Genomic DNA, 144179 nt, shown 5'->3' with positions numbered 1-144179 from the left:
ATCTGGTGTAGATTTTACAGTATAATTGTATTTTTTTTTATTTCACACTGTATTTTGCAGAGCAGGCAGGGGGAATCTGGGAATGAAGAGGTAAGACACTCCGTCCTCATTAATACGCTTCTGTGTTTACTTTCCGCCATATTCTGGAAGCATTACATGTTAGGCGTTGGAATGTATCAAATCTTTTAATAGATTAGCTGAAATTTTTGTATTTAAGCTATAAACCGTTCTAATTATATTATCATTTTAAATACATAAATATATATAGATGTTGTTTTTAAAGTGATAATGTCGCTAGAACACGGTAGTAATTTTGATTAGTAAATAAATAATGATATAGTTCAAGCGGGCGAAGCTGCTAGCTGGTCGCCAATCTGTAATATATATAAAGCTCTTATTTTACTGAAAGACATCAGTCTTTATGACGATTTATAAAGTTGAAATTTAGCTTATATGTAGATTAAGGAGGGTAAGAGAGAAGGAGAGAGGGGGGCTAGGAGAGAATTTCTGCTAGGAATTATGGCTAGGAAAATAAAAACATAGAATTTTACTTTTTCGCCATCAACAAAGTTATGGATTGTCCACTAATATATCCATATAATTTAAGACCATAAAATATGTTAAATTACACGTCTACTTATATCACACGGAGGTGCAAATTGATAGTGGTTATATCCAATTATGTTGCATCTTTACCGTCGCGTCGTCCGCTGAATATTGCCGTGTTAAGTCAAAATTATCGTATATAGTATGGTATGTTATGATTGGCCACTTAATTTTATATATGGCGTTGATAAAAACAGTAATTGAAGTGAAGGTAGCAGATACAAATAAGGTGTAATTTTTATCTTCTTTTATCACTCTGGTGCAGTCGTGGTGCAGTGGGGCAGCTTGTGCTGGTTGTGGGTTCGATAAATACTCAGAAGATTTTTTTATGCTTTCATTATATTTATTTTGCAATTATGATAGACCAGCGCGGCGTTTAGTTCCACCGTTTAACAAGCATGCGAATACAAAACAATATATATTATTTAACAATATATTGTCGTATATTCGATTGAAGAGTAGATAGACCTCTTTGCTTACTTTTCTTAATATGGGATGACAACATGAATTTAAAAAAATATATAAAAACAATTAACAATTTTACAGTACAGTTTTTACAGTAAAGTAGTAGTTTGCACTGAGACGTTGTCCCCTTTCTCCTCATTACAATTTATCCATAATGTTTCAAAGGTTGTCTGGTGGAGATTGCTTAAAGCAATAAGACCGCCTTTGCGTACGTGTTTTTCTTTAAATTTTATTTGTGTTGTTCTTTCTATATATTTCTTTTATGTGTGCAATAAAGTATATTCTATTCTATTCTATTCTATTCTATTCGTGATGCAAGGGCACCAGCGTGTGTAAGCGTGACAGGTTTTGGATTCGATTCTAACTCAAGGAAATTAAATATTTAATATTCAGGTTCCCTCTACCTTACCTTACTTATGTGCAAATACAGCGTAAAGCTAACCAAAAATATAATTATCAAAAATTCTACATCAAAATACAAACAAAGAACATAACAGGACAAAATCAAATTCCAGTTCAATTAAATATAAATTGGAAACACTCCGCCAAGCAATGCTTATCGCAACTTATTTATTGCCAAAATAGCATTTACAAACAAAATTACCTTTTTCATTCGGTCGGTTAGTCCGCCTTTGATGGAAAATACTTTGGCTACCACTTTGGTTTGCCTTTGCGTTGGCCTTTGTATATTAAAAAGCTTCGATTTTGACTTGTTTTCTTGTTCTTTTTTTTAATTGTAGAAATACTTTTGAAGGCACTGGCTCTGAGTGAAAGGCGATGGTTGTACATTTAATTCCCACTCGGGGAATGAGTAATTTTCATTTCTTTGTTCCAGTAATAAGACAAAGCTTGACGTTTAGTTCATTGCGCAATGTTTTGCAGAAAATAGAAAACAGAGTGTATTAACATAAGTTCACTCTGGCTATAGTATTGTATGCGGAAAAAATTAGAATTTTGATTTTTCTTTATTACAATGTGATTTTTTATTTTTATAATTTGGGTAAAGGCTGAGAGAGATGTGAATTGACACTAGTTTTTTCTGCCTATCGTGCTTTCAAGGTTCATGTTTCTTCCGGCATAGCAGAATAGACTAAAGAAACCTAATGTTAAAATACTCCGCTTGTCACATTTCGCCAAACTTTTGTAACAATAAATATTGAGAGACGAAAAAAAATTATTTAAAAATTAACATTTTCCGAGTGGCTACTAAAATAACTAAGTCATAAAGATGAAATTAAAAATTATACTCTACCGTAATAATATTTATATTTATTTCCGTAGTACATTAAAGAAAACTCATTTCAAAAAGTTTCGCCAACTGAAGCTTATCATATAAATCCTTGAGTGTATTCCGAAGTTTCTTACTCTAAGAAAGAAATACGAAATATTTCTTCGATTTACAGCTAGATCTCGTTTAAGCTTTAATGTACAAGTTGATTATTAAATAAAATTAAACTTTACAAATTAAAAGTTAGTGTCACGTTGTATCCCGTGCAAGACAAGCAAGACAGTGGAATCTAGTGCTAGAACTCTCCGTTCCCCATGCGTCATTCAATTTTTAAGATATTACGTGGCGGAACTCTCATACGCTTTGTCTTGTTACCAGAGCGGGGAAATGAAAATTAAAAAAGTAATAATAACATACGTACTGCAAGGATATCTTTTTTTAATTTAAAATGCCACACGAAGGCACAAGACAAAACGGAGTTAAAGTCCGCCACTCAACGTGTACCTCAAAGATTGGGCGGAGAATGAGGAACGGATATAACGCATTAGACGAACAATTTCAATAAGTATTATAGAAACCAATAGAAACCTAGAAGAAAAATGAACCGGAAGACAGTCTCATTCGCTTCGACGTCGTCCAGCGCCAGCTGAGCGTCATTGGGACGAAATGAATGGATCATTCCATGGTGAATGCTTAGAGCTTATTTGAAAACATTTGTTGCACTACTTGATAGTGTCGGGTAATTTGTTGGACGCTTGGTTTTATTGAATTTGATGTCCAGTTAAGATTTTCAATTCAATTGATTAATTCAATTTAATTTTTAATGTATTTTTTAAATAATTTGAGGCCGTCGAATGGACACAAGCGTGCGACTGTAAACTCAACAAATTTTGGAGAAGGTCTGGTAACGAGGCTATGCGCGGCGTTTATTAACAATTTTTCTCTTATCTATATATATAAAAGGACTTGTCCTCACTGACTGAGGTAAGACGCACGCACAGCCGTAACCGCTGTGCGTAGAAACGTGAAATTTGGACAGATATTTACTTTCGTATTCTGGACATCCACTAAGAAGGGATTTTGGAAAATTTTAACCCTAAAGGGGTGAAATTGAGGTTGAAAGTTTGTATGGAAAAAAATTAAAATCGGCATCGATTTTTATAAAATTTGAAATTTAGATTTTTAAAGGTATTTAATTGAACACATGTTTCATGGTTTTCTAGAATTCTTCCCCTAAGGGTGCAAATAAGGGATTGAAAGTCTGTATGGAAAAATCTTTTAAACGCCACCGATTTTTATAAAATTTGAAATTTAGACTCTTAAAAATATTTCATTGAACACATGCTTCGTGGTTTATTAGAATTCACCCCTAAATACGCAAGCGAAGCTGCGCGCGTCCGCTAGTCTACCATAAGTATAGAGCAGGGAATATCTAGTATATCTATTCGGTATAAGGTGTGGAGCGGAGTGTCTCAACACTATGTTTCCTCTGGTACTCTGCTATTTGAGGGATGCAGCGTGAAGCTGTAAAATAAAAAATATCTAATAATATTTAGCCTTTACCATTTGAATAGATAGTTTCCGTGGCACCAGCGAGCGTCAGCTGTATAAGCCGTAAACTGGGATCGAACTAATATTCTCACGACTGTCGATTTGGTATCAAAAAATATACCACGTAGTTTTGTTTTAAAAGTATATTAGGTATTCTTTTTGTGAATTTATAGTGAAGAAAGGAGTGTCTGTCCTTTCCCTCTGCCTATTCTGTTATTATGTATATGACATTAATCATAATAATTTTAAATATTTAAATTTTATATTTGATACTAGTTGTGGTACTATTGCTACCGACTGGTTACCTACTAATTACCGTTTGTGAATCGCACTATTGACAGATTGTGAATTTGATTCCCACTTGAGGAAATAAATAATTAAATATTTTCATTTCTTCGCTGTGGTGTGGAATTGATTTCCGCCATTCAACAAGGAATGTCTCCAAAATTCGAATAGTGGAAATTGTGAAGGGTGAATGGGAAAATGAAAATGGTAAATGTACGCTACCACTGCTTGCCCTGATATGTTCGGAATAAAGCGCACTGACGATATTTCTAATGACCTCTTACCACCACTAAGCCTAAGGACTCTTGATTACTACATTTTATAACTCATTTAAGAGAACAAGCCAAAAAATGCGCATGAAAAACGCGATCCCTCACAAAATTACTTTGTAAACAAGTTTACTCAGATTTATGAAAGAAGTTTCAGATAAATAATTTTTAGGGACAAAAGTTACTCCGCAGGTGTCCCCTTAACATACAATTTTTTTTTGTAGAAAAAAATGCAATTATGCAAATATATAATCGTGTAAACTTTGTCTTGTCATTTCGACTAATCTATATATTCTTTTTTTAGGGTTTCATATCTTGAACGGTAAAAACGGAACTCTTATAAGATATAATTTTGTTGTCCGTCTGTTTGTCTGTGAAGACCATTTATTTCGAGACTGCGTGGAGTTTGCCGTACAGCACAGATATTTCTAATTTCGTACAAAATGTGAAATTTAAGTTTATCAACTTTTATGAGTTACCCTTCCTGTAGACCTACAAACATGAAATTGGTACAGAACCCACTATAGTAAAATCTGACTCGCACTAACTTTTTTATGATGGAATTTTTCCCTTGGAATGGAGATCAAACTCACAACCCTCACACACTGTGCCATGACGGCGTCAAATAATGATATTCTGTTAATGTGTAATTTGCGTGTTAAAGTTAGATTAAGTTATTTCATAGTTAAGCGGTTCGCCCTTTTCAGGTGTCGATTATAACTAAACTTAAGTTCCAATTTACTTAATAATATAGATTGTTTGGGCCGCCTTGTAAGATTTTTTGCTTTAACACGTTAGGTACGTTTTTTTTTATATTATTTATGGGATTTTCTTTTATTATTATTAGGTAGTAAATAAGTATTTTACATAATCATTATAATTTATAATATAACTAGCGACCCTCTTGCTGCTTCGCCCGCTTTAACTACTGGATTATTCATGTAATGTATATTTGCAAATCACTTAAGATAATGTGAAAATTAATTAAACCCTAATGCAACCCGCATTTTCGTAGTTTCAATAAGGATTTCCTATTGTTTTACACAGCAAGGATTTTTTAGTAGGTACCGTAATTTTAAATCTGTGCTACTAATCTTTTCAAGTACTTATTAAAATATATTTAAATGACTATTTTTAGATAGTTAAATGACTATTTTTAAACGGAAGTAATTATAAACAAAAACCTACCTACTACTAACTACTACAAAAAATGTGAAACCAAATATATCGCGCTTAAATAATACATTCAACTCCAATTATCCAATACGTGCAAACGCATCTAAATCTTCGTTGCTATAGAGGCAGCCGGGTTTTTTTTCGAGCTTGTGGTTAATGCTGAAGGGGGTATTCTGACCCTGATGAAAAGCAAGCACGACGTGGCTGCCTGTGAGGAAAATTAAATAGAATGCATGGGCCGGGAATCGAACCCGGGCCGCCCGCGTGGCATGCGAGCATTCTACCACTGAACCACCGATGCGTGTAAGGCAAGCGGGCACGGCGAATGCATGGCGAGTGGCGAGCCGTTTCTTTCGCAGCAAGGATTTTTTTGATATTATAACAATTTCTAAAGTACTTATTAAAATGAAAAACAGTAAAAGACAGTTTTGGTCTACATTAAATGGCCAACGTAACTAATGTACTTATTTATATGCTGAGAGTAAGGGATAAGTGAAACTTGAGTAACATACAGCTGATGTGTGAACGGCGGGATGTGTCAACAATTAAATGCGTTTTTCTGTAAAACTATTCGCAATTTCGAAATATTGTAAAAAGCAAATTTTATCTTCGTTTAACGTAGAAAATTAATAAAGTATTTTAAAGGATAACTATTAATACCATAATGGAAAAATATCCCTCACAATAAAAAATATATTGAAATTATTATTTTTAGACAGAAAAATGATCACTACACGTTATTCTTAAAAGATACGAATATGCCGTCGCGGACTTTTATGTAGGTCTTATTAAGAGGAACAATACTCCAGTACATTTTTTTCATGTAGTACTTACTATAAGAGCAGCGCATGCGCGAAAGTGTCTCAACGGGTAGGACTTTATACACATTTATCGTATTTATGTTAATTTACATAAGAATGTACAAATAATAAACTATATATAAACCTTCTACGAAAAACACTCGACTTAATGGTGAAGACCGCATCAAAATCCGTTGGGTGGTTTAGAAGAAGAAGAGTTAGAAACAACAGACAGACACGAAAAGCGACTTTGTTTTATAAGATAGGATAGTCGCGGCCACGGCCTTGAAATATAGCTATCAGATTTTGTTTTAACCCTTAAATGCATATTGTATCAAAAACGAAACAGAAAGTTTTACACGATTCAGAGCCCATAAAATTTTTACTATGCATAATTTTGACTTATAATATAAACGAATAGTAGTTTCTGAACGAAAAAGTAAAGCATTGTGATTGGTCCGCCGTTTTATGATGCGTTCATATGTCATTGTTCGCTGTCCGTTACAAGTTTCAACAACAAGTGAATTTGAAAGTTTTCATCAGGTGTTATTGAATGAATCTTGAAGCTAATCCATATAAAAAAAATATTTTATCGTAGGTAAGTACTTTGATTGCATGGTACCATAATATTTTACATTCGAATTTTATATTATAAATAATAAAAGCATTTCTTTTGCTTGTATCAAAAATGAGACATCATGCATTTGGGACTTTGACTTGTTTACATTTTCGCTTGGTTGCGGGCTTGAGTTTTTTATGTATTTTGTTTTAGAATGGAACGTAAAAGAATTGCCGATAAGGATATTGAAGATTATTTAAGCCAGTTAGAAGGTGGTTACTTATCCGATGGCGGTAACGAAGTAGATGAAAACGATTTTGAAGAAATTCTAACTACTGTGGAGCTGCGAGCGGTGATTGAAGATGGTGAGCAATTTGAACCTCAAGCCGATGTGCAAGACCCTCCTATGATAAAAGATCCTCCTTTAATTGAAGACCCTGTGCCAGGTATACACAATAATACTAGTAGTGGTAGCCAACCAATTCATGAAGCTATTGATGTGCAAAGGCTTATATGAAAAAAGCAGTCACTTATATCCCAAGAAGATAATATTCGGCTTCAAGGTTGTAATGATCTTCCTGCATCAATAATGACACTAGAAACGCCTTTTCAATTCTTCTCCTATTATTTTACTCCGGATTTCATCAGCAATATAACTGAAGAATCGAACAGATACTCCGTTTAAAAGCAACCAGATCGTCCTGATTGTGTAACTGACGTTGAAATACGTAAATATATGGGGGTATTTCATTCGATCCTATTGGCATACTAAATGTGACTTTCGGCCCATATCTGAAACGATGCCTGTAAACAGTCAACAACAAGTAACTCGTACTTGGGCAGATACAGAATCCGCATGAAATGTAGGAAGTGGTACATTAGACTATTCCATCATCTTCTTGACTTGACGGTTATAAATTCGTGGGTCTTATATAAGCAGGTTTGCTATAAAAATTTGAAATTGAATTTAGCAGAGTTTAGAACAGAACTTGCAGATGTTCTATGTAAATATAAAATCCACACCCAACCTGCAAGAGGTCGACCAAGTAGTAGTAGTAGTATTCTTAACGGTACTATAGAGGAACCAGCTCCTAAGCGAAGGAATACCCTTCAGGTAGTTCCATCAACAGATGCATACAGATGTATAATACACGATGGTACTGACCACAAACAAATACGCACGGATAATCGCATGCGGTGTATGATGCCAGGGTGTAAGCTGCTAAGCAGCATCAAATGTGAAAAATGCAGTTTTTCTGTGTTCAAAAAAAATTCTGACTGTTTTAACAAGTTCCACATTTAATTACTTATACCTAATAAATAATTCATTACTTTGCAAACATTTTTCATTATTCCTGAAAATAGAAAACACCTTATCAAAAAACCAAAATCTCTAAGGGCCGTGAATACTTGATTAGGTATTAAATGCATGTTGTATCAAAAATGATACCATACGTTTTTTGATAAATATTAATGATAATATTACATAAATATTTATTTTACTATTTTTCCCGTATTTGTTACCCCTATATATATAACATATATTTTTCTCATCACAATAAAAAATTCCATGCATTTAAGGGTTAAGCATACTGAGAAGAAAGTACCTACTTAACGTTCCATGGAATAAGGTGGGTGCCCCTTGAGTTGCTTGGTGACGCGCTCAGAGAGGGGCCTGTGCTACACAAGTGTAGGTTAAAAGGGCTCACCTCATATCACCTCTAATGTCCGAGCTCTTCTCTCTACCCAAACTGTTATATAGGTAATATTTTTCATTTTTTCCAAATATTTAATTCACTTTAAAGATATCATAGCAATTTATGTATTCTGGTAGGTACATATTTTTAGTCGCGCAGTGGTACAAGCGTGCGACGGTAAACGTGACGGTTGTGAGTTCGATTCTCAATATGGGGGAATAAATTATTTAATATTATCATTTCTTCACTTCATTTGCCCAAAGGTGAAGCACGACGTTAAATTTCGCCATCCAACACACAATGCTTCGAAAATTCGGAGGAAAGTAATAACGAAATGTTTTAACACTAGGCTCTCTCTGTTTACTCTGCTATAGGACCTCCTATAGCGTAAAGGTAAAAAAAGTTTGAACAACAACAAAATACTGATGATTGATGACATAATTGTGATAGTTGTGCAATTTCAGTTTCTCGCAAATGTGCATGTTAAATGCCGTGTACACCGTGTTGCTTTCCAGAGCGGGGAAATGGAAACATTTCATCTCCCACACAACCTTTCGCATTGACAGTCAGATTCTGTGCCACTGCGCCATGATAGCCAACAATGTTAATACTTAATCACAAAACGAAGAATCGTCCTATAGAGTTCACTTGTCTAGTTTCTTAAAATAAAAACATATAAAATTATCAAATTATAAAACCAGTCTGTCTATACAATTGTGAGCTGTATTATAATAGAAAAGATAAATCCAACTTCAAAATGAACTGCAAGTATACAAAAAAGCTAATTCAGACCGTCGAGCTGCAAGTTAGACGCAGTTCCATAACCAAATTATGAGAATGCTTGAAATGATAAAAAAACATCCATTATGTCCCAGTTGTTACAAAAGTTTTAAAGAGAAACGTAGCACTGTTGTATTAATGAGTGTTCCGTAATTAAAAGTTTCCAAGCCGATAATCTGATATAGTGGTCGGGATTGTTATTTGAGGAGCTGGAAAATGTCAAAGTTACTTGAGTGGTACCTAAGTGAAGTCAAGAATTATGATTTAACAAAAGAAATGTAGATTGTTTTTTAAGTTCAAGCTTTCGCTGTATATCGCGCTTAGGAGAGGGGTAAGCGGAAGGAAATTTGGGAATCTAGTGTTAAGACACTCCGTTTCCATAAAGAAGCTTCTATTTCTTAATTTCCGCCAAATCCTGGAGGTATTGCTTGTTGAATCGCGGACTATACGTAGATAATAATTTCGTGTGACATAATTATTAATTATTTAATTAAATTCGCAAACAAAAATATTTTTGCCCAAAACGAGAACCTTTTTGGTCTCTCATTAATAATAATCCTTATAAAATATAAGATTCCCTTTAATTATAAGATTTTACCAACAAATATATTTATTAGTCCGCGTTATTAATTTTTCAGAAACCCATTTACCTGGAGCCTCGGGTCTATCGTTAAGATCTTTTGAAGCCGCCGCTCTAATACATTAGCCTGAAAGAAAATAGCTCGTACAAAAATTCTAATCTTCTAAGAAAGTTGCTATATTAACTATTATAATATTCCGAAGGGCCAATTTTGTATGGGAATTTATGATTATTTGAAAATGTAAACCATTGTACCACCCTCGTACTTGTGAGGACGACTGTTGCGCACTGTGGGTTTTTTGAAGAATTTTTAATATTATATGGTTTTCTTTCTGTATTTTCATAGTTATTTCTTTCTTAGATGTTGGCAGAGAATGGTGAACGGAGAATTTCGAGTCTATTTTCACTCTGCTTACTCTGTTATGGAGGTAAAGCGTGTATTTAAAAAAAAAACATAGCATAGACCGCGATGTAGAGTTCCAAGCTATTATAATGTACTTTTAAAATAACAAGAAAAAATACGTCATTAACAGTACAATTTAATCGATAATATTTTTTTCATAAAATTCAATTCAATGCCTTGGTACTTATGCTGTCGTTGTGATGCAGCGTCACAGCGTTTGACTGTAACGGTTTAAATTCCCACTCGAGGGGATGAATTACTTTTAGTTCCCTTGATGTAAGCCGCGGCGTTGAGTTCCACCTTACAACAGACAACATTTCAAATATAATATTGGTAACGGAGCTTTGACACGATGTTTTCTCTGCTTACCCTGCCAAATTCGAGATACAGCGTGAAACAAAGAAAAATATATCTATGAACACTAAAAAAGGTCAAAATGCAGTCATTTTGACCTTTTTTTAGTGTTCTCTTTCACACTTCCAAACTTTCAAGCCACAGTGCGTAATAAACCCGCAAACTCAACTCTGTTATGGGTCCCATGAGCATCACCTTTTATCGCAAATAACTAAAGTTTGAGGAACAATTCACCGGGAGATAGGTCAAAAGTCAGTCAAGTTCCGTTGTCACTTTAGTTCAGATAGAGATATTATAATGAATCGACTATATATTGAAAGATTTTTTTTGTATTAATTTTTTTACTAACTGTAACTTGTTAAACTGAGAAAGGAAAAATACTTTTTAGAAAACGCATAATGACGGTATCCTGGAGTGGTCAGAGCGTTGGACGGTTTCCAAGCCGAGAGATCAAATACCGTTTATAAGTTTTCCAAAAAATATCTGTAATCTATACATATAAAATCGAAAGGTCACTCACTCATCACGAAATCTCAGAAACTACAAATGCTAGAAATCTAAAATTTTGCATAGGAGCTACTTATAGGACGTAGGTGCTCGCTAAGACGGGATTTTGCAATATTCGACTTCTAAGGGGTTGTTTTTGGGGTCGAAAGTTTGTATGAAACTCCGTTACTACAAATGCTAGGAGCCTCAAATTTTGCATAGACGTCACTAGGACGTAGTCAGGGCGACAGAAATTAATAATAAAATAGTTCACGCGGGTGAAACCGCGAGCGGGTCGCTAGTCTATATATATAAAATCGAAAGGTCACTCACTCATGACGAAATCTCAGAAACTACAAGTGCTAGGAATCTCAAATGTTGCATAGGAGTTATTTATAGGACGTAGGTGCTCGCTAAGACGGGAATTTGCAATATTTGACTTCTAAGGGGTTGTTTTTGGGGTCGAAAGTTTGTATGAAACTTCGTTACTACAAATGCTAGGAGCCTCAAATTTTGCATAGACGTCACTAGGACGTAGTCAGGGCGACAGAAATTAATAATAAAATAGTTCACGCGGGTGAAACCGCGAGCGGGTCGCTAGTCTATATATATAAAATCGAAAGGTCACTCACTCATGACGAAATCTCAGAAACTACAAGTGCTAGGAATCTCAAATGTTGCATAGGAGTTATTTATAGGACGTAGGTGCTCGCTAAGACGGGAATTTGCAATATTCGACTTCTAAGGGGTTGTTTTTGGGGTCGAAAGTTTGTATGAAACTTCGTTACTACAAATGCTAGGAGCCTCAAATTTTGCATAGACGTCACTAGGACGTAGTCAGGGCGACAGAAATTAATAATAAAATAGTTCACGCGGGTGAAACCGCGAGCGGGCCGCTAGTATATAATAAGTACATTTTTAGTTATATGTAATTTTATTCCTTACGCTTGATCGAGTAAAGAAAGAAAGTCTAGTGGGGTAGCAGAGGAGCTTAATACTAGGTTCTCTAATCTGTAGCTGGGTAAGCAGATACAGTATAAATAAAAAAAAATATATAATTTCACTTACCTGTTTTTATATTTCTTAATAATATTTATAAATAATTTTACTATTCTTGTATATGAAATCATGATATTTCAAGCAGACTTGACTTAAATAACAAACTGCCATAAAACAATCCAAATTGCAGTTAAGAATGGAAGATTTTGAACCAAACGTGCATAGTGGAGCAGTAAACATAAACTCAGGAGAATAAATCTTGAACTAAAGCATAATAAAACTTGTTGGTATAATTAAAAATAATTAAAGTACCTATATGGAGCCAAAAGTGAATTACTACAAATAAGTCTATGAAATCTTTTTCGCTAGAGATTCTTTTTCTCTTATATTGTATTTTAAATAACACAAAAGTTTATTTTATATAGCAAGATAGGCAAAGGGAATCTAGTGTTAACACTTCGATGGAATCCCATAGTGTACTCATATATTACACCGCAAAGATTGTATAATCGATTCCCATCGCTCTGGCAACGAGGCATGATGGAGCGCTACACAACACGCTTTTGTTGAAAAAAGAGTAGAAAATAGGGAACAGAGTGTTTTAACAATATGTTCCCATTGCCTTCCTTGGTAAAAAAACATCTCACCAGGTAAAAAAAATGTTGAGAATCTACTTATATTTCAGACGCAAAAATTATATGCAACCTGCTATCTAGCAAAATTAAAGAACTCAAAATCGTAAATCTTGCACTAAAGCATAATAAAACTTGTTTAAACAATTAAAATCCTATAGCGGTGTACGAGTATGCGGCCAAAAGTGAATCAGTTTAAAAGGCGGAGAACGACCATTCCTCTTACCAGAGCAAAGTTAACTTTATGACCGTTAAACCAGTGCAAAATGAGACTCTGGGGTATTATTTAATACTACGTATATAATAAAATTGTTGTTTTTCGTCCGTTTGTTCGTGTTGTTACTAGCGTTTTATTTGAGATCGTATAAGTTAGTAGATGAGGGATAAGGTAAGGACGTCTCAGGATGGACTTGATATTTTACTTCATCTTTACTTTTTAAAATCAATCCTTTAGATTAATAATGCTTTAATTGTTTTCGTTTTTCCGGTCAAGAATCAACGCGCCATGACGGCCTCCGATCATATCATTATAGAAAATCCCTTTTTAAATGTATAAAAGATACTATCAATTTTCTTAACATCCATTCCGCTGAATCGACAATAAATCCAGAACATTCGCTACAAAATTCTTACACCTGTTCCTGGATGTAAAGTGAGTATATGAGGAATGACATACTCGTAGATTTGATAAACTACAGGCTACAATATTCTGTAGCGAGACTGTCGATAGAAATTCTATTTGTTATTTGTTTTTGAATTATGTCATATGATATCTAGTGATTTATTACATCTTGCTTATATACCACGATACAACCGCATCAGCGATTGACAATAAGTGTTCAAGACCAAAATAATAGTTTTAAAATAATAGTTTTATTTTTCTTAATTTAAATAATTAACTTTATTATACATTATAATTAACATATTTTAAGTAGCAACATTTTATTTGTAAGTTGTTAATAATCTGTCACTATTGACGTTTATGTTTGTGATTCTCTTGTGAATCTGTTATTAAAGGGCTGCGCAGCCCTTTGATCACCATTGCGAGTGAATTATTTTCCATCCTTCTGAATCCTATTTATCCATGGTCCTTCGAGCCGGATGTTGAGGACAACGTCTGGGATTAACGAAAATCAATTAAATCAAAGGATTTCAAGAATTTAAGGAAATATTTTTCAACGTGTGCAGAGGTTAAGTAAGCACACGAGATATCATATCACGATTTGAAGTATTCATGATTCAAATCGATCTGGATGTTGAGAACACCATCTGAAATAGAAGAAATAAGGAAAATCTATTAAATTAAAGGATTTCAAGAATATTTAAGGAAATATTTGTCAACGTGTGCAGAGGTCAAGTAAGGTCACGGGGAATCATATCACATTTTGAAGAAGTATTCTTTAGATATTTATTATTAAGTGTTTCTCTTAATACAACCCATCACTCGCAAGGTATTTAATTAAATTAAATGCTGTATCAGGTTAGTAAAATTAAATAGTTAATTTTACACGTGTCATAAACACGAATTTGTTCATGTAACTAGGTAATTGGTGAAGTTTAGTCATTTTTGAGTAAGATTTGAGAAATATATTATAAATACTGTAATTTTTATAAATTTAATATACTCAAATCTATTAATATTCACTCAAGTAAGACATTAATTTATTAATACAGTTTACTGGTCACATTAGTTCATTGAACTTTCATTCTTTGGTTTAACAGCATTCATTAACAAACATTGTTACTTTTAATTTAATTAACAAAGTCAGATCATTAAAACACTAGTCAAAGGTTTATAATTTGTACTTACATGTTTTACTGTGTCCTTTTTCTATTTGATCAGGTAGGAATTGTATTAATTTAAGGTTATACTGTAAACAATTCCAGGTGATAAAACTTATCTCCCATAATGCCTGAAGAAAAGGAATTCATTAAGAGACGCGGAAGCTATAAGGGTCGACTGACACTGTTCGTCAGTTATATCAATTCATTGGATCCTGCTTCGTTGACGGCTTCCGATATCAGTGAGTTACAATTAAGACTAGGTAAGATCGAAACTGTTTATAATCAGTTTGATGAGGTTCAAACGAACTTAGAATGTTTAGATGTGCTAGATATACAGTTGCAAGAACGCATGTCATTTGAATCTCAATATTTCACCTGCGTTGTTAAAGCACAACAATTAATAAAAAATTTTCAACGAGATGATGTTAGGTGTAAATTAATCAATGAAGCGTCTCATATACATAATCATAAGCTGGTCAAGTTACCTACTATTCAATTGCCAAAATTTAGTGGTTCTTATAGCAATTGGCTCGAGTTTCGAGATACATTTACCAGTCTCATTCATTTAAATAGCGAAATTGATGATATAAACAAGTTTCATTACTTGCGTGCTTCGTTAGAAGGGACTGCTGCAGTTGTCATCCAGTCAATTGAATTTTCAGCGAAGAATTACATTACTGCATGGACTCTTTTGTGTGAGCGGTTTGATAATAAGCGATTATTAGTTCAGCACCACATCTCAGCTTTATTTCATATTGAGGTAATAAATAAACAGTCCTCCTTTATTTTTAAAAGTGTAATTGATCAGATAAATAAAAATATTCGTGCGTTAAGCTCCCTTGGGGAGCCCACGGAACACTGGGATACACTGTTGATTTATATTATTACTCAAAAATTAGATGCGAAAGCATTCCGTGACTGGGAGGAGTTCAAAGGTCGCTTAGATAAGGATCAACCAATTAAATTAGAATCACTTCTTGAATTCATTCGTAATCGCGCCGACTTATTAGAGACACTTGAATCTCACCATATTAAATCGTCAGTTAATAATAATAATAATAACAGTAACTTAATGAAACCTTCAAGGTATAAAGCTATGATTTCATACCACAAAAGTGAGACTATACCTTCTCCATCTTCTTCATCTTCTCCATCTAAAACACTGTGCCCTAAGTGTAACGGTGAACATAACTTGTCTAATTGTTCTGAGTTTCTTTCATTGAGCATTGACGCGAGATTACAAATTTTACCTACTTTTAAAATATGTTATAATTGTTTTAAAAGAGGACATTACGCGAATCAATGTAAAAAGTCAGGGTGTAAATTCTGTAAACGTAAACACCACACTCTTATTCATTTGTCTGGTTATAAAACTAAACAGAAAGGTAACCGACAGGTTAGCGTCGATGGCGCACGCACATCTAACGAACCTTCTAGGTCAGGCTCCGAAAACGGTATTGTTTTATCGACGAGCGTTACGTCACCGCTCCCGTGCGCTCAGCATGAAGTACTGCTGTCTACTGCACTTATTAAAATATGTGATAAGAATGATCGTGAAATTATTGCTCGCGTTATTCTCGACAGTGGTAGCACTTCATGTATTATGACGGAACGTTTATATAGTAAGTTGAATACACATATAACTGAAATTGATAAATCCTTAATGGGCGTTAACAGTGTACTGTCGCATGTAAATAAAATGTGTACAGTTTCAATAAAATCATTGAATAATAAATATACTACTAGCTTGCAATGTTTTATTTTACCATCTATTACAAGTAACGTGCCATCTCAACAATTAAATTTATCGCAGTTTAAATTCCCATCCAATATTTGCTTAGCGGACCCGAACTTTCATTCACCTGCCGGGATTGATATGATATTAGGTGCTGATGTATTCTGGGACCTATTAGGATCTCAGCGCATAAGGTTAGGTCAAGGTCAATGTACCCTTACGTTATGTGAAACTAAGCTTGGATGGTTAGTATGTGGTTCAGTCTCATCTAATCAGTTGTCAAATGTAAAATGCAATTTAATTAACATTGATGAGTCACTTCAACTGAACACATGAAATAATAATGTAAAAGATTTTTACAGGAGGATCGATTATGTTGGCCAGTCACGGTGAACTCTGATAAAATTCTACCTGAATTACGACCAGAAATTTCACTATTCACTACGTCCACGAGTGAAATGTCTTCCAATAATAATCAATTCATAAATTTTAATCGTTTTTCGAATATGTCTAGATTAATACGTGCTACTGCATACGCCTTGAGATTTATTAAATTCTGTCAAAAGAATAAAATTAGTAATAATTATTTAAGTAAAACGGATTTGCAAGACGCTTTAAATTTACTATTAAGAGTCTCACAACAGGAATCATTTCCAGAGTATTCGTTGCTATTGAACCACCAGCCTTTGTTAAAAAAGAGCCCATTACTCAAATTTAATATTTTTCTTGATAAAAATAACATTATGCGTGTTGGTGGTCGCTTGGGTAACTCAGAGTACCCATATGATAAAAAGTTTCCTATATTAATACAGTCCACACATCAATTCACTAAGTTACTTGTCAATCACGAACATCAGCGACTTAAACACGCAGGGCCTCAGCTGTTACTTGCCTCAATTAGAGAACAATATTGGCCAATCGGTGGCCGTAATCTCGTCAAAGCTTGCTATCGGAATTGCGTAAGGTGCAGTCGTATGAAGGGTCAAGTCATTTCACCTATCATGGGTAATTTACCCAAAAATCGCGTATTATCCAATAGTTTTCCTTTTCAGTCTGTGGGCGTTGATTATGCCGGCCCAATTTATTCTGCTAGCCGTCAAGGTCGTGGATGCAGATTGGTAAAAGTATACATTGTACTTTTTATTTGTTTTTCAACTAAAGCCGTTCATATTGAGCTAGTAGGCGATTTGACCAGCAATAATTATTTATTAGCGTTAAGGAGGTTCATTGCACGAAGGGGAAAACCCTTAAATATTTACTCGGATAATGGGACTTCATTTGTTGGTGCTTACAACGAATTATCAAAATTTTTAAAGCATAATTGTAATTCGCTGTCATCGGCTGCCGCCAATGACCAAATTGAATTTCATTTTATACCGGCTTATTCGCCGCATTTCGGAGGCTTATGGGAGGCAGGTGTAAAATCAACCAAATTTCATCTTCAGCGAGTGTTGGGAAATTGTAATTTGACATTTGAGGAACTTTACACAGTTTTAGTTCAAATTGAGGCGATCCTCAACTCCCGACCGCTTACACCTCTATCGCCAGAACCCGAAGACTTCATGCCTCTTACTCCAGGACATTTTATCATCGGACGACCACTGATGTCTTTACCGACTCCTGATCATGGCGACTCTCCTTACAATCACTTAACTCGATTCCAGCGGATCGAACAGTTCCGACGGCATTTCTGGTCCAGGTGGAGCAAGGAATATATCTCGGAGCTCCAACAAAGAATAAAATGGCGTACCTGTAAAGATGGCTTGCTTATGAATTCCCTTGTTCTTCTCAAAGAGGACAATCTACCACCATTAAAGTGGAGACTGGGTCGAGTGGTTGCTGTATTCCCTGGTAGTGATGGAGTTAACAGAGTGGCCGATATTAAAACTTCAACAGGAGTGGTCCGAAGGTCTTTCAGTAAAATATGTCCACTTCCAGTAGCCAACGAGTCGTGTTGAAAGGCCAGCTTTCAACGGCCGGGGGCATGTTCAAGACCAAAATAATAGTTTTAAAATAATAGTTTTATTTTTCTTAATTTAAATAATTAACTTTATTATACATTATAATTAACATATTTTAAGTAGCAACATTTTATTTGTAAGTTGTTAATAATCTGTCACTATTGACGTTTATGTTTGTGATTCTCTTGTGAATCTGTTATTAAAGGGCTGCGCAGCCCTTTGATCACCATTGCGAGTGAATTATTTTCCATCCTTCTGAATCCTATTTATCCCATAAGCGTCGTGGGTTCGATTACCATTCGAGGAAATTAATTATTTCATTTATTAGTTCTCGTAAAAGAGCTTTGAGCGAGATTTGAGATTCACCATTCAATTTCCTGAAAGCCATGTCTTGATTGATAGAGGGAAACGGTGTATTCTAGGACATGTACGTCCAATACCTGCCGTCCTGCTGCAGATGCTAGTTGAACAAGAGCATCTCCGACGACTATAATAGACCTAAAACTATGTTTTTTATTAAAAACGTAGTTTTTTTACATAATATCAATAGAAGCGCATAGTTCAAAAAATATCAGCTTCACGCTGTATCCTGCGCCTCACAGGGTTGAAGAGTAGGCAGAGGGAACCTAGTGTTAAGTATATTTTACTAGTATATGATTTAGTTTTAGTCTCTGTTTCCTTCATTAATGTAAGTATGTATATAAAACTCTTCCGTTACTGAGTTACTGTCAGTCAGCCCAAAGACAGAACTATTAGATTTAGCACGTTAATATTTGACATAAGTAGGTAAGACAGGTCAGTAACTAGGTTAGAGGATATAGGGAAGCACTAAGAGATAATTTTAACAAAAACCAAAAAGGATATTTTCATTTTACGTCTTTAAGCTCATTATACATGACAGTTTCTCTCCTACCAAAAATTGATATAACCATTCGCTAGTTCCCAGCACGTATAAAGCAGTTATCGCGCGACAAACATACAGGGAATTTACAATTTTATTACATCACTTCCACCAATAAACGAGCTGATGCGAGCAATTCCTCGCTCAATTTGAATTTATTCCCAATGCGAAACTGTTGAACGAACTTCGGTGCATTTCGAACTTTACTATTCCCTAATGTTGTCAGTTAGACGCGGTTTAACGTGAGGCTTTGTGCGGTGGTGATTGCTGGGGTTTGTTTTGGTGTTGGAGCTGTTGATTTCTTTGGTTTTTAGTTTTGGTGGTATTGGTGAAAAGTAGTGACGGATTTCTCTGTTGATTGAATATGCTAAAATATGTTTTTTTTTAATCTGCCTAAGTTAGACAAAAGTGCAATCAACTTAAGTTGTGAATTAAAAACTAATTTCATACGCCAGCACAGTTTAAAAATAACTAATACATTTCTTATTTTATCACTAGAATACCATTGAATGAAAATAAATATAATAGTGAATTTTCATATTAAGTAATAATATTATTAAGTGTATTTTCTTTATTATACTACAATTATAATTACAAGAAGAATGAACTATAATGCAACTACATTCTCCATCTTTCTTTAAACGTAATATATACACATGTGTTTCATATATTTCATCATTTTAAACAAAAACTTAATAAAGAATTAAAATAAAACTAAAACACTTACGAGTACAAGCTCAGATGCAGCACACATTTCACTTTTCCTGCACACTTGTTCTCATTAAATATCATTTTAGAGTGCATTATTCGCGACAATTACATGTGCCTGGAGTTAAAACAAAGCAGTTTACGCCATAACATTTTATAATTACAGAACTGGTTGCCGTGTCAACAGCCTGCGCAATGAGGGTGGGTTTCCATTTTATAGGGAAGAAAGACTGTTTTCAACGGACGTTTTATTAATCGTCTTTTTTAAAAAATTAAGATAGAAACGACTCGAGTCAGTTCAGTTCTTAATTTATGGTGTTCCGAACGTGCCATCGTCACAAGTATCTAAATTGATCTTTTCTCTGGCTTTATAATTATGTAATTACCATTGTGCAAATGATGACGTTAATAATATGGAAGTAAGATGTCTTTTCTCGTAGCCTTTTCGATAAACCTATTTAAATGTTTTTTTTTTTTATATTTTTGGCCCAAACGTTAAGCAATCCGTTTAAATGTACTTTTTTTAGATTACGATTTTGTAAGATATTCCAAGAAAAAGAGCAAAACGCCTTGACAATAAATGCAGAGTAAAGTGTGAATATAAAAAAATACGTATTTTTGAATAAAAAGATATTAAATAATATAATAATTATGTAACTGAATATTTACATAATTGTTCTGACTTAACACTTTAATTTACACTACGAAAAAAATTACAAAAAATACAAAAAAAACATAACATAATTCGCATATAAAAATGGAAACGTGTCAACCCACAAGGGCCCTCCACCGTAATCACCGCTGCGCTTCGAGCGCCCTCCGCAGCCAGTTACGCGATAACATTACACCCGCGACGTGAAAAATACATTTCATTTGTATACAATATACTATTTTAAGGACACTTTAGTGCAGACGGCGATTGTTATAGTTTTTTTTTTCATTTATTTTTTTAGCTTCACACTGCATCCCGCATACAGCAGGGTAGGCAGAGGGAACCTAGACACTCGATTCCCCACTTTCTGCCGAATTCTCGAGGCGATTACGTATTGAGTGGCAGAACTAAACGCCGCATTTTGCCTCGACAAGAGAGCGAAGAAATGGAAATATAACGTAAATAAATATTTCACTTCCTCGAGTGGGGATTGAACCCACAATCGCACAAAATTCTTTCCGTATATTCAACTCAGTACATTTATCGACGAAGGCTTTAGGCTGTAATATATTACGTTAATCGTTTCAATGTAGTCCACTGTACCTGCGGTCCGAGTGACATGTGTCATACACAACCTTTAGTCATTTAAATCTAATTACCGAGCCTAAAGTAAAGGCTTCTAGTCTATGAATAAACTATTCTTGGTTTATATACATAGTATTAAATATTTTTATATCTCGAAATATTTTTCTTGTGTTAAATATGATGGATATTATAATAAACGTTCATTTCTCCTCTTTTTTAAGGCCTAATTATACACATTTTGCTTCAAACTCCCGTATAGAATGTTATAATTTGTTAAACTGGATCAATTTGATATTTTACGGCTTATTTTTCGTAGCCAAAATGAGTTATAAATTTAAACCTGCAACGCACCTACCCACCTACCTCCACTTATATTGTACAATAAGAACATATGGCTTAATGGACAATCGCCTGGACGGCTTACAAGATACACAGGTTCAAATCCTGCTACGCCAAATATTTAATACGTTTCTAAGTATTTTCTTAATTTTAGAGAGTGATAAATTTCAATATAAATAAAATCCACAACTTCAAAATCGTTCTGCATCGACTTAACCAAGTGTTTGTTGACTCCACTCGGCTGAGTCCACTTCGGGCGGTCTAATTTAATAACCATCTGTCTTCTACAAGAAAATTAAGCTAACTTAAAACTTACCGCTTATTTCGTATTCGAATAAATTCGGCACAGTACTTGACACTTATTTTCAAGTAAAAACTTTAGCGCTTTTAACATTCTAAAGTATGAATTTTAATGTTTATATTCTTTGGCTTTCGAAATATTACTATTTTTTTAAGTTCATGCTGTATCCTGTTTATACTAGGGAAGACAAAGAGAAGCCGGTAACACTTTCTTTCCATGTTAAAACTCTCTGTTCCGACTAAGGCGCTTCCATTTCCCATTTTACGCCGAATTTTATAGGCATTTCGTTTTATGTGGTTGGAATCAACGCCGCACTTTGCCTCCTAGAGTGAGTGCCAGAGTGAGGAAATGAAAATATTAAATAATTCATCCCAGAGCCCAGAGGACTCAAACCCACAACCTGTTGCGTTTACCATCACACGTTTGTGTCATGTGCCACGATTAGCCTCCGTAGTTCCGCCACTCAATACACAATACCTCCAGAGTTCGGCGAAACGTAAGGGAAATGGGAGTCGCGTATCTTAACACTAGATATTCATTCCAGGTTCCTTCTACCTACTCTAAAGCGTGATACAGCATGAAGCTAAAAAAATATATAAAACATATTTATTTAAAGAGTAAAAAAATAATATATTAATTGTGTATATCCAAGTCCATAATTTGTTTTGATTATTTAAATATACGTATAAATAATAAATTTCAATCAATTAACACTCGCTTTATCAATGTTTAAGCGTTATATTTAAGAATTTTAATAAGTTGATTTGAATAATGCAGTGCAATTATAGCGATACTGAGTTCATTTAAAATTTTTAAATTACTAGTTATATGTACGAGTACAAATAATAATTACATATTTTTACCAATTTTAAAGTTCTATTTAACACTTGGAAAAAAAGTTTAAAAATTTTAACGTACTGGGATTTGAATCTACATCTCTGAAACCGTTCAAACGCTCAGATTACTTAGCCATAAGCTACTACTCAAAATGTAATGTTTTCCTCAGTCATGTAAATTTTTCATGCAGGTTGCAAAATTAGGTATAGACTGCATTGCGTGTTGAGTGGCGGAATTTAACGCCGCGCTTTGGGCTTAGATCTCTATAGATTTCATTGTACAAAGTAAACTGTACGAGTATATATTAAAATATAATATTTTTTACTTACTTTGAATATCAAATAAAGAACTCTCATAGGAACTACAGCCTATAATACCTGGACTATTACAAAGGGACGGGCTATTCAGTTATCACAATAAAACATGCCGCAACGCTCTCACGTAAACCATCTTTGTTGTCACGTGGTCGATTCACATTCGATGTACAGGCTAGCTAAGGATTATAGAAATATTACTTACTATTTTCTAGGCGTAATAGAAATGGTCAACTTTTAAAAATCTAGTCAAGTGCGAGTTGGACCTGTTCACCAAGAGTTCTGTACCAATTTTATGATTGTATCAACGGGAAGTACAACTTCACTTCCAACAAATTTTTGAGACTTTCCATACTTACTGGCGGATTTCATCTCGGCATTTTTTTTGTCGACCAGAGCAGACAATTAAAGATAAATTATATATAACCATTTTCCCGAGCAAGAATTGGCCGTCTTGGTGCAGCGGTACAGCGTCGGACCGTAGACGAGACTATTGTAAGTTGGATTTCCATTCAGGAAATAAATTATTTTCATTGGATCGGTTGAGTTTCGCCGCTCACGCAGTTTCTCAACAAATGGCCGGAAAAGGAACGGAGTGTCTTATTGTTAACTTCCTTCTGCTTACCCTGCTATTTGCAAGGTACAGCGTAAAACAAAAAAAAGAGTTAAAAGAGAGTTAATTCTCGAATAAAATATTAAACCTGTATAAAAATTACAAAACACACCTCCTTTCATCACTTCACCGAAGCTACTCAAAAGAGGCCTTAATTGAGTAAAATTAACCCACTTTTAATTTTTTTTTAAAGTCGAGTTATCTCTGATGTTCATAATCTGTGCCGCACGTGACACCTAACGTCCCTAACGAGGGACAGACGTGACCGCGTACGATCCAGCCTTATTTACTGTCCAGTAAAAACCACTGTAGAAAAATATATAAATATAAATAAATACAACGAAAAATATGTTTTGAGACCATCCTGGCGCAGTGCGACAACGTTTGATTGTAAAAGCGATGGATATAGGTTCGATTATGACTTGGAGGGTTGTATTATTTTCTTTTTTGTGTTCTTTGATAAATCAACGCACCGCGACTGCTTCCACATACGGTATCATCAGAATCAACGGTATCATAGTACAGTATCTTATTTCAAAACTGGATAACAGAAAAACATCTTATTTCACTTGCAAATACGTTTTTAAAATTTTATTACCTTTTATATTAGCGTACCTATAACAAATGTAAAAAAAATATTTATTCCGAAACTAATCAATTTGGGGCTTACATACGCGTAACGGCCTTACTTGCCCGCGAGTGTTGGGAATAACATACATCAAATTGTGATAAAAGATTGCTTATCCTATACAAAAGTCAATGTTACCATATCTAATTCAGTATGACAAGTGAAATAAAAAATAATATAAATTTGTTGGAGTTGATATGGCTGTTTAATGTTCATTTATGATTTAAAAACGGTATTTTTTCAGAGAAACGTACATTGTCGGCTATAATCAAGGTGGAACTTCTTATAATTCTTACTAGACAGCATATAATATATATCTATTATATAATATATATAAAAAATATTTTACTGAGTTGCTAACATACAACGAAAAGATGCAAAATTTCTGAAATATCTATGGAACCGGAAAAACTGAATTTTTCGTTGTTATAATTCTTTCCCGACGCAAACAGTAGTGCAAGCTAAGATTCGTATACTGTGTTCAATGAGAACTAAAACTATGAAGCAATATATATATTTATATATTTTTTTGTTTCACACTGTATCTCGCACATCACAGAGAAGATAGAAATAACCAGAGAATCCAATTTTAACATTAAGACTTCCGTCTCCCACTTTCCGCGAAATCCTCGAGGCATAGTGTGTTGAGTTTTTTGAGCCACGATTGGCCTTGACACCAGAACAAAGAAATGAAAATGTTAAATATTTCGTTTCCTCGACCGGGAACCGATCCCACAACTTGTGACTAAAGCTTAATCTTAACTAAATTAATAAATCTAATATTTAAAAGTAAACTATCAAACTCTATACACTGTGGCGCACATCTCGTATGCCGATCACTTCTAAAGCAATCCTGTGCCAAATGAAACCATCGTCCACGTGTAATCCTGCCATCCGTCTGGATGCCGCTGAAAGGTGCCTTAATCGTACTATTGGAATTTATTTGTTTGTTTCTGATAAAAATTTATTGTACTGTAGACTCTAATGTAATTAACCTATTATGTCTATACTATTTATACTTCTATACTACTATAATTGAGATGAAGAGTTTGTTTGGTTGTATGCGCTAATCTCTGTTAGTAGTAGGGATTAGTAATTTCTTTTTTATTTTTTTTGTAGGCTTCACGTTGCATCCCACTTATTTGGGAAATTTTCACCCGGGGTTTAGTTATTGATTTAGGATTAAAATTAGTATCAAAAATAAGTCGCAAATAAGTTAAAACTTTAAGTATTAATAAAGCTATAGAAATAAAACATCACGTACAACGTGCACGTTAAGAAAACATTAAATCTCATCATAACACACATAACACACATAATACACATCGGGATACAGATAAGCCATTTCATGATTTTAGCAACGCTCTTAAAAATTAATGGAAACCCATTACCTACTCAAGTTTCTTCCTCAAAACATACAATAAAAACATAGCTTAAGTTCAGCTTGAGCAATTATTTTATTATGTTAAAAATAATTATTGTGAAAATTATGCACTAATAGAAATACTGATACAATATTTTTCACACTCACGCTGTATTCTATACATAACCTGAGAAGTGCTACGACACTCCATTATCATTACAACACTTCCGTTCCCCACTTTCTACCGAATTCTGGACGTCATTTAGTGTAAATGTAATTTCTCGCCAGGATGACTAGTATCGCAACACAGTACTTTTTTTTGTAAATGGTGTTAGTTATGAGTTTAACTATCACTGTTTACAATGTTTATTTATGAATTTCCATTTAAGGAAATATTAATATTTAATTTATTTTATTTTTTCTCCGTTATGTTTGCCGGTGCGTAGCGTTAAGTTTGATCAAGGTTAGGTCGTAGCTACGGCATTCTTTATCCTTTATTTTTTATTCAGTAATTCAAATCATACTAAATAATAAAACAGCCGTTCACTATCCCAGGCTGTGGCAAGGCGCAAAGACTATACAAGTAACTTGGAGAACAAAAGGGTTCAAAACATAACGCCCCGTTTCCCGGCGGCGCGGTGCGGCGGGTCGCGGGGGGCAGAACCAGAAGCATTTTACATTAATTACGACTACACAATCCACATTTTGTACTATTACGAGTACAACACAACACACGTGTGTTCCAGGAGGCTACAGGGCCATTAAAATTATTTGATTTTAATTTTAACTTTAAATCGGGGCATATAAGTGATAGTAGTCGTATCGATTTGGCACTGTCGCAGTTGTTATTGGTATATTAGTGGGTTCGAATTCCTTGGACCAATAATATGAAGTACGACGATATTTGATATACATAATATTTTTTTTATGAATAACCAAGAGAGAGCAGTTTAGTTGGTCTTCAATTTTCTCTTTCTTTCCCACCATTACTAAGTGTTACGGATAAAAATACAATAAATATTAAAGGACTCCTTTATCATGAAATATTCAACAGCTGTGGGAAATCCTACTTGGACAAATTAAATATTTTTATTTCCACGCTCTGGCAACAATACAAAGAGCGGCATTTCGGCGTTTAGTTCCGCCTCTTAACATATAAGGCAGCCATATTTGGGCGATGTACGGGGAACGGAATGCTTTAGCACTAGGTTCCCTCGGCATACACTGCTATATGCAGGATAGAGCATGAAGCTAAAAAATCTGAAGAATATACGAATTTGACTTGTTTAGACAAAAATATTAAATTAACCTTTCCACCTGTGTGTCCAACCGAACTGTTGCCAATGCGGCTGTAGCTGCAGTCTGTGAAATTTATTGCTTGCATTTAGCTAGCATACTTTACACGTACCTTAACGGGACTAACATTACCCACCACCACCACGGTCCAGTTTCTTAGATGCATAATGTTAGAAACAAAATATGGCCCTTTTATATCTCAAAAGAAATGAAATATTTAGTATTTTCATACTATTTAATTATTTACGCAAAGGCAAAGTGCAAGGTTGAGCAATGTCTTAAGAATTTGGTGGAAAATACTGAACGAAAGTGTCTTAATAGGAACGGAGTATCTTAACAATAGATTCCCAGCATTATATTTGTTATATTATTGGACATATATCGAATCCTGCGATTCGAACCCGTATCTCTTGGAAACCGTCCAAGCGCTCTGATCCCTAGACTGCAAGCTATGTCAAAATTCTTGTACACTTCTTACTAACGTTATATGAATATTTTCCCAAATGGAATATAAGCCCACTGTACACCAGTACATTAAAAAGCAGATTCAAACGCACAACCCATAATATTTTATTGACCATATAAAATGCTATTATACTTGCATCCTTTCCGATCATCGGAGATAATAATAATAAGCATTTCAGTCAACTTAAGCCATAATAATATAATAACGAAGTTTAAGTAGATTTCGAGTCGTTAAAATTTCGACTACTGAACATCGAAAATTGCATAAAATTAAATAGTCTTTTTATATGTATTTACGAATATTTATAAGTCTTTTGATGCGCCAAAAATGTGCCGCCGGTTATCTGCCAACGAGGCACTGCAGTTGCATTTTCCTCTTATAACGGAGAGATAACGCGTTCTGACAAATATGCGGATGGAACTTTTAGGGTTCAATAGTGAAAATTTTATATATCTTGTTACTTTTAATAAATTCACGTTATGTCACGCACATAGCAGGCTAGGCAAGGGGAGTAAGTGTTAAGACACTACGTTCTCATTAAGACACTGCCCTTCCTCACTTTCCGCCGAATTCCGGACGCATTGAGTGTTAAGTGGCGGAGCTGAAAGCCGCCAGAGCGAGGAAATTAATATGTATTTTTTTATTTTATTTAGGTGATGATCTAGCCCACAACCGCATTTATAGATAAACTAGAGACTACTAGAAATTATAGTTTTAAAGATTTTATTAATTATTTTTCTTTTTTTTCTTATTAAAGCAAAAATTCCTGACGAGAGTTTTTATAACTTTAATAGTACATTTGTGAGCAGTAAGAAATCACAAATCCGTTGCAATAGTTTATTAAAAGTGTAAATGAAGGAAAATAATAAGAGCATCAAAGAAAACTCTAGGACAAATGAAAATGAACAGAACTTCCGCTTAAGCTTTTAAATTATTGTGCAATTCTTTTAATTGTTACTTTACAATTTTTCTTCAATAAACAATACATTTATTACTTTTTTGTAGTTTCACGACTTATTCTGCATGTTACAAGGAATAAAGGAAGTCTAGTCTTAAACCACTCCGATTCCAATTTTCCGACCAAATTTCAAGACGCAGTGTGGTGATATTGGTGGAATTCAACGCCACGCTTTGTATTGTTACCAGAACGATTAAATGGAAATAAATAATTTCCCTTAAAGGAAATCAAACCCACAATCATTACGTTTACAGTCGAAAGTGGAACCGTTGTATTGCTAGTACGAAAATTAAAAGTCGTTATTAAGATTTATATGTAAAAAAATTAGTTAATTAAGATAATTTTGTAATAAAATTTATGCCTAGGTGAACCGTAAATAAGTTTCTTGATCGTTGAGGTTGACACAGAATCTCTCATTCACCCTAGGAAAAGTTGAAGCTTCAACTTGTCCAAATGTATTTGTTTTTTTCATCAGAAGCCATTTCCATATTATCTAACTATACTCGTAAATGCGATAGTTACCAGAAGAAAAAAATTGAGAATAAAAATATGATTATAATTTCACTATACAGAACCCGTCATAAAACAAACACTGTTCACTTTTTCAAAGTTATTAATAAACGTCGATATATAGTGGAGCGTCCGAACAGAGTAAATGATGTATCGCCGAGAGGAATTAACGACAGTTTTATTGCATTAAAATACAATGCCAGTGATGAATGGCGTCACAGCTTACATGTGTATATTTAAAAATATGTTATTATTATTATTTTAGAGGCCAGTCGTGGTGCAGGGTTGCAAATTGTGACTGTGAACGCAACAGATTATGGGTTCGATTCCCACTCGAAGAAATTAAATATTAATATTTTAATTTCTACCTTTTTCCTCCAGAATTTGGCGGGAAAAGAAGAGCGGAGTGTCTTAGCACTAGGCAACCTCTACCACGTGCGAGATACAGCGGGAAGCTGTAAAAATAGAATAATAATAAATTAACACTTATTCTTCTTCTCATCATCTGTATAATATATCAAATTAATACTAAAAACCATCCTCCTTTATAAAACAACAGTATTTCTCAGTGTTCCACTTTGAAATATATTCTAGTACAGTATAATTACTCATTTTTTTGATACCGTCGTGTTTTATAGCAAACAAAGGCAAGAACACATTCATCCTAGATGCAATTGGACGTGGACTAACTAAGGCTTGAATTGTATATAGCGGTGGCATAGACTAAAGATTTTTGTGGAAATAATAGATTATTAATTTTTTTTTTCACAATTATACATTGTATCACGCACATAGCGGGGTAAGCAGCATGTTATTTCTTTCTATTACCTTTAAATATTTACTTTTCGGATTTTTCCCTTTATGTCTGTAAAGAAAATTATAATTTTCTTTAATTTTAATAGTATAATTTCTGACCATAGACAAGCGGTATGTCTTACAAAACGTCTATGATTTTAGTTATGTAATCTGTGATGACAACTGTGGTGAAAAACGTGTACAATTTTGTAATTTTAGAATCTTTGTAATAACAGTTGCTATATGTGTTTTTAATTGCTATTATCTAAAATCAGTAACATATTTGTATTATTAAATCTCGCTTCGAGCCAAGGAAGGGCCACGGGAAGTACCTTATAGGGATTGATTACGCAGCGAATTTCATAGAACAAGAGGAGCTTTTGGAAGCTTGATTTTTTTCTTTGCTTTAAGGTAATGTGGACTTAATTATTTGATATCAATTTTAGCGTAATATCTTCACGCGATATCAAGATAAATAGTCTTAGTAGACGGACAGACGAAGAATAAAGCGATCCTATGAGTGTTTATCCTATGAGTACGAAACCTTAAAAGACAACTTCGAGCGGTACCCACCTTCCACTCAATTTTCAACACCTATCTTGTTACCACAACGAAGAAATAAAAATAATGGATTCAACCGAATGGAAATCGAATCATAATTCACCGTCACACAGTCAGATACTGTTTGTACAGTCCTGTAAGAAAACATATTTTTAGAAAATTAAAAAACACAAGCAAAGCCGCGGGCTCGAACTTAGTACCTAGTATTATAATAATAAACAGCTCGTCTACACCGTACCGTTAAGTTGTGTATATTTTTAATTATGTCGCGCACTTTTATTCTTCAGTCTGACGTTTAATTTAGTTTTATGAATGCTGGAAGCTGCGTATATGCGGTGAGAGTGTAGCAAATAAAATGCTATCCGCTGGTGTTTCAGTCTATTTAAATATTATATAATGTTTTAGTTTTTTTTTTATTTTCTTTTTTATGTAAGAGTATGTAGAGCAGTAATATGAAGGTAGCTGATATGAACCTGCTTTTTTTGATTGAGGACTGAAAGTTTAGTTTTCAAGTAATATGTGGACAAACAAACACATCTACGAAATTTAACGTAAGCGTAGCGTATACGTAGCGTCTTAATTAATTGTAGAACAATACATACATGTCAAGCTGATAACCTCCATTTTCGAAATCGATCAATAAATTCCAGGATAAATTCCAATAAATTCCAATAAATTCCAGGATAAATTCCAGGTATAATATTTAGAAAACTAAATATTATACCAAGTACTGTTACTTAAAACTATTACAAATATAAAAGAGCACTTAGCACTCGTCTGACGTGGGTATAATTTTCTGTACATTATAACAATTTCATACTTATGAAATATTACAGTGATGGACACCTGAAAAGTGGTGGAGCTTACCGTCATAAACTAAGTAAAATAAGTACAAGTAATATCTCAGAAATTCTAAATTTCAACTCAAATGAACTCAACACAGTGTTTTGCCTCATTACCAGCGTGTAAATGAAAATAATTCATTACTCCGAATGGGATTCGAATTCACAACCGCGTTTACAATCAGACGATATGCTACTGCGTCACGATAACCTCCGCCAAATAATTGTATAAAATTGTCCTTAATTTTCCTGAAAATTATCAATTCAATTTCATCATCAATTAATCAGGAAAAGAAAATTTATTACTATTCCAAATTAAGGACACTTCCAGTATACTTCCCAAAGGGAGTTAAGAGGAGTTAAGAGGAGAAATCTCCAAAGTACTATATCACATCTTAATTAATTCGCTTTACAGAATCAGTAAGCTGTTGCTTGGCGTCACTCGATGACAGATGGACGCATTATTCACGGGTCGCACCTGCAAGGTACGACGTAGCTATCGGGCTTAGGGTGAGTGCACATTGTCCAATCTTACAATATTTTTTTTTGTTTTCGAGATAATTAACATATATACGTACATATATACATACAAGTCAACCACCTTTTTTGCAAGCGGTGAAAATGTTTTCTGTTAAGCATATTACTTTATATTATTGTTGTAAGCACCACTTTTTAGATTCGACTCCCATTTAAGGGAATAAAATATTTTCATTACCCCGCTCTGGTGACAAGACAATTGGTGGAATAGACTTAACATTAGGTTCCCGTTGTCTACCCTGATAAACCATGGAACTAAAAAAACTTTAGAAAAATGATGGAGAGTGCGGTAGAGAGCGGAGTGTCTTAATACACTAGGCTCCTTCTGTTTATACCACTACATGCGCGATACAGCAGGAAGCTGAAAAAAAAAAACCAATTTTCGAGACATTACGTGAAGCGGATGTAAACTATGATCTTTGTCTACCAGAACGAAGAAAGAAAAATAATTAATTCCCCGTATGACGATCGAAGCCACAACCGTCATGTCTCTAACACGTACCTGCTCTAAAACTTACTTACGACAATAAAACTATTAATTAAAATTTAAAGATTTAACTTTAAGCTTCAAAATAAGCTTTCTAAAAGCGAAACGATTGCAAATAAGCTTCCCTGCCTGACCTTGTTTAAATTAGAAAACATATTTTAGTTTCAGAATTTATCTCGTAGTTTTCAACGAGAGATTCATATATACATACAATATACATTTCACAGCATCCGCTGGGATTATCTAGATTAATTGCAACCGTATGTACATATATAAATTATAAATAATTCTACACACTAATGTAACTAGTTTTGAGCTCTCGATAACTTATCTGTACAGCCGGATAAATAAAATGATTCAATTTGTATTTCATTTACATTTATGGGAACAACGAATTTGTTTTTCCAATATAACGTTTGAATGCCAAAATTGAATCTGAAATCCTTAGATATAATACCAAACCCAGTTAATCTCCAGGTCATCTTAAATATAATTGTAAAATATGCTTGTAACGGCGTCGGTTGCTAAATTTTTTTCCCCTATGTGGGCATGGAACCCACATTCATCGTATTTACAATCGCACGCTTGTACTCCTGCTCTACGACGACCATGATAAAAAAATAAAACTATAAGTATGTTCAATTTCCATATAAAGTTTATATTTCCAATATAACATTTCAATTCCAGAATCGAACCCTAATCCTTAGTTATGACACCAAATCCTAGCTAATCCCCAGGTCATCTTAAATCTAATAGTAAAATACGTTTGTAAGTACGTCCGTCGCTAGCGCGGAGGTGTCGTGGGTAATTCGACTATTAATCACGGCTACGCGGTCGGCGCCATGTGCACTTCTACTGCATCATAAATATACGTCACTTTATAGCGTACGATGCGATTTTTTGATTGGTTTACTCGTTTATTTTGAATATTTTATGTTTTTTTAACTTGGGTTTTGGTGCAGTGATGGATGTCGGTTCGATTTTAACTCAGGAGAATGATTATGACATAATTAATTAATTTTTAATTATCTGCTTTGGTCTACCAGATGCGTCATTATCTACGACGCGGCGTTGAGTTTCGCCATTAAAGGTGCAATGTCTTGAATATTTGGCGGTAAGTAGAGAACGGAATGATTTAACACTAGCTATAGGCATATCCCCTAAAAAATATAAAAGCTGCTTTTTATGACTATAGATTTTGAATAAAGCAATATTTAATATTTTTATTAAAAAAGTTTAAATTTAATCATGGTCGAAAACTAGATAAAAAAAATCAGCTTCGTCCGCATACAGCAGCCAGAGGGAACCTAATGTTAAAACGCTCCGTTCCCCACTTTCCGCCGAATTTTGGGGGCATTGCGTATTGAGTGACGAAACTCAACGCCGAGCTTTGAATAGACACCAGAGCAAAGAAATGAAAATATTAATTTAAATAAATATTTCATCTCCTCGAGTGGGTATCGAACCAACAAACAGTCGATTTTACAGTCACACTTTGTGTCCCTGAGCCACGACGGGCCACGACTATGATTATTTTACTTTATTTCCCAGCTGAATTATAATCAAATTACACCAGCCAAGCAAAAAAACATAAAGTCAACATAATTTCAATATGTCTGAAACTGTAAACGGTTAAATTTATGTAACACAACCTTCATTTTTCACGTACCGCATGCATAGTTTATGTAGGAAATATTAGTAGGAAAAATGTTCTAGAGTTATTTATTTTGCTGACGCTCCGAGAAGGGCCGTAAAAAATGTCGGTTACTTTACTCGTTTGATACCGAGTCCGCTTTAATTAATATTTTACGTTGGGTTAGTTTACTTCGTGCCGTCTCGCGTATAGCGGGATGGAAAACGAAATTTGGTGGACATATCATATTTTATTTTGTTATTCTGTATTATACAAAGGATGTATTTGTATGGGAACGGAGTGTCTTAACATTACGTTCCCAGGTTCCCTCTGCCTACCCTGATATGAGCGGGATACAATGTGAAACTATAAAATATATTCATAAATAGTATTTTCCAGCTGTAAAAATATATATAATACACTAAAGTGCAAGGTTTGTGGGGAGTCGTAAACCAGTACGTGAGTAAGACATTGTTGTTTCATTATATATTTTGTTGCCAAATTGTTTGATTGCACACATAAAGTAAATAACACTTTGTAGTTCCTTGATTGGGTTGTAAAACTTTACTTGGGGTTAATTTAAAGGAACATGACCAGAGACCAGACCAGATAGAAAGAAAAAAGAAACTAAATATTATACTAAAATAGATCATTAAAATTAATAACTCATTCATAATTATTATATGTATTGTTGTATTAGTGATGTGCACATTTGAAATTCTCTCTATTGTAAAATTAACTGTTAATTGAAACCTTTATTACAAATATACAATTATGACGTACATTTGTAGATTAATTAATTGGGTAAGCTATGTTTCGAACCTGCTTTCTAAGCAAATAAATCATTTACTTTTTTTAAGCTTCAAGTTGTATCCCATATGGAGCAAGGTAGGCAAAGGGAACTTGGGAACCTAATATTAAAACACTCCATTTCCAATTACATTGTCGGTCTCCACCTTTCACTGAATTATGGAACCATTGCGTGTTGATTGATTGAACTCGTTATCAATGTGAGGAAATGAAAATAATATAGTAATATTTTTATTTTCTCAAGAAAGAATCGAACCCACAACCTGTCGCCTTGCAGTCGCCTTACTATGTGTGGGATAAAACGTGATGCAAAAAATATATATTTATCAATCTCAAAAATAGCTTTTCAAATTTCATTGCAGCTGAGTAATGAAAAAATACAGCAATAAAGCTAAACCAATTTAAACTTTCAATATTCTTTTTAAATAACCCATTCAAATGAAATATACCAGACCTTTTTTGTTTCCATTTACCGCGGTCCTGTTGCTGACTACTTGTCACTTTTAAGCGTTAAACGAAAGTTTGGAGTGAATAAATAAAGAAAAAATAATAGTATAATAGTATAAAATCATAATATTATATGTATGGAAATATCTAATTTTACACGGGATAATCCTAATTACTATTCCCACTTACGAGAACAATTCTTTTTTAACTTCACGTTGTACCCCGCACATAATATTTGATATGAGATTATCAGGGTAGGAAGAAAGAGAGTTCCCGCTCAATTTTTTATTTTTTTCACGATGAATTGCAAAACTCAACGCCGCACTCTATCGCAATAATAAAATATTACGTTAATTACACCAGCTGGATCGGAAAACTAACTCAGAAACACTGTATGTATATCCTCTCTAAGTACAATTATTTAGATTTTTAATCGTTTTTCCAATAATTGTCCATCAAAATTAAATAAAATAGCATTTCTCGTATAATTGTATTCATCCCAAGTCCACACTGGGACCGAGTTAGTTGTGTAAATAGTGAGTGCACTCTTAAGCCGGTTACGAAGTGAACAATCACCAAATTGAATTTGCTACAGCCTTTAACGGAATATTGTTAAACAGTTCTGATTTAAATTTCCTTTTAGTAATTGTGTTTATATAATTGAGTTGTGTTAGAATTGTAGGAGAAATTTGCGGGTATTGTGATGTGAGTAGTACTTATTTGCGAGGACTGTGCATTCGATTTCCATTCGGGGGAGCTGAAAGCGTAGCTTTTGATTCCAGCAATCGACACGCAATGTGTAAAATATATAGAAGGGTAGGTAAAAATAATCTAGAAACCTAGTGCTAAAACACTTCCGGTCCCACTTTCCGCCTAATTCTAGAGGCATTGCGTGTTGATGCCGGATCTTAACGCCACGCTTTTGCCTCGTTACCATAGCGACGATATGAAAATATTGTTAATTTTTTTTCCTCGAGTAGAAATCGAACCCACCACCTGTCGCGTTTACATTCTCACTGTCCTGGCCAGGAAAGTTAAATAAAGCGTATAATTGACTTAGTATAAAACCCAGCCATCACTTCACAGTTACCACCGTTATAAATTACCTACAATTTCTATATTTCATTGTATAAAACTCAGCAGCTTTATCAAAAGTGTACCAGAAATTTAACTTTATAAGATTGCCTTCAAGAAAATCGTACTCTAAAGCTGACGACTCGCTCCAAATAACTTTCCTTCACTAATAAACTCGGTTAATCAATAATTTACACTTCCATTTATAGAATAAGTCAAAATGTAGGTATAACTTAAACTTTTATGAACTTATTATAAATATGAGAAATAGTATAATAATATTTTTAGTTTGAAGATTTGGCGATTTTGGCGCAACGGCACAACATCTGACTGTAAATTCTACCCTTCAATAAACTCTCTCTGGTAACAAGATAAATCGTGGCGTTTAGTTCCGCCACATAACATAACAATGTCTCTGTGTATATGCAATATACAGAGTGAATGATACGAGATCCAATATATCCGTGAACAAGTTCCGTTTGACAAATTTTTAAGCTTGCGATTTACTGCTCCGTTAAAGATAAAACATTCTCTTGTTGCGGCCAGTTACAATGTTTCGGGGACTTGGGCGGTTTTATTGTAAAATTAGCATTTCTGTTCCCGATAAAGGTTTTATTGAATTAAATTTTGCGAACGTGGCGCTTGGAATAATATATTATAATATTTGAGACTGGAGACCACCACTCTGAACACGAGTTTGACCACAACACACCCGTCTCACTCGAGGTAACGAATTAGTTGCATTTATTCGCTTTTCTAACAAGGTAAATTACGGCGGAGAGTTCCCCCACTCCAATCCTGTAAAACTTTGAAATTTTGTCAGATTTTGTCTTATATACATCAGCCTATCGCCGTCCACTGCTCAACGTAGGCCTCCCTCATCAAGCGCCAACCAACCCGTCTTCTCTGCTTATTTAATTATTGGATGGTATTTAAATATTTTTTTAAAAGCTTTTATTTAACTTGCAATGTATGTATGTGGGTTCGGGTGAAATCTTAGAGCTCAATTTTGAAGTAGATATCGTCAACCGATTGAGCTGAAATTTTGTATACACGTTTACTTTGGATGACAATGCACGATAAAATATGTGACGTCATTCTAAATCTAATATGGCGGACCATGCAAGATGGCGGAATTGTTATTTTTAATGTACTTCTACAATATGGGTATCAAATGAAAGGACTCGTTGAGGGCAACTCGAAAAATAATGTGATGTCACTCTAAATCCCATAAGAAGGATATTGAAGATAGCCGAGTATCTATTCGGTCTACTTCTACAATATAGATATTAAATGAAATGGGTCGTTGACCGTAACTCTAAAAATAATGTGACGTTATACTAAATCCAATATGGCGGAACATCTAAGATGGCGGAATAGTTATTATTTATGCACTTCTGCAATATGGGTATCAAATGAAAGATCTTGCCGAGAACAAATAGAAAAATAATGTGACATCACTTGAAATCCAATAGAATTGACACGATTCAAGTTTTTTGTGCTTTCATATAATGAAAGGTATGTTCGTACGATTGAGCTGAAATTTTGTATACACGTTTGGTTTGGATAAAAATGCACGATAAGGTTTGTGACTTCATTCTAAATACAAAATGGCGGACCATTCAGAATGGCGGAATAGTTATATTTCATGAACTTCTATAATATGGGTATCAAATGAAAGAGCCTATTGAGAGTAATTGGAAAAATAGTGTAACGTCATTCTAAATCCAATATGGCAAACCATCCAAAGTAACAGAATAGTTATTTTTGATGCACTTGTACATTACGGGTATCAAATGAAAGGGCTTCTTGAGAGCAACTTGGGAAATAATGTGACGTCATTGTTAATCCAATATGGGGGACCATCCAAGATGAACGAATAGTTATTATTTTTGCAAGTCTGCAATATGGATATCAAATGAAAGGGCTCATTGAGAGCAACTCGAAAAATAATCTAACGTCATTCTAAATCCAATATGGCGGACCATCCAAGATAGCCGAATAGTTAACTTTAGTCTACTTCTACAATATGGATATCTATTGAAAGGGTTCGTTGAGAGTAACTCGATAAATGTGACGTTTTTCTAACTCCAATATGGCGGAACATCTAAGATGGCGGAATAGTTATTATTTATACACATCTGCAATACGGGTATCAAATGAAAGGGCTTGCCGAGAATAATTAGAAAAATAATATGACATCTAGTGTGAGAAACCTTCTTCCTCCTGGCATTAATGCCGGCTATTGCCAGGGTCTGCCTTCCTACTCAACCTACTCCACTTTGCGCGGTCTTTTGCGTCCTCGGTGGTTAGACCATTGGCTCTCATATCCGGCATCACGACATCCAACCAGCGCTTCCTTGGGCGTCCAGGAGGTCTCACTCCAGGAACTGATATAGCAAGGCACTTGCATCCGACATAGTTCTTAGACCGGCGCGTAACGTGGCCAAACCATCTCAGGCGGCGCTCTTGGAACTTATCCGCTACGTCACGGACCCCAAGACTACCTCGAACGAATGTGTTGCGTATTCGGTCAGACCGCGTTACGCCGCACATCCACCTCAGCATCTTCATTTCCGTGAAGTGAAGTTCCTGAGTGTGCCGAGATAGTGCTGGCCAACATTCGCTGCCGTATAAAAGAATCGGTCGTATGATGCTCTTGTATATCAGTCCCTCGAGCTTGGCGGTTTTCTTCGGTGACAGACCACACCAGTGACCTCCCGCCATTAGGCCCAGGCAGCACTTATCCGGCCATGGACATCGTGATCGATGCCTCCAGACTCGTGCGAAGAACGGACTAAGAGTCGAGCCCTGGTAAACCCCCACTGTAATCGGGAAGGGTCTAGTGTGGCCAACAGCATTCCTAACCATCGAAAGCGGAATCGTGGTACATGTCTCTAGTGTGAGAAAACTAGCCAATGGTAACTAAAAAGTAAAAAATAAATTATATGCAAAAAATCATTTTTAGAAAAAGCTTTTATTTAAATGCTTTAAAAAGGAGAAAATAAAATTTGTCTTTTAAATTTTAACTATCAACTCATAACCTCATTGTACACAATTTATATGATCATAAAAGCTTGTCGCGTTAATCAATATTTAATTAAATTGAAACTTTAAAAATTGAAACTTAGCAGATTTTACATAATTAAATTAGCACTAGTTTAGTTACACAAGTAAATCGCGCGACAAGCTTTTATGATCATATAAATTGTGTACAATGAGGTTATGAGGTGATAGTTAAAATTTAAAAGACAAATTTTATTTTCTCCTTTTTAAAGCGTTTAAATAAAAGCTTTTTCTAAAAATGATTTTTTGCATATAATTTATTTACCTATGAAGCTTATTCAAGTATTGTAGGTAGAAGGATTTTAAAGTTAAAGTGCTCCGATATGTATTTTCCGCTCACATTTCAAACCATTGCATCCTTTGTAGCAGAATTCAACAACAAAATATAAAAGAACAAATTTTTGTTTTCATTTATTATTCATTCTTATATGAAGTTATGGTTCACTGCCATCTAGCGGTATATCCGTTAACCGTTTAGAAATGAAAGGACATGAGTTAAAGAGCGCTGAATTCGCAAATTCTATTATAAGATTTCTTGAAAATATTAAAAACATGTATTATATATACCATATACTTATTTTAAGTAAAAAAATAGTTAAACTTAACCATCAATATTATTTTAGTTAAAGTTATTTAATATAAATTTTATGTTTGGTGACAGTTTCATATTATATATCTACTAGTGTCACCTATGTTTTTATTGTATGTCATTAGTTTTTTTGTTTTATATTAAAAACTTGTCGTCGCCCGTAATTTTTGTTGCCTGGATTTTAACGTATAAAATGGAAAATCCCTTTTTTCTTTGTGCATTGAGGAAATTACCCTATGTAACTTTGTTAGCAGAGCGGAGAAATGAAAATAATGAATGTTTCTACAATACGGCGAAAAATGGGGGATGGAAGTCTTATAATCAGAAAGCAGTGTTCCGATTGTGCTAGAGATACAGCATAAAGCTGAAACAAACACCAGTAAGGTCGACGGTGAACGTAGATGTAGTACGACAGCGAGTGAGTCCATACGAAATGATGGAGGGTCTGCTCTCATCTCGGGAAAATTATTATTTTCTTTTCCCAGTGCATTTACCCCAAACTGGCGATAAGTTCAGCTGCTTGTTATATCTCGAATTCCAGCTTTCTAAGGTTCAGACTACACCAGTATATTCAAGATACCCCCTATCTTAAGCTGAAAGAAAAGATCAATAATTAACGTATATTTTAAATATTTTCACTAAAATAAAACAAACATCAAATGTTATAAGAGTTCAATTTAAATGAAAGTAATAGTACTACCGATGGCCTATCTAACTCGAAACACTTTTGTTTATTCTTCATTATACGAAGAGATAGATGTTGCGAATGTATTTCTATGCATTTCTTTTATTTATTTTGTTATAATTGAAGCCGTGCCTAGTGTTAAAACATTCCCTCCCCATTAAGACATTTCCGTTCCCCACTTTTCGCGCAATTTTGGATACATTGCGTCTTGAGTGGCGACACTAAATTAAAATATTAAATATCTCCTGCAGTCAAAATCGAACCTACATACTGTCCAGCTTACAGTCACACGTTATTGCCTCTGCACACAAATATTTCATTTACCCAAGTAAAGATCAAACCTACAGCGATCGTGTGTATTGTCCGAAACTGTACAATAGCTCCATAAATTGTATTTTAGAGATTGAAATATTTAAATTATTTACATTTTCTCCCTTTGGTTAAGAAAGCGCGGGCTTAGAGAAACAGCGTTGAGTTCCGCTACTCAACACGTTTTTTTTAACATCGTGTTCCCTATACTTATCCTGTTATACAGGAAAACGTGAAACTGCAAAATAAATAAAACTTAACTACTTCTTCATATAGCTTTTAACTACCATATATGAATAAAAGCATAAATTATATTAAACGTACTTCGAGCTACCAACCCAGAGCGTATTAAACATATGCGTTATCTAAAATGTAAATTAGAAGGCAAATTGCAAGCTGAACATCATTCCTATGACTTACTCTGTCTAGAGTCTTGGAACAGAGAACTAAATTGTCTTTACACTTCAAAGATTTTATGTATTTTAGTTCAAATTTAATTATACTTGATTATTTCTTTATACTACTTTGCTGCTTATAGCTGGGTACACAAAAGAAAATTAGTGTTAAAACGCTCCGTTCTGTATTTTTCACTGTAATTTTTAAATCCGCACACTACTAGAGCGAGATATAAAAATAATTCAGTTCTCAAATGTCAATCGAAATCGTCACGTTTATTTTTTAGAGCCACGATAGTCTCGTGTACGACATCGTATTTTATAAATGTATTCTTTTATATTTCTGAAGATATTCATTTCTGTGTTTTGCGAAAAAATTAAGAGCATAATGTGGGTACAAGTAAGACGCAAGTGCATCGAAAAAAATATTACATCACTTCTTTTGTTTTTTTATAATCTTGTAAGATATATATCATGATCTCAATCAAAGTGCGTGAGTTGAGTTCTGCCACTTAATACGCAATGCCTTTCGAATTCGGCGGGAAGTGGGGGAGCGGGAAGTGGCGGGAAGTTTCTCCATTTAGGCAAACACTAATATTACAAAACTCAACGAAAATAGACTTAGTTCTCGTTTTCCTATTCCCCCTCACACGTTAGACGCTCTTTAGCTTTACTAACATGGTTAGCAAGTTTATGACACGACACGATTCTTCACTCACCTTCCCAATGCAAATTAAGTGACACAAATGTGATACTTAATTTAAAGAAGTAAAGCATATTTTCCTATAAATTATTTTGTTCAACTTAGACAGGAAATGGCCAGCGGCATTGATATTGGAACTTTGTCGAAATCTCATCGGACACTAAGTTGGGAAGTTTCTGTGTTAGTATGGGAATGTCATGGTAGAATTAATTTGTAACTAGTAGGTTGTCGTTTTAGTGTTTTCATCAATACATTAATCCTATTCACACGTTAAAAGTAGTAGTAGTTTAATAAATCAATCAAAATGGCAACATTTCATACAATCTATTAAACATGCGCCAAATCGATGTTAGCTTTGGTATAAATTACAATTGATGCAGAACTTCCATTGAACTGCTGGTGCATTCATCATAATGTATAATGTATGTTTGTATGTGTCATACATCAATCTATATAAAAAAAATACAAATTCGAGGACTAATAGAATTTCTTAAATATATATATATATTTTACTTTTTCCTGCACAACTTAAGGATTTTTGACATTCAGATATTTCATCCTCCACTTACGCTTAAAATAAAGTTTTAAATTTAAAAAGAAAACGAAAGCAGACTGCTGCTACTACTACTACTAATAAATAATATTCAAATTGAACATTTTATTAAATAGTAACAAAAAAAATATTGTATTCTTTGTATAATAAAAGTATATCACGATTTGAAATATGTAGATCTTATAAATAAAAAAATATATATCTAAAACTTTTTTAACAACTTAAATCGATATTTATACATAAACGAGTCAAGCAGTCACTCTGAATCGTTCTGGGAGTTAGAAGTTGGTAAGGTGGTAACTTGTCTCAAAGTTAATTAACTGAATATCCGAGTTCGGCCGTCGGAGAGCAGATGGCACAAGTTTTGAAATGCTTGTGTTATACTAAACATGAAGTAAATAGGATATTCTTTAGTGCTTAGACACTCTGTAATGCGTCTAAAAATCATCAGACAAAAAATATCTTAGACGGTCCATTTACCGAGGAAGGCTAAAGGCTATATCGCGTTACCGTTTCAACGGAACCTACTTTCCCAAGAGTTTGAGTTACTCGTGCACTTAGAACGTGTTATGTATGTGTTATAATATTTTTTAATCTTTTTTACGGGAAAATAGTTTTTTCTTTTGATTTCTCGCTCTGGTACCAAGACAAAGCATAGTATTGAATTCCGTCACTCAACACGCAATGTTTCAAATATTGTGCGGTCTGATGCTAACGGGATCCCTTAAAACCCAAGTAACTTGTTAATGCTTGATACAAAGTAAAATTTAAAAAGTCTTTAAATTAATAATCATATTATTTGAATTAATGATAATCCCTCCGCTGCTGGGGCGAATTTTTAAAGGCAAAGCGCGATCGTAACACTAGGTTCCAAGGTACCCTTTACCGACTCTACTATATACGGGATACAGCGTGCAGTTATAAAAAAATCTTAGTTGAATTTAAACTTAAAATTATTGTATGCAATCCCCCACAACATAAATTTCCAACGAAAAATCTTTACATTTGTAGACGCTCCTTTTCATTGCTCTTCACAAATTTAAATATACTTGATGGCATTCCTATTGTCGAAATAACGAGGTGTATTGTATGCCTCATTAGAGCTGGTGGATTCATTAAATGGAGTTGCTGAATAACAGCGAGTGTGTACTGGATCACGGCGGAGTACTACAATGTTACTGAACGTGAAAAGCGTATTTTGTATAAACTTTAGCATGAATTGAAGAGATTTTTTTATATGATTTTCTTTTTTTGTTAGCTTCACTCTGTATTCCATAAATAGCAGGGTAAGTTGAAGGAACCTAGACAATACGTTTTCTGGCAAATTCCGCTTGTTAAATATTTCAGTGTCTGTTTTAAACGCCACGGTCGCGGGTTTGATTTCCTGTCCGATTATTGAATTATTTTATTCCTCGTTCTAGAAACAGGACAGACATTTTATAGCTCCACGCTGTATCCTACTCATATCAGGGTAGACAGGAGAAACCTAGCCTCATAACACTAGATTGTGTGTGAGTATCTTAACACTCCGTTCCCATTAAGACATTTCCGCACTCCTCTTTCTGACGAATTCTGGAGGCATTACGTGCTAAGAGGCATAACTTAACGCCGTGCTTTGCCTCATTAGTAGGTTGCGAAAAGAAAAAAATAATCTCATAGAGCAAACAACCTATCGCGTTAACAGTCCCACGCTTATTACCCCTGCGCTAAAACTGTCCTCTGTAAAGTAAATATTATAAAACGAAATATGCTTTTAAATATTTTAAGACAATTTAAGTTGTTATTATAATTTTTTTATAAAATAATAATGCATCTTTTCAACAAAAATGGTGCAAGAAATTAAATTAGATTTTTAACGATACCACGGTAAAATAACTGAACGTTATAAATTGAAAGTTTTCTCAGCACTTAACATCTACTGTTTTGTTTTCTTTTGTAGGAGAAGCAACCGACGGAAATTGTTTTTAAGAAAAATTCCTTGTTTACGTTCAACATGAAAATTCTTGCGGTGTAGAAAACTTTCTTGTTACCTACAAAATATAGTATTGTAAAATCTATCTAATCGAAATCGAAAAGTGGGAAATGGAAGTGTTTAAATTAGAAAAGAGCCTTAATAATAGTCTAATCAGTTTTTACTTGTCACTTCAATAGATTTAACACATATCACATTCCAAGGCGAGGTGACTTTGAACAGACGTACTTAATTAATGTGTGTTCACCTGGCACGCACGGAACCCCATAAAATAAGCACAGAATAGAAGGTGATCAATAGATTATCTGCCTCCACTAGAAATTAGAAGTTGCTTTGTTATTTAACCAACAATTATTTCTTCATAGATTATTGAGGGCTCGTATTTTCTTAGATAATGCTGTCCATGCCAGAGTCTGTAAAATTAAGCAATTTGTTATGTTTTTTTTGTCTCTCACTGTATCGCTAGTGAAATAGCTTGAGAGCCATATTGATAACAAAATTCCAGCGTTAACCTCCGTCACTCAATACGCAATATCTCGAAAGCCAGGCTGAAAGTAGGAAACAGAGGGTTTTAACACTAGATTCCCTCTTCCTATTCAAGAAATTATTGACTTAGCTGAATTTAGTTATAAGCTTGTTGTAACAAGTTCAACATCAACTAACAAATATATATGTAGAAGTATGTATGTATTTAAATGGGCGTTTCATAATTGTAGTCCAGGGAGCGAGTGCTGGCAATTTGAATGCAAATAGCAATGTTAGGCGAAGCGAATATTATGGATAAGTTTAGTTTGGTAAGAGCGATGAGAGGTTTTTTGGCACACACGCCTACACTATAGTGACTGACTGTAAACGCGTTTGGTAGTGAGTTCGATCTCGATTTGGGACCGAAAAGAATAATCTCAGGATAAGAAAACACTAATATGGCTGTAAACATCTGAAACCTGAACCCCCTACCACTAAAAGCAAGTAAAATCACTCAAGAAACCAAGATAATTCTGTCTTAACAGTATGCAATGCTGTAGTTCTTATTGCTTAATATATATCTCTGCCCACGTGCCGTGACGAGCGCCGTATATCAGCCAGACCAATTTCTTGACCGAAAAATTTATACCGGTCTCACATCTACCTGATTTATTAGTAAAGCTAAATTCACATTTGTATTTTTACATATATTTATATCTTTATATATTTACACCGGTGCATGGTTAGAAATTGAATTGCGGAACTCAACGCCGCGTTTTGCCTCGCCTCGGTTAGTAGAGCGAGGAAATTAAAATATTAAATATTTTTCTCCACGGAATGGGAAACAAAAAACTGCCTCTAGAATTGAACAAACTGCCTCTAGAATTGAAGAGACTATGGAAGTTGTCTTAAATATAACGGAGTGTCATCACACTAGGTAGCCAGGTTTCCTCTACCTACCCTGCTATGTGCGGTGTACAGCGTGACGCAAATAGGAAAATAATATACCTACCACATATTACATATGAAACCACCTTTACAATCACGTGGCTATTTCGCTAAGTGAAAAAGGTTTGCGCATCGTCCGTATTGAGATTTTCAATATTTCTCCTAAATTGTGACGATTTGTTTGGAAGGCCCACATTGCGGTGCTGATGCTTTACGTTTGACCGACTTGAAAGAGAGGATAGTTTAAATGAAACTATTTTTATTTAAGGAAATATTTATTTGAATTTATATTTCGATTTCTTTACTCTGCGATGTGCGGGATACAGTCAACTTACGCTGCTATAAAACAAAGTATTTGAACTATAATATTTAATCCTAAATTGTTTCAATTTGTTATTGAAAACATGAAAAAATAGATTTGTATATAAAAATTGAGCCCAAAGTGAATATAAGTTAAGTTAAGAGTTAAGACACTGTGTTTCTCCAATTATCGAGACATTGCGTGTTGAATGGTAGAACTTAACGCCGCGCTTTATCTACCAGAGTAAAAAAAATTGTAAAAATAACACAATTACTAATGTGAAATTGTTTCAAGTTACTAAATCGAGATTATCACATCTTAGACCCCGCTTTGCTGGCGGCGCGCGGCGCGGACGTGCAAACACTTGCCGTGAGAGCTCGACTGTATGATAAGAGGTCGCTATCACACTGTTAGCTACCTGGGTAATGGCCTTTTATTTTGTATTAAGCTATTAGAATTTAGAAACAAAGATTTAGATATAATTTTACTTAAAGCCAACAGGAAATATATATACCAATTAAAATTTTCTAAGTAATTCTCTGTGTAATTTTGTACAAAGATTTTTTTTATATTCTTTTATCTAGGATCCATAGCAAAGTAGATAGAGGGAGCGTGGGAACCCAGTTAAGACACTCTGTTCCCATTAGGACAATTACGTTCTCCAATTTCTGACAGTTTTTAGAGGAATTAAGTGTTGACTGGCCGAGCTGTCTGGTTTGGCTTTGCCTCGTTACCAGAACAAGGAAATGAGAATACTCGTATTCAATATTTCATTAAAATAAATAATTATGGATATCATTTTAATACCATTTATTTATTAATTTATGTTTCATAATTTATTTGTAATCGTGACATTTAATTTTAAGTTTTGGTTGAATCTCTTAACCCTAATAAATCATTCAAGTTTCTAAATTATATCTGATAGCCGCACTCAAGGTGTCAATTATTATTTAATTGACATTTCATCGATACATTTATTTTAAATCTAGAACTTCATAGTATTTTTTAAACATTTTTAAAGTCTTATTTCACACTTACGAAAGAATTCTTTGGAAACTGTTAAAATTTTTATATATTTTAGTATTATTAGTAGAAATCGTAGTCGTAATCGTAGAAACCTACTTGTACACACTCTTACTGTACAGTCACACTCTTCTGTCAAGCTACAATAAACTCCATTTTTAACTCTTTGAAGCTGAAAAAAATGTATTTTTAGTTTCAAGAACGGTGTCACTGTGGTCGACAATTAAAGAGTCAGTCTTCACAACAGTTTCTTTCGTCTTAAAGTACTGTGGGGACATCTGTTAATTGGATGCGAAGATTTTTACAGTGCACTAAAAAGACATGATTTTAATATAAATATTTTATGAATTAAAGTATATTTTTTAATATTTTTATTTAGAATATACACTAATTATATCTTTGGAATAGCTTTGGGTTAAGTTTTAATTTGAATTTTAATTAGTTTTAAATTAAATGTTTTCTCAATTCAATTTCAGTCTTTATATATTTTAATCTCGTTTCTCAAATAATAATATTTTATGAGCGGTAAAAAATTAATAACTCATTCTTCTTTACTTTCCGTTCAATTACAAATATTAAATGTTTTTAGGTCATCAGTTCCCGTTGTATCCACTGGTAGACCACCAGAGTATGGAAATGGAAATTTAAATTATTCCCTCTAGCCAGAATCGAACTAATGATCGTCGCGTTTCAATTAATCCAACGGCGCCATGACGGCTTTAAAGGTTATAAAAATTATATTTTGATGGTAACGTAAAAAATAAATACTTTATTTTATATACACATCATTTTCAGTTCTATTAAACGGTCTATTGTAGCAAAAAAAAACACTATTAAAAAAGTTACAATATTAAAAAGAAAAAGCAAAAAAATATAAAAGATAAATAACAACTTCGGTATTTTTTTTTTTCAAGTACAATACGTTTAATCATATCTTACATGAAGGGGTCTTAAAACTTCTGACCTCAGACTTGAGAGGGTCAAGTGGTACTCGATGGTCCTTTTTAAAAAGATTAGAGACGATTTGTATTTATTATCTTCTTCTTATTTTCCATTAAATGTATTGGTAAAAATGTTTTATTTACTTTGTTATATTTTGTTTGTATTTGTGTATTAATAAGATTAAGTTTTCTGGAGACTGTCGTGGCGTCATGGCGCAGACGTAGAATCTCATTGAAAATGTGCGGTAGTGTGTTCAATCCAATTCAAGTGACTGAAGTAAATTTCTTTTCCTCGATTTATATAATCAGCACATCTTTTCTATTTCTGTAAGAAGTGCTTTGATCTCTATTTTTTTTTTATCAGCTTCACGCTTTATCCCGCACACTGCAGGGTCGGCAGAGGAGCTTGTATTAAGACACTCCGTTCCCCACTTTCTGCCGAATCCTGGAGGCATCGCGTGTTGAGTAGCAAAACTCAACATAAGTTTAAATATTTAATCTCCTCAAGTGAGGATCGAACCCACAGAAAAATACCTATTCCTAGCCAGTTACATACCACACTGCGGGTGCGCGGAGCAGCTATTAAAAGTTTAATTAAAGCAAAACGAATAAGGTAATACTTCTCACTCGCGATATCGTTCAATATTTTAAGAATAAAATATTTCAACGCTATTTACCCGACAAATTTATAATGGCTAATAAATTTTAAAATCTAATTATGTTTGTAAAATTAAATTGTTTTATATTAGGTCGTTATGAGAATACAGTGTTATAAGAACAGTAAGTAGAATGGAAAATCTGGAGGTACTTCAATTTGTAGTCTTTTCTTTTTTTCCTAAGTTTCACGCTTTATCCAGCTAAGAGGTAGCGAGGTAAGAGAACGAAGCACCAAACGCTACAGTCTCTACATACTTCTTTCGCCTTAATTTATAGTATTTATATTTATATTTGTTCTGCCATTTGGTCAAGAATGCCATGCGGCCTAATATTCTATTCTGTTCATTCATTCATTGTGGGTTAAGTGCGGAATTCAATGCTGATCATAACTTGTTAACAGAGAGAAGAAATGCAAATATTTTATTTTCCTGAATGGGATTTGAATCTTGTGCGTTCATTTGTGACATGGTACAGACGCAGCACCTTTACGCCATCAACCTATATCATAACATTTTTATGAGCCCACAGCTCTGGTACTTCCCTTCGTAAATTTGAATTTCAAATTAACAAATCTGGTTCTACGGTTATTCAAATTAATATTCGGTTGAGGAACTGACGCGGAGATATGAGAACGATTTTTCGTACACCAGATGTAATAATTTAGGTGTGATTTCGCAATTACTACGTTTTACACTAATTTGTGATAGTAGACTTCGTCTATTGATAATGATATAGCAAAGTATATATAATTTTCAGTTGTAATATATACAATTGTAAAGAAAATGCTTTTTTGATCCGCGATGTATATTGTATATCTATATAAGGTCGGATATCGAGACGGATGCGCAGGGGGAACCTAGTTCATGAAACATATGAAACAGCCGTGCCCTGCCTGAAATATTTTTTTTTAACTACTTTTGACTCTTTTTACTACAGAATTTGAATTGGGAGAAAACCCTAATATAACTAAAAATTGTTTGTACATTTTCTAACTTACCAAAATCTTTATCGAATTTCTACATCACTTCCTTTGTGTATAGTGAAAACATCATCGTTTTTTATTTATGCAAATGGCGTCAAGCGATTTACCGATTATACGACGCGACGCTACATAAAATTTATGATATAGCGTTGTCTTAGTACACCAGAGACTTGAAATTTTAACTCATTTAACTCTTTTATAGTACAGTGGAATAATGACTGATTGTAAATACGATGATTGGTAGTTCAATTCATGAACGGGGCAATTTTTTTTTACTATACATTTAATCAAAACTTACTTTGTATTATACCATTTCTAGAAAGGAAGTTTCCCCAAAATCGTATTTTTATTTGAATAGTGAATAATTCACGAATTATTCACCATTTTCGCTTCTCTTTAAGCGTATTTTGGCGTGTTTAAAATAAAATTACAGTATTTGCGACCACGCTCCGCTGGTCCGACTACAGCCGACATCTGCACTGCTACGAATATCTTAATGTAGAGACGGGTAGAGTAAGCAATGCAGTGAAAGCTATTAAATAATTATGAATAATTTTGCATTTTGTATTTGTAATGTGCATAAAAATGTGCTAATATAATAAACATATTATAATAACTGACTGTAAACTGACGGTTGTGGTAATTCTCACTCTGGTAAAGCGTGCGTAACGCGAAAAAGGCGGCGTTTAATCCCGCCACTCAACAATAACTTGAAAATTTTATAATAATTGGTTAACGAATTTTTGTAATGCTTAATTAGCACTGCCTACCCTATATCCTACTGAATTGGGATGTTACGATTTTTTTTTATTTATTACGTAGCTTAAATTATTGCTTAAAATTTAAAAACGTGTAGGTAAATATTTTGTTGCAAGCTGTTTATTTTAACTATGTTTAATTTTTACTTTTACGAATATTATGTAACAATAAAGAACTTATAGCATTATTAAAGCAAAAGCTATTAAACTGTATTAGGTGGCCAACAATCCTTAATCTAAAGCAAAAGATATACAATGTGTAAGTTTTTCTCGACAGCGCAGTATTTGTGATAGTTTAATGTAGTGAAAATTATGATAAATTTTTAAAGCGTTTCGTTACTTAACGTTAGCGTAACGGACGTTAACGTATACACAAAAACCTATTAAAATACAATGTATGTAGCTGTAATACAATTTGTTAAAACCAGCGGCCGTAACCCGTTGAGTATTAAATATGTATATTATGAAAATTTTCTACTTTAGTAGCCATAATTGCATTATAAGGCTGTAATGTATCTGTATTGTTAACGCAACAGTTGCAGGTTCAATTCTCAGTTGGGGAATGATTGTATTTTTTTTCAGTCCCTTGTTCAAGTAAATATAACATATATGTGTGGCGGAATTCAACTCTAATTCCTAATTCTCGAGGCATTACGTATTGAGTGAAGATAGCGAGAAAATGGAAATGTTAAATATTTCATACCTCAAGTTGGAATCAAATCCACAACTTACGCGCTTCCATTCGCACACTTATGCCTCTACGGCGGCCAGGCTTATTGCCTTTAAAATCAAAAGAAAGTACTCGTTTGATAAATTAAAAAAAATAAAGAAAATACATATAAGTTACGAAAATACATACACTTTCACAATACCGTCACTCCGATGAACACTGTGCGGCGTTTAATTAAGTTGCTACCCTCATTTCAATGGGCTACAAATTATTATATACACCCGCAGGCACCCTCCGGTTGTAACGTTCTATTATGATTTATTTGCACGAAATGATGAATAGCTCTTATATATTGTGTCTTGTTGTGTGTGAAATTGTCTATTTCGATCGTTTGTAGTTTGTGTGTTTGTTATGTTTCTATAATTTGAAAATATTTATTATAAAGTTCGAAATCGAGGTCGTCATGGCGGAAAATAGGGAACTAATTGTCTTAACACTAGGTTTCTATGAACTCTCTCTCTCTCTTAAGCTTAGTTATTTTGGCAAAAGAAACCAGGACGTTTAGTTCCGCCACTTAATACGTATTGACGTGATTTCGAACATAAAACGGATAACGGAGAGTTTACGGAATAGATTTATCATGTTTACTCTGGTATGCAACATATAACGTGAATCATTCCCCCGAATTGATTTCCCCGAGCGGGAATCGAGCCCACAACTATCTTGTGTACAGTCTACCCTTATGACACCGGGCCACGACGGTTTCTATGAAATTATTTCATAGTTCAAAGTGAATAAATATATATCAGCGTTGTTGTTGTTCCTACGGCAATTGAGTCCCGATGCCTTTTAACGCAATTTTAATGTGAATCCGATAACGACCTGACTTTTTGCGTAACGGCCGTTTAACGGAGTGTTTTTGTAATAATTAAGTATTTAATTGGATTTATTCAAGTTTTATGGTTTGGATTGATTGATATTGTATTTAATATTGGGTACCTTGAAGTTATATAGATTACTTAGACATAAAGAAGTTAGTATATTATTTGAAAAAGAAGGAACTATTAATGGTAGTGTGAACTGACTGGGGCCCCCAGTGTAGAACACATCATTCCCCCTACATTCCGAACAATTTTTAAAACATTGCGTGTTGAATGGCAGAGCTCAACTTTGCAGCTTGTATACCAGAGAGGGAAAATTAAATTACTCTTGCCCCTTTAAGGAATCAATCCCAAAATCTTCAAATACTTAAATACTGTTCCACTGCGCCATGGTGGACATATATATATCATTTAATTATATCATGCAAGCAATACACACAGATGTAACTACTTTACTCGAAAGTACCCATTTTATTGCAAAAATACAATAATTTATTAAAATTCAATTGAATAACAAAAGCAAAATACTTTAAAAAATACATTACTGTATAAAAATTCAACACCACCCCCGCATTTTCAAGAACATTTGAATACAAGCAGAAGATTTTCGCCATTTGAATTTTAAATAAATGGTCGTCGTGTGCAAAAAGTTCGTTAATATTAATGTGCATTTCGCATTTTGTATTTATACTGGCCACTGTGGCGTAGTTGAGAGAGTGTGGGATCGTGATTGTTTTGGTTTCGAATCTCATTTGATGCAAAGTCTATATCAATTGTAGTGTTCCGCTCGAGGGTATGTTCGGTTGGTTGGTTGGTTATTAATAGAATGTTATATATTTAGAAGTTGAATATCTCGTTTTTTAATCGCTCGGTCGGTATATATATTGTATTGTTGAAAGATTGAAGTTGATTTTTTTTTATAGATACTATCTTTATTTCTTTATTATTATAAAACACTAGGTTCTCAGGTTCGATTTTCCTTTCTTGCTATATGCGGTATACAGCGTGAAGCAAAATAAAATAACAATGATAAAGAAAATTAATTATTTAATATTTTCATTTCCCCGCTCTGGTAACGAGACAATACGTGGCGTTGAGTTCCACCACTCAACACGTAATATTTCGAAATTTCACCGGAGTGTCTTAACCCTAGATTTGCTCTGCCTAACATGTCATATGCGGAATGAAGAGTTAAGCTCCGAATAATCAAAGAATTTGTTTAGTTGAACGCGCTAATCTCAGGAACAATTGTTTCGAATTGAAAAATTTTTTTTAAAAAAGACTTTTTTTAGCCACAAGGTTTTGAAAAAGGAAATGAAAATATTTTATTCTCCCAAGTAGGAAAGGAACACACAATCGTCGATTCTATAGCGACATTCGTACGTCACTGCGCCACAACGGCCTAAAAACGCTAGATATTAAATAATAAAGGCAGCAAAACGCGTAACCCTCATAAGGCAGTAACATTATACCGTTTTATAGCTTTTAACAAACATTCCGACCACTTAAACTTTATTGCCGAATCAGAGTTTGTTTCGTTAGGACCACTCTGACTCCTTTGGGATTGTTATCTATTGTTATAACTAAATTGATGTATTCCACACATAGTAAGGTAGGAGCGTAAACCTGGGAACTTAGTGTTAAGACACTCTGTTCCCCACTTTCTGTCGAACTTTGGAGGTATTGCATGTTGAGTGACGAAACTTGTCGTTTTGCCGTATGTGCTTATGGCTTGGTTTATTTCAATCCCAAGAAGACACAAGTCTGCGCATTAACCATTAAAAAAACACCTTGTGTCGTATCGCCAGCCTTCCGAAAAACTCCCGCTATAGCCGCGCCCAGTATCAGCACAGTGGATCTTAGAATTTAAAGTGACTGCCCGTATCGCGATCTGGAAAGCAAGGCTCAGATGACCTCAAAGAAACTGGGGGTAATTAACAGACCGAGACAGTACTTCACGCCAAAACACCGATTGGCTTTGTATAGGGCCCAGGTTCGGCCTCATATTGAGTACTGTTCTCATCTCTGGTATTTCAAATATTAATATTCTATCTGATAGATCTAATCCACAGCCTTCACGTACATTCACATGCTTTATTGTAACTAGAATATAACGCATGTTTACTAAAAAAAATATTTTAGCGAAAACATCAGCAATTTCACATTAACAGTTATTCAATTATCCAACCCAATAAATTTACTTTCATTCCCAACATTATTAAAAATTAAGTAAAACGCAAATATTTAAATTCCACACGAACAAATACAAGGGAATTCAAATTCTAGTAATAATTCCGCTTCTACGCACAATAATGAACCCTTCGGTGCTACGCGGACTTCAGACGTGACTTTATTCTGAGAGGCCCTTGGGTAATAAGACAGATAGATAAGGTTAACTTTTACAAATACGTATTGAGATTGTTAATTATGAAAATATATTTTTTTAGGGGGAATATTAGGGGGAATGCAAGGTAGGTGAAGAGAACCTAATCTTAAGAACTGCGGTCTTTCTACTTTCAGATTCTTTTACTAACGACACAAATTGGGGTTTTTAATCCATTTTGAAATTATGTGGCTCATTTAGATGTTAGAAGCCGTATAAACAAGAATAATAAAACAAGTTGAATTCTAACCAATATACAATTTTCGTAGTATTATTTTCCTACTTATATAAATCACAGTTATCAGGTCGGTAAAATAAAAAACTTAAAATTATTAGTTTTCTAAGATCAATAATAATTATTATAAATTAATGAATCCACTCCACACGTGATGGGAAACGGAAACGGAATATCTTAAAAATAGCTCCACCTACCCTGTATAGAAATGAATGTTGAAAATTTAAATAAAAAACATATCAACATAACATATTACTCGAATCCACAAAAATTTCAGCAAAAACAAAAAATCGTACGCGCAATATATAAAAAGTAACATTATAGAACCGAGAACCGTCGTAGCACCGCAAATTGTCGGCGCCCTCCGTCTCATAAACTTATTTGACCGAGGGCCCTCCGAGGCGGCCGTGGAGAATGATAACATTGCGATTCAAATAAAGAGACGATATGTTGGCTCGGCCTCGTAAAGCACACGCGTTTGGGAGTCGAGTCAGCGATGTTGAATATTTTTTTTTGTCACGGATACGATGCGATTCTTGTTGTCGTATAGTGTATTTAATGTGTGTCATGATGATTTTTAGCTTAATTTCAATATGAAGTTTGTTTAGATGTGCTTAAACATTAGCATAGTGTCAGCAAGTGGAACTGAATGATATAGTGTTATCTGAATTATAGTATAATAGCAATGTAACAATTTTGTTAAACTTCCAAGCTAAAGATTATGAAAGCCCTTTATATAGAAATATAAGGAATATTTATAATACAAAAGCAAAAAAACATCAATATAGGACAAAATTTACAGGCACATAACACTAGGTTTTTTACCACGTTTCCTCCGCCTACCCTACGGCTATGTGAAGGATACAGCGTGAGGTTAAAAAAATATCAACAAAGAAATAGTGAAAAACTAGGTAAAATCACAAAATATTTGAATACATGCAGAATTCAACGTAAATAATAGTTGAAAATCTATCTAAAAGCTACAATAATTAACATGATAACAATACCATCGATCAGATCATCTGTCATCAATCTCCCATATAATCTATATTAATTGGTTGCCGACACGATTGGCAGAAATCGTTACGTATAAATAACCGTACATAACGCGATAAGCGAATCACGATGTGTTGAAAAACGGGCGTGACCATGTTTTTTTTTCTATGAAACACAGATTTATGATGAAAATATGTATGTATAGAATTTTGTTTCTTTTCAATACATTTTTTTTAAAATTAGTAAAGATTAAGTCGGTACTTTGAGGACGTTATGGTGATGGGACCTTAAACGGGACACGGGTTCAATTTCCACTCGAAGGAATGAAAATGAAGAGGTCGGTCGTAGGGCAGGGGCACAAACCGTGACTGTAAAACCGACTGGTTGTGGGTTCCATCTCTACTCGAGGAAAGGAAATATTTATTTAAATTTATATTTCCTTTTCTTCGCTCTGGGGTCGAGACAAATCTCATTCAGTCGAATGAGCATCGAATCACAACCAGTCGCGTTTATAGACACACTTTGTGCCCTAGAGCCACGACTTTCCATTTACTTCTGGCAATGAGGCAAAGTGGAAAATGAAAGTGTTTTAAAAGGAACAGAATGTCTTAGCACTAGGAGATCCCACTAGGAGTATCTTGCATATAGCAGTGTAGACCTACACTGCTATATGCAAGATACAGCTTGAACGTAAAAAAGTAAAATACACCTAGTATTAAATTCATTATTTAAATTCAAAACCAAAAATATAAAACACAGAAATTATTTCAATATAGTTAATTATAATATCTCGTTAACCAATTCGATTATAAGCCGATAGTGTCATAAACATTTTCAGGTCAATAAATATCTGTAATACAATAATACTATTTACAATGAAACTGAAATACAAACTTGTAATGTTTTCGTGGTATATAAATTGTTAAATAATTATATTATGTTAAAATCTTTAGTGTTGTTGTTGTTTTAATAAAATGTTTTAATAAAACAAAATTTGAACCATGTGTGATATGAGTCACATTCATATTCTGAAAACCATATAAATGTAATCGAAACGAATAACGTGATTTACGGTTGCCTATTGTTTAGCCTGTTTATAATAGCCTACCTTAATAAATGGACTAACCAATACAAAAAAATATTCAATTCAAACGAATATGTCCTGAGATTAGTGCGCTCAACCGAACAAACTGTCCCCTTAAATATAGATAGTTCAGAGTAATTTAAGTCTAATTACTGGACGAATAGAACTGACATATCTTTCCATTATCTCTTATTCATTCTGGAAACTATCCATTATTGTGCAGCGGTAGATCGTACTGTAAACTGTAAAAAAAAGAACTCAAAATAAACGGTAAGATAAAAAATGTAAAAATGAAAAACAAATAGGGGAAAGTGAGAAACGGTAGTGTCTTTATGGGAATGGAGAGTCTAAGTAAATTATGTTCCCAGGTTCCATCTGTCTACACTGCTTTGAGTGGTATATTCTGTGTAGATAAAAAATAAATAATATATATAACACTTAAAAAATCGACACCAAACGACCATATGTAAGGCATAATAAAAACGTGTTTCGTGTTCTGAAATAACAAGTCATCTACATACAAAAATATTCATTAATAATTCGAGCTACGAAGGTATGAGGGTCTACGTAGCTACGTAGCTACAGTGCTACGCGAATATAATTTCCATGTTATTATTAGATTCGTATGTGCTTTTGTAAATTTCTTGGTTTGGATTTTAAGTGATTTATATAAAATCTCGTTAATTATGTTTAAGCTGGTTTTTTTGACGGATATTAAATTACATTATGAAATCCGAAATCCTAGATCCTCTTAGCAATTAAATACCAAGAGAAAATTATATCTTGTAAGCGGATAACAATAAAAAATCTTTTCAAAATACTTTATAAAGCTATAAATCTGGAAAAAGTTGAAAAAAAGTACAGACCATTATTCCTACTGCTAAATTATAATAATGAAAAAAAAAACCAACCATGTGCGAGTCTAATTCGCGCACGACGGATCTCGGGCCTTTGCTATAAAAATAAAATAGTATTTTTTTATCATAGAGGCAACAGAAATACATATTAATCTATAAAAAAATTAAGTGTCTAACAGTGACAGTTCATGAGACGTAGCCTGGTGAAAGACGGACAGACAGATGAACAAACAACGGAGTTTTGTAATAAGGTTCCGTTTTACTCGTTGGGTACGGAACTTTAAATACGACTGATTTGAAAAGTAAAAAAAAATACGTCTAGCAATTTTTAGGAGCAAAATTTAAAAACAAGAAAAACTGGTGCACATTTTTTTAACTGTCACGTACATGAAACAAGCCTATCTTGTAACCAAGTTTACTTTTTTACCTTTCTATCCACAAACGTATGCTAATAAATAGAACATGTCTTTAGAATATACGTTACTAGTACTATTTATTTTGATATATAGCCGTACTATCTGTACTAATATTATGAGGCTCTAAAATTTGTTTGGTTGAATGCGCTAAGCTTAGGAACTCGTGGGTCAAACTGAAAAAATATTTTTGTGTCAGATAGTCCATTTATTGAGGAAGGCTACTAGGCTATATTTATTTATGGATGTGCGGTCAAAGTTACTCCGAGTATTTAGAGTGTGACTTACACAATACTTAGTTATTTGACCACGGTAGACTTGCCACAAGTACACGATTGTGTTATTACATGGACATATAATTATTATAATAATAGAGTAACCAAAAAATAAAGTTGCGTGAAGAAAAAGAGACGAAAATAGTCATTACATAAAGAGACAAAAATATTTATTGACCATCGCAGCAGAATAGTAACTGACTGTAAACGCTATAGTTATGGGTTCGATTTCCACTCGGTAGAATACAGTGTGGCATAGAGTGTAACCATTCCACACGCAAAGTGAAGGATGGCGATCAATTTCAAAATATTCAAGGCCTACTTAATTCCATATAGCTATAAAAGTTTATTTATATCTTTACTTCGTAAAGAGATTTCTTTTGTATGCATAACTGATATGGACTGAATTAGGGTTAATGTTGTTTTCACATCTAAGACTTTTTTGGCGTCCATTCCAAAATGTAAGCTTAAGACTATAATTTTTTATTGTGAAAATTTGCCTACAATATTAGAATACACTTTGCTTTTTTCATTCGCCATTAGCCTTTAAAATACTCTCTAAGGGATCAATAAGTTCTGTGTTCAAATCCAGCTCAAATTTGCTATGCTTGTAATTTCAATATACTTATTAATTGTACAATTTAATCTGCTGTCATCAACCTCTTTATACATGCCTTCTACCTGGAGTTCTTCATGCTTTCTACGTGACCTTCCTCCAGCATTTTTGATACTGTGATTTCGAAGGTCAACCGAGGTCTCCCTCCTCTCTTACCCTTTATTTTTGTACTCTTTCTTCCTACTGAGTATGGATGATCTCTTTAAAATGATCGAATGGTCTCACTGATAAATGATACTCGTGGTAGTAGTAGACAATCCAATATTTTTTTAAGGAATGATCCAGGAACATAATTTGAAAGCGGGACTAAAAGAATCATTTTGAATTGGTTAGGTAGGGAGAGGAACTCGGACAGTAGAGGCGATTACGTGTAGTTTGGATCTCCCAGGTACCCTGCAATGGTGGGTAGCCCGATGAGTACAGTGGATCCATGGGATAAAACGTAATTTATTTTAAAACACCAAATTCCATAACTTAAGCCACATCACAACCATCTCTAGTGAATTTAAACGACGTGTTAAAATAGCGAATTCTTTTATATAGAACAAAATACGTAAACTAGACGATCCTATACCCAATCGGGACCCTCATTACCGTCCCTTTACGCTAACGTTGTCGGTGAAATTGCTTTCTTTGTTATAAAATAATGGTTTTACACGACACCTTGTCACGTACGTATATTGAATACTATGAAAGTATATGAATACAATAAGGTATATCGTTTGTTATGTTGATGCTAAATTTAAGTTTTTGTAAGAGCTACGAGCTATAATTTATTGAGGACAGTCGTGGCGCAGGGGCACGAGGGCGTGTTGTGGGTTTAATCTTTACTTTTACGAGGAGAGTGGAGTGTTTTTTCTTTTATACGTTTCTAGGTTCAGAGTGATGAAATTAAAATAAGTATAATCATTCTTTCGAGTGTAGAAATACGTATAAAAGAAAAACGAACATATTTACTTCTACACCAAAGTGTACATATTGAAATAATTTAAAAACCTTCCTTTATTAGCTAAGTTCAGAGAAAATGGGTTTTTTGTTAGCAATTAAAGGTGTTTCGATATCCCGCGTTAAGACTTAATTCTTGTTACGCTACACAAAAAGCGTTTCTAAACAAAAAAGACACGTCGCAATAGTATGTTAGGAGACGTTCTTGTTCTCATAATATATTTTATTATTGAGTCATTTTGAGTCGATTTTTGCTGGGGAATGAATTATTTTCACTCTATAAACGATGTTTGTTGATTAATACCACAAAACCACACATAATTTTGTATGTTGATTATATTTGTAGCAATAAAGTCTGCGAAAAATAGGAAAAAGGATTACAAAACGAATATATGACTGAAATTCTTGTATTACTTTAAATTTAATGTTGGCAATTTGTTTACTAAGAAAAAATATTCGCATATGTACCCCTGCGCCATGAATTATAAAAGCTCTTGCTAAATAAATTATATTTACGCATATTCACTCAAACAGTCTACTCATCGAAATTAATCATTTTGCTTATTATCTTAACGACGTCGTTTTAAATAACAAGAAAAATAGAACGGAATGTCTAAACACTACTTTCTCCATGTTCACCACAAATTGGCATAAGATGAATAAAATAAAAAATAAATTAACTCTAACAGCTGCGTTAACAAACATAAAATACATCAATATGTTTACGGAATCGAATATCGAGGGGCAATTCTTTTAATTGCCACGTCTGCGGGCTGAGGCCGAACCATTTAAAGTTTTTCGATTGGATATGTACTCGTATAGCTTATCTGTATTAGATAGCGTGTTCGAATCCTCCTGTGCTTTGACCCAGTTTACGTATTGTCATTTGATGATAAATGGAAAAAATATCGGTGATATATGTAGAGATTATTTTTTTAGTATTGAAAGTCGAGTTCATTTTTTAAATGTTTTTTGTAAAATGTAGGTTATTTCAAATTGTTATTAAATAGCTTATTCTAATATTTTTTTAAACGTTTCTGGCTCACTTAGGATCAGAAAAATATTTAAACGTTAGTATATTGTTTTTAATTTACGTATTTAAAATGTACTAGGTAGTAGTAGCTAGTGTACCTTGGATGAATTCTAAGAGAGGGCATATATTTTTCAGAATTTCTATATGGAATTTTAGTTTTTAAGTAATTTGAAAAAAAAATATTTGTGATCTTGTTTTTATTTAATATTTTATATGAATCATTAACGACTTCTAGTATAATAAAGCGTATCGTTGTATATTCCCTTCCGCCTTTAACTTTAACTCTGAGCGAGTCATCTTTCATTGCATATTATTACTTTCAATTCCCTCTAATTTGGAGAGTGTGATATTATAAATAAAAAAGACAATTTAACTGCAGAAATTAATCTACGAAATTCTTCACATAAATAAAACAAAAACTATATATACTGTTTCCATATATATACAGACTGTTAAATTTCTGTTCTTCATTGTTAGGTCTCAAAGATTTATTACAGTCTAGACAGCAATATATTAACAAAAACTGAAGATCAATAGTATCAGAATAGCAATTTACACACACTATCTACACACTGTCTACCGCAAAATATAATCTTACACAATAGACCAATACGTAACTCAACAACGTTATTAATAGTTTGAGGTCAAATTCGTGATTATAATATTCATGATATACCTGTGTCATATATACAAGATATAAAACGTATGCGAAATTAAATTCTAAACTAAAAAAAGACTAAGCCTGCGGATTTGCACTAATTTTCTATAGAAGTTACCAATTTTCGGATATTTTCGTTTACATAATTAGTTAGTGTACGGAACCCACGTTGGGCGAGTCCGACTTGCACTTGAGTTTTAGTACAAATGGGAAATAAATTCTACACCGCTTAGTTTCAGCTGCATGTTGTTTATCAGTTACCGAGTTACGGAAAAATTTAGTGTATATAATTATATTATTTTATAAAGAATAAAAAAACGAGTAGTAGGAATTATCTCTCTGCGCATAATATTGCGAAATTTGAACTCACTACCATAAAAAACAATATGTAAGGAGCACGCGTACAATGTAACTAGGCCAACACGATGTTACTTACAAAAAGCACGTTGTTCGTGTAGAATGCATTTTACAAAAGATTTTTGCATTCAATTGAATATTGAAAGCAGTTTTTAGTTAGAATTCTTTATTCAGTTCAATATTTTTTGATTCATCTTCCGCTTTTGTATCAATTTTTGGGTTCAATTTCCACTTGGATATTTTTTCATTTTCGCACTCTAGTATGAAGATGAAACGCTAAATACATGTAATTATAAATATCAATTATTAGATGTGATGGATGACATAGGTCTGGTGGATGTTGGTTTAATTTTTTTGAATATATATTTTAAATAAATAATCGTATAGTCCAACAGGTGAAGCCGCGGGCGGGTCCCTATTACATTATACTTTTTTAAATCCACATCATTCCAAGTTAAAAAGATATTTATGTTATTTGTACTAATACGTGTAAACGTTTATATATTACGCTTTAGGGTCGTCTCTTGGGTGCGATAACTTAATCGTGACATTAAAAGATTACCGACACGGAAACCTCTGTTGTTTAAAAACAACCGCATGTCACTATACATTTCTGTGTTTGTTTTCATTTCTCTTGCTACTCGTCGTGGGACATAAGTTCAAATTTTATAAGATGAAAAATTATGACTCATTGTCACGTTTCACCTGCGCCGAGCGTGCAAGCGAGCAACTGGCAATGGCAAACTGGCAACTACATTCTAACTCCGGATGGATACAATAAAAATCCGGGCAAGAAACTATTATATTAAGATTTTACAATATTATAAAATTGGGTGAAAGCAAACGGAATTCGAACCCATTATTACCTAATTCAAAATATATTATAACAAAGCAATCAACATTCGTATAAAACAGTATTACCTTAGAAGGGAGAGCTAGTTACGTACTCGTAGCTCTTAACATGTAATTAGCTTTTCTTACGGCTTCTCTAGCGTGTGCAGTATACTGTAGCAGCTTTGTGAAGCAAATATAAGGTCTTGGGTGTTTACAACAAAGTATTGAGAGCTAGTTAGTAGAAAGTGGGGAGTGTCTTAATTCTAGATTCTCTCTGCCTCCTACTACGGAAAAGAGTCAAAGGAATGCCCTAGACTCTCTTTTCAACTAGTTTTGACTTATTTTGTTGTTAACATACCTGTGTACAAATTTGTACGCCCCTCTTTTCGCCGAATTCTAGAAGCTTGCGTGTAGAGTGGCGGAGCTGAACGCCGCGCTTTAATTCGTTACCAAAGTGAGGAAATTTAATAACCTTAAAAATCAATGAAACAATTGTAATGCGCGACAATTTTAAACAAAGAGTGACAAATACGTATCAAATAGTTAGAACCAGAATCGAGGACAGCTTCATTACTGGACGAGTCACGTGCTTCGTTACACCGCTGTGTACTGCCAGTGCCGTTTGTTTTCTACTTGTCGTTCCGCATTTTGAAATTAATATGTAGATTTTGGAGGGGGTGGGGCTGCTTTTTTTACGAACTTTCTCTTCTAATATAATAAGATGGGGGTCGTCAATTCGATTTTCATATAGGATAGATTTCCTTTTTAGTTTTATCGTAACTATTTAAGCTTGTTGTTAAATAATAGCTACATCTTTACAATTAATTGTAGCTTTATTAAAATTCTTTTAGTAGTTTTTGTACGGAAGTAGAACAGAAATTCATCTTCACAAACTTTCTCATTTAAACCAATGTAATGTAAGTATGTTACTAGGAAGGAGCTAATCCACCATTTTTTATAAAGCTAAAATTTATATATTATACAAAATACACGTTTTAAAGGAATTTATTACGTTATAAATTAAATTATTGTAATTTTTAATGACTATAATTATTATAAGTATTATTTAATTTTTGCAGAATCAAGGCACTCCATTCCAAATGAGATTTTACGAAACTCAACAACACAATTTGGTTACTTGATAATGAAATATTTATATAATAAAATTTTATAGTTATTAATTTATTCATCTCTATGTAAAAAGCTCGCTTTGTTATTTATTATTATTATTAAGTATTTTAAAATGAACACTACTAAGTGAAGTATTTTCGGCTTACTAAAAATTCTGACGGCGTTCACGAGAGTCTTTTAGTTCAACTCGGCTGAAGCAGCTCAGATTTGCATCACAAAGTATGTTTATCCATCTGTCCCTCCTTGTTTGTTCCGTTTTCACGTTATTAACAGTTTTTTTTTTAGTTCTATACTGCATTTTAAATAAGAAAATGTCTTTGTTTTCCATTTCTTTCGCTTTTGTAAATAATTTTCATTTTAAATAGGATTTAAAAGTACTGTACGTAGTGTTGTTAGGTTAAATTTTTGCTTGTATATCACTGGTATACAGCATAGTGGTTATATTGGAAGTTTTTGAATGCACATGCTATGCTATGTGTGGATTTAAATTCTATTCCTATTAATATACATAGCTTGGATTGAGTTGAGGCTTGGGAGAAGTACAGACATATTTTGATTTATTGCTAAGCTATCGTTAAGTTCGCAGTCGATCGAAGATTTAAGTTCCTTTTCATACTTCATCCTTCATCCTTCCACCGTTCACCTCTCATCCAGAACAGAACTTTAATAAAATTCACTCTAAAATTGGTAACTTAACACTTTGCTGACCGGAGACAGGTTAAGTCCTCATTGCACTTTTATTATTCCTTTAATTACAAAATATTATGGATATCAAATAAAAGGGCTTGATTAGAACAATACAGCACACTATGAAATAAATCCACGATGGCTGGCGTAATAAAATAGCGAACTATATACAGGGTGAGTCATATTGAACTTTCCGGTTTTGGAAGGACATTGCACGAAGAAGGGAAGGAGTAGAAGGGTGGGGATGGTGTCATTAGACGCGCCATGACATGCAGTTTTAGTGTGAGCAATGGCTTGGTCGGGACAACATCGTGCGTTCGTAGTTGAAGAGTTTATTAAAAATGGCGGCTCCGTGATCACAACACAGCGTGCGTTCCGTTTACATTTTGCTATTGGTCGACGTGATCCCATTCCCACTGGACCAACAATCAGAAATTGGGTATCAAATTTTAGAGCAACATCATCAGCATTAAAAACAAGACCACAAGGCCGAATTAGGACGTCAACGTCAGCGGAAAACGTGGATAGAGTGCGGGCTTCAATTCAACAATCCCCTCGGCGTTCTGTTCGGAAACATGCCGCTTCACTAGGATTATCTTTCAGTAGTGTCCGCAGAATACTGCATAGAGACCTTAAATTTCACCCATACAAGATTCAGGTAGTGCAAGAATTAACAGTTAGAGACTTAGACACACGAACAAATTTATGCCGCGACATTCAGCAGATCCCCCGCACTGCTGTTTTGATCTTCAGTGATGAGGCACATTTTCACCTCGCCGGAACTGTCAACAAACAGAATTTTCGATACTGGGCTGAGAATAACCCACGAAACCTACACGAACGACCACTTCACAGCCCTCGAGTGACAGTGTGGTGCGCTATTGCAGAGTTTGGTGTGTGGGGTCCCTATTTTTTTGAAGAAGATGGTCAAGTCGTCACAGTTACCTCTGCTCGGTATTGCGACATGCTTGAAACTTTTCTGAAACCGAAATTGGAGGAATTAACGCAGAATCATGACAACGATAACATCTGGTTCCAACAAGATGGTGCTACAGCCCATACATCCAGGCGTTCAATGGAAATCCTGCGACAAATGTTTCCCGGTCATCTCATTTCTTTGCGAGGTGACGTTGGGTGGCCGCCGAGATCACCTGATTTAACCCCCTGCGATTTCTTTCTCTGGGGTTACCTGAAGGAAAAGGTGTACACGCATCGTCCCCGAACCATCGATGAACTGAAGGCTGCAATCACGGAAGAAATCAATGCTATTCCGCTGAATATGACTCGACGAGTAATGGACAACTTCCGGGAAAGGCTTCAGCAGTGTGTGGTCAATGGAGGTAGACATTTACAGGATATCATTTTTAAAACCAACTAAATTAAAACTGCATGTTATGTGCTTTCAAACAATAAAATAATTTTTACTGCATGTCGCTTTGTTTTTAATACACACCTTATTGAAATCGGAAAGTTCAATATGACTCACCCTGTATTTTTTAAAGAACTCTTGATATGTGTATCAAATTTAAATGTTTGACTAGAAGAATACGGTATACTATGAAGTAAATCCAAGATGGCGGCCACAACAAAATGGCAGAATATATATTTTAAAATCACCCTCGATATGGGGGGGGATTCTTGTATTATTTAATAAAAATAATACAATAATATTTACCCGTACGGTATTTGAACTTACAATTATAATTTTAAACATGATAGTAACGTCTCAACTGCGCCACGATGGTCTTAGTTAGTGAAATTAAAAAGCGTACAGTAATTACGACGGCGTTTGTGCATAGAAGCTTAATTCCAGCGACAATTATATAGAAGACAAGACTTGAGTGTTGCTAATTTACATATTTAAGTTACAAGCTTAAATATTTTTTATGATAGTGTTATTTTATATAAACTATGATTAAGTTATAATTTTTGATTTTATTTTAATATTTCGAGCGAAAGTGGGTAACGGATACAGTACTAACACTCACCTTTCACTGCTCCAGTCCAGTATAATTACAAATAGGTCTTAACAACATTCATAATTAAAATAGTCGAGGTTAACCAGCGGTGGAGCACGAGTAGTGCTCCGAGCCGTGGCAGAGCCTCGACTGAGCGTACAGGCAGGCATGTAATCATCTCTCAGCCCCCGAGGGGGAGAGGGGAGACGGCTTCAGGGTAAATGTCCCTCCGGCCGTGGGATCAAGCTCCGTCCATTAATATGGACGTGGCATTGTGTTGGCTTTAGTGAGCCTGGGCAGTTGTCTTATTAAAGACACGGGTGAGACTGAGACCCCTGGTTGCCCCAGGGGAGGCCCAGCTTAGGCGACCAGCGACTACGGCAACAGCTCAAGAGTCGAGTTTGGGGAGGAGGATGTCTCTAGAGAGACGTCTTCTGGCTGCGTCTGGTGGGCGTGTGTGCCACGGGGCGATGTTGCGAATGTGGGTGTGCACCGAGGTGTCAGCTCGGCGGTACATCCTGGCGGCGATGGAGCGGACGTGCTCGTCGATGTCCTCGGCACGGAGGTCCCGCTTGATTGTAGCGTTCCTCACGTACCAAGGTGCCTTGACGACACGCCTCAGGGCAACGTTCTGCACTTGTTGCAGCATCAGGCGTTGGTGCGGGCTGGCAAGGGCAAGCCAGGCCGGAGCAGCGTACGTCAGATGTGGCCTGACGTATGTTTTATATATGGCCAACTTTGTGCGCAGTGGGAGGCGAGATCTGAATACTGGCCGCAACAAATTCAGAGCGGTTCTAGCTGCATTTCTAGCTTTTTTCATCTGGGCGGTCATTGTCAGTTGCCTGTCAATGACTACGCCCAGGTAAGTTACATTCTTCTTCCACGGGACCTCCGTTCCAAGTATTGTCAGCGGAGGAGGGTTTCTTCGGTGACCCCCAAACACGAGTGCTTGAGTCTTCGTCACATTAAGAGCCAGCCTCCACTCCGCCAGCCATTCCGGTAGAAGGTCCAGAGAGCGCTGAAGTTTCTTAGCGGCGTGCCTTGGGTTTAGTGACTTGGTCAGGAGTCGACGATGTCGTCCGCGTAGAGGGCCAACATTGCGTCCTGGCCCACTGGGATGTCGTCAGTGTATGTCGTGTACAGCGTTGGTGACAGTATGCTGCCCTGGGGGACCCCGGCGAGGCTTGGATGTCTACTGGAGATGGCATCATCGACCCTTACGCAGAAGCTTCTGCCGTGGAGAAATTCGGCCAGGATTCGTACGAGGTGATGGGGGACGCCAGATTGAAGGACCTTGTACAGCAATCCTGAGTGCCATACGCGGCCTTCGCGACGTCTAGGAAGGCCACTGCTGCAACTTCCTTTCTATTGGCCGCGGCTGAGGCATAATGGAGCACTCGGGCGACTTGAAGGGTCGTGGAGTGCTCGCTCCGAAAACCGAATTGCTCGGGGCGCGGTTGTAGATGCGCTTGGAGTAGTGTGAGCAGCAACTTCTCGAAGAGTTTGGATGTTGCACTCAAGAGGGTGATTGGTCGGTAGCTCTCCGGAAGGCGAGGATTTTTCCCAGGCTTGGGCAGCATTACTACTAGGCCCTCCTTCCACGCCTGGGGGAAGTATCCCAGGCGGAGGATGGCATTGAGCAGTCTGGTGAGTGTTGCGATTGCTCTGTTGGGTAAGTGACGTAGAGCCGCGTTGGTCACAGTATCTCTCCCCGGTGCTTTCTTAGGCTTAAGTGAGAAAATAGCCTTTTTTACTCTCGACGGAGAAAAGAATGGAGGTGGCTGGTCTGGATCGGGCGGGCTTCGGATTTTTTGCTGCACTGCTGCTTCCAGGTTGTTGTGGCCTAGCCAACGTGAAGAAGCCCACAACAACCTGGAAGCAGCAGTGCAGCAAAAAATCCGAAGCCCGCCCGAGCTTCTTCACGTTGGCTAGGGTTGGGTAGAAACTGGCTTTCCAGGTGTGCGGCTAGAATTTCCGCTCTACCCTGCGAGTCGAAGCACAGTGTGCCGTCCGGGTGCAATAGGGGTCTCACCGGCGGGGCTTTCTTCGTGACGAGACGGCACAGCTTATTGAGCGAGGGTTGGTCCTCGCTTGCCTCTTCAGTGCGCTTCTCCCAACGCTCCGCAGCCACAGACTCAAGCTCTGCGCGGATGCGCTCTATGTAGCTATTCAGCTTGGTCTTTGTCGCTGGCTCGCGTGTTTTTTGCCACTCTGCTCGTATCTTCCTCTTCTTTGCGATGAGGTCGGAGAGCCGTTTGGGGATGGGAGGAAGGGTCCTCAGCTTCGGCGGGGCGGTGGCTTCGCTGATGGCATCCCGAATGGTGCTGGTGATTTTTTCCTCCAGCCGGTCAATGCTAGAGGGACTGTCAAGAGGCTCGTCGCGCAAGGGGATTTTGCTATGCACGAGGGCTTCAAATCGCGGCCAATGTATTAGGCCTCCATGCGGTGGTCTCCTCGCCGAAGTCAGCTTCCCAAGTGCTGTCACCAGCACCGGAAGGTGGTCGGAGCCGTAGGCGTCGGGTAGCGTCTAGGGTGAGTCCATGGTCATCCATTCCCCTATGGACAACGAGATCTATTGTGCTCGGAAGATGGGTACTGGTATAGGAGAAGTGGGTAGGCTCATCTGGGCCCTCTACCACGTACCCATGCCGATCGGCGTCCTCGAAAAGGCGGCGTCCGTTGTGGCACATTGTGTGACATCTCCATGCCGGGTGCTTGGCGTTCCAGTCACCGGCAGCAATCGTAGAAGTGGCGCTGTCCATGATCCCTCGGACTTCGCTGAGGTTGAGGGATGATGCTGGGGGGCGGTAGATGGCGAAGAAGCGAAGCGTTTCGCCCCCGAATCGGATTTCCACGCCCAGGGACTGGAACGATTTGGTGTTGGTGTCCGGTGTCGGTTGATGCACAATAGATATCCTAACTGCCAATAGAAGGCCTCTCCGTATGTTATCCGGAGGGGCATCCAGCCGCAGCGTGTGGTACCCGGGTAGGTTAATGGAGTCAGAGGGGGAGAGATAAGTTTCGCATATAGCTGCAACATCCACTCGTTGTTGGCGGAGAAGAAGGCGAAGAAAATGAGTCCTCCCGCGTAACCCCGCGGCGTTCCAGTAGATGGCTCGAAGTTCGTCAGGCATCTTGAATGAGGCTCATCATCCCATTTAGCACAGACTGGACTGGGTCTTGACCTTCCCTAATAGCCATGAGGACTACTTTTAGGGTGTCAATAGCCCTGTCAATGGTTATCTGTGCAGGCCTTTGGGTGTTGGCCGGGATCGTCGTGGATGTAGGTACTGGAGGTTGGGCTGCAGCGGGAGCGGGCTGCTGCGCTGTTGCTGGAGCGGAGCGGGCATCCTCCTGCCTGTCTTTCATTTGCCTGCTCCTTTTGCCTCCTCTCTTCTTGTTTCTGCGGCTTCCTGTCTTGGTGGGTGGGTTCGCCGGTGCCATCAGTGAGTTCGCCTGTGTGTCTGTGGCGACCATGTTTGGTGCCAGTGGAATGTAGGTCCTGGTACGCCGGTCTGGTGCCAGCTGAGTCAGGGCGACGGTGCCAGCCCTCTTGTTACGCAATTCTTTTCTATATTGCGGGCACGCTGAGTGATTTGCGGAATGTGCCCCCCCGCAATTGATGCATGTGGCTGGAACCTCCAGAGGCCGTGGGCAGTCGCGTGCAGGGTGCTCTTCGCCGCACCGCACGCAAGCCAAGCGCCGATGGCACCCATGGCTAGAGTGCCGAAAGCCTTGGCAGCGATGGCACTGTGCCGGGCCCCTTTTGCTTCTCCAAGGTTCTATTTTATGCCTGGCATGTATAGGAGTTCGTTCACCCCGTAGATGCCAGGCACAAGATCCGGAGTGTTGGCGAGGATGGCGTAAAAAATGCACCCCGGTCTTCCCATCCTTGCTTTAATCGGGCGCACATATTCTGCCTGGTATCCCAGCTGGGCCAGCGCCTCGGTGATGTCTTCGGCTACGGTCGTTGCAGGCAGTCCACGAATGGCCACCTTCCGGCTCATTTCCGACGGTAGTGCGTACGTGAACCAAGAGATGGCAACAGTCTTCTCGAGCTCGGAGAGATACCGCTGTATTATGCGGTATTCATCCTCCGAGCCCGGTGTGAATCTCACGCCTCTTCCGAACGGGCGTGCATTTGGCGCGTGGCCCAATTTATCCTTTAGCGTTTTGAAATGCAACGCCCAGTCAGGAAGAACCTCCACTATGAGGGGAGAGAAACGAGGTTTCGGTGCAGGTGTTGGTGCTGGTGCTGACGTGGTGCTAGTGTGCCCTGGCACTAGAGAGGCTTGGGCAGATGCAGCTGTACGGCTCGGGCCAGGTGCCTGGAGTGCGTTGGCGAACGTGATGCTCGACGTTGTTGCTGTAGTGGGTACGGTACCCGGTGCCTGGTCCGTACTAATTTTGGAGGCATCTGTAGTAGTTGAGGGAACGCGGAGGGGGGGCATGTCTTTGCCAACTCCGTCTCTATCTCGGCGTCTTCTTGATTCTGGCCGGCTGGCCTGGATAGTCACTGGGCAGTGGCGTTTTCCTGTATCTGGGGTTTCGGACTCCGCAGCGCGCTGACGGCGCACCGGGGTCTGGAACATGGGCTGCGACTGCGCCTGGTCTAGCGCTCGAGCACGGTCGTTTAGGAACACGGCCATATGTTCCATTAGCTCCCGACTCAGCGCACCATTGAGCTCGAGTTCTGCCAGGACTACTATGTCCCTATTCAGTGACGACTGTGGGGACATAGCATCGTCCAGCACCCAGGTCCAGGTGGCGCGGAGGGGGAGCGCTTCTTCGGCTCCTGGTGTCGGTGGGCGCTGCGTGCAGCCCTGGGTGCCTGGCCTGAGGCAGGCGAGGCGGTTGGTGCGGGCGTCGATCCCGCGGGGCACGGCGCGCCAGGTTGCGCCGCGGAGAGAGGAGGCTCCCTCGACGTGGTCCCCTGGTCCATTGCCTGCACGGGTACGCCGTACAGCGCAGCGGAGCGCGGGGGCCGGGTGCCGCTGGTTGCGGCGGTGGCTGCGGCCGCAGCAGGGGACGCTTGTGTCCCCGCACGCGGCGGCTGGTGGCTGCTCATTCCTATGAGCACGGGCGGCGGCAACAGTTGACTGTCCTCACAACCCTTCTGTCCATCTCGATCTTGGTCCGGGCAGGGAGTCCAAGGGGAAGGGGTTCCCCTCCGCACAGGCCAGTGCGGGCGAAGTTCCTCCTTATTTGGTCACAAATAAGGCGAGAGCTTCTTGGTGTGGTCTTCGGGTTCGTGTGAGCTTGCTTTGGTCCGGTCTTCTTCTGATGGTGATGAGTACTTGATCCTTAGCACGTAACAGTCAGGCTGATCCTGAGCGTACAACGCCCGCGTGGCCTTTTATAAAGCAACAATGACATTGACAACGGTGACGCGCCCAAAGTGGCGCCACTGGAAACTGACAAATACAAAACCATCAATTCAATATTTACAGCATTTTATTAACTCTAAATGTTATTTCTAATTTTACTCCTTAAAACATCTTTTGTAATTAATTAACTAATTATGAATTTATTCCCAATATTTAAGTAAATTATCACCCACGCCGACAGATATGTCTTAATGGGAACGGAGTGTCTTAACACCAGATTCCCAGGTTCCCTCTGCCTACTCTGTTATGTGCAGGATACAGCTAATAAAAACTAATAAAATTAAAAATACAATTATATAGAACGAACGAATAGACTTTATCTAGTGCAAAATGCACGAAGATTGCACACTACTAAATTTATATATTTTTTGTTATTTTGGGTTTTAAATTAAGATGCGCCTATCATGTATTTCTATACATAAAGCTCATCGTTGAGTTCTACCCCTTAATACGCAATGCCTTCAGAATTCGGCAAAAGAAATATCTTAGTGGGAACGGAGTATCATAGCACTAGATTCCTAGGTTCCCTGTGCCTACCCTGCTATATGTAGGATACAGGTTGAAGTTAAAAAAAATAAAATGTTGATCACTCTTAACTTGGGCCAACGGTAAAACTTTATAAGCTCTAACTTAATTATCTAAACTCTGTACACGAGAAACATAGACGAATCTAAGCTGCAGCTTAATTTTCTGAATTTAATTTAGATTTCATAACGTTGAATACCCCTTTGTTGTTAGTGCGCGATAAACTTAATTATATGAAAAACAATTAAATAACTCATTCGTATTATAAATATACTTTTTAGTTTTTTCATATTTTGTTATTATCTGAAGGTTACCTTGTGCTTATGAATATAATGTAAATAAGAAAATATAAAATATTTTATTAAGTTTCGTTATTTTTTTATCTTGGCGTGTCACCCGCATAATGCGTGCGGGTAGTCAGAAATAATTACTTTTTGTTATAATCCGTGCGCTTATTTAAAGACATGGATTTCTCTTTAAAACATGTATATTGTGTAACATAATCTTTTTTTCCATCTCCTACACATGCATCTCTTTTGTGTGTCCTCCCTACAATATGAAATAGGCGAAGAGATTAGTGGTTAAAACGCTTGAAACGCCATAAACTAATAACAACGAACAGAACCGAACTAAGAATTAAAAACAGAACAGAAATACACGGTTTGGTAGATAGCAAAATAAACGTGTTTTTCAACCAATATTATTACCACACAAATAATTTCGTATTTTATCAGAACACTGCCTGCTCAATTTTGCACTTAAATTCGAGATATTGCGTGATAAGAGGTAAGGCGGTGAGAGGTTGAGGGTTTGATTTCCACTCAATGAAAGTGAAACATTAAATGGATTTTTTATATAATTATATTATAAAATCAAAAATAATTACTTTTAAAAAACCATCAAAATGAGCTCGATAAGTGCTTCTCGTTTCTTATGGAAAATTAGCGTCTTTCAGGTGGAAATTGCAAGGCACCGGATAGTGACTGAATCTTAATCGCGGGTTATGGCTCTTGACGGGGACATTTTGCTGTCGTTTTAAGCGTGTTTAAAATGAACGATTATAAAGTGTATGATTCAAATAACTTTAAAAAATGTACCTCTATTAGGAAATAAGATAAGATAAGATAAAAAGTCTTTATTGCACATTTACAAGAATTACAAGTATAATTTTGGGACATAAAATGCACAAAGGCGGCCTTATCACTAAAAGTGATCTCTTCCAGGCAACCAATCCAAGGATAGGACATCTAAGAGTGAGGGCAAAATGTGGTGCAAAGCTTAAGTAAACTTAGCCTGTACATACAATACATATTACATATAGATATACATATATATATAATACACATACATAAATATATAGATAATATACATACACATATACATTAAATATATATATAATAAGCTTGGACAGGATAGTAAGAAGACAGTGAGCTACGACATGTGTAAAGTTTTAATAGACATAGTTTATCATAGTTAATTTGTATAGCTTTTTAGGTTTTACTGATAAAGTGTCCATGTACAACTAAAATTATCGTATCTCATAAAATAACAAAAATTTTAAGAAATATATGAGACTAAAAACGTGTCGCTTCCGTAAGTAATAAAAGGACGCGAGTCACCTAGGTTACGTCGTTGAATATAATAACGTCACAGCACTTAAACGATATTGATTGAAGTTCGAACCGGCATGATATTACAATTTATACCTCTACCTTATTTAGTGTCTTAAAGGAAACAGAATATCCACCATTTACACCATCATATTTCCTCCAAATCGTATTTGAATTCCCAATAATTACATTCGTTTAGGCTAGTATCAACTCCTTCAACAATAATATGTAGAATAATCGTTTCTTGAAATTAAAGAACATGTATTAAATTGATTGCGTCGACATTATACTATCAAAAAAGCTTTCACAGAACTTTTCCCAAGAGGCATCGATGTAAAATCAATAATTTAATTTCAAACGTGGCGTAATCAGACGAAGACGTGTGTATATAAGCAGAAGTTAAATTTTATTAGAAAACGTCTGTAAATCTTATAGCAATGTATATTAGTAACCGATATCGTGATTTTATTTTGTTACAAAATGCCGTTGGTATCAATCGATCGTTTTGGTTTAGAAATAGAAATATGAGGATTATTGGAAATTTTATTTTTTCCGTAGCTGCTATAATTATTGCTAGTTGTGTATTTTACGATATTTTTAACGTCAAATTACATAAAAGAGAAACTAACTCGATTTTATCTTATGTAAATATTCTAACACACATCGTGGGTACGGAAGCGTTATATCTTACAATAGCATCAACCAGGAGCACAAAAACTATCAAAGCATTGCAAGTGTTAAATGAAAAATGCGATATATTTTTAATAAATAATGACAAATATCATGAAAATGCGAACATAATGAAATATACTATTATAAGTATATTTACTATTGTTTTTGATATAATTAGTTTAAAACTGTTAGATCTATCACCCTGTGTTATTCTAACATTAGCTGCAGCATTTGCAGCTCATGATACAGAATTGTTTTTTTATTATTTACTTATAAATGAATTTAATATTCGGCTAGAACTTTCAACCCAAGTCACACCGGTCGCAGGAATGAGGATTTACAGACATATCTTGGTTTGTGCATCCAGTTTCAATGAAGATTTTAGTTGGAATGTAAGTGTAACGCACCGACTTTTACTTTTAATATTATTGTTTGGGATATATGCTAGTTATAATTTTTAAATTATGAAATTTAGATATATCAACAACAATTGTATATAATTATTATTGGCCTAAATAATTACAAAATATAAATTCTAGAGGAGGATTTTGGAGGTCTCTATTTTTTAGTGCATTAAAAAAATAACGAAACATATTCCAGAATTATTGTCAAATCTCCTATTTCCATCAATAGTAATTTACTATCAATTCGAATGATGATTGGTTTGTAATTTGTACTAATCATTTTCAGTGGCAGCTGAATGTTACTGACATACTATCAAAGGTTTAAATTGACAACAGATTTCCTATTGCGAAATGATTTGAAAGAGAGAAATTAAGATATTAATTTTGAAATCACAGAGAGATTTTCTCTGAACAGTTAAAACTATATGAGTGAAGTGAGTGTATTGAACTTCAGTGTACGCCAATATGGAGGACAGATTATCTTGACACTCTCTCGGTCTCTTCTTTCTGTCTATTCTGCTATGCAAAATACGGGGTAAAGCGGAATTAAAAAAATAATCAGTAATAAATAGGTGTATTTATCGCTCTTTAATATGTATTATTTGTATTTTAAATGCATGATTGAGTTATAGATTAATAAACTGACTGATATATTTTTCACAGATAGCGTTGATGCATTTTATGATAACTATTACCAATACAATTTATGGGGCAATAATTTTTCAAGGGAAACCGGTAAGTGATTTTTAATTACTATCTTATATTTTTTTAGCTTCACGATGTATCTCCCCATATACAGCATGCACAGGGAACCTATTGTTAAGACACTCCATTTCCTATTTTGCCCCAATATTTGAGATATTGTTTGTTCGCAAGAAAGCGCATGAAAAGCGCCTAAGTTCCTTTTATTACACAATTTGATAATCATAAATTTTATGTTTCCCCTTTTTTTGGGTCTCAATTACTTTCTTTCTATTTTTAGGAACTTGATATTAAAATTGGATAACTTTTTTTAACTTCATGCTGTATTCCGCACATAAAAGGGTAGACAGAGGAAACCTAGAAACATAGGGAGGTTACCAGAGCGAGGTAATAAATATTTCATTGGCAGTGGGAATTGAACCCACAACCACTTTATTATCGCCTGCTTGTACCCCTGCGCCACGACTGGCCCCAGCAAAATATATACAGTATGTATATTTAAATTTTCTTTATATTTCAGGACAATCTATTCTTATTTTATCTCATCTTTCGTATTTTGAGGTCAAGTTACGCATTACTCAAAGTGGCCGCTGGAGCATACATAACAAACAGTTTATGTAAAAATCTAACACAAGCATTGGCGGCGAGATTGTGTTTTGATTTTCCACTCCATGGTAATAAATTTATAGTTTACTATCTTATTTGGCGCAGCCATCTTGGCGGAGTGAAAAAGCATTTGAAAATAAAATGAATGATGAACGTTGAATTATTGCTGCGAATTTCGAAGGCTATCTATCTATCTATCTAGGTATCGTCCTATGTAATGGAGGAGATATAAAACGTTAAATAAACTTTAAAAAATAATATATACCTATTAAGTTTTTAAATAACTTATACAACGTAAAATATATTATAAAGTGTAATATAATTTCAGATAAAAGTATTACACGGAAACTGACGAAGCGATGGTTACGAGCAGTAAGGACATTCCAGCCTCGATATTCTGATTCTTCGAAGTACACGCTCGACCTCAGCGTGCCGGCGTCGTTGATAGGCGTCGTTTTTAATTATATTCTCATTCTGACACAGGTAACCTTAAACATAAGAGTATTTTGGAATTTAATTTAAACAATAACAATCTATAATGAGAAAGTGGAGAATGGAGATACCGTAACGGGAACGGACACTCCTAGCAAAGGTTCCCTGATTGAGATTTTTTTATGTTCCTAAAAACATAAAAAAAGGTTCTGAGACAAATAAATGTGTTTTATAATCATATGAAATTAATTTAATATTTATTTAGACTCAGAGTTGACTTCCTAGCCTATCAACACGTAATGTTTCGAAAATTTTGTGGAAATTGAAGAATGGAGGGTCTAACCTCGGTTAAACACCCTTATGTATGCAGGATATAGCGTGGAGCTAAAAAAAATATTATACTAAAAATGTGTCCATCGGCAACAATATCTTAGTCACTTATTCGTCCGATTTTATGAAATAACGAATTATATCCAAAGCCCTTAAAGCAATAGCCTTTCTCTTTTTGCTCACGCTGTATCCCGCATCGCGTGGTAGGCAGAGGGAACCTATGAACATAATTTTAAGACACTTCCTCGCGAAAAAATGAAAATGTTAAATATTTAATTTTCTCGAGTGGGAATTGAACTCATAACCTGTCACGTTTACTGTTGCACGTTGGTGCCTTTGTGTCACGACTGGCCTCAAGCTTTTTAACATAAAAAAGCAATCGATATCCACTGTACAATAAGTACTTATATTAATATTCTTAACTTATAAAACAAAAGCACTAGTAGGTTACTACTTGTTAAGCTCTCATAATTTCATTTGAAAAATTCAAGTATTTTACAATTTTCACTTTAATTTTAACGCCTTGCACTAAAAGTAAGCACGCTTTTTACAGATTCTGAATGCAATTAAAACGAACGATTCATCTTTCTGAACTACTGGAGGCGAGAGGGAGGTACATTTTTATTATTAACAGTGCAGAAATCTTAATATCGAATTTGCTTTAAGAATTAACTTGTGCACTTAAAATATTAATAATTAAAGATTCATAAATGTTTGTATGTGTAATAAAAATGTTCTTGATGCTTAATAAAATAAAATATCTATAATATGTATTGGCACGTATGTCCTAACTCTAGATTTTCAGGTTCCCTCTACTTACCCTACGCAGGTACAATGGGTACAACAATCATGATCACTATGTTACTTACTACTTTTTTTAGCTTCACTTTGTGCCTTCATGGTACAGTAACGTCTGGCAGTAAACGTTATGTAGGTTCCATTCCCACTCGGAGTAATTATTCTCTATTTTTCCTCCTCCTCATTATACGCCGATTTGAGTTCCTTCACTCAACGCACAATATCTCGATCTTGAACAAAAAGTGGAGAACAGAGTGTATTTCGCTGAGTAGAATCATTCATTGCATCAGAAACTCATAAAACCAATAGTAATTACTTTCAGATAAAAGCAAAAAATGAGTAAAATGATGATTTAATTATACATAAAATATACTTATATATTTATTACTAGTATTATAATGAATCATTTTAATCCAGAGCTTTCCCAATATGCTTAATTAGTTGAATATCATTTTCACTTTATTCCAGTCTGGAAATTATTATAGACATCATGAATAATCATATAAAAATCAATCAGTGTTCCCTTTTTTTGGTTCAAGCTTTACCATGCAAATAGGAGGGTAACCAGAGGGAATACAGTGATGAGACACTCTGTTCTCCACGTACCACACAATTTTCATGTTGAGTAGTATATCTCATCTCAACACTTACCTGAGTACCACTACGCCACCATTGTAACCATAATTATAATATAATCTCACTTCAATGTTTCCAGCAGACGCTTTAAAAGGCTTCTCAATCCAAGTAATATATTATTTCTCTGTGAAATGTGACGTTTCGTTCATTTGTCATCCACCGTTGAATTTATAAGTGTCGAAACCAGCGGGCTTCGTCTGTCTTTAATATGTATTTGAGTTGGATATTAAGGATATTCAAGATGTAGTTTAGTTGGCATTTGTCGTAAAGGAGGTGGTTCTGTGTTCGAATTTTACCTGGGGGAAGTTTTTTAATATTTATATAATGATATTGGAATTTGTACTAATATTTTAAAGCTGAAGAGCTGAAGAGAAAGAAGAAATAGTAATTATTAAATCCACCGAGTGGGAATTGAGCCCATATCTGTCGTGTCATACTCGTATATAGAGGCTGTGCTGCTGCATCACGACGGCCTCGACCAACGTAAATTATAAAGTTATAAATACATTCACATATAGCAATATTTTCATCAACCATATTTGGAACACCATAATCGATTTATCAAAGCTCGAAGCTCCCTCAAACTACGCCATTTTGGAAAGGAAATAACTCGTGACTGCAATTAACCGTCAAAAGGCACCGACGAAAGTTCACCTCCATTTTGCCACAGAGTACTGAACTAAGACAATTGAGTTGTGTCTGTATAGAGACGTCTAGCCGTATACCTAGCTTAATAGGTTTTGAAACATATTCGCTTATTTTAAAGCAGGGTGGACAGAAGGAACCTGGCAACTTAGTTTTAAGACATTCCGTTCCCATTGGCACACTTCAATTCCCCCATCTTCCGACGAATTCTAGAGACATTGCCTGTTGAAAGTTGGAACACAACGCTGCGTCTCGTTACCAGCTGTGCTGTCTCTCAATTGAGAATCGTGCTCCCTGCACCACGACTGGCCACTATAAAACATTCTACCCCTTAATTATTATCTAAAACCAAGGGAAGTCCACATCAAAAAGGTTCCATAACAAATCTCAGTGCGAAGCGTCATTTTTACAGGGAAATGAGTCGTTAGGCGCGGAAGCCCGTAGCTTGGAGTACGGCGGCGTAATTAACCCTCGATTGCTACGGTGGAAAAATTTAAATTTATGCTAACGTGGATATGCTGACGTAGTTTAATAGGAAAGTAGGTTGTTGTGGCGCAGTGGTAGTGTACTGATGAAAAGGTTGTAGATTCAGGATTGAGTGGAAGTGGTGGTTTTGGTAACATATTAATGTTCTTCATGGATTCAATATAACCTGTCTAATATGAGCGATCCTTTGACGTTTTAAAATTTACGTAGTTGCGAAGGAATTAATAATAAAAAGCTATTTTAAAAAAATAATTAATTTTAACATATACTTATTTATATATGTTTTATACAATATATTGATACAACTAAATATTGAATCCATCGTGGTGCAACGCCCACATCCACAGCCACGGTTTGATTTTCATTTGGGAAAAGAAATGGTTTTCATGACCTCGCTCTGATACCAAGACAGTGCACAGTCTCGAAAATTAAAAAGAGCGTCTTAACATGAGGTTCTCTCTGCCTACCCTGCTATGTGCAGGATACATTGAAGCTGAAAAAATTATAATGTTAATATTTAAAAAACATTAACACTGCATAAAAGTACGAAGTAAAATTATTTATTGCTACCGGTATATATAAGGGCATGTCCTCACAAGACTACCGCCCGGTCACGGCTATTTTTGCATTTTGTAAATGAGCGCTTAATGACGTTCTTTGTTTTTAACTTCACTTACAATTAAATTGAGAGATTGAATTAAACTGTACAGACTGAACTGTAGTTGACAGTAATTATTTATATTAAAATTTAATCAGCTTCAGGCTGTATCTAGCACACTGCAGGGTAGCCAGAGGAAACCTAGTGTTAAAACTCTCCGTTTCCCAATTTTAGTAGTTATAAATAGTCATTGAGTGTAGAACCTTAACGCCGCGCTTTGATTCGTTTTGGAAATGAATATACATTATACTTAATGGGACGTATTGTGAAATTATTCTTATAAATGAAATTTACTGGACAGTTTCCAAGAGCCGCGGGTTCAAATAGCGCTACTATCAAACTTTTACTTATTTTCTATATAATTTTTTTTCTCACTGCGTATTCCGTATTTTACAGGGTAACCTAGTGTTAAGACAGTCTCCCCCCACTTTCCACTAAATTATTGAGCTAATTATTGTTGAGTGGCGGTGCTCAACGCTGCGCTTTAGCTTTAGCATAAGTAATCATTAATTTCACCGAGTGGGAATCAAACCTCCAATCGTTGCGTTTACATTTACACGGTTATGCCTCTATGCGGAATACATGTAGCTGCCTTTGTACCTAACATCCTTGTATTAGATTATTCCTTGTACACAAATTAACTACGGAATAAAATCAAAGAGTGTTAATGTTTGTATCATCCTGAAACTTGGCAATCATATTTAGATTAGATGACAGTACTATATAATGGCACCACTGATCAGGTCTGACACGTAGTGTGGCTGGTCATTTCATTGTTATAATCATTGAGTCATAAATAAAAACCTACTAATAGTGATGTCATTATATTCCTTTCCAGCCTATGTATAATAGGGTGCGTGTATGTGGTATTCCGAGGGGTGCAGGTTCGAATGAAACTTGTGTGTCTTACTGAAAAAGGAATCTCTTTCAGAATGCGCCACAATAACATTTATTAAAATGCATTTCTAAGTAGTATGTATGCATGGCCCAGTGGGACAGCTTCAGATTGTAACCGTGAAGAATGTAGGTTCGATTCTTACTTGAGAGAATGAATTATTTTCATTTTCTCACTTAGGTAACAAGATAAAGTGCGGGATTGAGCTCCACCGCTTAACACGCAATGTAACGAACCACTAGATTTTCTCTTCCTACCCTGCTATATACGGAGCACAGTTGGAAAAAATCATGTTAATGAAAAAGAAAAGTCTTTCAGAACTCTCCGAAAATACCTAACAAAGAGGCTTTATTACGACTACTTTTTGCACTACACAATTAGGGTTACTACAGTACAGTGGGTGCATTAGCTTCTATTGAAGATGGGGATCGGCTTTCACGAAAATGAGATGGTACCTTGCTTTACGAAATCTGTTTGTTTCTTCGAAATCATTTGATGGAAGTTCCTTCTATGGATGATTAAACTTGTATAAAGAGATTTCGGTATACTTGGACAAAGTACTTACTACATTTTGCTGAATTTGATCTATTTCATTTAATATTTTATCCTAGAAGCAAAAAAGATTTCCAAAATAAAAGTGAATGGTAAGGGAAGCAGAGGAATGTCACGGCCGACCTTCGAAATCAGTATCGATGACCCCCCGGATGCCAGAGGAAGGGTATCAAGAGGTTGATGAAAGTGGATGAGGCGATTTGGGTATAAACCCTAGGGTAGGGTAGGCAGAGGACACTCTTATGACGGAGGTGGATAGCGAGGGTTCTTCAGTGTGATGGAAGTAAAACAAGCGTTAGGCTACTATGTTTATAATCCAGGCTTTTACAAAATTATGTCTGTCGTACGATTCATGCCCGCTATTTTTATACTCTTTTATATTTTAAACATGTTCCATTTGTCGATGTTAAATAATTTAAAAATAATAAAAATACTATATACGCCAATAGAAAACTATTATTAATTATATATCATTATGTATTATTATGTATATTATTATTATCATCATAAATTATGATTGTTAATTATGAAATTATTATTTCTAATTATTGCAGTACAAGACAGAATATTATATTATATTAAATACCGACATATATATTATATTAAATAGCGGGTGGTATAATGCGAGGTTATTATATTATCTGTTACACTCTGTAGCCATAAGTAGAAATCAACGCCGCACTTTGTCTTGTTAAAGAGTGTTGACATGAAAATAATAAAGTTCTCCGGATGGGAATTGAACCCACAGTCATCACATGTACAGCCAGACTCTTTACCTCTACATTATATTTTGTAGGTTATTTTAGTAAATGAGAATCCCGTCAAAAACATAAATGTAAAATGAAAGCCAAGTTCAGTAATAAAACATATGCTTTCAGCGATAAAAGAAGTGAGATGTAAATGTATGCCAAGTTCAATGGTCAGTCCTAAAATTTATTTTTAACAATATAAAATATTTTATAACAACTGAAAATGCCCATTCTTCTTACAACTTGGAGACTTTATTTATGTGTAATATCTGACTTGGCCAGTTTTCAAATTAATTTACATCGATATAAATAAATGTATTCAAATTCTGTTCTATTCAGATTCTATTGTATTTTTATTTTTATAAAATTTGAAATTGAGACTCTTAAAAATATTTTATTGAACACGTGTTTCAAAGTTTATTAGAATTCATCCCTAAGCAATAAGCAAGTACGCGTCCGCTAGTACTGTACAAATCTACTGCAGCCTTTATTTCGGAAGTAGCTCCGTACGTAGTTAAGCAAAGCATGTCTTCTTTAGAAGAGTAAGGATTCCCGTTTCAAGCGCTAGTGTAGATACTTAAATCATTCCAGTTACGACATACGTACTCTACTATAGTCTCGCGCAATTTATAAGTTTGTTGTATATCAATACGCTCAAACAAAGAATATGCAATAGCATGGAAGAGACAGCTCCCATCGGGAGGCATTGGAACAATTCGGTGTAAGTTCTTGTTTCACCCACAAGCAATTCTATTGTACGACTCATTGTTCAACATGTCTTGGAAAAAATATAAACAATAAGTTTATTAAGTGCTGACGGTACCATTCTGAATTGATATGATCCCAAGGTCGACTTCGTTCTCTGCCGTTTTCACAAGTGTTCCTAAAACCAGTAAAATCATGAAACCTAGGCCAAAAAAACCATTAAAATATGAGCGCCTTCGTACAATACAATATATGTAATATAATTAGGTATTTACTTTTTTATTATGGTCAATAATATTATGTTTTATTACTCTTAAGATGATATTTAATTATATATTAAAATAGATTATATTTATCTATGAATCTCGACTATAGTTTTTATTTTGTTGATTAAATGACAGTTGTCAGATTAGAAAGTAATTAATGTATGCTGCGTTTAGAAATCTGATATATTTATTATTAATTATATTATTTTGTTGGAATAACTCAACACGCAATGCCTCCAGAGTTCGATGGAAAGAGGGGAACTGAGTGTCTTAACACTAGGTTCCCTCTGTCTACTCCGCTATGTGTGGGATACATCGTAAAGCGGATTTATTTATTTTTTATTATTTTGTTTAAGTAATTTTTAATTTTCTCTTATTTTTTTATTAACAACTAGCGGACGCGCGCAGCTTCGCTTGCGTATTTAAAAGTGAATTCTAATAACCCGTGAAACATGTGTTCAATGAAATATTTTTAAGAGTCTAAATTTCAAATTTTATAAAAATCGGTGGCGATTTAAAGATTTTTCCATACAAACTTTCAACCCCTTACTTGCACCCTTAGTGGGTGAATTCTAGAAAACCATGAAACATATGTTCAATTAAATATTTTTAAGAGTCTAAATATCAAATTTTATAAAAATCGGTGGCGATTTAAAAATTTTCCCATACAAACTTTCAACCCCTTATTTGCACCCTTAGGGGGTGAATTCTAGAAAACCATGAAACATGTGTTTAATTATATACGTTTAAGAGTCTGAATTTCAAATTTTATAAAAATTGGAGACGATTTAAAAAAAAACCTATACAAACTTTCAACCCCTTATTTGCACCCTTAGGGGGTGAATTCTAGAAAACCATGAAACATGTGTTTAATTATATACGTTTAAGAGTCTGAATTTCAAATTTTATAAAAATTGGAGACGATTTAAAAAAAAACCTATACAAACTTTCAACCCCTTATTTGCACCCTTAGGGGGTGAATTCTAGAAAACCATGAAACATGTGTTTAATTATATACGTTTAAGAGTCTGAATTTCAAATTTTATAAAAATTGGAGACGATTTAAAAAAAAACCTATACAAACTTTCAACCCCTTATTTGCACCCTTAGGGGGAGAATTCTAGAAAATGATGAAACACGTGTTCAATTAAATACTTTTAAAAATCTACATTTCAAATTTTATAAAAATCGGTGCCGATTTATTTTTTTTTCCATACAAACTTTGAGCCCCTATTTCACCCCTTTAGGGTAAAATTTTTCAAAATCCCTTCTTAGTGGATGTCCAGATTACGAAAGTAAACTTTTGTCCAAATTTTACGTTTCTACCATCAGCGGTTACGGCTGTGCGTGCGTCTTACCTCAGTCAGTGAGGACAAGTCCTTTTATATATATAGATTACTTAAATTTTTACTGTTAATAATTACTTTACAATTACTTCTGTTAAGATAGCTGGTAGGCTGACAATATATCAAATTAAAAATAAAATCAGCTTCACGCTGTATCCCGCACACAGCAGAGTAGACAGAGGGAACCTAGTGTTAATACACTCAGTAACCCCACTTTCCATCGAATTCTGGAGGCATTGCGTGTTGAGTCGCGGAACTCTCCGCCGCGCCTTGCCTCGACACCAGAGCGAAGAAATGGAAATATAAGTTTAAATAAATATTTCATTTCCTCGAGTGGGAATCGAACTCACTACCAGTCGGTTTAACAGTCACACTTTGTGCCCCTGTGCCACGACTGACCTTACAGATAGTATATTATTATTAAATTTTATATATATTTCTATCAATATAATTATTTTTTTTTATATTTATTTTTTTGTGTATTTTTTTCTGTTTTAGGGTTCTGTACCTCGAAAGCAATAAAACAGAACCCTTATAGGATCTTATATAGGACTTAGTACTTAAATATTGTAATAATAATTTAATATCAAATACGTTAATCGACTATGCCAATACTCTTAGTATAATAAGTACTAAAACATATGTTTAAATTATAATAAATAATAATGAAGGATGTTAATCCATTTATTATATTTTTATATTTTTACGTGAAGCCCTTGAAGTCCACATGATAGCAGGCTTTGTCAGGACATAAATTAGAGGCATTTTCAGCTACAAATGGAGACATATCTTATCTTAGAATATACTTGAAAGCATCGTGTTGTTTTAGATGGCTTACGTAAGTAATAGTGAAGTTAGTCTCCATAACAAATAAAATATTTACTAACGCGTGACATAAATTAAAGCAACATATATAAATAATGCATTGCTCTTATTTTTTTGTCAGGCGCTAAGCCTAAAAATCAATTATCATGAACTCTGATTGCTATGCTTTCATTACAGGCGCTATAAGTAAATGTTCCTAATTGAATCTATTTATTGAAAAATTATAAGAAAATATTAAAAAAATACTAGTTTCGGATTTTTCCCTTGACATACACCCAATTACTTAACCGGGTGCTAACTTTCACCATTCTAGATCATCTGGAACTTGGTTAACATTAAGGTCTATAGGTCAGTCACCCCCCTAAAAATTTACGATTTTTGGACGTCATTATCTAAATAACTGTTTGTGCTGTGTTTATGAAATTTAATGCACGTATACAGGTAGGGGGTCTAAATATTTGAGCCAAATATGACAGCTTTAGGTGGAATAGTTTTTGAGTTACGAATAGGTAAAAAGTGGCTTCAAATGGTTCGTGTAAAATAACACACGGTGCTGCTCGCCAGTTTTGTTTGTAAAAATACTTGGCTACGCGCTCCGCGCGTTTTAAATAATGACACTAAAAACACAACAAAGCACAGAAAAGACAAGAACAACTGAAAAATTACAAGTGAAGTATGGAACTAATGTCGTAAAATTAAAATCAAAGCAAGGAGATTCGCACGCAGCAACTAAGTCTACAATAAAACACAAAACAATTACCAATGGTTTATTATTTTAATAAAACATTCACAATCATCGTTTACAATATCACTATTAAATTCAGTCGATTTTGCCCTAACACGATTGAATCGACAATTTTTTTTTTATTTCTAATAATTTTCAAGTGGTGCTTTCCATGTATTTATGTATGTTTGTATGTATTTACATGAAATGTTACAGCTATTTTGAAATACTCAATTACAATAAAAATATAAACTTCGAGGTCAGTCTCGAGGCAGAGAGGCGTTGAGTTCGTCACCTCCAAAATTCGGCTGAAAGTGGGGGACGGTAGTGTCTTAATGGAAACGGAGTGTCTTAACACTAGGTTTCCAGATACCTCCTCTAATTTTGAGGCATTGTGGGTTGAGTGTCGGTACTTAATGTCACGCTTTGCCTCTTTGCCAGAGCAAAGAAATGAAAGTATAAAAAAAATGTTTCCCCCGAATGAGATTCAAACTCAAAACCATAGCTCTTCTCAATTTATCACTATACGAGTATTACCTTATTAATATTCCACAGAACCACAAAATAGAGTATATTTGGTGGTCACTTTGTAACGTACCAGCTAACTCTGTGGTCAGTTTGACATCGAGGATCACTCAGCAATTATAATTCAATTTTAATCAATAATCGTGACCTAATTTTGAAATTTCAATTGACATTATTAATTATGCAATTAAATTTTATATGTTTGTATTTTTTTCTTTAATTGTTTGCCTTTTATATGGATTCAATAGAATAATAATATCAATAATAATGGGCCTCCATTCAATGGCGCAGTGTGGATTCGAATATTTTCATTTCTTTGTTCCGGTAGACAAAGGGCAGCGTTGAGTTTCGTCACTGGATGTGCAAGATCTCGTAATTTGCAACGGAACGGAATGTCTTAATGCTAGATTATCTATGCCTACCAAGTTATGTGGGAAGAAGAAAACAGTTTTTTTGTGCAAACTTATTTTTTTTATGTTTGTGTATGCAACGTGACATGGCGTGCTCGGAACCTCATAGCTTGCAAATACTAAACCTTTTATTAATGTACTAAAAATCAATTTAAAATTATAAAACGGAAAATAGCTACAAATCTTAGTTTATGAAATAAAATAGAATCCCTTATCATGTGATCATCTTATGTTTAATTAAATGGAAAGAAATTCATTTATTTTTTTTACATAATGTCCTAAAATACACTTTTATTTAAAACTAATAGTCTAGCCTACAATTGACCGGTCACCCATTCTCTTATGGATTCACTCGTCTAAGCTTAACGTTAAAAATATATAAACCTGAGCAACTTATTCAAATTTACCATTTGAAATAATTCATATAATTTTCTTGTATTAAAAACGTGTTACAGTGCAGTGGTTTTGTCGCCTGTTCAATTCCTTTAAACCTTAGATATTTATTAATAGAATTCATTTGCTGAGCTAAACTAATTAAATATTAAGCCATAAATATTTAAAAATTTAAAAAAAAAATTAAAAACGTTTTCATTATTACGTATAAAAACTTATTTATATCATAGCAGGCAAGGGGGAGGCAGGAATTTTATGTAACTAAGAAATAAATTACTTCGTCCAAACATAAGTATAAGAAAGTTAAATAATTAAGCAAAATAAAAAAATATTGGTTTTAATTAGTATCAATTTTAGTGTTTAAAATAACCTGATAATTGTTAGCTCTTGAAGCCAAAACATCAAATACCATAAAAAAAGTTAGAGCAGTTAAATATTTGTAACGAACTGCCAACTACTATAGTAATCATACAAGTTACGCTTATTTTTTGTTCATACATCTTCTTCTACTTTATGAGAGAGAGGGAGAGATGTATGATAATAAACATAAACAAGGCAATAAACATACTAGGAAAAAAACAAAAGTAGCTGTAATCAACGTGGTCGAGGTTTGTGGCGTAAGACAATTCACAAATAAAAAATTATACATATCACATATACTTAGGTATAATAGAAATTATATTCGAACAACGCTTCGTCCATCAGAGCGAGAAAATAAATATAATTCGCTCCTCCTAGTAGGAATCGAACCCACAACCGTCGGTCGTTTTTACATTGGGCATTGTCTCTAAGCATTAAAACATAAAATAAACATTACAATTAACTATACATATAAATACTGCTACTATAATTTGAGCTCATCCTTGTAAACAATATTCATATCATTATTAGATCTTCAAAAGTAGTTAAAGAAAGAAAGAGTTCACTAATTTGTACATTGACGACTCCATTCATTCGTTCAGTCATTCGTTTATTTTATGCAGAAATAACGTATTTGCACTTTTAAATATTTATTTCATTTTATCTCATACATATTTTCTATTTATTTTTTCTTAATACAATTACATCACTGTTGCATCAAATGAGCGATATGAAAAATTGAATTTAGATTTACCATTTTAATACAATTTATTTACGAAAACAGAGAGTTTAAGAGTATATAACGTTTTATATCATATTTTTATAACTAGACCCAAAAAATAATCCAATTTTATATACATTGACTTTTTCAAGGCTTAAATATGAACCCATAACCATTATCATCAGCAACAACATCAATAACATTACAAGTTGAAATTACCCTTTGAAATATAAATAAAAAGTGTAACTCAAAATTAATTTAGTTATTTATTTTAACTAGATCATCAATTGAAATTCTAGTGTCAAATATAAATAAAAAAATAGTGACAAATAAAAAAAACAGAGAGTCATATTATTACACGTTATCATACTTACGTTGAACGTCAGATCAACCAAAAACAACATTTAATTCCCAACACTTTACATACATTGTATACTATAATAAAATATGTCCAAAAGTCATTTTACTATCTAGTATTTAGTATTTTTTTTATATACAGGATTCTCGAACTTTTCTTGAAGCTGTGACCACCTCGAGCCTGGACGCGGTGATGTCCACCCCACGGGCTGTCACACCACGATTCACGAAGGAAATGCTCTGTATTGAGTGTTAAAATGATGATGTTTTTTTTTTAAATTTTTAAAATGTTATATATATCCACACTTTGGAAGGAAAAAATCTTTTTTAGAACTGCGCCTTTAGGAAACCGTAGCGGAATTTTATAAAATTCTGCAAATATGGTGACAACATAATGAGTAGTAACTGTACGGGGATCGAACTCAAAATCTGTGCGTTTAACGACGGCGTAAATACATTTTACATTCCCCAAAATGGTATATGAACCTATTGAATCGACATAGATAGGACAATACAAGTCTATTAAAATGATGCATACTTACACCGTTATTGGGTAACATTACAGAACTGTCGTTATACATTTTGGTAGTTTCACTTTCTTGTTCAACATTTGTTTTATAACTGTCGACTGGTTTTTTGTCTGAAATAGATAATAAAATTGTAAAGACATATTATGAAAGAAAAAAATATGATTTTATATGTAAGTCCTTTCATTTTATAAGTTTATTATTGAGAAACACGAGACCGGGATGCAGGAGCACAACTGCACATGCAGGGTGTACGTGGGTCCGATTCCCACTTGACGAAATAAAATGTTCAATATTGACGCTCGTGGGTCAACCAGGCAGAATGGGGCGTTCAGACCCGTCATTTAATATGCAATGCCTCAAATTCCAGCGAAAAGTGAAGAACGGTGTCTGAATGGGGAACGGAACGGCTCAGTGTTGAGACGCTGGTTCCCTTGTGGGCAGGTTCCCTCAGGTATGCAGGGACGCAGGTCAGCAACGCAGGTTCCCTCTGCCTATCCATCTATGTGAGGGATACGTAAAGCGAAAAAAAATATATGAAATGATCAATACCCGCAACCATTACTTCCACAGTCAGGCACATTTCCATTGTGTCACAATGACCAAAATTACAAAAAATATAAAAAAATTAAATGTTTTTACGTTTTATCCTCATTTTAACGCTAATCTAAACTAAACTTTTTTATCTATTCATCTCTTTTGCAATTATACAAAACCTAATTGGTAACTCGAACTTATTAGCAATTCGGCAAATCCACATCAAACAACTGACGGTTGCACTTATTTATAATAATTCAGCGGTTTGTTAGGAAATCCGAAGCTTTTGAAGTTAACATTAGATTTTATGTTTTTAGGGTTCCATATCTCAAACGGAAAACAAAAGAACCCTCGTAGGACCACTTTTCCTCGGATACTTTACCTCATTACCCGAGTGAAGATGGAATTAAAATTTGCTGTCACTGTAGAAGCAAATTTATATCTTTGTCAACGTTTGGTTTTGAGGAGTATCTAGACACTAGCTAAAATTAAGAAGCTCGTGTTTATAGCTGGTCTCTATATATCTGTTTCTTTCGCCACGTACATTTTATCAACCTTCATATATTCTACGGAGAAGACCACATGTTTTTAATGTAATTTTCCTCCAGTGTCATCAATACTGTGTTTTCGAAAGTCATTCGAGGTCTCTCACGCACCTTTTTTTCCCCATTCTTCATTCGTTATCTCGATATACCCAAAACTAACCCATATATTTACTTAACAAGCAAAAATAAACAGCTTACCAAATTGTACTGGTATTATATCAGGATCGTCTTCTTCTCCTTCTAATTTTAGTTCGTACTGACTACTGTAGTCTACTTTAGGTGATGCCGTGTATGATGGTACGTTATCCCGCTTCGGAAATGATTCCACGCTGTCTTCATTGTAGAGGGCATTTCTGTTAAGAACAAAAATAAGTATTAAATGTTCTCTTAGAATATCTATCAAGACGTCTTAGTACCAAATTTCTTCTGTCTATATATGAGATACCTTGAGAACTCTTATTTAACTTGAACAAAATATCTAAGATAAATACTAGAATTTGAACTCGCAACTATCCATGAAGTCTGTCACTTTTCAATTGCGCCACCAAGGCCATAAGTCTATTCACATATAATTATAATAAAATGAAAATACAATTCGTATGTACGTACATTGAAAGCTGATTTATTTATAATATTAGATCTGTTTGTTTGTTTCATCAGTTTATCGAAGTCAGTACGAACAAATACAAGAATATTTTATGAAGTCCAGTTATTAGTATTGGAATATTACTAAGCAATCCATATAATCGATTATAACTTGGAAGTTGTATTTAATGTATACTATCTATAAGCATCACTATAAGTTATAGTACTATAATGGGGAAGTAAATGCTATTAATGTTTACTAGGGAAGCTAATTATTCTATAATTTGTTTAGCTTTACGCTGTGTCCCTCATATAGCAGAGTAGGGTAGAGAGATCCTAGGGACTTAGTGTTAAGATACTCTGTTCTCCGTTAAGACCCTTCTGTTTGGCGTAGAGTGTATGTGTAGAGTGGCGGAACTCGACGCACAATTTTTAGAACCACAATTATCTACTCTATAATATAAATAAGATACCTACACACAGTGTAAATACATATATATTTGAACAAGATATATTCTAGCACGTCGTTAATATTCAGAATAAATATACATAATCTCAAGAACAATGCCTACGTCACGTACGATGTAGAACGCGGGATATAACAGGTGTTGTACACGGCGTGTGTAATATCTTGTAACACTACTGCACTTCATGGTATTACTACAATATAGTAAAGTGTCACAGCAAATTACCAGTAGGAAAAAAGGGTGAAGCTTGCTACTGTAAACGCGACAGGTTATGGGTTCGGTTCCCACTCGGTGATATAAAATATTTAATATTATCGCCCTGGTAACGAGGCAAAGTACAGCGTTTAGTTCCGCCACTCAACTCGCTATGCCTCCAGCTCTCGGCAGAAAGTGGGACACGGAGTGTCATAAACACTACGTTCCCACTGCCTACCCTGATGTGTGCGGGATACAGTGTAAAGCTGATCTAATTGATTTGATTGTATAAAAATAGAAGAGTAACATACATTAATTAATTTTAAAATAAACCAAAATAACGGGAATAATAATGAAACAAAAAGCTGGTATTTTGCACTACGTAACACAATAATGTTGACTCTTCCAAGTTAATTATTATGGGAAGAACACGTTTTTCGTGTTTAAATAAATAAATATTTTACGTAATATGATATTTTTTTACTGCTATATTAAACACTAGTTTTTTGTATTACCGACAGTTTTGCCTTTGTGGTTTGTTTGGAAATAAATAACAGTATTTTTAATATATTTCAAGTATTATTCCACACTTAGGAAAGAAAATACTTAGAAAACGTTCTAATAAATGAACTTAGTAGAATTTGAACCCGCGCCTCTTGGAAATCGTCCGCCTCTTAATCGATTTCCAAGAGATGCAGGTTTAAATTCTACAACGTTGAAATTTGCTAATAGCTGATAAAAAAAACTCTTTTACTTTAAAACTCCCTCTACTCCTCCCTCTTACTCTATAAAATATGAACAAAACTTACGTAGACGGTGGTTCTTTCACATGCTGTCTTACGAAATGTCTCCGGTACACAGCGACGATGATAGCACAAACTGCGATACTAAGTAACGCCACCGTCGCCAGCAGGGACGCGAGCATCGGTGATAGAGTGAAAGGGCTGGAAACACCTGTTAGGGGTTAAACATCAAAAGGTTATTTAATTATTAAAGGGATTGTTTTTTTTATATATATATTGTTGTTAAATGATGGACAGACGACGCATAAATGTATAGATTGTAGGGAAGAACTACGTAAGGTTTTCTCGAAGTGCTAAATGAAAAGGGAAAAAACGGTACCTTCCCTTTTTTTCGTTTTAAAGTTTATCAGGTTACTTTATTTTGTTCTATATACGTGATAAAAAATTATGAGTACGAGTTTAGTTAAAAACATAAATATATGCCTAGGTACAAAGAAATACCTTTCATTCGTTATGGAAAAACTACTCAGAGTACAAATCACAGTTCGTGTACACGCGATAGTATTAGGTTCGGTATCTACAAAGTGGAATGCTTTACTTGTTTGCTCCGGTAACAAGACAAAGCGCGGCGTTGAATTCCGTCACTTAACACGCATTGCCTCCAGGCTTAGGAGACATGTAGAACGAAATGTATTAATGGGAACTGAGTGGGAACGGAAAACACCAAGTTGTCAGGTTCCCTCTGCCCGCCCAGCCATATGCGGGATGCAGTGTAAAGCTATAAAAAATAAATAAATAATTATGTAGGACAAGCGAGCAAATAAAATCATTAATTATATTTCAACGCGTAAGACACAAATACGTTACTATAAACACCTGTATAATCTCAGTAATTTCACACCACAACAAATAAACATATTTTGAACTTTATTTCCAACAAAATAAAGTCTAAAGTATAAACTTTTCAGTAACAAAAATTTTAATTAAATAATTATACAAAGATTTCAAATTCCCTTTTAGAAGTATTCGCTATTTAATTTTCTCTGCGCTTTGTTTTGAAGCGTGTTGGGTGATTACCGCGTTAATTGCTAGATAGCGTGTCATTACATTGCAAGGTTAGAACATGTATAGCGACAGTTGTGGGTTCAATTTTCGCTAATCAACACATAATGTCTCGAAAATTGGAAGAAGCAGGAATTAAGTGAAATATAGAAAAAAAAAACAATTATAAGCAGAGAGTATCTGTATAAGACAAACAAGAATAAAGTTACAAACGTAAGGACAAATAAAAACTGTTAAAACATTAAAATAAATAAAATAAACAAAACTGTTATTTTATACGTAACATAAAAAAAACTGTTATTTTTTACGTAGGAAAGACATTCTTTTTTTTAAGAAAGCGTATAATAATTTGAACGTAGCGGGATTCGAACCTGCACCTCTTGGAAACGTTCAAAGATATACATACGTAAAGAACGTATGAGTTAGCAGTCACTAGTCACTAATGTAAACGTAATGAATAGGCGCGGGTTCAAATCCCGCTACGTTAATTTTTTTTACGAGTTTCAAAAAAAGGATTTTAAATTAAATTAATATATCAGTACAAAATAAATATTATAACGTGACACAAAGTAAATCATTCACCTGTATATTTATGTGGGGATCGGATCGCAATAGTGTATAGGGTTACCACTTCGCTTCTGCCCTTAGCGTTGGCTGCATACAAATTGAGTATATAGCTCAGTCCTCTGTCCAACCCTAGCACGTTGAATGTAGGCGTAAAGTTCGAAGTAATATTTGCTCGGACCTGGGAAAATATGTTCTGTGAAATATTTACTATACTTCTATCGTATGTTTCAATATATCGAGATTTTATTATTGGCATAAATAAATAAACATTGTGGTTCTCTGTGTCTCTTTTAATCTTTGTACTGATAGGATAAAGGAGCGTTAAGTTTTTGTCTGGGCGAGAAGTAGAGAACAAAGAGTTTAGCACTAGATTCTGTTACCCTGTTATTCTGTCAATCAACAAGCAAAGTCTACATAATTCAGCGGAAAGTGGGGAACGGAAGTGTCTTATTAGGACCAGAGTGTCTTGACTCTAGATTCTCAGGTTCCCCTGCCTACCCTGCTATTTGCGGGATACAGTGTAAAGCTAAAAAAAAAGAAATAAAAATATAAAAATTTAAAACACTTCATTCTTGACTCTCTTTTTCTAACTATACTAGGAGACTAAATACAAGTACAAATATAATAAAAAAAGAATAAAGATTCATAAAGAGATTTATGTTTATAAAAGTCGTAAATCATATTTACGTGATAAGATTTATGATATCATTATTATAAAAAATCTAATTTTTGTAAAGAATCATAGCCAACGGTTATAAGATATAGAGCCAAGTCTGTTATTTTCATATCATTCGGTTTGTTAACCAAATTGCTATGATTTCGCCTTGTACGTATCTAAAATATATTTCATATATTTTCTGTTCATAAAATATATTTTAACATCTCGAATATATACGATATGATAAGGCCTTTCGTGTAAGGAGCGAAACTCAACGCCGTGCTTTGCCTAATTCAAAGAAAATGAAAATATGAAATATTTCATTTCTTCGAGAGGTAATTGAACCCACAACCTAACGCGTTTAGTGCCGCATGCTTGTGCCACTACACCACGACAGACAATAACAAAAATAAATTGTAATGTTTTACCTCAATCTAATATAATCCATACTACGCACAAATTAGAATATAAAGTCTAAGAGAAATTTCATTAGGCGAAACGAAGTTTATTTTTAAATGAATAAAGTAAATTTCATATGTTAATGTGACAGAAAAATTAAAGCTACAGGAACAAAAAAAGGTTTATTTTTATTTTTTTTGTTTTAATACAAAAATATTTTCGTTATAATTTGATGATAATTTATTTTTTGTATGAAATTAATAAATAGCGATGTTTAGCGATATTTTTTTTAAATTGTGCTTTCATTTCACATAAAACAAAGAAAACTTACGGTAACAGAAGGTAATTCCAAAACTTCCAAAAAAAATATCTGCGAGAGTCCACCGTCGAAGCCTTCCATACAATCCACTCGGAGATCGTCGCCATTTTGATTGATGATAGAGCAGTTTTGCAGAGACGTAGGGCGACCTGTGACAAAGTTGGTATTTCAGTATGGGTAATTTTTAACCGACTTAGAAAAGGAGCACGTGCGGTTTTTTTTGTGAAACGAATGATTAATGTTAAAACATTAGTGTTGTAGTTTATAAATTATATTATGTACACACATACATATGTATGTATACTATAAGTAACATAACCTTATTTTTTTAGCTAGCTAGAGTTAAGCTTGTTTGAAGATCCCTCCACAACTTTCGAATTTTCAAGATCAAACTTCAACGTAGTGCTTTTTCTTCTTACCAAAACTAAGAAATGAAAATAATTCCGCCGAGTGAGAAACGGACCAACAACCGTCATAATTATATTAGTTACGTAATATATACAGTCAGTTTAAATTTTTATATTCGCCATGGCGGTGTAAAGTTACGTATCCATATTTATTAATAATCAGCTTCACGATTTATCCCGAACACTTTATTCCACCCAAATTCCGCCAAATTTTGGAGGCATTGCGTGCGCACTTAACGTCGCGTTTTGCCTTAAATAAATATTTAATCTTCGAATGGGGATCGAACCCACCACCAGTCCATTTTACAGGCACACTTTGTGCCCCTGGGCCACACTTGGCCTCCATATTTATAAGAAGACAAAAAAAGTAATACCAGCAGCAATAATATTATAAGCGCAGGGAACAGCCTGCTTCCCCACGGCGTTGCTCGCTAAACATAATATTGTGCCAAAGTCCTTGTCTTCTCTCGGTGTATACGTCAATGTTGACGTTTGACCCTTGTTCTTGTAGAGGCTAAATAAAAAATCGATATTTTATTAAATTTTAAAAGATATATTATTTATTTTTATAGATTTAGGCCCATATTTATCAACTGATAAAGATCGGTTTCCGAGTTGAGAACGATTTATAAATAAAAAATATAACATACATATAAATAATATTATTTTAACAAATTATTTAAATTTGATTTAATAGAGAGAACCTGTAAAGAATGTAAAAAAAATTCGCTTCACGCCCGCCTAAGCAAGACTAGACTAGACTAATTTGTGGCATATTGGAGTCAAATGGCGGAACTCAACCCCGCACTTTTCCATACCAGAGAGAAAATTAAAATTATTAATTGATCCTTGCCATCGTTGATTGGGAATCCCACAACCATCATTCTTACAGTCAGGAGCTTATTCATTATTTAGTATGTTTAATGCGGTGTAGTGTAGTTGTTAGTATATTAAAACGTAAAGCTTTTTAACTTTGGTCTTGTTTTTCAACTTTTGGGGCTTTTGTGACAAGAACAAACTTTTGTAACTCGAAACCTTGGTATAACTTTAATTTCAAAGTAACCAAAGTGGGGCTAATGCATAATTATTCGTAATTACAAAATCTATCCAAGAACGTTGCCCCAGAGGGCGAGACTTTGATTTGGCTGTGCTCGGAATATTTAATATGAGGTTTTAATTAAGTTTCGCGTTGTAAATATTACATTTTGACGCAGTTCGGAACGATTGGGATAACTATGTAAAAGTTATATTTCCATTTCTTCGCTCTGGTGTCGAGGCAAAGCGCGGCGTAGAGTTCTGCCACTCGACACGCAATGCCTCCAGAATTCGGCAGAAAGTGGGGAACGGAGTATCTTAACACTGGGTTCCCTCTGACTACCCTGCTGTGTGCGGGGTACAGCGTGAAGCTGATTTTTTTAAAAAACATGACACCGTTGTGATTCGATTTTCACTCTGGGGAAATAATAATGCTGAATTCGACGTAAAGGGGGACGCGGAGTCTCTTAATATTATACTCCTTCAGCCTACCCTTCTTCTTCAGCTACATGCGGGATACATCGTAAAGCTAACAAAAAAATAACAGCTTTTAGTAAGTAAAATAGTAAAATATTGCCTTATCTGGAACAATTTCTCGCATAATCAATATAATAATTATTCGATAGTATGCTATGTGGGATCTTAATTAAGTTTTCCTCCCGCTCTAAACCTCAAAATAGATTATAATAATTATAATTCACATGTAACGAGTACCATACGTAATTAAATACAAAAATTCAGCAGAAAGTGGGAAGTGACATAGAACTAGGTTCCCTCTGCCTCCCTTGCTGTAAGCGAGATACAGTGTAAATAAAAAAACCGTTTTTTAGGGCTCCGTGGGAGACGGGAGAAAGAGAAGCCAGATTATAACGTATAATTTAAATTGACTGCGACTCTAATATCAGGGAATAGATTTAAGTATTATGAAATCCACTATCTGACACCAGAGACCTATTTTATTTGACTGGCAACCTTGCCTCTACACTAGTAGAACTAGTTAGAACTAGGTTAAAGTTATCTAACTGTAAGACTATTCGGAACAACGTCATTGAATTCAGACCGATAGTGAATATCGAATAATAATAACTGCTTAAGATGCTTCTGAAGGAGAAGTTAGGAAGTGATCATCTGAATATCGATTTTTAGTATTTTAGTTCGGTTAACCTATATGTGTGGTGTAAAATGGAAAACAACTATTATAAAAACACTATAGTATACAAACTGCAGAAAATAAATAAAAGATGAATCAATTCTTTTTGTAAACTATGTTCTCGTACGTAGAAAATGCAAAGCTCGCACAAAACTATAGGGAAGTAGCTCAAAGAGACCTATGGCTCCGCCTTCCGTTTCGAGAAAACATTTTCTAAGGTTCGTAATTACCAATATATCAATAATAATACATTCGCTTTTAGCAATTCCTTACTCACTTGACACCTGAAATTGTCAGCTAAAATTAATTGATAAATTATTAAACAAGTATGTAATCAAACCGTAGAAATATCTCTTTTTTTGTTACTCGTTTCATTCTCCACTTTCCGCACATTTTTTGAGACGTTACGTGTTGAGTAGTGTAATTCAACGCAGCGTATTTGGATGACAGAGAGTTGAAATAAAAATAATTCAATTGAGAATTGAAACTGACTTCAAATATATATCTAGCTCTAGCTATAAAAAAGAAAAAGCAATTACCAAATAAATAAAGGGATCATCCTACACAACACTCGTACTACACAATGCTACAGTATTCACAATGACAAATTCCACCAACCTCTGCGGCAATTCACTTCGATCACCAGATCTATTGAAGACCCATTCGAAGTTGGACGGCTGCGGGTTTGAGTCGACGGTGCAGACTAATTCTATAGCTTCCTGCTTCAATGCGCCGTACACTTGCCCCTCGTCTGTGCTGCATAATGGCGCATCTGTTCGGTACAATTGGAAATATTTGATAGATTTTGTATTTAGTTATTATTTTCTTGTTATTAAATAGAAATTCACATATCGACGACGAAGCGCCGATGACATCTAACTGACAAAGTCAACATTTTACACAAATTAAAAAAAACGTTTTATTTGTTGAAAAAGTGTTATTATTTTTATTATTTCAAATAATAATAATAATATGTGGTTTATAAATTATATTATATTCATATATATTCTAATAGAATAGTAGGTGTGCATTTACAATGAAAAAAAAAAAGGATAATTTGTTAAAAATGTCACTTTTTTTGGCACTTCGCCATTGACATACAAAATTACATCCAACAAATAATTACTATTACAGCTTAACGTTTTCTCCTGCAAAGCACTCTTCAGTTCCCATGCACCACTGAATTTTCGAAATAATGTGTGCTTAGTGACTGAACTCAATGGTGCGCTTTGTTTACCACGGCTAAAAATAAATAGATTAACCTGAAGCATACTTTCAAAACCGCTAAAAAGCTATAAACGTAATGTCCCCATACCACATTCTTACAGTCAACAGTCTAAGCTGCCAAGTAACAAAAAAAAACTAAAATAATCCAAAACTCACATCGTATTTGTAAGGAAACGGCATTACTGGATGCACTGCCCTCGAGGTTCTGGGCGAGGCAGCTGTAGTCACCGGAGGCGCTCCGGTTCACATTCTGGAGTACCAGACTCTGGTCACTCAATATGATGCCTATACTGGCGTTGTGCTGGATCTCATTGGACTAAAATTATTTATATTTTAAATTTAAATAATATTTTAATATGTGAAGCAAAATGCTTAACATTTTAATATGGGAAAAAAATAATACTTATTTTAGAAATTAATAATTTAGTAACAAAACAAAGCGTAGTGTTGAGTTTTAAAAATTGGGCGACACGGGGGCCTCATCACTAGAATCCCTCTGAAATATATATTTTTTCGGACATTTATTTTAATTTAAAGCTTAAAATATCTTTGTTTAAGATACATATATTTTATAAATAGAAATTAGTGAAGGAAATAATCTTTACAAACTCTCAATGCATTAATAAATGTCACATTCCCGCGAGCTAACAGGCAGTAGAAGGAAATACTTAGACCTTCTCTTTCTTTTACGAGGATAAATGACTTTTAAGAGGTTTAATTGTAAATTCAAAACGATATCTGAACAAAATTTTGAAGACCATGAAAATTTACTTTATTGATTTGAATCTCCATTTGTAATTCATACTTTACAGAGTTGCATTCTATTTAGGCGTTGTGCTCCACCACTGAACATGCAATGGCTCGAGAATTCGGCTGTAAGTGGAGAACGGAAGTGACTTAATGAGAACGCAGTGTCTCAACACTAGATCATATTCCCTCTGCCTACCCCCTACCCTGCTACATGCAGTATAGTGTGAAAACCTGAATGAACGAGACGATAAAACTCGAGATAGTAATACGTAAGAAGCTAGACTAATGATTATAGACATCCATGAGTAACGATCCTATTAGTTACGCCGCCTTATTCGTGATGTTTGACGTTATAAATGTTTGTCGTCGTAAAAGTTTATGGTCATAGCGCATAGCGGTGAAAGATAAAATTTATTAATGTCCTAGACTCGAGACATTCTCTCTGTTTTTATAGAAAACCTATACTTAATTAATAGTACCAAAAAGCGTCTTAATAATAGCCTAAGAGACTAATAATATTTAATAATCTTCTTTAGTAAATCTTCTACTTATTATTTGTTATAATTATGTAGTATTATTTAATACTTACGATCATATTACCAGAAAGTTAAATATATTTTTACTCCATAGTAAAAATTCAGATGCCATCCTCTGAATCTTAATACTTACATTAAATAAAAATTTTTACACTTATAATATATATATTAGGAGTAGAACTATTTACTCTTAATTCCTTAAATTCACAACGAGTTTCGAATCTTTGACCTCTTTATCAAAATTGTTTAAAAATCGGGTCACTAATTCCTGTGGTATATTGAATCGGGTAAAATTACAACAATGTTTTATCCTTGTCTCAGTTTTCACAGGATATTTGGTTTACTACACTTAAAAGATTGTTAAAAGATTAACAATTTAGCAATTTTTTATAATCTTCACGCATTTAAGAATGTAGGCAAGGGCAATTTCTGTCCATATTTGAGATACTGTATGGAAACTGAACTGTTACGAAACTCAATAAAGAAATAAAAATATTTAAATCTCCAATCTAAACTTTTTGTCAATGAAAAGATATAACTTATTCAATAGTCCACAAAGATTTTTATTCAAATCAATCCATTCCCTTTTTATATGAAGTGAGGAAGCAGAATTTTTAATAATTTTTACATATAAATACATATATGAATAAGGAACTATTTACTAGTGTTAAGACACTCCATTCCCGTTAAAACACTTCCGTTCTCCACTCTCCACCGAATTCTAGAGGCATTGCGTGTTGAGTAGCGAAACTCAACGCCACAATCTCAACGTTAAAATTTTTAAACAATATTTTTTGTATAAAATAAACATACCCCTTTATACCACGCTAACTTGTTTGTTTTGGGGTTGGCTTGTACGCTGCACTCAAAGTAAACGTCGTCACCTTCCTTTATGTGATCTGGATTCAGATTTGATCCCATTTTCAACGTCGCTATTGGTACATCTGAAAGATTTCAATGATTTAGAGCGTTGTATGTTACGTAAAGAGATTTAGAGATGTTAGATTTTTTAAAAATCAAATCAGCTTCACGCTGTATCCCGCATCCAGCAGGGTAAGCAGAGGGAACCTCGTGTAAAAGACACTCCGTTCCCCACTTTCTGTCGGAAATTGGAGGCATTGCATGTTAAGTGGCAGAACTTTTACTTTTTTAGCTGCACTGTGTATCCCGCACGTTACTATAGTCAATTCCCCACTTTCCGCCGAATTCTGTATACATTGCGTGTTAAGTACGGAAATTCAACGCCGCACTTTTACCTCGACCCTAGTGCGAGTCCTCGAGTGCGAATAGAATAAACAATCTATCACATTAACAGTCACACGGTTGTGTCCCTGCGCCAAGACTGATCTCAATTTCTTTTTACTGTTGTCCATCAGCGTTCTCAATATAGATGTAGGTTCAGATCTGCATTCTTACACTGATAAATACCCTCTAACCTCTATACATAAATCAACTGCCATAAGCAAGTACCTACCTACCTACGTAAATACATCAGAAACTATGCATTTAACATAAATACATTCATAGTATCACTGATCAAATGGCATCAGTAATAGCTTCTATTGATGTTTGATTCAGTACGAGAATATAGATATTTATCAATATATTATCAGCATTCACCAAAATAATATTCTCCAAATTATTTTGTAATAATTATTACTATCGATAATAAATTATTGATAACTTCCATTGCATTGTGTAAGATAAGCTTAAATGAACTGTAGACTAAATTGCGAATTATTAAATTCATTGCGGAGGCCATCATGGCGCAGTGGCACAAGCATGGAACTGTAAACGTCGGTTGTGGGTTGATTTCCACTCAGGGAAATGAATTATATAAGTTGTACTATCTATTTAAGCACAACGTTGAGTTTCGTTACTCAACACACAAAAATTTAGAAGGCTTCTTTTGATATGTTTTTAAATTAATATTTTATTTCATTACCACCTACATAAGTAATATTAGTGTAAGAGTCTTCCAAATGGTCTGTCACTAGCAGATAAGCAGCAAATAGGTGCCAAATGACTAAACCACTCGAACGAGATAACGACAGCCTCCGTCGTTATATTAATTAATGAGGATGAGATCGAACTAAATGATGGGCAATTTTCCTTTATTATTAATATACTACTACTATTATGTAATCGTGGCGCAGGGACGCATGCGTGTGACTGTAAACGCGACAGGTGGTGAGTTTGATTCCCACTCGGTGTTACGGAATATTTAATATTTTCATTTCCTCGCTATGGTAAAAGTTCAACGAAAGTGGGTAACAGAAGTGTCTTAAATGGAATAGAGGGTCTCAGTATTCTGCCTACCGAACTGAAAAAATAAAAAAATCATCCCTCCAAGTGGTAAACAACCCGCAACCATTACATTTACATCTGTCCCACTGTGCCACACTTTCAACAAGTAGTAAGTAATTTTTTGTTACGAAATTTATTTTATTTTGTAATCTTATCTACACAAATAATATATTAACAACAAAATATTTCAAGAAACCGAACTTTTATGTTAACATGTAAAGCCAGCCCACGTCGTTGTACTAATTAATGAGGATAATACCTAAGTAGAACAGAATGATAGACCATTTGGAGAACATTTTCCTTGATTATTCCAAATACTATAATTATGTAATCTATTTGGGATCGCTGATTGCGAGGGGATGACACTTAGGCTTTAGGTAATGGACCGTGATACGATTTGGTTTTTATTTGATTTCGATTCAATTGGTTGTGTGAGAACTCGGTAGGTTTTTTTGGTAATAATTACTTAAATAGAAGGATTTGGATTATTTGAGACTATTTTAGCGATGATTAACAAGTGTCCTTTTACGGATTTTTACGATTTTGTTTAGCTTCACACCAGCATACCAGCACATAGCAAAGTAGGATGAATGACGAAAACTCCTTCATGCAAGGAAGGATTTCTAAAAAGTTCACGAAGACGAAGTTGCAGGTAGCAACTGATACTAAACAATGTATATAATTTAGCAACGAATTTGCGACTAGTAACTCAAATATCAGTTTTATCATTTAAATTATAATAACAAACTCCTTAGAATTTAGAACTTCAACAAATATTTCAATTTAATGTTACCACAATATCCATTGAAAATACTTAAATATGGGCAAAGTCGTAAAAGTATATGAACAATCAACACAAGTAATCCTCGATATCAACAGTTCAAATGACCGTATGGAACTATGAAACCGCTATTTCCGATAGCATTAGGCTGAATGGCTTGGACGCGATTGGTTATAGTCTTCAGTAATATTCTATTTTATAGAAGCTAGAGAAATATGAATTAAATTCAGAAAATAATATATTGCCTATATATAATAGTTTTCAGCCCAATTTTTGCATTTATTTACTACATAGATGTGGACTAATGAACATCGAATCCACCATAGTCGCACTTTTTTTCCAGAGTGGTGAATTTTTCTTTTTGTTCAGTGTAGGAAGATGGAACCTAATATTAAAACACTCCGTTCTATACTTTCCGCTGATTTTTTCAAATGTATCGACGATCAAATCCACAATCAAATTAAACATAAGTAAACATTGAAACTGAAAAAAAGTTGAGGCTACTCGTTGCACAAAGGCACAAGCGTATGACTCAATGTGACAGGTTAAGTGTTCGATTCCTACTTAAGGAAATGAAATATTTAATATTAACGAGACAAACGTGGCACAAAACAAGCAATTCCTCCAGAACATTTTCTTACGTTTAACAATTATGAACACTATTAATAATAATAAACCAATAGACATACTTACAATGTATATTCAACCTTATACTATCTTCTATTACTGCATTAACAATTCGTGAGTTCTCGGCGCGACAAATAAGCTCCTGCTCGTGGTCTTCTGCTTCCGGGACAAACGTTAAGATACTTGTTGTTGAATTTGTATCCGAAAACTGTTGGAGAAATGTTATATAATTAATATATTATACGGTAAAATACTAATATCTTCACGTGAGTTTTATACTTGGCTAAAGAATAACCGAGTGATAGTTCACTAAACAATTTTTATTCCTATATTTTCCACCTTTGTGTTTCCGCGTCACGACTGGCCTTTAGACGATATTCAATAGATACGTGAAGTTGGTAAATCAAATCAAAAAATCCAACTGGACAAATATTAAATGGCAGTAAAGATTCGAAAGAAGGCCCTAATAAAATCAATTTGCATGGTTTAGCAGTGTCCTCTACGTACTACCCCAAATATAACAAATATCGAGGATTCCATCGCATCAATGGCCGCATTTAGCTTAGGATTACAAAAGTGAAACATTTACATAAAAAGTATGTGGATTTGGATTGTGGGTCGCCCATAAAAATGAATTTCTGTCATTTCACACTTATGGCCGCAGTGCCAGCGACTTGGAAAACACTACATTGAACAAACAAACGAGTAAAATGAGGGATGAATATGGTATTTAAAATGAAATTATATTTTCTTTTTGCACATTTTGTTTATACGTGATGTAAATTGATAGATTGTAAAGTTCCATATTTTTCACTTCAATTTTAATTTTTAAGACTACGCTTTCGGACGTTTGTACAAATAACCGAAAATCGATTTGTAAAAATTAAATCACGGTTTAATTTTTACAAATTCGAATATTTGTTTTTTGCTCATTTTCAGTATAAATATTAATAAGATTTTGCTTCAAAATTGTTAATAAACAGGCATGGCAACCAAAATATTTCACTTTATTTTGTATTACACTGAGGCTGTCTTGGCCCGGTGAAACAACGTGTGACTGTTAACGTGAAATATGTGGGTTCGATTTCTACTCGGGGGAAAGAATTATTTTTATTTTTTCGCTCTGGTAAAAAGAAAAATGTGCGGCATTAAGGAAACGGAATTTAGTAATGCTAAGTTTCCTCTGTAATGTTTGTAGCTTATTATTTATTTTCATCTTAGTTCTTAGCACAGAATTCTTATTTTCTTCTTAGTTTTTTTTGCATTCAAATTCAAATTCAAAATATTCTTTATTCAAATAAACTTATAATAAGCACTTTTGAATCGTCGAATGAACATATGAACAAAAAGCTACCACCGGTTCGGAAGGCAGTTCTGCTGAGAAGAGCCGGCAAGAAACTCAACAGTTGCTCTTTTCAAAATCAATGGTACAATCACAATCTGTTACATTAGTTGGCAGCTATCCTGCATTACATTCAATAGACATAACTTCTATACATGTTTGTCCTCTAAGTATTCTTGAACAGTGTAATAAGCTTTACTCGTCAGAATTTTTTTTACAGATATTTTAAATTTTGGAAGTGGCAAATCTAGAATACACTGCGGAATTTTATTATATACACGTATGCTTAGACCCATAAAAGATTTATTAACTTTTTGGAGGCGAAAACTTAGAGTAACAATCTTATCTTTATTTCTCGTTCCTATCGTATGATTGTCACTACTATATTTTGTCGGACAAAGAGAATATTATCTATACTAATATAATAAAGCGGAAGAGTTTGTTTGTTTGTTTGTTTGTTTGTTTGTTTGTTTGTTTGTTTGTTTGAACGCTAAGATCTCTGGATCTACTGGTCCGATTTTCATTGTTTTTGTTTTGTATGAAAGCTGCATTCTTCAGAAGTGCTATAGGCTATATAACATTACATTACACATATATACTAATATATTTTAAAGTACTTTCTAATTTGACATGCAATTTATTCTGCCATGTTAATAACAACCGTCGCGTCGCTACGCAACCGTTACCGCGACATTTTGATATTCATCCTTATGAAAATAAATATAATAGTCACTATTAACATTTTATCTAGATTGAAATTATAGTTTACTGTATAACATTCTAATAAATAATTAAGGAGATGTCACTGATTCCAAATGACCTAGCCTACGGGCGGCTCAGTATATCCGACGCGAACGGGCAGACGACGTTGACGGTTTTATAAATTTTCATACATTTTCGAACTATTGTAAATGTTTATGTAATTATTTGCTGTTTATAATTAATTTAAGCTACACTTTGGTTCTCTTCTTATTTTATTTGATATTGCCCGCTAAAATTATCCTGCTTTATAGAGAGAAATGTTGTTATTTCGTAGAGTCGATATCTATGTACGCACGCACGGAAAACTTTAGGTACTTTTTTCTAATATTAAGAATATCTATCCTTTAGTTACTTTTAATCCTTTTGTTGGTTAATTTCAATAACTCAGATAATTTTTTCTAATAATGTGTATCTACTTATTATTCTTTTTGATTATTAAACTTATATTTTCTTACTAATTCTATTGAAAATTGAAAATAATTTAATGAATATATTTAATAAATATTCTTATAGTTGAAGCAGGCGTAGCCGCGTCCGGGTCCACTAGTAGTATATCAATTGGGAAGCAACTGTAAGAATACCTGCATCTTTGAAAACATCTCGCAGAGAATCTCGCGCTCTTAGTTTATAAATATATCTCACGGCTCTTTTTTGGAGAATAAATATTGAATTTATGTCCGAAGCACTGCCCCATAGCAGCATTCCATAAGATAAAATACTATGGAAATAGCTATAGTAGACTAGTCGGGCAGTGTCAACGTCCGTCATTTGTCTTACTTTTTTAATTGCGAACGCGGCAGAGCTGAGAGAGTTTCTCCTTTAATTAGTAGACTAAAATTATGTTTTTTAACATTTTGTAAAGCAAACTCAATACATTTAGTTTTTTTAGCATTTAACATTAGATTATTAACATCAAACCAACGGAGAATATGCGATAATGCGCTATTCACATCGTCATAGTTTATTTTATTTCTGTCAACCTTAAATATTAAAGAGGTATCATCCGCGAAAAGTACAATATCACATAGGTTCTTCACATAAAAAGGTAGATCATTAATATAAAGAAGAAATAAAAGGGGACCAAGAATGGATCCTTGTGGAACGCCCATCTTTAGAGGAGATCCAGATGATTTTACATTATTTATACTAACCTTCTGGATTCTTTGGTTTAAATATGAGGCGATAAGCTCAAGGGCAGTATCCTGTATACCATAATGTTTTAGTTTCAACAACAGAGTTACATGGTCTACGCAATCAAAGGCTTTGGATAAGTCACAAAACACTCCAATTGCATTTTGTGACCTCTCCCATGCATCATAAATGTGCTTTAGGAGTGCGGCACCCGCATCCGTAGTGGACTTGCCTTTAGTGAAACCATATTGCTCACTATGGAAACAATTGTTAATATTTAAGAAAACTGTGAGCTGGTTGAACATTATTTTTTCAAATACTTTACTTAAGGATGGCAAAACAGAAATCGGTCTGTAATTTCCAGGCTCAGATCTATCTCCACTTTTGTAAAGCGGCACTATTTTGCTATATTTCATTAAATCAGGAAAAGTACCGGATTCTACACAATTGTTAAAAATTAAAGCAAGGTAAGGAGCAATATTAGGTATAATTGAATTAAAAACTTTAACAGACATGCCCCATAAGTCACCAGTTTTCTTTAAATTAAGGCTTTTAAAAGTTTTGACAATTTCATCTGGTGACACATTTTTAAACACAAAATTTTGTCTACAACTATTTACATGGATTTTTAGTATTGATTCTGCTTCCGAAGGAGATGATGGCACTGAACGTGTTACTTCAGTTGATATATCAGAAAAAAATTTTTGAAAAGTATTTGCCACTTCTAAATCTGAATTTAAGATTATATTATTAACTTTTAATTTAATAGGTTCACTGACAGCTCTAGATCTTCCAGTTACAGTAGTAATAGCATCCCATGTAGCTTTAATTTTATTATTAGAGTTCAAAATGTTTGCTCTTATATGCATAGACTTAGCCTGGACACATACCTTTTTAAATATTTTTGAATAATTTCTAACTTTTAACAAGAACTCCGGATCTTGTCTCCATTGCCTCATATTATATAATTCATATAGTTTGTTTCTGCTTCGGTATATACCAACAGTTGCCCAGTCGCTAAAAGTTAACTTCGAGTTTTTATATATTTGTTTAACTTTAAAAATGTTATCAAACTCTGTAGAGAGTAAATTAAAAACTTTACAATATAGCTGATTCGGATTTAATCCGGTTATTTCTAAGTTTGCAATTTTTTCACTCACTCTATTATTAAAAAGATTAATTTTATTTTCAGTAATTGGTCTAATTGATATTTGTTTACGTTCTGCGACTGTTTCATCTAATACCGAGAACATTTGACCACAATGATCCGAGCTTAGATTAGTAATAATTTGTTTTTCTACAGTCTCACAATGACAAAAAACATTATCTATACAAGTAGCGGACGTATTCGTTATACGAGTTGGTTCAAAGAACATATTAAACAAATTAAAAGATTTAAATAAGTTTACAAGACGGAGGCTTAATGATGTCGCCTGTATTATATCTATATTAAAGTCTCCGCATATGATTAAAGATTTATTATTGGAACTCAAATTATTCAGAACATCCTCCATTTTTTCTTCAAATACTTCAAAACTACCTGAGGGGGGTCGATACACGCATACTATAATATGTCTATTGAATTCAACGCAGGACAATTCAATGGAGCGTTCGTCGGAGAGAGCTACTATATCTGGTCGCGATTTACAGCGTATGTCATTTCTTACTAATATAAGCGAACCGCCGCGGATGGCCTTCTCTCTAACGAACGAACTTGACAATTTATAGTTTTCAATATTTACTGTATTGTTACATCTCGAGATCCAGTGCTCAGTTATACACATTATATGTATATTAAATTTCTTTAGAAACAATTCTAGTTCCGGTTCTTTGCCTCCTAAGCCTTGTATATTTTGGTGTACAATATTCAATGTAAATGGCCTAGGTGTTGTCTTGTTATCTAGTTTAAACTGGAACTTATTATGTCATTATTATTTTCTAATGAAAAATTATTATTACAAACTATTTCCTTTGTTATACAATGTATAACAGGGTTTCGAATATTATATGCTACTAAAGTAGCAATTTGTTTTTTAAAATATAAAGGTAGATACAATGTATCTTCTGTCAACTTACAACTATTATAAATAAACTTATTTAAATCTAAATAAAAAATCGCGTCACTATGACGTTGAGTCGCATTATACAAGGTCATATTTAAATTATAAATATACCTATTTTGTCTATCTGTAAGGCAAGAAGAATATGGAAAAGAGCATATAACAAATTTACATTTACTTTTACTATGTAATTTAAGCAAGTTTTCTATATTCTTTACCACATCTTGTCTCCTCACTGACAAACTATTTCCATGTAATAGTACAATAGTACTATGCTCATTTACATTCATAGACATTATTTTGTCAATATTAGACGGGTAACTGACTCCAGGCGAACATGCATTAAAAACATTCGAAAAATGGCAATTAAGTAGGGACCCAAAGCCTTGACCTAATTTATCTGAAATTACAATAATATTGTTTGGAGAGGAGTGAGAGGAATTTTTTACATGTAAATTCTTATTCAATAAAGTGTGCATGGCCGAGTCACCCACAACCTCAGAGTTGCATATCGTTTGAGTGACACTTGACTCAGTGGACTCCATAACAGCACAACCACAGCTATGTTTATTTGTCAATGATTCAAATCTTTCTACATTATAATTGCACAAGTCAACTAAGTTATTCGCAGCTAGAATATGTTCTCTAATTTCATTTTGTGAGGATTCATACTTCTCACTTAATGCTCTGAGGGAGCTATGTAAGCTATCTATTTCACTCTGCAGTTGAAGTGTGTCTTGGTCATACATATACCTACTTTGCTTTAGTTTATTATTATAACACTCAAGCTTCTTAATTAATTTTGAATTATCATTTCTTAATGTGATCACTTTTTTTGCAGAAAACTTAAAATTTACCATTTTATTTGTTTTTTTTATGAATTTAATTAACTTAATATATTTCTTTAATTTATTATGTGTAGAAAAAAATATATTTTGTATATCTTGCCTAGCATATGAGTCATCCTTCGTCAGGTCTATTACAACTGGTTTAAGGAATTGTTGTACATTACAATCAACCAGCTCATCATATAAACATGAGATTTTCTGCGATTCATTACATTCTTTTTGCTTATTTAGTGTAAGAATTGAGGCTTTGGCCTCTTGCAACTCAATTTCAAGCTCTGAAATCCGGTCCAGAGCCCTCTCATGTTCAATGCTGCACTGGTCAAATATACCCACAACATCATTTAGTTGATCCCGCTGTGCCACTACATCTAGATAGTTTGTATGCAGCTCAGCAAGCTCATTTTTTAAATCTGAGTTCTTTTTAATTATTGTGCTAATTTCCACCTCACTGTCCTCACGTTCCTGGAGAAGCTGCTTACACAGGTCTTGAGAGGATTTTAGTTTATGTAAGGCTTGCTTCAGCTTGCTTTCCAGGTCTTTTGTAGAGGCTTTACGGGTCATAATTTGTGATTCCATTATTAATGTACTGAAAATAAAACAGAGAGCTTAAATATCAACAAAAGGGACAATATCCTAAATATTAAACGTATAAACCAGTTATTTATGCAATTTCTTTGATGTTTACATGTAAATTAGCAGAGGTAATTTAGTATCACTGTTTTAATATTAATCAAGCAAATTAGCAGTTATATTATTGTATATGTTATGTTTAAATCACACCCAATAGTCATATAGTACTGTGAATTATATAGTATTGAGTGGGATTTTTGTCTGAGGCAAATATTTGAGTCTGCAACTAAGCTTCCAGCTTGTCAAGCAAAGCGAGACGGTATGGTGCCTAAGTGTGAGTTACTCACTATAAAAGTGAATTTTGTGTAATTTAATACGTTGTAAATATACAATATTGAAAGAAATACTCCCCGGGTTTCACAGAGAAATTCAAAGTCCTTCCGTTGGCACAATGACAGACGACAGGTCACGGCGGTTGCACACTTGCACAGTCCAACGTTAGTAATCTTACAGTTAGGAGTATTTATAACACTAATAACACGTATTTAGATGATTTTAGAATATATACAGTGAATCACATGAATTAATATACATTAAATAATCCTTTTTAATAATTTAAATTACGGAGCTACTATATTGACATGTTGCCTTGGCCAGTGTTGCCAGTCCAAAACCCATTTCACATAGAACGGTAAGCAGGGAAAATCAAGTACCAAAACAATGCTCTGCACCTTCCGTCCGAATTCATAACACAATACGCGTTGAGTGACGAAACTCAACGCTATTATTACGAGAGCGAGTCTTACTTAATTTCTATGAATAGGAATCGAATCCACAGCCATTAATTTCCAGTCAGTCGCTATCCAACTTTATCATGACTAGCTCTACCTATCTATAAAACTAAAATACATAACTTCCATAAACTTGCAAGCGCAAACACTAAACACATATTGTAGCAACATTGATTTATATCACGACTACTTTATACTGCTACAAGTTATAGTCTCTTCGAATTTGCCTTTAGACCACTTGGCAAGCTTACAGTCAGTGCAAACAGTGTTTCTCAAAGCCTATTTCTCGTGGTTTTAATTGTATTAGTCAAAGATAAAATGTTTATATATATTTCAACTTCATTATGTATCCCGCATATGGTAGGGTAGGTAGAGGGAACCTGGGAGTCTAGTGTCAAGTCACTTCCATTCCCATTCGCTTCTTCTGTTTTCCATTGTCTGGGAAATTTTTGATAAAATATAATACCGCCTTGCTCTCTTTTATATATAGACGATCCGACGAATATAGATTTTTTTAATAAAAATCGGTAGTTCCTGAGATTATCGCGTTGAAGCACACTAAATCTTTAGGTTTATATTATTTTGTATAGAAGTATGCACAAAGATACAATTAAGAGACTTTTTCACAATGTCGTACAGTAACATATTGTTATATGTAAAGGTTTCTTAAACTTGTGGAAAATAGTACTAAAGTGCGAGATTAAGGTGTTAAAGGACGATAAAACTTAGTCTATAGCTTCAATACTAAGTAGGGTTTACCGATTGTACGCCATCCCCTGAAAGCTCTTTTTTTGGAGTGAAGCATATACAAATATTGTAATCTTACGTTGTAAATTGTTTTCTTTTATCATAGCAAAAAATAATTCTTCGCCGTTTCCTGAATACTGCAGGATAGGCAAAAAAAGAACTATTAAGACACTCTCTCCTTTGTTTTTGAGACATTATGTGTTGAGTTGTAGAACTCAACATCGCGATTTGTCTTTTTACTATAACGAGCAAATGAAAATAAATATCTTTTTTGAGTGGCAATCGAACTTACAACCGTTGCGACTACTACAAATACTGGTGGTGGTACTGTGGTGACTACAAATAATAGTGAATTACAAATAACAACAAGCGCAAATTTTAATTGTTATTTGTACACGAAATTAGAGATATATGTTAACTTACATTCCTAGCTCTCTTCCTCAAAGGCTTAAGTCCTTTCCACCACGTGACCTGCGCTTCAGGCCTCGATCCTGTGCTCTTGCATTCCACCTCGTAACTCCTGTCCGCTGAGAACTGTCGATTCTTGTTCAAAATCTGGACGGTTAGTGGCCTTACTGCAACAAACTTGATTAAGTTTTATGTGTATATAGAATAAATATTTCATAAATAAAGAAATTATGATGAGAATTAATAGAAAAAGCTAGGCTCAACACGCAATGGTTCTAGAATTTTGCGGAAAGTGAAAAGTAAAAGTAAAAAAATGAATTGCTTGTTAGTAAACATTTTAATTATAGAAATATACGAGTTTTTAGTATTAAAAGTCATAATTATGGATATTTTTAGTAGGGTAAGTACGGTGCATAGTAACGATATAGGCATTGTAAGTTATTATTATTTTATTGAACCGCATTGAATTATTTATTTATATTGATTATTCCTTTGTTCTTCTTCAAGCCCACCAACATGTTTTTCTATGTTTTATCTTAATTATAATATCAGTCATAGCGCAAGAGCGCAAGCATGTGATTATAAAAGCGACAGGTTGTAGGTTCGATTCCCACTGGAATAAGTACTTGATAAATTCATTTACTTGACTTAAAAAATACAGGATTATTCGTTCATATCAAAACAGCCTACAATAATCAACCAATACAAAATTAGTATTACGATATACATGGTGTCAGTATTTGCACCGCAAATACTAACAATATTTAGCTGACGGGCTTATAATTTATGGGTCTCGTATGACTAAATCCAAACTAAATATAAATAATAAATAGACGACAGAGATTTTCGTAGTCATCATCATGTATTTGGAAAAAGGCTTCTCCGTAGAAAAATATAACGGGTTTGATTCCCCATATCATAGAAATATCTAAATATATAGAAATATCTAAATATATTTTTGTTTTAAAAGTTCGCTACGATAATAATATACGAAACGTATTAGGTACCTACTAAGAAGATCACTAGAGTCAATAAGATCACTCTCAAACTGTCAATGAGCCGAGACCACCTTATCTATTCCCTTTACTTCCGCTCTGAACGCAGTCAGACGAATCATAGGAACCTAGTGTTAAGACACTATCCCGTTTCAACCGTTTAACACCGTTCCCATTAAGACATTTCCTTTCTCTATGTTCTGACGAGTTCCCGAGACACATTGCATGCATTTTGAGTGGCAGAACCCAACAGAGCGCTGTCATATTACCAAAGCGAGCTAATGTAAATAGTTTCTTACCTTAGTGGGAATTGAACCTACTATCGTCGCCAAGTCGCACAATCTTATCTTATATTTAAATCAAAACAATACATAAACAACTCACAATTTATATCCAATATCAACAATTTAGCTTGCGGTGGTGCCAAGTTAGTGTTAGACGCTTGACAGATGAGCCTCGCGTTGAGATGCTGTCGTCCTATACTCGGGAACGTCAATGTGTTCACCGTTACCCCATCGGCTTTTTGATCGTAGGAATCATCGATGATTGTGTTTTCTAGATACCAAATAAGGCTGGGTCTGGGATCACCTGGAAAATAACTTTTCTTTATAATCTTTCTAGTGGAAAGTTAATGGCGGCCTGTAACCAATGTTAAATAATAAAAAATATTCACTTAAAAATAGATAATTTATTTTAAAATATTGGTTAAAATAATTTTATTTAATTTAACTTACTTTTAAAATATTTGGTTTATACCTTACACAGTAGGATTAGCAAATAAAACCTGAGAACCTAGTGTTAGTATCTTAACATTAGTACCTTTTCCATTAAGAAACTTTTGTTTCCCACTTCCCGCCGAATTCTTGAGTCATTGCGTGTTGTTGGATTGTTACATGATGTTTAATGTACATATAAATATTGAGTGTACTGTTTAACTATCATGTTAGTTCCAGGATATCTATATATATAAAAGGACTTGTCCTCACTGACTGAGGTAAGACGCACGCACAGCCGTAACCGCTAATGGTAGAAACGTGGAATTTGGACAGATGTTTACTTTCGTAATCTGGACATCCACTAAGAAGGGATTTTGAAAAATTTTAACCTTAAAGGGATGAAATAGGGGTTGAAAGATTGTATGGAAAAAAAATTAAATCGGCACCGATTTTCGTAAAATTTTAAATTTAGATTTTTAAAAGTATTTAATTGAACACGTGTTTCATCGTTTTCTAGAATTCTCCCCCTAAGGGTGCATATAAGGGGTTGAAAGTTTGTATAGATTTTTTTTTAAATCGGCACCAATTTTTATAAAATTTGAAATTCAGACTCTTATAAGTATTTAATTGAACATGTGTCTCATGGTTTTCTAGAATTCACCCCCTAAGGGTGCGAATAAGGGGTTGAAAGTTTGTATGAAAAAATCTTTAAATCGCCACCGATTTCTATAAAATTAGATATTTAGACTCTTAAAAACATTTCATTGAACACATGTTTTATGGTTTATTAGAATCCCAAAATACGCAAGCGAAGCTGCGCGCGTCCGCTAGTCTCTGTATATGTCTCAAGTAGTGGAACGAATTATTAACCATATCCATCGTTATATGTAGTAGTACTCGTAGTTATATACAGTAGATGTTCACGCCTGCAGGGACACCACGCATCGCTTAACATTGTTAAGGCATACGACCGAAGTATTTACTATCGAATTTTATATATATATATATATGCCTCGCTTCATCGATCGTTAAATATAATATACAAAATTCTGTAAAATCGAATTACGCTCACTTGTTGCAGTTCACTTCACACATACAAGTTAATTATACTTTAACTGATTCGATACGCAATGTAAATAACCAAATAACTTTTCCCATAAATATTTACCTCCATAAACCTCACATAACAATTCGAGCGTGTCTCCTTCATCATAAGGCTCTAGTAGCCTAGTGTGGTCTCGAGTCTTAGCGTCCATTATCGCTGGCCTGTTAGGAGTAGCTATAAAATATTAACACAAATATAGTAAACAACAATGTAAATAAATTGCTGAACTGTAACTTAAATTAAAATTCATAAGAAAAACTTGAAAATTCATAAATAAAATGATACTAATAGTTATTTGTTACATGAAATATTTTTTAGTTGAGCCTTATAAGTTTAATTATTTAAGATTAATTAAATATATCAATTTGTTTTTTTTTTAATAATTAAAATAACTTTATATATACTGTTATACATAAAGTTATTTCAAATGTCCTTTCATTCCTTTTACTGAATAAATAAATTAAACTAGTATTTAATTCAATAAAATTTCTATTTGCGTTCATTACTAGTTGCGAATTGAACAGTTGGCCTGTCGATTTAACTTTATATACGAGAGAGTATAAAATTTTGATTTCGATGTTCATTTTACTTCTAACTAAAGTTATAACGGAAAGTTAGTTTTTAAACCAACGAATGTTAGTGATGACCTTTGTTTTGTGTTTAACTTTTGACTAGCAAAGCGATTTGTTTTTCCTTTTATTTTTATTTTATAAGAACAGACAGAGAACTAGTGATAGCACGCAAAAGACCGTGCAAAGTGGAGTAGGTTGAGTAGGAGGGCAGGCCCTGGCAATAGCCGGGATTAATGCCAGGAGGAAGGAAGACAGAGAACTAGTGATAAATTATAATACGCTTTTGCGCACTAATTTACATTATCTAACGCGGCGCTCAGTTACCAATTAGCACAAAGAAGAGAATGGAGTGAGTTTACACTAGGTTCTCTCTAGGCGTGTTAGGACATGCTAAATGAGGAATGTGAATGGAATGTATCCATGTCCCCAAACTGAATATGTATGTGTACTTGATCATATCTTTCTAATTACAAGGTAGTCCGTTTATGTATTCCGTTGTTCACATTCCGTCCATTTTACATTCATTCTCTCAAATAACATAACCTAACCTTACTTACGTCCAACACTCCCCCACTTTTCTACTTCCACAAATTGTGCACACATTGCGTGATGAAAGGCAGAACTTAACCTTGCGCCGGGGCGAGAAAATGAAAATAATTTAATCCCCCGAATAGGAATAGAATCCGCCACTTTAGTGTGAACTTTGGCGCGGCTACATAATGCTTAATGTTAAAGTAAAAAAAAACTTATCATATAGAAACAAAATAAAAACTTACTAATAACTGTGAAGTTAATCCTCAAATTCCTAGTAGGCGAATTCTTGAAGTCTACCCTACATCTATAGACGCCAGTGTCAGCGGTACCGACATTATCAACTAGAAGGGTCGCTGGTGATGCAGTGGCCCGGAAGTACGCTCGAGACCCAAATCCTGTTGGAGATGACCAGAGCTTCGGCTGATTAGGTGTTCTTCCTCGAACATCGTAGCTAGAAAAAAAATGGATTGACAAATGTTGTGGTAAAAACATATAGCCGGTGAGGCGTAAGCTGAGCTTTGCATTTAAGTAAGTGTACACACACATATGCATGTGTACGAGGCTTAAGTCGGTTAATAGTGATTTACCGGTACTTGTTACAAATAACGCGATATTTCAAGTTTTCCATTTTATAAACTGAGTGACACAAACAGAAAAAACAGAAGAAAAAGCAAATAAATGACGGTTAACGAAACACAAATACAATAACTGTATAAATTTGAATTTGGAATTTCTAACCAAAGAGGAGAAATTTGTAGCCAGTGTGACATAACGCCAATTTCTTATGTATGGACTTAATATTTAATTTCCCGAGCGATCGGATTTGGAAAAGGACGTGTATTCAAGCTTCTTTCTAGTCCCACAAATCCGGCGGATAATGCACTTGTAATCCCGCAGCACGCGGGATTGGAAATTTTTGCAGGATCTTACAATAATAAAATCTTGGTATACCAAAATTTGGTAAATTGTGGCGAGAGTTAGGGGAGGCCTATGTCCAACAGTGGACGTTGAAAGGCTGATGGATGGATGGATGGACACCAAAATTTAAATAAAAGAAACGAAAAGTAATAAATCATAACCAACCAAATTTTCCGTGAATGAGGATTTCACATTAAAAAGTCACTATCAATACCAAACCTAGTATCTACTATCAAAATAGAGCTTAAAGATAGTATAAAGCACACTATCCGTTCAAACAGCACATTATGTCTAATGGAATGTGCCCGCAACTGGGAAAAAACGACTCTAACCTCCTCGTTTACAACTCAACCACTGTTAGATTTTTATCTAACTACTTTACCAAATTAGTCTTGCTAAAAGTATAGACTAAGCCTAAAGTTTTTTAAAATTGTTCTCATTTTCAGCAGCAACATTTTTTAAAACTTTACGTGCTTAGAGGCGAAGCTTTTTGTCATTTTTTTTTGTTTCAAGGTGGATCCCGCACGTAGCAGATTGGGCAGAGGGAACATAAGAACCTAATGTTGAGATACTCTGTTCTCTCATTAAGACACTTTCGTTCCTCTATTCTCGAGGCATTGCTTGTTGAGTAGCGGAACAGAACGCCGCGCTTTAACTAGTAGAGCAAGTAAAATTATAATATTAAATATTTCAATCTGTCGTAGAGCTGACGGCCGCTGGGGCAGACGTCTCTTAGAATGGAGACCCCCTGCCAGATGTGCCGACGACATAAAGAGGTTGGCGGGAAGCGGATGGGTCCGAAAAGCTTAGGATCGAGTGTGGTGGCGAGAATTGGGGAAGGCCTATGTCCAACAGTGGACAAAAGATGGCTGTTGATGATGAAATATTTCAATTCCTCGAGAGGGAATCGCACCCACAACTTGTCGAATGTTGGCCTGAAAAAGGATTGGAATCAAATTGATAATTAAATGGGGTGATAAAAAGTTAATTGGTATTTATAATGTCAGAAAGAAATAAAAGTAAAGTGGATAGAAGTGGTTAGGGAAGTAAGGTCGAGGTGATTAAACACTATATATTAAAATAAAATATAAATACTGCTTCATTAGTTGAATTAAACTTTTAATAAACTTCTTAAAAAATATTTATACAGGATGGAAGCGTCTGCTGCTACGGGAGCATCATATAGGGTAAAATATTTCGAACCCATACCTAAAAAAAATAATAAAGATTCGTCAACAGTTTAGAGTTTAGATGTAGGATTATTATGTGGCGCAGTTGCGAATAGATACCAATAATGGAAATACCTACAAAGGGTTAAAACTGTGCTTCTGTTTAAAGTGGTGATGACTAAAATACTTTATATGATGAAAATCATCATAAAAATGACAGTCAACATAATGAATTCTGAAGAATTCTTCATTGACAAACAAACATAGTTGAGTGGCGGCACTCAACGCCGCGTTTTGCCTCGTACAACCGAAAATATAAAGTACTTTATTTTCTCGAGTGTAAAAGTAATAACCCTCGCCATCCTGTCGCGCTTACAGTCACACGCTTGTCACGCAGGGGCATACCCTGAAAAAAATATTAAGCTGAAGGAACATACCTGTACAAAGGTTCCCAATCAGCTTCTTTAAACCACAGCACCATGGCGACTCTATCGTCCGCTGACAACGGTTGTGTATCACACGGTAAAGCCGCTTTCTTGCCCACCACCCCCGCTACGTGCGCTGTGGGTACTGTGAAACAAATATTTTTATTAGATTTTTAAGAACTAAATCAAACTATTGTATTGTATTGTATATAAAAATAAAAACCTAAATCATCGTCAACTACATCGAGACGCCAGAACATTCTTCGGTATTTTTAAAAATTCTACAGAATAAAAATAAATATAATTATCTCAAGTTGACATTAACTGATGAATACTTTAAAATTTCAGTAAATTCAAAATATAAATATATTACGTTTAAGATGAATACCTTATTTCAGGAAATCTCTCAAAGACGCACTGAGTTATCAATGAGTACAATTATTATTTAAGTGACATTAATATTAATGTTAGACCATAATTATTGGTGTCTCTAAATGGTCATTACGTAAAGCAGTAGTAGTACGGATCTCTTGTAAAGATGAGCTGGACAGCGCACAAGAGCCAGGAATCCCTTTAGATCTTTAATTAATATAGATATGGATCATAGAACAACTGTGTCACATTTTTTTTTTATTTCTTCCTAAGCACGATACAATAGCGACATGCCGTTGTAGCGCAGGGCCACAAGCGTGTGACTGTAAACGCGACGGTTGAGTGTCAAAAGGAGTGTCCTGACACTAGGTTCCAAGATTCCCTCTATCTAACCTGCCATGTGTGGCTTACTACTAAACTTTAAAAAGCTACTTTGATCTGTCTACAGTTATTATAGATATTCATATCTATGAATACCTCACCATATGAGTGACCTCACTCAACACGCAATACATCCAGAATTCGCATGAAATTAGGTAACAAGTGTCTTAATGAGAACAGAGTGCCTTAACACTAGGTTCCAAAGTTACCTCTGCTCAACCTACTATGTGCAGGACTCAGTGGGAAACGAAAAAAGGCCATTATATTATAGACGATAATACTTATCCTATATCTTATAAAACAAAATCGCTTTTCGTGTCTGTCTGTTGTTTCTAAGTCTTCTTCTTCTAAACCACCCAAAGGATTTTAATGCGGTTTTCACCATTAAGTCGAGTAATTTCCGTAGAAGGTTTATATATAGTTTATTATTTGTACATTCTTATGTAAATTAACATAAATACGATAAATATGTATAAAGTCCTACCCGTTGAGACACTTTCGCGCATGCGCTGCTTTAATGGTAAGTACTACATGAAAAAAATGTCCGCGACGGCATATTCATATCTTTTAAGAATAACGTGTACCGATCATTTTTCTATCTAAAAATAATAATTTCAATATATTTTTTATTGTGAGTCATATTTCTCCATAATGGTATTAATCCTTATCCTTTAAAATACTTTATTAATTTTCTACGTTAAACGAAGATAAAATTTGCTTTTTACACTATTTCGAAATTGCGAATAGTTTTAGAGAAAAACGCATTTAATTGTTGACACATCCCGCCGTTAACACATCAACTGTATGTTACTCAAGTTTGACTTATCCCTTACTCTCAGCATATAAATAAGTATATTAGTTACGTTGGCCATTCAATGTAGACCAAAACTGTCTTTTACTGTTTTTCATTTTAATAAGTACTTTAGAAGTTGTTACAATATCGAAAAATCCTTGCTGCCAAACGGCTCGCCACTCGCCAAGCGTCCGCCCGCCTGTCTTACACGCATCGGTGGTTCAGTGGTAGAATGCTCGCCTGCCACGCAGGCGGCCCGGGTTCGATTCCCGGCCGATGTATTCTATATAATTTTCCTCACAGGCAGCCACGTAGTGCTTGCTTTTCATCAGGGACAGAATACCCTCTTCAGCATTAACCACAAGCTCGAAAAAAAACCCGCCTGCCTTTATAGCAACGAAGATTAAGATGCGTTTGCACGTATTGGATAATTGAAGTTGAATGTATTATTTCAGCGCGATATATTTGGTTTCATATTTTTTGTAGTAGTTATTAGTAGGTAGGTTTTTGTTTATAATTTCTTCCGTTTAAAAACAGTCATTTAACTATCTAAAAATAGTCATTTAAATATATTTTAATAAGTACTTGAAAAGATTAGTAGCACAGATTTAAAATTACGGTACCTACTAAAAAATCCTCGCTGTGTAAAACAATTGGAAAATCCTTATTGAAACTACGAAAATGCGGGTTGCATTAGGGTTTAATTAATTTTCACATTATCTTAAGTGCTTTGCAAACATACATTATATGAATAATCCAATAGTAAAAGCGGGCGAAGCCGCAAGAGGGTCGCTAGTCTATATATGTAAAAGGACTTGTCCTCACTGACTGAGGTAAGACGCACGCATAGCCGTAACCGCTGTGCGTAGAAACGTGAAATTTGGACAGATGTTTATTTTCGTAATCTGGACATCCACTAAGAAGGGATTTTGAAAAATTTTAACCCTAATGGGGAGAAATAGGGGTTGAAAGTTTGTATGGAAAAAAATTTAAATCGGCACCGATTTTTATAAAATTTGAAATTTAGATTTTTAAAAGCATTTAATTTAATACATGTTTCATCGTTTTCTAAAATTCTCCCCCTACGGGTGCAAATAAGGGGTTGAAAGTTTGTATGGGAACATCTTTAAAACGCCACCGATTATTATAAAATTTGAAATTTTGACTCTTAAAAATATTTAATTAAACATGTGTTTCATGGTTCTTTAGAATTCACCCCCTAAGGGTGCAAATAAGGGGTTGAAAGTTTGTATGGAAAAATCTTTAAATCGCCACCTATTTTTATAAAATTTGAAATTTAGACTCTTAAAAATATTCCATTGAACACATCATGGTTTATTAGAATTCACCCCTAAATACGCAAGCAAAGCTGCGCGCGTCCGCTAGTTATATAATAAATATGTTATTTATGTATTAAATATAATATATTTATATTCAATATGAATATAATATGTTAAGAGACATTCGCAGGTGAACGTCCGTGTACTGAAGTGTAGCACTCGACGGAGTGAGTCTCGGCGTTGCCGTGGGAACCGATGCCTTCAATATACGATATCGAATTACAGAACTACTGGAAAGCTTATATATTTCTTAAGGTTTTATTGATGAAATTAATATTGGTAATGATTAAATATAGATATTTATCTTTTCCGTTAAAGGTTTGTTTAGTTTTATTTATAATGTCTGGAGACATTAATTGAGGCGTATTTTTTTACTGGAAATTATTGTTGTAAGTTTTTGTATTTTTTAGCTTTACACTGAATCTTGCACTTAGCACGAATGTAAGTGGAGAGAACCTAGTGTTCTGACACTTCTGTTCCCCACTTTCCTCCAAATTCTCGAGACATTGCGTGTTGAGTGGCGGACCTCAACGCCGCGCTTTACTTCTTTATCGAAGATCGTCGTGGCGCAGCGGCATAGCATCTGACTTTAATCTTAAAGGCTGTGCGTTCAATTCTCGTTCGAGGTTCGATTACTTAATACATTTCTTATTCCTCGCTCTAGTAACGAGATAAATCGTGGCGAAACGTTCCCGAACTGAATCCGTATCTTAATTTCAAAATGTTATTTAAAACAAAAATAAATCAAAAAATAAAGTGTATACACACAATGTCACTGTGCAAGCGTATATTTCATTTCGGAGGATATAAACCAAGAATACTCAAATCGAGACAAATCTGATTGATACGATCCCAATTTACTTTTATCTCTCCTGCAAATATAAACATATTGTGAGTGTTTGTTTGCTTCTACAGTGTTTACTTCTGAACGGATAAGCCTACATCCGGGGGTTGAGCTGTATTCAACTTTATAAAAACTTTAACAAATCGTTCTGCAAACTGGATACATCTTCAATTTTGCATCTAGAATGGAAAAGAAATATATCTTGGAAATCGTTTTAATTACCAAACCAATATAGTTCTAAATATTCCTTCAAATGGGCATTGACTACGTAAATATCGCGTGAACAGTCATAAAAAGCAAAGTCTCCTCAATTATTCATTTTTTTAGATTCACTATATCCCACATATGGCTAGGTAGGCTGGAACCTAGTGTTAAGACGCTTTGTTGACATCACGTCCATTGTGTGTTGAGTGGATGAGGTCAGAGCGACTTTACTATTTCACAAGGTGGGAATCAAATCCACAAACGTCGCGTTTACAACTAGATGCTGGGCCTCGGCTGATCTTATAAGCTTATTACGATAAACCATTCTAACAAGAAATTACGCTTTAAGTTACAAATTGTATGTCAACAAGGAACATTCAATTTGTGAAAAAATCTCGTTAACATCCGCAGTTTGAGCTGCATTCAACTTAATAAAAGATTTTTATAAAACACATAGATATTGTGTTTGTTTTGTTTATAAGCAACAAAGCTTCATGGTTTTTAACGCTTAGCAAAATAGGCAGAGGGATACTAGTGTCAAACACTCTGTTCCCCACTTACTAACAATTTCAAGACATTGCATGTTGAATAGCGGAACATAACGCCGCAGTTTACGCTAACAAAATAGAGAAATGGAAACATAACTATTTCCACTGTCACGATTGCAGTCAGATATTATGTCGCTACGTAATAACGGCCGCGAATAAAAAATAATATGGAAATCTATATAAACATTATTAGAATGTATGAAAAAAATCTCTGTCTATATTTTTAGTCTTTTTTTATTTTTCTCTATTTGTAGAAGCACATCAGCGTACCAGATATATTTATATTTGAAAAAAAAAACTGTTTTTTATTGAAATCCTAATGCTAAAAGATAGCGCGGTGTTAGGTTCCGCAACATACACACACATGCACATTCTAGAAATATTAACTAACAGGTAGTATATAAAAACTGTATAGAAAAGGTCTTAAAGTTAATAAACTTGCGGACGGCTACTATTAATCATAGTAATTTAATTTGATTATATTTGAACCTGGAGGAGGGGCGCTGCTGTGCCACGGTTAACATCAGCTCTGTGAATAATTTTGGTTATTTATTTAATTACTGTAAAAATTGCAATAAATAGTGTTGGAATATATCCATGGACTATAAAAGAACTTGAAAAGTGTAAAGTGTCGGCGATTAAGAACATATAAGTGCAAAAACAGTGAAAAAAGTACCGGTGACAGTGTTAACGGTCGAAAGACGGTTGTGTTTGTCATAGCTTAGACAATAAAAATTTATGGTGAAGTGAACGCAGTTCTTGGACAGATTTATTGTTCCATTTTGCCTTTATCCTCTACAAATTGTAAGGACGATTAATCTAGGAGTTTATTAAAAAAGAAAAAAAAAAAGCAAGTCATTTCGATAGGGAACTGCGACACGACCGTAAGACTCCATCTAGCGGATAACAGGCGTAAATACATAGATGTGTTAAAGAAAATCAATCAGTGCCTCTTCCACTGACCACGAGAGGGCAGGACTTATATATATCAATAAATATTAAAGTTATCTGCAAAAAGACGACAACAGAGGCCACTACCTGTATTAACACAAAACAATAACACTTTAGAATCATGGAAGAAATCTTAAACGCTCTTAAAAAAATTACAATAGAATTGAACGATCAAAAACAAGAAATCAGAGAAACGGGAAGAATTATTACTGAACAAGTAACTCTCAGTATGACTAGAATATTTGAAGAGAAATTTTCATTAATAGAAAAACACTACGAAAATCTGGAAGTTAGAATGGAAAATCAAGAAAATAAGATTCAAGCCTTAGAAAGACAGACAAGAAAAAATAATGTGGTTATTTTCGGTATAGAAAACAACGAAGAAACATACGAGAGCCTAGAAAGAAACGTAATCAACTGGTTGGAGCAATATCTCTCTGTAAAACTAAATTATGCCGACATTCAAGAAGTCAAAAAAATAGGAAAGAAAGATGAAAGAACACGACCAATAGTAGTTACTCTCTCAACTCTAGGAACAAAAATAAAAATAATGAAACAAAAGAGGGAGTTAAAAGGTATGCAGTATTACATCAAAGAAGATTATCCAAAACAGATACTGGAGAAAAGAAGAGAACTACAACAACAACTACAATTAGAAAGAGATAAAGGAAACATAGCTGTAATCAAATATGATCGACTTATTGTATGGAAAAATAATTCTAAGTGTAAACTACCTACATCACCTGAAAATGCTACTATAACCAATATAGAGGAAAACATACAAATAAATAAAAAGAACAAAATACAACAAAAGGAGGTACCAGCTAAACCATCAAACAGTCTTTCAGAAGGAGTTATAAAACAAGGAAAATTAAATTTTGTAATGAATCCTACAAATAAGAATAATAATAAAACAAACAAGCATAGCAATCAAGCACCTCCTCCATAGTGAAACTAATAAGAAAAGAAGAAATAAAAAAAAAAAAAAAAAAAAAAAAACAAAATTAAAACAAAAGATCTTCCAATTCGGCTGGTCACCGCGGAAGAGTACGACCAAAACCCTCCAAAGGATCAAAAGCTATGAAAAGAAAACAGAATAATAAAAATAAAAAGACTTTGATCATTATATATTAGATTATTATATAAGACTTACATTAGATACAGCAACATAATAATGTTACCAATTGAAAGCAAACGGCACTGCATGGAAAAAAAGTGTATACCTTTGGAGGAGGCCTATACCCAGTCTGGGGACCTTGCCTGATATTATACTACTAAATTAGTTATATTTAATAAATAATTTAGAAAAATTTAAATAAGAAAATAAAATATTTTGTAAATAAAATTAGAATAAAAGTTAACTAAAAAGAACTAAAAATTTAGTAAATGAACAGTAACAAGTAATTAGTGTAGTAGAGTGTATATTATAAAGTAATTAGTAAAAGAAACAAGTAATCAACGCTAATGTAAAATTAGAATATGTAAAAATATAATATATATATCTCCTTATAACATATACTTAAATATTATTAGTAATATTGTAGATAAAATAAATAATAGTATAGTGTAGAAAAAATAAATAAATTAGAAAGTAAACTATATTAAATTAGCATTAAGTTTGTAACTATGGCAACGGTAAATAAAAGGCTTTATTATTATTATTATTATATTTGAACCTGTGATCTAAACAAAGTACGACTAGCAATATAAAACTTTATTTATAAAGGCTCACAAAAATGATACTATCTGTATTTAATATAACAGATATCTGTATAATGTGACATTTGGAAACCATTTCCAGGCGCCGTGATATTAAACATCTTATCTAATTACTTTGTTACCTGAGGCGTTCCGTTTGAATATAATTTGGTCTTCGCATTAAATCATTTAAATAAATAATATTTTTTACCTCCATCCTGTATATCATCAAAGCAGGATAGACAGAGGGAGCCTCGGAACCTAGTGTTAAGACACTCCGTTCCCATTAAGACATTTCCGTTACCCACTTTCCATGTGAGACATTGCGTGTTGGCAGAGCTCAACGCCGCACTTTGGAATAGAAATCGAACCCACAATCTGTCTCGTGTACAGTCGCACGCTCGTACCCCTACACAAAAGCATAAATAAAATCATCTGTACAAACACTAAACATCTTCCCACATAAGTAAGTATTCGATAAACAACATACATTTATGGTTCTCTTTGTACTTCCTTTAAAACACGGACTTATAGGGAACTCGCCTCAACCTTAAACTTGTCAATCAATCAATCCATCAATCTATTTCCGTCAATCCGCATTAGCCGGCTGGATATCGTCAGCTCTTTGAGGGGTGGCGGAATAAATAAATAATTACCGAATGCACCCAACTGGTTGGGATTTGTAAGAAGAAATTGTGTATTGTTTACACAAATGCTGATTTATGTTTGGTTTAAGCGATATACTTGTAATTTTTTTTATTTTTATAGGGGTAAGTCATTGTAAGATTGTTTTTTTATTAACTAAAACAAAAAAAAATGGGTTGTTTTTTTTAAAACAACTAATAATATCTTTTCTAATAAATTTTAAACCCATTTACAAGAACGTATAAAAATTTAATATGAAAATTGAACTATCTCATTAATTCAAGTTTTCTAAAATATACTCTAAATATTTAAAAAAAAACGCTACAGATTATCACTTATGTCTAAAAATTCCAAGTTTTGTTTACATTTGAGACCTAACGCGTTGCAGGAATACGTTACAGGAGTTGGACTTTTGCCTTGAATGTTTATAGCGACATTAACATAATGCGAAACTTTTATGCTGCGAGCTTATGACCGTTGTTCCTTCTGCCTAATTTGAATATAATATAAGAACAGTGTCATCGTGGTTTAGTTACACAATTATAATATATAGATTATATACACGAAGATAGTGAATTCAAATTTACTTGAAAAATGTTTATATTTAAAAATATTACTTTGATAATGAAATTTAAAAAAATATATATTTTAAAACGCGTCGCGTCGTTCTCCACATTTCATTACGTTTTTAAGACATCGAATATTGAGTATCGAAAGTCATCGCTGCATTTGAAAAATGAAAATTATTTAAATATAATTATTTCCCCGAATGGGAATCGAACCCGCAACCATCGCATTTACAATTTCAAGGCAAGGCACTGTTCCATTGCAAAACGACGTCAATAATCTTTGATTTACACTATTTTCTTAAACAACAAATAAATTTCTTCAATCTTTAAGCTAAAAGATTGAATTAATGAAAGCAAAATCATTTTTCTATGATTCCAGCACTGCAGTGCCAAATGACCGCTCAACTATTTTCGTTGTTTCCACGTTAAATACTCTCTTCTCGGTGTTAACAAGTAAATCGCGGACGCCGGAAGTGGACTGTAAATGTGCCGCGCTGTAACGCTTGCCGTACAACGTAAATAACAGTTTTATTTTTAAACAATAAAATATAACGAGAAGTCTGGTTCGTATAAGATTTGCTTGTTACTGAGAATATGAAATGATGGTGGGTATTTAGGTCAGATTTGCTGAGAGTTGTGGAAAATTTTGCTCATTGTATAATGTATAGAGAGAGGGCGTTGTATAGTTTCTAGTTCGGACGGAAATTGGAGACCAGAGTGTCTTGACACTAAGTTCTCTCTGCCTAGCCTGCTAAATACAATTAATGTCAATCACATTCACATAAATTATAAAATCCTGTTAGTTTGTACAAATACAATTACAATTTCTTTCTCTTCATTTACCTCACCATTTTAGATACTAACGAAACGTCCATTCTAAAAAACATTGGCCCCGTATTAAAATGAAAAACATATATTTTGTACGTATTTTTGATCGAATTTCACAATTCTAAGTGCAGCGAAGTTGAGAATAGTGTTGCGAGGAGCAAAATAAAGTAAGCAACTATATAATATTAGTTTCTGCAAATTTTATTTAAAGTTTCCTGTTCGGAATATTTTCTATGCTGTTCTGTTTTATATTTCACACAGCTTACTCGACAAACTCACAAATACAAACTGTAAGTATTTTCTATATTGCACATGACTTAATAGATAACATATATATAACTATCGAAATGAGAACGTCATGGGACAACGGCATAGCGTGTGGCTGTATGCGTGGTGGTTGTGGTCCAACTCGGAGAAATTAATTATGTTAAATTGGGGAACGGAGTGTCAACACTAGATCTACTTAAAACTGGTACTACTACTTAATTTAAAATACAGATTAAACCACATTTGTTGTGTAAAATAACCCTAAAATATTAGTCCAGTTCAGCCCACTGAAATATACCTGGTAGCAGTAACTGGACGCGGCCGAGGGCCGACATGAAGGAAATAATTCATTGACGACCAGGCAGATGTATAATTTATTTTTATAGCGACGATTAAGGCGACCGTCCAATTACATAGCAGAGCTGTTACATACTATAGATAATGCTCAGCCACACTCAATTGCGTAATAGAATTGTTTAGTTGTTGGAGTATAGTGTAGTTTTGATGAAATTTATTTATTATTCATAAGATATTAAGAAACAAGTGAATGAAGTGGTATATTTGGAAAGTATATCCCCAAAGAAGAGATACACAGAATGGCAGGTACTAGCGAGAATGTCACGGTGAGAATGAAAAAGAACGTGCTCAGCTGGTTTGGGCACCGAACGAATGAGTGATGAAAGAATGGCAAAAAAGATTTATGATGGAAAAGTGAGTGGTAAGAGAGGCTAAGACGTCAGTTAGAAAACACAGTATCGAAGATACTAGAGGAAGACCGCGTAAAAAGCTTGAGGATCCCCGGAGGGCATGTATGAAGAGGTTGACGACAGTGAACAAAGCGAAAGAGGTATATACTATGTAGAGTAAGTAGCGTTTGGCACTCCGTTCTCTCTCACTACCCCCCCTAGGGATAAAGCGTGAAACTATTTTCATTTTCTCGCTCTTAGACAAGGTTTTATTAGACGAAGCGACTTTGATTTCCTTAACCTATTCGATAACCTACAAAGTCTCGAAAATTCGTCTTCCTACCCTGCAATACGAGAAAAAAAGTGAAGCTATATTTCCCATACTGCAGGGGGCTTTTTAAAAATTAAAAATAATTCTCTGTGAGTCAGCTATATCGCTTTATTTTATGGGACAACAGCCGAACCAGCTTTTATGAGTAGAATACCGTATAGGGATCGCCTGACGTTTATTTTGGGTTTGACCGAGTTAATTTTAAAGATACCTCTTCACTGAGACTTACGTGCCGCACACGGCAGGGTAGGCAGAGGGAACCTAGGAACCTTGTACTAGGACACTCCGTTTTCATTTAGATATTATACTTCAGTTGGCGTTCAGAGTGGCGGAAGTGAATGCACTTTTCCTCGTCACTAGAGCGAATAAAAATATTTAATATTTCATTCCCTCCAGTAGGAATCGAACGTAAAACTGTCGTGGTTACAGTCACACCCTTTTGCCCTTTGGGCTACGGCGACTTCTATACCCAACCTTAAATAACCTTTTATTACTTACAGAATATGAGAAACATGAATACTTGTAAACTAAAAATACATTTTTCCTTCATTATTCACTGTAATTACAATGCATAAAAACCTCAACAAAATTGGACACCGTCCGAGTGAAATATGGCTGTCTTTCATACAAACTAGATGCGTTTTTATTCTTTAAACATTCTCACTAGCGATCACACTATAAATTAAACTCAACTACACTCGACCTTAATTAAGCTTCATGTTTTTTTTCACCTCACGCTGTATCACGCCATAGCAGGTCAAGGAGAAAGATTCTGCTGTTAAGACACTCCGCTCTCCACTTTCCACTGAATTCTAGAGTCGTTGCTTTGCCTCAACACCAGATCGAACAATTAAAAATATCAAATATTTCATTGCCTCGAGTGGGAATCGAATCCACAATCTGTGGAATGAAGATTGGTCTTAATGTAATGGAAACAACAACTTATGGGCGGAGTAAAATAAACAATCTGAATACTGAGCTTGCCTTTAACTAGATAGAAAATTTAGTATGATACATAATATTGTGAATTTATTCTTTGTATATTGTACGGTAAACGTAATATATGTGAGTTCGATTCCTAATCAGGGGAATGAAACATTGAATATTTTCATTTTCTAATAATAATTTCAATATTTACTAATTTAGTAATAATTTTATCAAATGAAGAAAGAACAAAATGATAGTAACTGAATGTATTTATGCAGGTGGCGATACTAATACAGTACGGAGCGAACGATTAAATAATAATCCACGAGATGAACGAGGCAGCAGCTGTTGACCTATATTGTTTACCTATATACATTCGTAATGGGAGGAGAAACGAATCAATGATTTTTTTCAGTGTAGTAGGCTAAGAAGATATCTATCTAGTGCTGAGACACTCTGTTTGAGGCATTGCGTTCGAGTGGCGGCACTCAATGCTGCACTTTTGCCTTGATACTAGAGCTAATAAATGAAAATGTTAATAAATAATAATTCATTCTCGCGATTGGGAATCGAACCCACTTCTGTCACGTTACAAACACATGTTTGTGCTTCTACACCCTCGACTAACTCAAATGAAGATTCATTTCCTCAATCAAGTGCAGCGTCAACCTCAATCTAATAAGCAACGCTGGGAAAGTCATAGGAAACAGATAGAGGTTTTATAAACACAAACATCTCTAATAAGGTTAAAATTTATTTATAACAAGGCTACTTCTAATTGTGCATCGATAGCGAAATAAAATGGAAACGTATAAAATTAACTTAATTAAGCTTTCATTTGAAACAATCTAAATGTATTTATTTGACCGTTAATTACGCAAAAACCACTGAACTAATATAACCTGAATACTCCCAATTTAATGTTGACAGAAGTATAACTCTTGAATTATTATTAGTTCAAATATTTACAATGGAATTATCCTAAATATGTATGTTAATGTTCAATGAGTAATAAAATGCATAGAATAATTGAAAGTATTTTAAGTGATATTGACATATTTTGGATTACAATGTAAGTCAAGCGGCGCAGCGGCACAAAGTGTGACTGTAAACGTGACTGGTTGTGGGTTCGATGCCCACTCGAAGAAATGAAAGATTTATTTTAATTTGTATTTTCATTTCTTCGTTCTGGTATCGAGGCAAAGTGCGGCGTTGAGTTCCATCACTTAATACGCACTACAAGAATTTGGCGGAGAGTGAGGAACGAAAGTGTTTTAGCACTAGATTCCTAGGCCCTTTGCTACCCTGTTATGTGCGAAATGTAGCCTGAAGCTGAATGGAATTCTTCTCTCAGTGAGGACTGAACACACTTTAAGTGCCCCTTTATTAGTCATGTTTCACTGCGCCACGTGTCTATTAAAAAATCTCGCGGCGTATTCTAAACTAAAATCATTATCGTTTCTAAGGTATTGCAAAAGAGGATGATGAGGTAATGGTGGATGGAGTAAAAATCCTCGCAAAAATTTCATAATCTACTTATATCATTATTAAGGTCTATCAAATGAATAAAAAGTGGAGAACGTAGAGAATGTATATATTTACATTAGCGACGCACGTAAGACCTAACTCTAACCACATTAAACTTTCCGTAGCAACGACTGGATGCAAGCCAAGTTTAGTTAGTGGGGACTTCCGGTTACCTGAGCTCAGAGTTACCTGAGAAGTGTGTTAAACAAAAAGGTTTTTAGTGTAATTATACTATGCATGCTTAAATGTAAGGGACAGAGAGTACTTCTTTTCACGTCATTATTTTTATAGTTCTGTACCTCTAAAAAAGATGGGAAGTATCACTTTGCTGTCCGTCTGTCTGTGTCTGTCTTTTCTTCTGTCAACACCATTTTTCAGAAGATCGCGTAGATTTATAAAGATGAAGTTAATATCAAATATTTAGGTCTACAGTACATTAGAGCAAAGAAACACTTTAAATTCTAAATCAGTGCAATGTTTAATCACTTTTTTCTCCACGCGAATTTGACTTATAACATGACAAAAGATAAACTCAATGTTATAAAATATATACAAGTATTAATAAAAAATATACCTTATACAAACAATGTCTATAGAAACACAAATGGTAGAAACATCTACCTGCTTCCTTTTAGAATACTCCCTATATTAAAATACATAGTGTATCTCAAATGGCGATTTCGCTCGTTTGCTTTTATTAAACCATTTATTTAAATGAAGGTTATTTAGGGCGGAAAAATTAAATATATTATGTTAAGATTTTGTATAGTGACTCCGTTGTGGCACAGTTACGCCTTGTTTACTTTACGGTAGCAGATTCGATTCTTACTTTGGGATATATAAAATATATTTTCGATTTTCCCACCTTGATTAAATAGAAGGTTTTACAATGAAATTGGATCGTTTTATAATATGTCTTACAAGTCTAATTGACCCTAACAGTAATTAGTAGGCAGAGGAAACCCGGGAACCTAGTGTTAAGATACGTTCCCAATAAGACACACTTATAAAGACAAAAATATAACATACTACATATACATACATATAGGGAGAGCAATTGAAAACAACGCTTTTTTACCTTTAAATGGGTAAGTGGCTTTCATGCGAGCGCAAATATAGAGAAGATTTAGATAGGACGTGTTTTTTACATATTTCCAACCTGTGCCACTCGTGGAGAGTACTATCGTTTTATATGAACTGGGTGCCTTTATTTTGTTACCAGAGTGAAACCTGGAATTTTTGTGTTTTTGATGTATTGCAGCTTCACGCTATATTTCACACATAATAAGGTAGGCAGGGGGAACCTTGGAACCTATTCCGATCCCATTAAGACATTTTTATTCCCCACATTCAGCCAAATTCTCTATTTCGTGGGAACTTCGTACCTTGTCATCACAGCGAATCAATACAAACGACGTTGCGGGTTTCATTCCCCCGAGTGGAAATCGAACCCGTAACGTCGCGATTAGAGCTCACGCGCTTGTACAGTTCTGCTCCACGATGGCCTGGACCTACATAGGCCTAATCCTATTTAAACTGCAAATAACAATAATCTTTACGCTTAAGTATATTTGTCAAACACTGTCGTACTTCCCAGTGTAGAACTAATTTCCCCGGAGGCAAGCACTTACCCCGTTCTAACTCTATAAGATAAGCTTATCTCGGTTATTCGTCACAAGTAACTCATGAGTTAGTTGCAAGAAAACGTACAGTACGGTCAACAAGTACTGGCCGAACTGAAGTAATGTTTTTTGAACTTTTACGCTCTGTGCACTCGGGAAGAAAATAATGTAAAATAAGAAAATTACCTCAATCTATTCAGCGCAGCCACCTGCAGTTAACTTTAGGGAGCCACGACTCGTTGACCGTACTATATATAGTATTTAGAGATAAACAGTTTGCTTTGTTAGCTTTATAGTTAGTTTGAAGAGAGTGCGTATCTTTAGATCTGGGCTAGGTTTTGTTTAAATATACTGTGGATGGGAATAAAGGGCATTTAGGCTGATTTAAGGTGTAAACAGTTTGTGTAGTTTACGAACGTTATACTGTAACAACAAAGGTTTTAGTATTTTTTTTTAGTAGTCAAAATCTATATCTATGAAATAATTAAATAGAACTGGAAGAAATTTTGTATTAAGAAATATAGAAATAATTTAAGAAATTTTATGTTTTAAAATGTTCCTTTCGTATAACTTCATACCTCCCACAAATAAATCCTTAAATAGCATTTTCTTAAAGCCAGTCGTGGCTCAGGAGAGCAAGTGCGATTGCAAATGCGACAGATTGTGGGCTGAACTTTCCGCCGAATTCTGGGGCATTGTGGGTTGAGAGGTGGAACTCAACGCTGCGCTTTGCCTGTTTACCAGAGCGAGGAAATTATAATATTAATTAACAATAATTCAATGCCTCGAGTGGGAATCGAATCTATAAACGTCGCATTTACAGTCCAACGCTTGTACCCTCGCTCCATCGACGGAGTTTTTAACATATAAAACTATAATATTCATTAAAACTAAATTGCAATACAGTTACTATAAACCATCCACTTTATTACACGAGCACAATACAATGCTAACAATCTCCGATATCTAATTTATAATATTAATTACTAGAACCTAATGTAGGAAGTAACGACGTTATATACGAAGTAAATGCAGAGTGGTTATGAGATATTGTAATTGTAAACACATATATTACTTTAAGATAGGGCACCGGACACCGTTCCCCACTTTATTTTTTTTTAATTTTCAAGCCATTGAATATTGAGTACTGAAACTCAACAAAGAAAAAATAAAAAACTTGGATCCTCTGAGTTAGAAACGAACCCACTTCCGTCACGTTGACACTCACACTCAGCGCCGCTGCACTAACGACATTATATTCAAAATATTTTGTACTATATCTAAAATATAATTTACTTGATATATTACTTGAACGTCTTTCCTAACTAAAATTTGTTTGATCAGGGAGAGGTGGCTAGGGAATGACGGTAACTTGACGTGTGTAAAAAAATATGTTGTTCTTTGCTCATATATGAATTATAATCGGAAGGGAAATCCACATACAAAGAGTTCATCAGTTACTTTTTTTAAGTTATATCCTATAAAGTATTTAATATTAAAAAACATCGTAAATATGTCAAAAGGGTCCTAAAAGTTGGAACTTTGGGTCCGCAATGGCTACGTGTTAACGAGCTTTTAAAGCGTTCACCAGACTGAGAATATTTTACTAAACATAATAATATGCTATTATATTCGTAATTACTTTATTACTAATTTGTAAATTACATATGTACATATATCTTTTTCAGTTTCAGGCTGTGTCCATACCAATTAAGATACTTTTTCTTCCAATAGAACTCACTCATTATCAGAACAAAGAAATGAAATTAATAAATAATTTATTTCTTCGAATGGAAAATGGTAAAAAACGGAAAATATAATATATTTTAATTATTAAAGTAATTATAAACTACTCAGTATATTTGTCTAAATAAAAATAATAAACATTCAGACAAATTTATATGAGTGTAACATTAGGTGCTGATATTTTTCATAATCTCTGGAATACAGTCCGAGCGTCATTTCGTTGAAATTTTAAATTTCAATCTCGCTCGGTCTTGATACATTTTACGCCACTTTCCACTTGTTGATTTTTGTTGTGTCATATTACTCTCATTTATATAATATTAAAACTAGAGCTACGTTTTCGTTATTACATAATAAAGGAAATATCCTGAAAAATATAATTATAAAATTTCAAAGTTAAAGTTTATCATGGTGCAGGTGCCTCTTCACGAATTCTCGACACACTTTAATATGTTGTTCCACCGACTAAGAATCGAACCCACTGCCTGTTACATCTCTTCCCATCCGGGAATGGGGAGGATGATAACATCCTCCCTGTCCGTTGACCGTGACCGTAAACTTACTAACTTCTATAAAAACATTATCTACTCTCCCACATCGATTATGCAATAGTACAATCTAAAACGAAAGCTGTACGTAAGCCCGCATAGATTTCCTCCGCAAGTTCGGGACGTGGGTGCTGATAACTTAGGCAATTTCTTTGGAAGCTTTTACAAAGCAAGGCTATTTCCGTTAGACGATTGTTTGTTTGTATTTTCAGAACAATATCTACATATTTTAATTGTGATACTTTAAAATTATTTTCACATGTCTTTGTGATGTAGAGAAATAAGATAGTGTAAGTTTTCGTAGCTTTTTTTACATTGTTCACTAATAGTCATATTTTATAAAACATTGGTCAAGTGCGCGTTGGACTCACCCACAGACAATTCCGTACAATTTCAGGATTGTAGGGCAACGGGAAGCACTTTATAAAAGTTGAAATACTTAAGTTTGCGCGAGCGTATGGACAAATTTTGTATGAAATGATACAAAATAAACTGTCACTACGATTTTTTTCTTTTATGCTGTTTTTTTTTTGTTTACTTCGTGCCAAATTTTATAACTGCTTGTCCTTGTCAAATACCATTTAGGTTTTGATTTCGCAGCTAATGTCAAATAGCTGTCATACAAAATGCATAGATGCAACCTTATCTTTTAATTGCGTTGACTTTCAAGCTTATTTTCTTCTGTGCTAACCGAGGGTCTGTATAAAACTGAATATTTGATATTAATTTCAGATTAATATCTTCACGCAATCACAAGAGAAATGGAGAGACGGACAACCGGACAACAAAGTTAACTTATAAAAAGCCTTTTAATATTACTTTTGAAGGGAGGGAACTCTAATAAATATTAAATGTATGGAATTTACACGATTAGTAAATTCAATGTTTAGTAAAAGAATATTTATGTTTTAAAAAACTTATTTGTACATAACATTACACGATACACATATAACATTTCTCATAAACGCGACGAGTGTGGTTCCTTGGCGACCTTGAGTTTCGCCTCTCAATACGCAATATCTCGGAAATTATAGGATAGAGACGAAGTGTCTTAACACTACACTCCTCCTCCTACCCGTACAAGTACAGCATGAAGCTGATAAAAATATATAAAATATGCAACAAATTTTAATACTAATTTGCATATTATGAGTATAATAATACTCTTAAACGGACAGGACATTTGTCATAGAAATGAATTCTAAAGGTGATATGAAACATGGAGAGGAAGGATTTACACGGTTCTTGGTACAATGAGAACATTCTTATACGTTGCAAGTTTACAGCTTTAAACTTTTATATTCATATCCATGTTTTTTTACGAAAATAAGAATTTATATATAATTAATTTTTTTGTATGGCACCTCGTATTCTGATTTCATCTTTCTATAATATAAAAAAAATCACTCATTTTTACAAAACTGTGTAAAATTAAGAAAATTATTTCTTTTATAATTATATTAAATTTAGCTCATTTTGTATTTGTTTGTAACAAATATTTAAGTAATTAATGTAACCATAATGACTAGCTCACTAAATATTAAACAAAGCGGAAATTGAGTTCGATACAACCAATTTGCAGCTAAATTGGGTTCGAACGACCTTTACTTTGTATAATAAACTTCATTATGAACCAATTATAGAAAAATAAAATATCAGAAACCTACTTCTTTCTTTCGTAATATAAAAATCTTTATTTTGTCAAGGAAAATTGGGCTATGATAGTATAATATATATTTGTTTTTCAATAATATATTGTCATTGTAATCGTTTAGGTAACGTTGTGGTAACAACGATGTAAGGTTTTCTACAAAAAAGTTTAGTTAAATATATCCCAAATATGCCACGGAAATCATTTTCTTTATATTTTTCACATCATATTTCAGAAATTATGAGAAATGGTAAAATGAAACATTCTGAAATAATAACATTAAATTATAATTAACGCCGTTATAAAGACATCATCGAATACTGTAATTTTATTTAATGTCGCTTAACAGCTATAATTCATTACATGGGACGACAGATGTGATCATTAATTCGGTGAAAAGTCCAAATTTTATATACATTTTCATTTTATGTTTATAGTTTGTTGTAGTGCAGTGAAGAGTTATTGTGCTTGAATGGACGTAATGGTTGTAGGCTCATTCTCACTATGGGAAATGATGACATTTTTTTTGGTCAAATAACGATAACGATAGCCACCTACGAAGTAGCCTCTTAATAGACAAGTTAGTCTATTGATATATTCTCTCTGCCATAATAAATACATGTATAAAAGCATAAAAATGGCTTCTTTCTGTTTCTAAGGAGCTACATGTCAATAATTTATACCCCGAGTGGGAATCGAAATCACAACCCTCGCTCAAAACGAAATAAATTTTAATTTTATTGCCTTACACTGTGTAAAGAATATTGATATTGAATAAGGCGAGCATCGTACATGACCGCTGGTCGCTGTCCCCAATGGATAAACTGAATGGACAGAATAATAATAATAACTGAAATGTTATTCGTATGTTTTATTGATATATGTGGCTATGACTGGCAATATTGAAAGAAACTTTTGGAATCAATCAGTACATATATTATAATAATTTTAAAATATTAGTCACATAAATATTAGTTCATTCCGGTTTCATGCTATTCGCTTTATCCCGCACACAGCAGTAAAGGTAGAGAGAATCTAGTGTCAAGACATTCCGTTTTTTTATTTTCTCCACGACGTCGCTATTGCGTATTGAATGACCAAGTTGGCAAAAGTTTTATTTAAACGTGTTATAGGATTGGAAACCACTTTCATGAAAAAACTAGTTAACTTTAGTTATTCTCATCACAACGGTGTCGGTATTTTTTAATATAAAACTTAAGCAATACTTAAACGAAAACCAGTTAAAGTAATTTAAATAACGTTTTAAACTTACCAGCTCTCGACTAATAAAAATAAACTTTTGATATGAATATAAAGATCAAAAGGCTAAAGTATAAAGCAGCCAGAGAAAATTTGCACATTGAAGGAAATGTTTTCTAAACTGTTGCGGATATTTAAACGGACTTTAAACGTCAATATATAAAAACCGGCGAAGTGCGAGTCGGAGCGCGCATGATTGGTTCCGTATCATTATCTATTAAATATTTACGATTCTTGAAATACAATCTGGTGACAGACGGACAGATATATAGACGGTGAAGTCTTACAGCCGCGCAGGTTTGTGTGTTGCCATTAGGTGGGATGTGCTGGTCTCCCATCAACTCGAATGCCGATCTGGAGTCGCTCAAGATGCAGATGGATCGCTCCGAGGATCCTATCGCAATCGTAAAAAATTTAAACGTATAAAAAATTGAACATAGTGAGATTTTAACCTGCGCCTCTTAATCCAATCGCTTAGTGCCTTAAATGAGTGTTTTCTCACTACCTACCAATATATATATACACGTCCCCCTACTATTTAAATAAGAAAATACTAGTAACATCCATATCCACGATCTCTTTTAAACGTCCAACAAAGGCAACTAAGCTGTAAAGGCAGAGCTTGCATTGTTTACATTTCATTAAATACATCCAACTTGAATGTTGAGTGGATTTTTTTATCCTTTTATGTTGGGTTTATAACTCACATTCATTGTCCCGAGACACTCGTTATTACTGTTACACATATTATATTATTTAGATAAGTCCAGCGAGTAAATAGATTTAAATTAGCCTCGTATAATTCAGCATGAATTTATATATTTAAATAAATGTTAGGTTTTCTTTTATAATTGCATATGAATGTAGACGCGACACTTATAGTTACAATTCCCAATTGGTGGAATGAAGTGTTTTCACTCTCTCGCAGTAAGAGCATCAGCACAGAGTGTCTTAACAATAGATATTCTCAACCAAATTCGGTAAACAGCGGAAGCTAAAATTGTTTGCTTTTTCAACGAGCAAAAAGAATAAAACATTGAATTGTTTAAAATAACTTGTTATCACCCCATAATAAACTCGTCACAGTCAACATTACTAACAACAATATTCTTAAGAAGCTTCGATAGCGGAAAGCGGAAATCTTCCTTAAACATTCCCAGAATCTCCACAATGGAACCGATATGAATGGTCTCTATAAATCATGTGTAGAAATGAATCGCATATAAAACTTGCTAAAATAGATGTCGCTGAGACAGGAATGGATTGTTGGGTGAGGAGCAGAGTTTTCTCGAAATTTGATGTATTCGCGACAGATATAGCTTTTTTGAAAATATGGAGGCCAGTTGTGGCGCAGAAGCTCAAAGTGTGACTGTGTGAGTGTGTGAAGACGACTGGCTGTGAGTCCCATACCCAGTCGAGGAAATGAAATATTTATTTTTATTAAAATTAGTGAGCTTAGTGTTTAGACACTCCGTTGCTCAGCTCCCAGCTGCATCGCCCAATTAATGAAACATTGCGTTTTAAGTGGAAGCTTAAATATAGTGTTAGTTTACTCCGCCGAGTGAAAATTGTCCCCACAACCGTCGCGTTTACAGATCAAACAAATTGTGTGTGGCTGCGCCTAGATGGCAGAGTATAAGTCTGAAACAGATCGATCTGAATAAAATATCAAAAATTTTACAAAATAAGAATAATAAATAGAGTTACATCACTACATAAGTTCTATGTACTAGACTAGACTTATGAAACAATAGTGCTGTATCCAAGTAGCAAGTGATAACGTGTACTCCAAGGATAAGCCTTAAACGATCTAATAAAAGTGATGCTAACGTCGCTCTTACTTCAAAGAGAAAATCGAAAGAATATTCTTTATCTGATGCGGTAACTTTATAAATCTATTTTTCTTAAGAAGTTATCTCAATGAAAGTGCTATAATTATTTTGAGTCTAGAATTCAGCTAAAATCGGATTCAGATAAAATCTCAGCGTTGAGTTCCACAACACAACACGCAAAATCTCAAAACGCGCATTTCTTTTATGAAAAACACGGTGTGTGTAAACATTAGGTTTTTTCTGCCCATCCTGGTATAGGAAAAAGCAAGAAATCAATATTAAAATTAAAATGTCCTTAATATCTTTTTTTATTTTCCATATAACCTGACATTCTTTAATAAAAACCGTGGATATTTTTTTGAAATTAAGAGGAATTTTAATATTTATATTAAAACGAGAAATCTTCAAAAAAGTTAAATAAACAAACATATTTTAGCTTATATCTCAGCAACTTTACAATCTGCAATTTCAAAACACTTTAAATATCACTTATAAAAGATAAAAATACTCACTAGGCATATCCAAATCACTGATAAACTCCTCAGTCTCAACGAACCCGCGACCCATGGTTGACATAGCAACCAGAACAATCAGGCACTGCATAGACACGCCTCCCGGGCCCGCTCTTGCTAACGACTCCATCAATGACCATTGCAAAACGTCACATTTCAAATATAATGAACAGACTTTGATACAGCTTTCACAGGTTTTGACAATATCTTTCAGCGAGATAAGCTCTGCCGTCTCTACAACGACGTGCGTGCGTTAAAGCGGCGCGCGGCGGACTGAACGCCGTTACGCTACATTCTATATAATCTGTTCAAATTATATATATATATTATAGGTTATTTTTTTTTTTTTTTTATAATTTGTTTTATTACGTTTAAAGATGATTTAAAATAATGTACGAAATTAAACAAGTTGTAGCCCCCAACTTTGTGTGCGAGGACTTTAAGGCGTAAGATGGAAATTCCTTCATTCGGAGCTCTTCGTTATTAGTGCTTCTTTATATTCCCTTACTTACTTGCCAACTTTCGACTTTCTAGGTCCAATAGTTTCGTCTGTATGCTATCTAATAATTACTTGTCAGTTTTATATAATGATAAATTAGAGGAATAAACAAAAAAAAACTAATGTTAATGCTTTACATTAAGACACGATGGTTATGGGCTCGATTTCCATTCGGGAGTATTAATTGTTTTCATTTTATTCCCTCCGGTTTTTGCTTAGCTTTGACTGCAACTCAACACACAGTATTTAAACATCCTTTATATCCTGATATATAATGAATACAGCGTGAAGCATAAAAAAATATTTAAAAAAATGGATCAATTTTTCTTTTCATATATGAAATTCGCATTTTTTTTCAAACAATAAAAATATCGAAGTACTTATTCAAATTTTTTATTTACATTTATATTGACATCTCTGGTGACATAAAATTTTGCTCTTTGAAATATTTATATTGTACTCGTGTCTGCCAATAAGTAAATTATTTATAGAATACTAGTGGACCCGAACGCGGCTACGCCCGCTTGAATTATACGAATATTTATTAAATATAATTATGAAATTATTTTCAGTTTTCAATAAAGAGACGTGTTAAGCAAGCTCATTTTGGGTGACGTTCTAACAACAAACTTTGCAAATCGTTGCTTAGCAACGGCGGTTGTTATAAACATGGCGGAATAAATTGCATGTCAAATTAATAAGTATTTTAATATATTGATATAAATCGAAAATATAACAAATATGAGAAAAAAGTATCCTATGTTCATCCCGAGACCCTCAAGTATCTCTATATGAGTATTTCATCACAATTAAATTAGCGGTTTGGCCCTGATTGCGTAAAAGACAGACAGACAGACAGACAGAGTTACTTTCGAATTTATAATATAGGTATGGATGGTTCTTGAAGAATTGTAGACGGTGTTGTGATGTATTGAAGAAAGTAGATACGTGAAAAAAATTGGATAAGTAAAGTATCTTCACTTTTATGCTGTGCTTGTCGCCGCGCTTTTTCTTAACATTTCGGAAGTACGAATATAATTCATTCTCTCGAGTGGAAAGAAGAGATTTAAAAATAAAAAAATAATCTATCTGGCCTTGGCTGAAATTAAACAATATTCGGTGCTGAGTTACGGCGCTTAACAGACAATAACATAAAAATCAAAGAAAAATTAGAAAAATATATATTTTTGGCTATTATAAATTTTCTTTGTCTGAGGAAGGATTCTTAAAGAATATAGTATGGATATTAATCAACCATAAATATTCTTCTAGTCCTAGTAATCCTGCCTCTCTTTTATTAGAAATTCCTAAAATATTTACTTTTCCTATAAATCCTTAAAAGGCTAATAAATAGCAAAATGTCAATATAAATCTCGAAAGTATTTTTTATGGTTAGCCATACCCGAATATGCGATAAGGGAAGCTTGCGTTTTATAGAGTTCTTTTTGAGTTTGGGTTATAATATATCAGATATACCTAATACATATTAAGAACGTGGCATATTAGACTCTAGGGATGATTGTAGATCCGATCACTTCTCACAGTAAAAAATAAAATTCGGCGTTGAATTCCGCCATTCAATACGCAATGTTCGAGACATTGAAATGGAAAATGGAGAACAGAGTGTCTTGACATTAGATTCTCATTGCCTAAACGGCTTTGTAATTAAGCGTGAAGGTAATTTAATACACACACATGTACACACAATTGGCTTTAATGTTAAATAATATATTTTATAATTTATATCTAAATACAAGGTAATTAAAATATATAAAACTATAGTTCATCACTATAAATAAAATATTCAACACTATTTACCTTTAATTCTTAGCATTGAAGTAAAAATATAATTTTAAGTAACATCGGTCGAACATAAAAGTAAACTTTAGTTCAGTAGTGTAGAGATCTAAAGTTACAACTTAGTTCAATAGAAGTAAAACTCGTTAATTTTATAAAGAAAAGGAAAATTCAAATACTTTTCGTTATATATAAAT

At 34.5% G+C, this 144179-nt stretch overlaps 3 protein-coding genes across 4 annotated transcripts; 2 read left to right on the top strand and 1 right to left on the bottom strand.

Annotated features, from left to right (window-relative positions):
- The first annotated feature begins 16754 nt into the window (after window positions 1-16754).
- On the top strand, window positions 16755-18580 carry LOC146536597 (uncharacterized). Its single transcript, XM_085189269.1, has one exon. It carries the CDS (start codon window positions 16849-16851, stop codon window positions 18346-18348), a length of 1500 nt encoding a protein of 499 aa, XP_085045395.1. The 5' UTR covers window positions 16755-16848; the 3' UTR covers window positions 18349-18580.
- Window positions 18581-29813: 11233 nt separating this feature from the next.
- Window positions 29814-77793, top strand: LOC146536596 (uncharacterized). Of its 2 annotated transcripts, XM_085189278.1 has the most exons (6): window positions 29814-30028; window positions 31436-31530; window positions 75630-75701; window positions 76189-76342; window positions 76603-76757; window positions 77590-77793. In XM_085189278.1, the coding sequence occupies exons 3-6, from the start codon at window positions 75639-75641 to the stop codon at window positions 77626-77628; spliced, it is 411 nt and encodes a 136-aa protein (XP_085045404.1). In that variant the 5' UTR covers window positions 29814-30028; window positions 31436-31530; window positions 75630-75638; the 3' UTR covers window positions 77629-77793. The 2 variants fall into 2 exon arrangements, with proteins under 2 accessions (XP_085045404.1, XP_085045403.1); XM_085189277.1 differs by lacking the exons at window positions 29814-30028; window positions 31436-31530 and adding an exon at window positions 73865-74954.
- An 8557-nt stretch (window positions 77794-86350) lies between these two features.
- LOC146536595 (synaptogenesis protein syg-2-like) lies at window positions 86351-141948 on the bottom strand. The gene is made up of 17 exons (XM_085189630.1): window positions 141687-141948; window positions 119617-119749; window positions 117335-117543; window positions 116050-116160; window positions 114550-114753; window positions 113186-113337; window positions 104578-104719; window positions 101610-101740; window positions 99667-99826; window positions 98902-99055; window positions 96473-96612; window positions 95704-95840; window positions 94331-94493; window positions 92753-92897; window positions 90895-91049; window positions 89630-89727; window positions 86351-89327 (listed from the first exon to the last, which is right to left on the bottom strand). The coding sequence occupies exons 1-17, from the start codon at window positions 141814-141816 to the stop codon at window positions 89220-89222; spliced, it is 2472 nt and encodes an 823-aa protein (XP_085045756.1). The 5' UTR covers window positions 141817-141948; the 3' UTR covers window positions 86351-89219.
- Between the last annotated feature and the right edge of the window lie 2231 nt (window positions 141949-144179).

The sequence above is a fragment of the Heliconius melpomene genome, chromosome 8 (genome assembly GCF_056956725.1).
Source record: "Heliconius melpomene rosina isolate 202511_hmr_F chromosome 8, ASM5695672v1, whole genome shotgun sequence".
Lineage (NCBI taxonomy): Eukaryota > Metazoa > Arthropoda > Insecta > Lepidoptera > Nymphalidae > Heliconius > Heliconius melpomene.
Note: the sequence above shows the minus strand (reverse complement) of the source record. Positions and strands in the feature narration are given on the sequence as shown.

Bases quoted from the DNA above. Each gene is read 5' to 3' on its own strand.
- LOC146536597 (XM_085189269.1), top strand. From the start codon at position 16,849: ATGTCTTCCAATAATAATCAATTCATAAATTTTAATCGTTTTTCGAAT.
- LOC146536596 (XM_085189277.1), top strand. From the start codon at position 74,328: ATGTATATTAGTAACCGATATCGTGATTTTATTTTGTTACAAAATGCC. The intron at 74,955-75,629 runs GTAAGTGTAACG...TATTTTTCACAG, and splicing joins ATGAAGATTTTAGTTGGAAT to ATAGCGTTGATGCATTTTAT. The intron at 76,343-76,602 runs GTAATAAATTTA...ATATAATTTCAG, and splicing joins TTTTGATTTTCCACTCCATG to ATAAAAGTATTACACGGAAA.
- LOC146536595 (XM_085189630.1), bottom strand. From the start codon at position 141,816: ATGGAGTCGTTAGCAAGAGCGGGCCCGGGAGGCGTGTCTATGCAGTGC. The intron at 116,161-117,334 runs GTAAGTTTTTAT...AATATTTTATAG, and splicing joins GATTAACTTCACAGTTATTA to CTACTCCTAACAGGCCAGCG. The intron at 113,338-114,549 runs GTGAGTTGTTTA...AGTTTGTTGCAG, and splicing joins GTTGATATTGGATATAAATT to TAAGGCCACTAACCGTCCAG.